General features: G+C 47.9%; 3 protein-coding genes across 3 annotated transcripts; 2 read left to right on the top strand and 1 right to left on the bottom strand.

Annotated features, from left to right (window-relative positions):
* The first annotated feature begins 35,077 nt into the window (after positions 1-35,077).
* LOC127012709 (gastrula zinc finger protein XlCGF49.1-like) lies at positions 35,078-36,089 on the top strand. Its single transcript, XM_050890943.1, has 2 exons — positions 35,078-35,772; positions 36,008-36,089. The coding sequence occupies exons 1-2, from the start codon at positions 35,078-35,080 to the stop codon at positions 36,087-36,089; spliced, it is 777 nt and encodes a 258-aa protein (XP_050746900.1).
* LOC127012708 (zinc finger protein 585A-like) lies at positions 35,912-55,237 on the top strand. Its single transcript, XM_050890941.1, has 4 exons — positions 35,912-36,961; positions 52,559-52,719; positions 52,864-54,141; positions 54,358-55,237. The coding sequence occupies exons 1-4, from the start codon at positions 36,101-36,103 to the stop codon at positions 55,235-55,237; spliced, it is 3,180 nt and encodes a 1,059-aa protein (XP_050746898.1). The 5' UTR covers positions 35,912-36,100.
* Positions 55,238-67,006: 11,769 nt separating this feature from the next.
* GARS1 (glycyl-tRNA synthetase 1) lies at positions 67,007-103,206 on the bottom strand. Its single transcript, XM_050891234.1, has 17 exons — positions 103,026-103,206; positions 99,158-99,259; positions 96,122-96,224; positions 94,845-94,986; positions 93,728-93,816; positions 92,211-92,287; positions 90,313-90,458; positions 89,100-89,249; positions 87,345-87,507; positions 86,253-86,417; positions 76,333-76,440; positions 75,632-75,777; positions 73,688-73,773; positions 71,336-71,445; positions 69,849-69,942; positions 68,731-68,921; positions 67,007-67,353 (listed from the first exon to the last, which is right to left on the bottom strand). Exons 1-17 carry the CDS (start codon positions 103,203-103,205, stop codon positions 67,228-67,230), a joined length of 2,178 nt encoding a protein of 725 aa, XP_050747191.1. The 5' UTR covers position 103,206; the 3' UTR covers positions 67,007-67,227.
* Positions 103,207-143,354: the final 40,148 nt, after the last annotated feature.

Genomic DNA, 143,354 nt, shown 5'->3' with positions numbered 1-143,354 from the left:
GGCTCACAGCAGACATTGTCCTGCGCACAGCAGAAGGGGTTACCTGGGAGTGCTCTGAACAGAAATAGATGCTTGTAGACACATGTGATCTGCCCTGTTTTAGACATCTGCTCTAGGATGAGTTGCAGCCTACATCCTATCCTATGCGTTGTCTCCATCTCCACTGACGGTAAGTGAGGCATGGAGACATCTATACTGTAGATGACCCTGTCTTATCCTGAGCTTAATTCATGTACCTGGAACTGGGGACTCATTGCCATTTGAGATACCCCAGGGTACTGGAGACCTCCACATGGAGCTAGGAGGTATGACAGATAACAGCCAGCTAGGATAACCAAGGTGGGATACCCTAGGGCTTCTCCAATAGCAGGAGATGCTATGTCTGGGCAACTGAATCGACTCCTGTGTCTATGTAGTATACTGTCTTCTCAGTCTCCTCCACATGTCATTTTTCTTTTTCTGTTAGCCCCATAGAGCCAAGATCTGTTAGGGTTGGCATTGGCAATCTGTTGAATTAGCATTGTCCCCAGGCATATCACCACCTGTAACATGTTTCTCCCAGGAAACAGAAATGTACTATTTTCTAAGCGTTGTAGATGAAGTGGAGACACAGAAGGGCTCAGAGCATGTCAGGTACCTATTTCTGTCTGGATTAGGCACCCCAGTGCCTTTGAATATCACAGGTGCTTACTCCAAATCATGCGGGAAGTCTGTGACAAGGAAACAAACTGAATTCGCATCTCCCAAATCCTAATCAGAGCTAACGTAGGCAATGGCGAACAGCATTATGGCTCCTGGTTTGACTTAGTAGAACAGGAACATCTGCATTAGGATGACTCTCTTCTCACCTGCACAGGTACAGACGAGCAGCACCACAAGACACATATTGCCTCAGAACAGATGGAAGTTTCCCTCTTGTAACCACAGGGAGTCCCTCAGCAGTGCAAATGGCCCAGGCCCACTTCAGATGACCTCCCTGCACCAAGGCAAGGGAAGTCCCCTCCTCACACATGGTTGTGAGACTGCCTTCACCATCACGGCATCATGGCAGAGAGGCTGGTCAATGTGCATGCACTGTGCAGGCACCCTGCATGAGAGGCCAGTCCTTGGAGACATCGTGCTGAGCCGGCCCTGCAGAAATGTGTGCAACGGAGACCCTGCTCAAGACATTATGCACAGCTGCTGCAATACCCCTTTGAAACTCTTTGGCCCTGGGAGATGCTAGCAATCCATCCCGGGGTGCTAGAACTACTCAGGCTATGACTGGATCCACCCCATCCTACCTGAAAGGATCCTTCTCCAGCACCAGAGATGTTGCATACATCACGAAGACCACGACCACCCCAGGTAGAAAAAAGCTGCATTCCCTGAGGATGGAGGGCATCACGGAGCAGTACTAATTGGGAGCAAACCAGAAAAAAAGAAAAAAGAAAAAAAAACCAACCAAAAACCGCTGAGATAAGATGGTCCTGAAGACAAGGCAGACCAAACCATGGTTAGCAGAGGATAGGATCACAGTTTTCTTACATTCTGGTCACTCACAAATCAGCAGAGCTGTCACTGCTGGCCTCACCTCTCTTTCCCACGAAGCGTTAGCCTGGTCAAACACAGGTTTTTATTTGCAGGTCAGGTGAGTTAAGAGTAAGAGCCCAAGGTTACCATCCATCAGTTGAACCTGACTGCTGGATTGCCACGTTCAACCCTGTAATCGCAGCCAACAGACAGCTATGCTCTGCCTGCTCTGCAGCGGCGTGTGTAGCAGCTGTAGCTGACTGAATCGCTAGCAACAAGGCTTTTTTTATCATCAAGTGTTGCTTGAATGGTTTAACTGGAAAATCTGCTTCTGTCAGAAGTCAGTCATTCCTGCCACTCTGGACACAAGTTACCTTTGGCAATGAAATATTGCATGAACATCCACAGCATCCAGCTCATGACACTTATCTTGGGTAGAAAAGTCTCTTTTAATTAATTGCCCTATACTCCTTCTGTGGCCAACAGAGAGCTAGTTAACATCATCAAGAGTCCAGAGCATGACTTATCTCATCTTTAAAAAGGCATCTGAAAGAGATTTTTAGGCCTCTATAAGTGTCTGTTTCTCTCTGTTGGCAATAAAGTGAGCTGAGGGAGACTGGTCCAGCTTTAAACATCTAGCTGAGGTTGTCAGATAAATCATGCCTGATCTGTCTTTTTGATGTGGTTGTGTACAGCCCACATGAGACCTGCTCCACACACAGCTGAGGATCCAAGACACTTATTGAGAGCAAATCTGTGATAACAGCAGCAACCACCACCACAACACAGTCTAATCTAAAACTGCATAGCTGTAACACGTAAGTAGAGCGTGCCAGAAAACTGTAAGTAGCAGCAATTTGCTTGTATTGAAATGTTTTGCTGACTTCAGGCTACAGTAAAGGGGGAAAAATAGTCTGGTAGGCTTCTTTTTGTCAGTTCAAGGTCTTGTTAAATATTTTCAGTTCAACAGGGCTTCAATGCAGCCAGGAAACTGGTCCTGAAAATGCATTTTCCCTGGAGCATCAACATACTGTGGTCTAAAGAAAGAGAGCAAGAGTTCTCAGCAAAAATCCCAACCTTTTTAGGTGTGACAGTATGTGCAATTTAAAATCCATTATCCACCAATATATAAGCTGTGCTTCTTCCACCACTTTTTCCAACGAAAAGTTTATATCAAAGGCTGACAGCTGTCATAATGCTTTGATCCACGTTCAAATTGCCATTCTGAATTTAATATGAAATTGTCAGCTGAGTCAAAGCGAGAGAAATTTCCCTAACTCCAGTGTTTAACGTTTCTGTCTGCTAGCCATCTACCGACAGAGGAACAGGGGAACGGTCATGCTGGAGTCTATTCTTGGATCTGTGTTCCTGTGCTCTGCAGTAGACACTGGCTTAATCTTTGTGTTTCAGAGAGAAAAGTAAACCCACAATATAAGCCCCCTCCCCCCATCCTCTGAGACTGTTCCCTGACTCATTTTTTAAAAATAAGAGATAAACAGCTTTGACAATATAATCCTATTCAGCGCAACTGAAGGAGCTGTTTCTCCAGTAGCTGATGAAGCCAGAGCCAACATGTCTGAAACAAGCTATTTGCCACCAACATCCAGTACAGGGAGATCTACCGAGTAGTGGTAGCATCGCACCTTCTGACACCAGCAGCATCGCAACGTTTGATGTTTGCATTTTCCATGACATTTTCCCTGTGGAGGAGGAATCGGGAGCCCAGAATTAGCTTTGTGGAAGTATTGCCTAAATGTAACTCAATGCACCCACATGCACACCAGTCCTGACATCAAATAGCCCTACAGTTTGCAGGGCAAGCCCTTGGCAATCCCAGCAGAAACATTTTGGTTTCAACAAGTGACTCTAACCGGAGCTTGACAAAATCAGCAAACTCACTCCCCACTCACAGCACTGCCCCAGCTGTGAGTGCATTTTTGGAGCAAAGTAACATTTGAGTAGCTTGCAACTAGCTCCAACACAGCGCAGAAAAAACTGCTTGTTCTAACATCTTGTTCTGATGTATAAAAATACATCGTGTAACTATTCGTTGTCTTTCCATGGGAATGGGAACAGTATAGGAAACGGAGACTGTGCAAGGAGATTGTGGAGGAATTGTGCTATCGTTTAGTCCTTCGAACAGCCTCGGTTGGGACAGCAGCTAGCCTGACTGTGAAGCCACAGCAAGAACATGGATGTTTCCTGGAAACTGCAAGGGAAGGATGGGTCAAGATTCCCCTTGCAGGAATATTCACACATATTTACACTCAGCTTCCTCAGAGATGTCCAGGAGCCAATCCCAAGAAAAGCACACAGAAATCAGGGAAATGAGGAAGTCAGCCATTAAGGCTAAGGACTGAGTTTTTCTTGATGCTTAGTTACTCAGAGACAACAGGAGTTCAAGAGAGAAAGGCTTACTGGCTCCTCTCTGGTTTATACAGCCGACAAATTGACACATCACACATTTAGCTGTCTGGAGCAAGTACTAAAACATGAGAATGGAACATAAATTAGTCTGGTGAGTCTCTAAAAGGAATCAAGGTTAAAGGACAAAAATGAATGCATTCAACTGCTAAGCACCAAGTGAAAACTGCAAAATGCTAAACACAAATTACAGCTATGTACAGAAACCAGCCATTCCTCTGCACTCCTCTGTCCCATCACAAATGCCTCAGTGACAGTAGGACATTCTCTATAAACATCCCTTTCCCAAGCTTGACTTGTCACACTCTTGACTCCTTGCCATCCAGGAGCTGTTTATTGCCCCCGTGAAATCCCCAGAGCAAACCAGGACAATCATGGATTCAAGGGTCAGCCTGGTTTCATCCCAAAATGCTACAGCTTTGTCTCCTCCTGATCCTTCTCTCATGTCTTCTGGGACACAGTAGCCTGCTATAAGAAGCTAGGAAATGCGAAGCTGAGAGAAGACCCATCCTGCCTAGGGTAGGTTCACACCATGAAAGCTTTGAGAAGCCACTCCCATTCTACCACTGAGTTTGAAATCCTTGCAGGATTTGCAGAATTTAACGTACTGCAGGATCTGCACTCAAGGGGCCATCAGCTGCATTGGACTGGTGGGGACTGGAGTCTTCTGTTCTCTCCCCGTTTGCTTGCGGACATGGAAGCTGAAGTTCTGCAATCTAGTTTAAGCAGGCATTCATCTTCCTGTTCCTGAGCCATTCCACATCTCCCCTTTTAGCCTGTCCGAAACGACAGCTGCAGGGCCTCTTTAAGGATAATCCTAGTTGGCATCTCCTCAAAACACCTTTAAAAAGCTCTTGAAGGGACCCAAGGGTCCAGATCACTAAGAAAGCACCAAAGAGAAAATTCCACAGCTCCCAGGGCAGTCCTCTTCTCTGCAGACCAAATAGCTTCATGAGCCATCTGCTGCCCTCCTGAGGGAGCATCGTTACATGCACCAGTGTCGGGAAATCTGCTGTGCAGTTTAGAAACTGCTACTGCTGGTTGTGGGGAGGGACAGCCTGTCTCATCTGCTATCCCTGATCTACTTCCAAGCATGTTTGCGATGTCTCTGCTGACTGCTCCTGCTCCAGGACCCCTGAGCCCTGGCAACTCCCACTGCATTTGCAAGCCCTCCTCTTAACCTAAGACCCTCTGCAGGTCAAGCTAGCTCCAGCTTTTCCCCTTTCTAGTGAACTATTGCCTTCTTCACATCCTCTAAGGCCTCCTGAGGAGCTCTCCAAGGAGTTTGCAATGTCAAAACAGACTCATAAATCAGTTATCTGCATCTTTCCCAAGAATGAGCACAGAGGCGCCGCCGTGTCCCTCTGAGTAATTTCCCACCGTTCTGTTTAAGAGACATGAAGCTGCTCAGTGGATTCTCAGCCCCCAAAAATTCCTTCAACTCTTTCTCATTGCATTACAGAGTGCACAAGTAGGTGTTTGCAAACAAGCCCAGCCAAACACTAAGCCCCGTGCTCCCCCCATCCTGACTCAAAGCAGGCATCAAGAGGGAATTTGTCAAGCTGTGCAATGTATTATCTCATCCCTGCAGTAGCTTTCACCCACGTCTTGTCCAATCAGAAGCCAGTTTCCCCGCTAAAAATGTCAAACCGTCTCAGAAAAGGATGCTCAAAAATATCTCATTGCTTTACAGAATCTTATGTTGTTCATAACTCTTTTCAACAAGTTTTTTTAGATTGTTTCAGCATATTGACAGTTCAGCTTGCCCTATAAAACTAAACGATCAGTTGAGTAGTCAGCAGCAATGAAGCAACGTTTCTAAACTTGTCTTCCCGGTCTCCAGGGCCTGATGGCTGTTGGTAGCAAAGTGATACCTCACACCTACACAGCTGAAATCAGCTAATAACCTCCTGCTGGGCTATTGCTTTCTCACCCATTGCAGTGTTCCAGCAGCTGTACTACTGAGTAACTCCACGCCAAAATAAATGCCACCGAGAACTGTATCTGTCCGTCCCTGGGCTTTTCAGCACAGAGTGCCTTGAACAAAAATGTGGCATCAGGAGAGGAAGGGAGGCCGATAAGAAGTCCATCTCTGACCTTGTAATTGCAATGAGTCTTTCGTAATACACAGGGAAGCCAATCGACACTGGAGAAGACAAGGAGGAAAGGGGGACCATATGTCTCACCTCCATGGCTGCCAGCGCATTTCTGACTCGTTAGCAAACCTAGTTCTTATCCAAGATGCTCTCTGTTGTCACATTTCTGAGCAAGACTTAGAGGGCACATCCTTGCACTGGCAGTCCTTTGCTGCATGTGACATCCATGCTGACTCCACAGACAGCAATAAAATGTCCTTGAGAAGTGCAATCAAAAGAGACATGTGGCCTGGAGTTGCTCTGATAACAGAGTAACCTACTGAAAAACCAAAATCCCGCAGCCTGGAGGTAGTACTCTCAAATATAATTCTCAGAAATCTCAGCAGTGTTTTTGTATTCATCCCTCTGTTCTCTAAATAGATCTCAAACTTTAGCACAATGCCAGCACAATAGGATGCCTAATGCGGAACATGTGTCCATCTGTATTTTCATCCTGGAAAAATGTACTCAGGCTTGAGACGGGATGTTAGAAAATGGCTGGTCTGTCACCCAGGTTCCCAGTCTCTTCCAAATGCCAAGTGTCCTGGGGAAAGGCGAAAACCCACCCACCTGTAATGATAAAAGCTGTCCCCAGAATTCCCTGCTTGGTGTCTGGAGGAAAGTCATGTCATTCAGCTGCGCAGGAGAGACTCTTAAAGCTTTCAACGAGATAATCCCACCCCAGAATCCTTATGGTGAGGCAGAAGTTGGTGCATCTGCTGTGGCTTCATTGGAGAATGCCTCCATGGCCAGCTGTGCGGCCCATACCCCAATCACTTAGGGCAGTAGCTTTGCCTGACCTGAGCTCCACAGCTTGATGCCAACATTTGCTCTATTGCCCTTCTGCCTCCATTGTTCAAGCACAGTGTCCATGCGTCTGAGCAGCCTCTTAGCATCCTATCTGTATTGCTGAAAATACTGGAGTCTGTAAGAAACCCCAAGGATTTTCCCTTTACCGGACCACAAATAAATGCCTTTCTCAAGCCATTTCCCTCTTACTCATCATATCAGGTAATAAACCACATAAAAGTCGTCCCTCTTCCACTCCCACCCACCTCTGCTTTTCCTTCCCCTGTATTTATTACGTTACACAAACCTGCTCCAGCAACAGGTTCAGAGCTGGTTCTTGGGATCAATGAACAAAGCCAAAGCAAAATCCATGAGGTGAAGCCAAGCGTTTGTGCACCCCATCCTTTTCTTTATCCCCAGTGCAAAGCCAGGAGCCATAGGTACTCTTTAGCCAGTGAGAATATAAAGCAACAAACCTCCCTGGCCAAAAAAGCTTTTAAACATGTGTTGAGCTCAGAAGTCTGTTTAAGTCACATTGCCTGGACTGTACGCTGTGGCTTTGCACGCCCTGTTAGTACAGGTAATAAGCTTCCCACAAACCCTAGATTGGCCTTAAGATACTGCAAAGGGGTCCCTGAACTAGGCTGAACCTCTGTTAGGACAGCTAGTACTTCATAGAGAAACATTGTCTAATATTAGTACTGGGAACCACAGAAGGACTGTCATGAATAAAGTTCATAGGCCAGAGAAGAGTTGTAAGTAGAAACGGTATCTTTTATTAAACTAGCTAGTGCATCTAGAGAAAGTAGACAAGCTGTTGGGTACACAAGCTGTTTCTTCCTGAAGCAGATGCCGTAAACCTGCTATTCAGCCTTCAAAACTGAACATGATTTTGAGCAATCGCACAGATTGTAACCAATTGCTAAGTCTGGCAGAAAAACAGGGCTTCCTTGTTTTCCCAAGTTCATGTGAAATTCAGGATGCTTGCCAAGGAAGGGAGTATACATGTCTGTGAGTGTGATGTGTTGGAGTGACAGGGAGAAAACAAAATGTTTCATGTTTATTTTTATCTGGGGTCAGTGTTGACTCAAAAGGAAGTCAACAGAAACTTAGGCAAACAAACAAAAAAAAAAATCAGGGTTTCTGGGGCCTGGAATTGCCTGTGTCTGTAGGTGTTGAGGGAAGCTGGCATGCTCGTTGGTCTCGTTAGTCATCTAGAGGTTGTGAGGGCCCGATGCCCTTGGCCCCTTATCTGCAAACCAGCATGGGGCTGGGAAACTCACAGCTTCCAGCAGCTAAGGCTTGAAGTTAAGACCCTAGGGAAAGTTCATTGAAACCTAGATGAAATACTTCAGTCTTAGACTGAAGACATTTTTAGACTGAACTTTGTTTCACTGTAAAGTCTCCCACTAACTCTTAGCTTGAACAGCTGCCTTGAAGCATCTTCCGTCAGCTTGGAAGCCACCAAAGGAGAAAAGACAAAGAAAAAGCTCCCTGTGGGGTCTTTAAAGCAATGTCCATACAGTTCTGCAGAAGGTTGAACTGCTTAGACATCCCCAGACCAATGATGAATAAACAAAAAAGCCCACAACTGGGCAGCTTATCCCAGCCTACATATCATAGAATCATAGAATACCAGGTTGGAAGGGACCTCAAGGATCATCTGGTCCAACCTTTCTTGGCAAAAGCACAGTCTAGACAAGATGGCCCAGCACCCTGTCCAGCTGAATCTTAAAAGTGTCCAGTGTTGGGGAATCCACCACTTCCCTGGGGAGATTATTCCAATGGCTGATTGTTCTCATTGTGAAAAATTTTCCTCTTGCGTCCAATCAGAATCTCCCCAGGAGTAACTTGTATTCATTACTCCTCGTCTTTACTGTGTGACTCCTTGTAAAAAGGGAGTCTCCATCTTCTTTGTAGACACCCTTTAAATACTGGAACATGGTGACAAGGTCTCCCCGAAGCCTTCTTTTCTCAAGGCTGAAGCAACTCAGTTCTCTCAGCCTTTCCTCATATGGCAGGTTTCCCAGTCCTTTGATCACCTTTGTGGCCCTTCTCTGGACCCTCTCCAGCCTGTCCACATCTTTTTTGTATAGCAGGGACCAAAACTGAACACGGTATTCCAGGTGTTGACAAGCGCTGAGTAGAGTGGGATAATGACTTCTTTATCTCTGCTGGCGATGCCCTTGCTGATGCAACCCCCCATCCTGTTGGCTTTCTTTGCCGCAGCAGCACACTGCTCACTCATATTGAGCTTGTTGTCCACCAGGACCCCCAGGTCCTTTTCCACAGAGCTGCTCCCCAGCCGGGTAGATCCCAGCCTGTGCTGCACTCCTGGGTTATGTTTTCCCAGGTGCAAGACCTTACATTTGTCTTTGTTGAACTTCTTAAGGTTCTTGTTAGCCCAGTCATCCAGCCTATCCAGGTCTTCCTGCAGGGTGGCTCTCCCTTCCAAAGTGTCCGCTTCCCCACTCAGTTTGGTATATCAGCAAACTTCATCAGGGTACGCTTGATCCCATCATCCAGATCACTTATGAAGACATTAAAGAGTGTTGGGCCCAATATCAATCCCTGGGGTACTCCACTCAGGGCCCTGAGAAGACCTTGATTCCTTACATTGAGATCCATGCAACCAGACACAATCCTTTGCTCCAAAACATCTGCGTACCCCAGCTCCAGATCCAGAAAGACAGAGCCATGAAGGAAGAGAAATCAGCCTGGGAAGTGCTGAGTCCATGTTGCCCCTGGGACCCGAGCTTGCTTATTCAGACCTAGCTGGTCTCTCTCTTTTCTCCTCTGGAGATACGAAATTTTCAGGGCTGTTCTGCCACCTTCCAGACTGTGATAGATTTCCCCTCCCAGGAGGCCCCAGGGAAAAAGTGTACCATGTTCACCTGCCTGTACAAGGCCTGGAGACATCTCTTTGGCAGGCAAGCAAAAGTCCAAGGGTAAGATTTAATCCCTAATGTAATTCTTCAATTAATCACTTCATCTGCAATTAGGCTAAAGCAGGCTTATCAGCTATCTGGGTCAGACCTCCCAGTTCCACTTTCATCTACCAGGCTTCATCTTCATCAGATACAGAGAGTGATAAGGGTTAGTCTCCAGTGAAGGGAACTCATTTCTATATGCTAATTAGTGATATCTGCATTAAAAATGCAGCTGCACTTCCTCGCACAAGCTTATTGCTTCGAGTGACTCAATTCCAGAGAACCCAATACAACCTAATGTGTTCATTAGTTTACATCATGCTTTTCAGAGCTGTGACTACGCATGAAGCTCTCCTATCTGCCCATTTACATTGTGCTTACCTCTGATGTGAAAGCATGTGAGAACAACGCACACGGCCACAGCATCGCAGAACTAGAGAGGGCTCCAAATGATGCCGCAGATTTGTTGATTTCTATTGCACCTTCAGAGGGTGCTGGGATCAGAGCTGTGCTGTGCTAAGCGTCGTGCAGGAAAGCAGAACAAGGAGAGCCCAGAGGCAGAGAGACCCCAAGGCAGGATCTGATAAGGTGCAACGGGTGGATAAATGAGGTGGGATGGGAAAACTATAAAGACACAGCACTTGAGTATATAAAACTTCTCCAGGGGAAAAAAATAATGTTGCAGGAAGTCAGCAATGTAACCGCTGCCTCTCAGGTCATCACACCATCAGGGCTTTGGATCTGGGATCAGTATCTTTTAGGAAAGTTTCCGGTAGACTCCCTGCAGAACTGTTCTTTCCACGTTTCCAGAACTGATTTAGAGAACTGGAGAGAATTTCACCCTGTTACACAGGGAAACTTCTAGGCTCCTGTGGAAGGGAGTTTGCCCGGTATCCACCTCTCTGTATTGGGAGGACATGCTCAAAAGGAGAACTGAGCAGGTGAGGGATGCACCTTGTACAAACTCTCCCCTCTCGGGAGCACAGAGATCAGGGGGCTGGAGCTGCTGGGAAGCCACCTGGTCCAAACTCTGATACCAAAGGGCAGGTGATTCAGAGGAGAAGACAGCAGCTCCTGTGCACACCTGTAGCATATCTCATCCAAGAGCAGGGATAGGATGAAATGTTCATCATTACTGGTGGTTTTATGGATTGGTCAGTGACAATTTGGCTCTCTAGTTCTTATATACCACATATGCGTATATATAGTCCATTACATATGTTCAGAACATACAACATTATATATTCTATGGGGTTTTTATATTATATACACTCAGAACACCTAAATGTCAGCACAGCCTGAATAAACTCTAATCCAAGGACCCACGGTTACCACTACTGGCACTGGCAGAGGTGGCAGGCACCTCGCTTGGCAATAGCAGTTTCCAGCTCTGTGCTAAGTCATATACTTCTCTGAGTCATCTTATAGAATACTAATGGCATGCATCGTACTCTTTGAAATGCTTTTCATAGGCTGTCCATGCCAAAAGCAGGGATGAATCTAACAATGTCACTATTTAGGATAAAGTTGCCTGGGTTTGATGGGACAAGAAGACATGCCAGCTCTGGGATTCCCCTCCTGCTGTCACAATTAAATCTACGTGGAAAGACAATTTTAAGAAAATAACAGACTGAAGTAAATTGCTGAGAGTGTGATAGTAGAGACAGAAATATTTCAATAGAAATATTCTCTGTAAAAATAGCCAACCACATTTGGGTAAATCTCAGTCAGCCCTACCAAACCACACACAGCTCATATGAGTCTTTGCTGAGAAGCAGCACCAGCTGGAAACATATCAGGGGAATGAAGTCTGGGTAAAACACCCTGGAAAACTTCAAGTTCCACCTCCCCAAACTTTGCAGCAAGCATGGGTCAGGTCAGCTTGCTCTTTCCCACACAACTCCCAGACACCATTTGGAGGTTAGCACAAGGTGGGACACATGCCCAGTAGGTAGCTTGGACACAGTCATCCTCTTCAGGAGAGGAAAAGAGTTTAGCAATACAGACATGTCAGAACATGCCAGAGGGTGTCAGAGCTGGCGAGCAGCCTCTAGCCCATTTTATTTGCTAGCCCAGCCTTGGAGACACTAACCCTGCAGTGTTATTGTCCAGCTCCATGAGAAGGGGGTAGTTCACCTCTCCCAAGGGCACAATGTACTTTGCATTTGCCAGATTAGACTAGATCAGTGTCTTCCCACAAAGGGTAATGTGAAGAAGCTAGTGAGAAGGTTTGGGGAGTGGATGTAAGGAAACAGTACACCCTGAATTGCTGGTTAGTTAAGGAACTAGAAAGTTAAATAGCTAATGGGACAACTTTCTCAGCACTTAGAGAAGTGGACTTTATTCTTTGATAATCCAGCTCCTGGGAACGTTGTCTTCAACAGGGACCCTAACCAAGAGTAATGGTTTACCATTAAGTATATGTAGTGCCACAGAGGACAACAGCAGATGCAAAGCAATCCCTGTGTAGTTCCAGTAATGCTGAACCATGAGAAGTAATTCAAACATTATATTTTCTTGCAAATTCCCTGCTATTGCAGCAGTCCAAATTAGCACTTGAGAAAGCAAACTTCTGGCTGGGCAGAGCCGGGCCTGGCTGGGCACCAACAGAAACAACAAAAAAAATCCACCCACACCATGCATGTGAACAGGCTGCATCAAGAAGATGGTGTTCATCCCTTTTATCAGAGACGTGGAAGATCTTTGTCTCAGCAAAGAGTTAAGTTAGGAGCTTGACGCTTTTTTCAATTACGCTGTGTCTTTTAAACAGGAAGACTTTTAATCATAAAATAATACATGCAATGGCATACAACAATAGATGTTTTCTACTAGTCAGGATTTTGCACAATGAAACTTTTTGTTTGGGAAGGAAAATAATGATTCTCTGCTATGCCACCTGTGGAAAAAAAAAAAGAAAGGAAAAAAAAGAGATATCTAGGCTTCCATTGAGAGACATTATTAAAAAAAATCTCTTTAAAAATGTAATCATATTACTCAGTTCATTTTAATTATCATGAATTGACATTAACAACTGAAGAGCATGGCTCCTTTTTCCCTCCTTTCTTCCTGTGCATTTATACTTTTGTCAGGGTCAAAGCAATTAAGCTTTACTCTTCCAACATGACCGGCTGCTTGGAAGCCCAGGAGAGGAGCAGGCTGACAAGACAGAGTGTGATTTCAAAGGCGGGTTGCTGAGGAGCGAGCAAAAAAGAAACACTCAGGTGCCATTTCTTCAGATGAAATGGTATGCTGGGGGATGTTCAGCCCTTGCTCACTGCGGAAGTGTGTATGAAACCTGGTGAATTTCGCCTTTATTGCTTACTTTTAGTGACCACTATTTCGAGCAGCACAGCAATGACTGAACTGAAGACCTCCACCACACTGGAGCATTTATGGTACCTTCTCTGGAAGACTTAAGTTCAAGACTGTGACTGACTACAGAGTAAGGTAAGAGTGGCTCATAACCAACATATTGTCTTAGAAGTGGATTCATCTCATCTGAGTGCAGTGGACTAAGTGTCCATAGTTCACCTTCCTAGCCCATGGAGGCCTAGGGACCATCTCCCTAAACATAAGTTTCAGGTGTTATTTGACATGACTTAGAGCATCCTGCCTGGCTGCTGATCCAGAAGGTCATAGGTCTCCCAGGGGCAGGTGTCTTCTCTGCCAGCCTCATATAAATGTTTCAGACACGCTTAGTAATCTCCAGCAGCACCAGATTCCATCATTAAGGTGACTTAATCAAGCCTTTGGACTCCAGGGACTATCACAGGCACTTGGACACCTAACTCATGAATAAACTACATTTGTCCTTTGAAATGTCTTCATCTCTTCCACAAGCTGTCATGTGTGCACTACGGACAGCTTCAGCTGAGTCAGACACCTCCGGGCCCCATTTGTAGTCCTCAGAGAGAAACAGACCCTTCTAGAGCATGAATTATCTAGCCTGGTTTTGGATGAGAGACATCTTCTTCCAAATGTCTGATCCAGAAAATGTAAGTTTATGAGTGATTTTCTCTAGCTACGTGAAAACTGCATATACTCTTCCCCTTCTCAGCTATCATGAATGATTTAGGCAAACCCTTCTGAGATTTCTCTTTCCAATGGAAGGGTTCATATGACTCAGGGGAGTCATATCCAGGACTCTAAGGCACATGGAAAATAAGGAGGTGATTGGTGACAGCCAGCATGGCTTCACTAAGGGCGAATCATGCCTGACAAATTTGGTGGCCTTCTACAACGGGGTTACAGCGTTGCTGGATAAGGGAAGAGCAATGGACATCATCTACCTGGACTTCTGCAAAGCATTTGACACTGTCCCACACGACGTCCTTGTCTCTAAATTGGAGAGACATGGATTTGACAGATGGACCACTTGGTGGATAAGGAATTGGCTGGATGGTCGCACTGAAAGAGTTGCGGTCAACGGCTCGATGTACATGTGGAGACCAGCGATGAGTGGCGTTCCTCAGGGGTCGGTATTGGGACCAGCGCTGTTTAACATCTTTGTCAGCAACATGGACAGTGGGATTGAGTGCACCCTCAGCAAGTTTGCTGATGACACCAAGCTGTGTGGTGCAGTCGGCACGCTGGAGGGAAGGGGTGCCATCCAGAGGGACCTTGACAGGCTTGAGAGGTGGGCCTGTGTGAACCTCATGAAGTTCAACAAGGCCAAGTGCAAGGTCCTGCACATGGGTCAGGGCAAGCCCAAGCACAAATACAGGCTGGGTGATGAGTGGATTGAGAGCAGCCCTGAGGAGAAGGACTTGGGCGTGTTGGTTGACGAGAAGCTCAACATGACCTGGCAATGTGCGCTTGCAGCCCAGAAAGCCAACCGTATCCTGGACCTCATCAAAAGAAGCATGGCCAACAGGTCGAGGGAGGTCATTCTCCCCCTCTACTCTGCTCTCGTGAGATCCCACCTGGAGTACTGCATTCAGCTCTGGGGCCCCCAGCATAACAAGGACATGGAGCTGTTGGAGCGAGTCCAGAGGAGGGCCACGAAGATCATCAGAGGGCTGGAGCACCTCTCCTATGAAGACAGGCTGAGGGAGTTGAGGTTGTTTAGCCTGGAGAAGAGAACGGTCCAGGGAGACCTTATGGCAGCCTTCCAGTACCTAAAGGGGGCCTACAAGAAAGCCAGAGAGGGACTCTTTATCAGGAAGTGTAGTGATAGGACGAGGGGTAATGGTTTTAAACTGAAAGAGGGTAGATTTAGATTAGATGCAAGGAAGAAGTCCTTTACTGTGAGGGTGGTGAGGCACTGGCACAGGTTGCCCAGAGAAGTTGTGGATGCCCCATCCCTGGAAGTGTTCAAGGCCAGGCTGGATGGGGCTTTGAGCAACCTGGTCTAGTAGAAGGTGTCCCTGCCCATGGCAGGGGGGATGAACTAGATGACCTTTAAGGTCCCTTTCAACCTAAACCATTCAATGATTCTATGATTCTATGACTCAGTATTTCTTGGCTCAGAAGACCCGTAAGTCACAAGCCAGGGTTTCTTCCAACCCATACTGCTTCTGCATGGAGTAGGTGCCTCAGAGGTAAGGTGAATGCCAGCACCAGGTCAAGGTAATAGAAAAGGGGATTCAATAGGATGTTTTAGAAGGCACTCTGAGCTCCGTACCATAAAGTGGAGGTATAAGGGAAGGAGAACACATCAGCCAGGGACTGGAGCTCCCCTCCTGGCTCTTGCTGGCCTTCAGCATTATATTGGTGGGTCCTTCTCTTCTCTGTTAATTTGCTTCCCTCCCTTCCCAGGTGAGCTGTGCTTCCTGGGAGGAGATCAATTGTTTCTCACTGAGGTCCGCATCCCTTACTGTGGTACTCCCAGCTTTCAGCTGGAACCTTTAAATGTTATAACACTACAAATAATAAAAACATGCTAGAAAGGCACAGAATTCTAACACATCCTGAGCACAAGGATAATGCAGAAACCTTCCCCAAGTAATTACACCCTCTGTCCTCATCTCTTTCACTTCTTAATATCACCATTTTTCATCATGAAAAAACATCTTTTCATCAACCTTCCATTTGCCTAAAACCATGGATCTCACATCTGGGTTAATTCTATAGCAGTGGATCTCATTTGTATGTAAAAATATATCAAATGATGTACCACTGGTTTTAAAGAAGCTCACTCTGTTTTCATCCTAACAATTTTTTCCTCCTTCTGTCAGGCAACTATTATTGTCACAGTTGTTTAATATAAGAATAAGAAGTACTGATAAATGGAAGAAAGCCTGTGAAACGGCACCCTGCCAAAACCAAAAAGTTTTCCCTACTCCAAAACCGTTGTGAACCCAATGGTTTCTCACATAGTGCCAAGCCACTACTCTAAAAGGTTTGATGGAACACCATAGCTGGTTTCCCCTGGTGTAGGAGAGCAGCTGGCCAGCACAGGAACAGGCTTTTCAGAGTCAGACACCAAAAGAAAGTCATCTCATCTAACTTTGGACATCTGTGGTATGTGTCTGAGCATCGAGTGACTTGTCTAGTCTCACCTTTGCAGTACCATGGAGATAAGCGGGCATTTGTACAGCATGTGTTCTTTTTTTGAGGTCTGCCTTCAGGTGAGATGAATTGTGCCCCAGAAATGTTTGAGGGGAGTCACTATAAGGGGATTCACACATGTGCTCTGTAAATGTTTCAGTCCCATCCTGACATTTCATTTAGGCACCTACGGTAAGCATCTCCATCCTCACATAACACGTTGGCCTAGCCAGGTGAGCTGGACACACACTGCGAAGCATTCAGGGTCCTTCTCCATTCAGAGAGTGTTTCAGAGACATAAATAGGGTCACTGCTGTCTGTGCAGAAAGCCTGAGCATTTCAGTGCTCAGTAATGCCAAGGGAGGAAAGGAATAGAGGCCATGGATAAGGAAACACCAGGGACAAATGTGAGATGGAAAAGGGTCCCTCAAGACCCCGTGTGCGGGTCTGGGAGTCACTGCTCACCAGGAATCACAGGCAAAGCGTGTCTGAAACACTGCCCCTTTCCTCTAAATTAAGCACCTAAGTCATGCCAAAATTTATTCAGTGATCAATCCCTTGAAATGTGAATGATCTTTTAAGGCAGAATATGAGAATTATCACTGAAAGCAGCTGGTTAATGTTTTGCCGTCCTCCTATGTGAGTGTTATCTTAACTTTCCCTTTAAGCAGCTAGTTCTAAAATTATACTCACTACATCTTCTTTTCTGAATAGAGGAAATTGTTTCCCAGGTGAAATAGATCCCTAACAAATCACCACACTAAATATTGTCTCCTAATATTAATTATAAATTGGGCTGTTTGCTGAGGAGAACAGCACATACGCTTTTAACTGGAGACTCTTACAACATGCATACAGCAGTAAATATCCCCATAATTCAGATGCATTCACTCTTTCAACTCTTTCTGTATGTTTGTGAGCTGGAATGATTGACCCTTTCTGCAAATATCACTGCCAGGATAGACACAACCTGGCAACCTACTGAAGTTGTCAATTGGCTCCTGTTGTGTTCACTGTCTGGGGATCTTGCAGACAAAACATGCCAAAAAGTGAACAGTTTTCTGTCTTGTCATAATGCCAAGATCCCACAAGGTTTTTGTGAGAGCAAAGGTTTGCCTTCCATGCTTTCCCCCTCTTGTATTATTGTGGTGTAACTACTTCATGTTTGGGGAACTCAGCTCCTCCTTTGGCGATTTTTGAACTTTGGTAGTGGTAAAAATCTAGTAAATGGTGTACCCGCTGTCACGGGCCGCACATTTTGGCTGATGTCAAGGCCATGATGCCTCAACTGCTTTCGCCAGAGGACAGTTGGGATGTGGAAGTTTTCAGGTATTTATATGGAAATCATACTGTGATTTTCTGATGCTAATTATAAATGCATCTGTTAAATTTGCAGATTCGATATTGTTAAATTTGAGCATCACGCTTAGGCATTCAAAGGAGACAACTCTGAAGCTGGATCTTGTCAAGTCCTTACATGAAATCTCGAGACTAAGCCTGTGCAGTCCAATGAATGGCTAGGAAAAAAGGTTAGCTAATAATGTGGGTTTGGTTGTTTGGGGAGAGGGGTTGAAGGTTATGTCTTTCTCTGGTTTATGCAACTGCCATGGGTGATGGCAAGGCAGACGAGATGACTGCAATTTCTAGAATGGATGGGTATAAAACTTGATAAAAACCTGACTGATTAGAGGCACTTCTCAGCTAATGACCGCCAATTAATGCTAATCTCCAATGAGCGGCAAGGAAAATAATGGATTCCTGCTGGCTGCACTGTGCTGGCTACACAGATCAAATGACTTTCTTCTCTGCATTGCTGAATAAAGCAAAGAGTGAAGAGTATCAGAGCATAATTCAGAGACAAGGCTGCTGAATCTGGAGCATCCTGTTTGTGTTTACCATGAGACGCTGTGCGTACCTGGTCCCACTGCTTGCTCACCCTCTGGCAATTAGGAGCCAACGCTTCAGTCTTCCCACACCACTAGTCACCATGGAAAAAATATCTTGGCCATACCTTCTTCCCTGCAGCATGTAACATAGAGCTGGCTATGACATTGTCGTCTCCTGGGTTGGTGGACTTCAGATTTTCCCTTGAACAAAGCTACTACTTTTCTTAGTAAGTCTCAGACTCCTGTCAGACACTCACAGGACAACCACATCCAAACACCTTCCAGGAGGATGGCTCTGGCACAGCAGAACAGCTCTCTGCTGGACCAAGGAACAGGTATTCAGCTGTTTCATGGCTCCTCTGCATCCCCTCTGAAAGACAGGCAAAGCTTCAAGTAAGCAATACTATCTGCCCTTGGGGCAGGCAATGGCAGGACCCTTCTGAGAAGGGGACCACGGCACTGTTACCTACTTGGCATCAGTCATGCAGGGTTGACACTGCTGGGATGCCTCAGAGGTGGCTCCAGAGGCTCCCAGCAGACCCTGAAGCTGGAAACTGGCAGGAGACTCCAATATCCAATCTCCAATACCCAGTGCAAGGGCACAGACTGAGTCATCCAGGAGTTACTATAGGCAAAGCTTTCCACGAACGGACCTTTGCTCTCACACTGTCTGGGCTTTAGGAAGGGAGGAGACAAAATTTTGACATGTTTTCCCTAAAAAGCTCCACTCTGCAAAAACGATGTCACTAGCGCTGAGAAATTTCCTTGGAGGTTTCTGGAGGAACCTCTGAAGATTTGTTGGCTGTGAGCTCAGGGAACCTATAAACAATCATGTCTGCGCTGTCAGCTCAGACTGCCCAGGCTTGACTCACCAGGGCAGAGCACCACGCAGCATCACCTTGCTCTGGCTGGTGGCTCTGGGTGGGCCAGCTGTGCCACCTGCCCAGCTGTGCCACCTTTTCTGGAGCCAGCTTGCTCCAGGATAGATTATCAGCTGTCTTATCAGCTTCTGGGGAAAAAACAATGTGCTATTCCCAACTGGGATCACAGGAAATATCAGTGTATGTGCTGTCTGGCACTAATTAGGAAGTAATCGTTCCTAATGGGTTATGTCATGTTGAGCATGTCAGCTATGATCACCTTTTGGAGCGTGGATCATGAACCGACAACGTTTAACAAACAGCCTTTTATCATACAAACTGGCTGGCACGTGCCATTTGAAATGAGAAGGACAGAGCTGAATAGGGATCTCTTTCTGAGAGCACCAAACAAACGCAGAGAACCAGAATAGCTCCTCTGAAAAGATTAGCATTGCACACCCCTCCCTGTATTTTCAGCCTACTAATTATCAGCATTTTTCTCCCTGTCAGCTTACAAAAAAATTCATTACCATGGGACATGGCTTTTGTTGCACAGTGTTAGTACATGAATGCAGTCCAAGACAATGCAGGAAAAGTAGACTTGGCAAGATCATGCTCTCCTCCCACACTCCTGCAATTACTGTGGGTCAAATAAAGAAATAGGAGGCAGTTGTTGCAAACATTACAACGTGATTACACGTGGTTAAACGTGACTTGCAAATGCAGAAACAGAGACGTGTGAGGCTTCTGTGCAACATGTCCAGTGCACAAATGCTGGGACAGCTGGAGGGAGGAATATTCAGTTGAAAGTAAATATCTGGCAAGTAGCTGTCTCCATCTGAGTTAGCCACCTTCAGACCTTCTGAAGTCAGCAGAGATCTAGTCAATTTGGTCAGGGGTCCTGAGGCACAGTTCAGATGTGAGCCAAAATAGGCCAGATGAATCATGATGTGAAAGTGACTATTTTCTCTTTTGACGACAAAGGAGTCTACGGTGATTAACTCAGCTATACGCTCTGTCAGGATGGACAGTTGCTTCCTATATATTGTCTTTATTTTACTAGAGTCTTGTTTTTTCTCACTACCTTGACCACTTGATTCCTCTATGCAGTGTGATGCATAACACTTCTGATGTTCCTGAGAACCTGTTATTCTGTTTCACTCACTGCTACACCGCTTGAAATCATCTTATTATGGGGAATCTCAAGTTTCTTCGAAAGAAAAAAATAAATCATGGAAAATCTTTTTTTAAAATCTTTTTTAACAGATTTCATGATTTTAGGAAGAGGTTTAACTTAAGCTTTCAAGCTTTGGCATGTTCAACCAGCATCTTTAAGGAGCAGCTGACATGAGCTCTAGTCTGAGTGATTTCACAGATCCTGTTATCTTTGCTTTGGGGAAAAAAAAAGTTCTCCATCTACTGATAAAAATATACTGAGAAATTCTAAATCTTGACAAGTATCTTCATTCCTGACTGATGTTTTTCTCAAAAAGAGGTCAAAATGGACAAGTTACCGAAAGAACCAGCTTGTCAGACTCTTGCCAGAACCAATGTCCTCACTTGGATCATCCAGTGATTCCCCAGGAAAATGCTCTCTTCTGCACCTCCACCAGTGAGCAGAGAGGCCTCCTGAGTGCCCCTGTGAAAACGACCATCTGTGAGGACATTTGGATCACACAGAAGTAATTGGCCTATGTTTTATATATGCACACCAGATCAACACGTACACTTATATCAAAGAAGATTCAAATCGGGTGTCTAAATGTAGGTGTTTATTGCCTTTTGTGCAGCCTTGAGGTATTCAAGATACCCACACAGGGAAGAGAGATAAGAGACAGAGCCTTTAGAGACTTGTGCTTCACTGGAGCAAAAGTTGGAAGCTGCTGGGGCAGAGGATCTCAAAAGACATTAGATATTTATGTTTAAACCACTGAGCCAAGGCCACACTATCTTTCCACACCAGCCTCACAGACATCAATGAGACCTTTTGCAGACCAAGGCTAGGACTTCATCTCACCTCCCTTTGGTGGTCTAGGTGTCTAATCTAAGTTAGATGGCCAGGGTCCCTGTGTAGTCAACAGAGAGAAGAAGGATGCTCTAGAGGACATCTCAGCCCACTTATCTTCTGCACATTATCTTGGGGTGGGCTAAGTCATTATATTTTTAGTGACAACAGAGGGACCCTAAAGACTACTTAGAGCAAGACTGCCTCAAAAGTCTGAGGTTAGCTCAGGTGATCTGTATCCCAGTGTGCTGCTCCGCATGAGCAAAGGTATCAGGATCTGCTCTGTAGCAAGATGCAGCAGACCTGGAAGGAGGAACCAAGGCAGCAAGAAGGAGAAATATGGAGGTGAAACTTGGAAATAGTCTACAAGCACATGGCTAGGATTGTGCCACCTCTCTGGGTTGTTGTTGGATAAACAGCCCCATTTGTTTCAGAAACACCATGTTTCCACTTTGCAAAAGCAGCCTGAAATATGTTCTGCTAAATAGACACAACCCAGCATCCCTCACAAAGAGAAGCTTTAGGAGCTCATTACCAAGCAGAGTCTCTGGCACCTGATTGCCAGACTGTTTGCTTTGTAATTAACTTTCATTGCCTAGTCCGTGATACACCAGCGACCAATTGCTTCATATGAAGAGCACTGCTCAGTGCGATTACACCACCCACTCTCACAAATAAAATCACACGCTATGAGATGCCGTAGAGGCTGGTGAGGTTGTATGCATCAGGAGCAACAACAGAAAAAGGGCTACACTGCATGGCTAACCGCACCATAGGATCAGAAGGACAGGATTCATGATGAAAGAAGCCTCTTTCAGTGTACAGGCTGAGGTGGCATTAGAAAGACTGTGACATAAATTCTGCTTCCTCCTGAAAGAAACACTGGGATTTATTGACTGGGAAGGCTGGAGCTTCTCTGTCACTGAAGGTTTTTAAGCAGGTGTTAGACAACCCAAAATAATGTGAGCAATTCATTTCGTGCAAGAAAGATTTAAAGATAGGCTCATTTTTGTAAAGCTATCTTCATGCAAAAACCTGGAGGCAAAAAAAATGTAGTGGCACTGCTTCCTGTGCGGGATTATGCCAAGGTAATACAAAAAAGAGGAATGGTCCTAGCCAGGATGAGTCACTGGTTTCTATTTAGCCTTTCATAAAGAACTGGCCACTAGCAACAATATAAAACTCTTTTAAAATCATTCTTAGAGTGAATTAAAGCACTATAGCCTAGGTGTCCTGTTCTCCCCCCTACACATACCTAGGAAAGTGGATGGAGACTTGGGTTTAATTTCCAACAGTGTATTACTGCTTTATAACATGGAGAAAAATTGCTCTGGGCCTTGGTTTCCCCACTGGTGAAACTAGAGATACTGGCACTGACCTTCACTTCCCAGTCCTCTGCCAGGGAGCAGCAAGAGTGGGGCATCCCTGCAAGGGCTTCAACGAGGATTCAAAGCTGACTGAGGACTGCAGTGGTTTGTAGTACCACCACTTTACTACTGCCTATAAAGCTACCTAAGAAAGACTGAGAAGAGGGGAAGCACACAGGGATGTTTTCCCAGGCTCCAGTGATCTGCAGTGCTGGGATGCTGGAGGGCCTCTCCTTATGCAGCAGCTCTGGTTCGTACGACGGCAGGATCTCGCCCTCCCAGGCAACTGTCCTGTACAAGCAGATCAGACACGGGTACTGAACCAACTCCTGTTGCAAGGGTGGCACAACCACAAGCAGGTTCAGCTCATGCTGTGCTGACTCCAGGGGTTGGTCCCTGGGTCAGGTAGGAAGAGAAACATCCCTATTTCTGGGTCTGGAGGCTGAGCAGACTCTTACCGAAGGAGGATACCCCATAACCCTCTTCAGCTTCTGGCACCATGCTGGGTGCAGGACTCAGCATGGGGTTGGCACTTTGCAGGGCAGACACTTGTGCAAATGGAGGCTACCTGAAGCACAGCACAGACACCCACACAAATTACCATGACAGAAGAGCTCTGACCTAAGCAAATTGGGAGGATTGGAAGATCAGAGTCCATCTTCTGCCTAAGCATATGCTTCAAGATCAATGGAGAGAGCCCAGTTCCGCTCCAGTGGAAGCCAGTATTGACTTCAATAGCAGAACAACAAAACTCTGGCACTTCAAAGGTTTATTTTATGGCGCTTATCCTGTTAATAAGCACCATCCGTTCCTTTCAACAGGGGAGCCATCCACTGATTTGCTAACAGCCCATGTTTATATAATCATGGCAGTTCGCCTACGCAGGCGGAGAGGGGACTGACAGCTTCCCACTGCACAGAAGGAGCCCTGGAGAAACAACAGGGGATTTAGCTTCCAACAAAGGCCTTGTGCTTGTGTTGAAAGTCCTTGTGTTTCCAGTTCTGCAGCACAAAACGCTAACTCAACCCAGTCCACAGACCAGGAGATGAGTGCTTGGGTTCACATTAAATGAGACTTACTATCACACAATTAGCATTTGTATCAGTTAGGGAGTTCAAGTCCTCTGTGGAGCCCAGAATAGAGTGGCTGAAGAGCATCCATTCTTACAATGTTTAAAGCTGAGACAACTCTTAGAGTGCAATAGCAATTTTTTTTGACGTAAAACAGTAGAAATTGGAGGTATTCAAAAGTCATCTGGACATGGTCCTGGGCAACCACTTCTAGGTGGCCCTGCTTGACAGCGGAGTTGGACCAGATGACTTCTAGAGGCCCCTTCCAACCTCAACCAGTCTGTGATTCTGTGAAATCCCTTTAAGTACAGGAATAAACTATCTGTTGAACTTCAATCGGTTTTACTGGAGAACAACTTTGATATCATGTCCTGGTTTCGGCTGGGATAGAGTTAATTTTCTTCCTAGTAGCTGGCACAGTGCTGTGTTTTGGATTTAGTGTGAGAATAATGTTGATAACACTCTGATGTTTTAGTTGTTGCTAAGGAGCGCTTATCCTAAGTTAAGGACTTTTCAGTTTCCCATGCTCTGCCAGCAAGCAGGTGTGCAAGGAGCTGGGAGGGAGCAGAGCCAGGGCAGCTGACCTGAACTAGCCAAAGGGATATTCCATACCATGGAATGTCATGCCCAGTGTGTAAACTGGGGGGAGTTGGCCAGGAGGGGCGGATCACTGCTGGGGCATCGGTCAACTGGTGGTGAGCAATTGCATTGTGCATTGCTTGTCTTTTCTTGGGTTTTATTTTTTTGTTATATTCCCTTTCGTTACTATTATTATTATATTTTCATTATTATATTTTTATTATTATTTTTTAGTATTATTTTTTATTTTACTTTAGTTATTAAACTGCTCTTATCTCAACCCACAAGTTTTACTTTTTTTTCCTGGTCCTCCTCCCCATCCCACTGGGAAGGGGGAGGAGTGAGTGGCTGCGTGGTGCTTAGTTGCTGGCTGGGGTTAAACCACAACATATCACCATGAACACCCCAGGGTTTTATATATATACACACACAAAGTACATCTACATATGACCCATGAAAGAAATGAGAGAACAGGTAGAAAAACAAGTCTTGCTCTGAATTCCCATCTCAGCCCAGAGCAATACCAGATTCCCAGGGAAGCGAGAGAGACCCAGGTACCAACAATGTGCTCAGATGCACCGCTGCTTTACAGGGCTTCTCTTCAATGAGGGGGAAGAAATATCCTTGGCACTTGCTGTCATGGAGAGATGACCACTCACCACTGCAGAATCGCACTGCTGTGCTCTGGCATATCCAAAGGAGCAGATCCAAGCATGGGGAAACAGGTGTTGTGCATCACCTCTCTAAGGGAAAGGTTTTTCCTAATGCCTCACCTACATTTCACAAGCTGCAATTCGTGGTCATCGCCGCTGGTTGTATCACCTGCCATTACTGAGAAGAGTGTGGCTCCAACGTCTTTGTGACTCCCGTGCAAGTAGTTGCAGATAGCTGTTCGATCACTCTTCAGCCTCACCACCTGGCTAGATAAGCATAGATCCGTCAACTTCTCTGCAGGTTTCCCAAGGTCCCTCTGAATTGCAGTTCTATCAGGCCCTTAATTTTGTGTCACCTGCTGATTTTCTGAGAGTAACTCTGATATTATGTAGGTCATAGGATCTTAGGATCACAAGATAGTCCAGGCTGGAAGGGATCTCAGGAGGTCTATAGCCCAACCTCCTGCTCACAGCAGGCTCAGCTATGAGGGCAGAGCAGGTTGCTCAGGGCTTTATCCAGCTGGGTCTTGAAAATCTGCAGGGGTGGACACTGCACTACCTCACTGGGCAGCCTGTTCCTCCTCTTAACTGAAGATCATGAACATGCTGGACAATATGGGAGTTAGTGGTGACCCTTGGTGCACTCTGCTTATCACTAGCTGCTGGTTGGACACTAAGCCATTGATCCATACCCTTTGCTTATGATGTATGGCCTCACACTGCAGATTAGTACTAAAAAACCATTTCTTTCTCTTGCTAGTTGATAACAAGTGTCTTGCCCTGCTCTGATGCTTGCAAACAAGCTGATTCCAAGAGCTTCAAATTAATTGCATAGAGAATGAAATCACACATTCAAAGAGCAATGCTACTCAAGTTGTTTTCACATCCACTCTGCTCCTGCAAAGAACTGGTGTTGGATGTCAGCGTTTTGTTAATTTTGAAAGCCAGTGCTTGCTCAAGGTTTTGCTTCAAATAAAGGATTTGGCTTGCTCCACAGAAAACAAGGAGAGCGTGAGAGATGAGTGAAGGTGTTTCTAATGCTATGCAGAGCTACGGCTGCCTGACAGCACGTCATAGCCCGCACTGGCTGAGCGGCTAACAAGGAAACAGGGCTTTTTTCATTCCCAGCCCTGTTTTCTGACCTTTAAAGCATCCTCTCCTTTGAAGCAGCATATAAAATACAAGAACCAGGGTGTCACTCATTTTCTCCACCTCTAAAAGAAGTGTAAGAAAACAAGACAACAAATCCTAAATGTCAAAAATCTCTTCTCCCCTGAGCAGGCACCTAACAAATCCTCGTGACTACTGTAAGCTCATGCTGCAAACTCCTGCGCTCTGGAAACATGGGCACTTTACCATGACTCCTCACCTGGGCAAGATGCTAAATATTTATGAACAGCTGTCAAGAGCCTTCCTTGCTGGGTGTCTCACAATGGCTGACCAGCAGCAATGTGAAGCCTTGGGGACACAGAAGTGCAAATAATGCTCTGGGTGTCTCCTTTCAGGGTGGTGGCTGAATCACTAGGAGCATGAGTGTTACTGGTCCTAAACGTCCTCGAGCAGGAGGGCTCCCAGACATTTTTCTTAAAATATTGGCTTCCATGTCCTGCTGTAACTCCACAAGACCCCATTTATTCATCTGTGAGTTTGGTTTTTAAGGCTGCTTGGCTTGAATCCGAAGGGTTTTCTGGCTGTGTTGGCTAAAAGCACACCCTAAACATGAGAGCAGCTAGGCTTTGAAGGACGAAGATGAAGACTTTAATTCCACTGGCCTTTCACATCATTTAAAAGAGATGATAAATTTGTGAACTACTCTCTAGGCCTTTGAGGAAGTCACAAAAGCTGATGAAAGGTCTTGCTTGGATTGTTCTCTTCACCAGCTAGTTGGTCCTCTGTAGATAAAAACACTTGTGAGTATTTCTACCCTATAAAAATGACTTTATCATCCTTATGAAGTCTTGTAGACTTGATATATAGAAATCCTGACTATCCTTTCTCAAGTGAAGGAGAGTGAATGAGTCTGAGGAGGGTGACAGAGGGGATCAGAGAGATGAAATCAAACTGCAGTTGAAAGAAGAAGAAATAACTGCCCCATGCCAAAGGAAGCCCATCCTCTATGCATAGACTGAGCATTTCAGTATGGGGTTAGTAATTTACTCGGTTCAGGGGGGACTGGGTGATGCTCCTCTCTTGGGATGTATTCTTACTGTGTGGAGGATGTATGGAGGAAGCAATGCAAGGAGGAAGGAAATATCCTCTACACTAGAAGGCAAAGAAAGAGAAAGATCAGTGCAGCAGGGCAGCCTAGGGGATTTAGTTACACATTTATTAGCAGCTCTCCCACGGCTGTTCACAGCTCTCAGGGCTGTATGCAGCAGGGTACACTGGGGTTCCCCTGAGCCCTGCATCTTCTGATGTGGGCAGCACCAGAGGAGGCGTAACACCTCCATGGCCTCGTGGTGGGTAAAGTCACACCTGCCTCTTTCCTTTAGTCTCCATTGGCAAATCCCAGGGATTTGTCTCTGGGTGGGCAAGAGTCAGGAGAAGAGGGGAGCCAGCGCATCGGGGTTTGGTCCTTCGGGCAGGCGGCTGACAGCAGGATTTACACGGCAATATGTGCACATCTGTGCCTGAGCCAGGCTTCCTAGGTAGCATGCAGAAGCCAAGTCGGGGCGGGGGTGTGATTCATCTCAGCCTAAGGCAGATGTCTAAATTAGAGCAAATGAATCATGCCCTTGAAATTCCTCCACTGAATATAAGCTCCTCTCACTAGCAGGGAGCCTAGCTCTGCTGCAGGTATTTGAAAGCAAAGGCTTCGCCTTTTCAGTAATGCCTAAAGCTGGGTTTGCCCACATTGCCCTCCAGGCAGGGAAACTGAGGCATCAGCACAGGCCAGCCTCATGCCCAGGCTCCACTTTTATAATCTGGACTTGGAAGACACCTACCAGTCCTAGGAATAGGTTCCCTCTCAGTGGGATGTGGGGAAAGAAAGACATTACAGGGCAAGGACCACTCACTACTCAAGTAGCTACCACTTTATTGCATGTGATTATGGGCAGGGAGGACCTACGGGGTTTGTCTGTGGAGGAAGGACGAGGCCAGGAGAGTAGGAGCATTGGACAGCAGCTGTTGTGTTAGAAAGGCACTGGGAAGGCTGCTCTGTTAAGCAGCAGAGCTATGCTGCCTTACACCGGCTTCTGAGATGCTTCTCTGCTCTGCTACTGATGTGCTGTTCAACCTTGGCCATGTCATTTAGACCTTACTAGTTTTTAAAAGTTATCTTATGATGGGGTTGTCGTTTGGGGAAAGAAAGTTGCAACCAGGGTGAAGAGAGTGGGACGCAGGGGATGAAAGGGTGACTGGTGTGGGGCTAGGTCCCAAGGTCCTTGTAGCATCCCAGTTCCCTGCTCACCATGTAGAAGACCTGGAGATGTTTGATCCCTCCCGCAATGCTGATAGCACTTGGGGCAGAGTGAGCAGGGCAAAGAGAGGTTTCTGATTTGGGGGCATTGCAGCCATAATCCTTCCTTCTCCCTCCTGACAGAAGCCCTGCAGTCACCAGCACTGACTGCAGCTCTCCCCAGGAAAACAAAACCAAATAACAACTGAGTCTTCACGTATGAGAAGCCCATTGCTTGTAGGACAGGCAGGTGGAAGGGTTGCTGTGATCTGGCCAGGCTTGAAATCAGTGCCAGGCCCACTTGTGCGTAAACCAGTTTTTCATTTCAAGCTCTTATCAGATGAGTATGGTGGATATGGAAGCGGCCACAAACACCGCAATTATTTTCATGGCAGCAGGACCGGAAACTGTGGGCTTGGGCTGCACAATGAAGCTGTAGGAGATGTGGGCTGAAAAAAGAAAAGCTTTCCTTCCTAATCAGATGCTCAAAAGCAATTAAAGAAAAGCAGGGGGGTTGGAATAGCATGGAAAATTACTTGTCATTTAAACACTTTATTCTCCTTTATCACATTTGCCTTACTGTGAGGGTTGTTTCCTAAATTAATAAAAACAATCTATAGCATAGCAAGGCAGCTAGGGGCCCTCTCAGCCTCAGCTGGCAGCTCTCGTGTTTGCAAATCTCGGGAACAATCACAGACTCACCTGAACAAATAACTGGGCTTCCTGCTCCCTTATCTCTCCATGTCGCGTTGTCCAGCTCTCCTGCATTGTGTGTACCCAGCACAATAAGCCACCTCGCGCCCTCAAGCTTCTTGATGTGATTAACTGTGGCATCTTTAATAAAACCTGCGGCAATATTTCCTTCTAAAGCAGAGTGAGGATTTCATTTACCCCTCCTCCTTTATTTTGCCAAATTCCATTTTTATTTCATTGTATAATTAATCAGGCACTGGAGCATATGACAGCTCGGCTTAAATTTAGTTCTCACTTCTCCTATGCAGCCTTGTCGGATACGGTTGGCCGGTCAAACACAGATTTGTCTGAAAAAGCAACACAGAAATCACCAGATTTCTGTAAAGGATCAGACCTTTACTCCATCAAGTCTAACATCTTGTCTCCAATGGCAACAAGCATCAGGCACTTCAGAGAGCAAGAGGTGCACCAGGCACTGGAGGAGAACATTACACCAAAACGCAACTTGCCCAAAGGGGAAAAGGTTCCTAACCCTGGTGGTCCTCTGACATGAGAGGGTGCCTGTGCCCAGCACATGAAGGACACACACACAGACACACACACATACACACACCCCCATCCCTCCTGCAGCCTGGATAGCTGCTGAGCTTTGTGTTCACTCTGAGCGCCCGTGGGACAGTCCAATCTACTTGGACCTTGACCAACCAGGTGAAAAAAATGTTGTGTGCAAAGCCTGGAGGCTCCTCAAAGGCTTAGACCTTGTGAAAACGTCAATGGGTAACATGGGACAGATTATGTTCTGCAAAGTGCAGAACTCCAGGCACTAAAAGATAAAATGTGAGACCATTTCAGCCCTATACTGATCTCTACAGCAGGAAAGTGCAGCATAGAGCTTGCTGGTGTACGAGACTGTGAGCTTTATTTATTTTTTACCCTTTCCCCATGTAGGGTTTCTTTTCTAGTACTGCAGTGTCTACAAGTTTCATTCATTTCACCTTCCCACTAAACACCAAACATATGCAAGCTGGTTATCAGCACTACTGCGCTAACTTGCTTCTACTCCGTGATCCCTTCCCCAGCTCCGTGCAGGTCTGTTCCTCCAGGCTATTATTCCCATAGCTGGATAAGCTGGACCTATGTCTTGCCTCTTGGTCACCTGATATGAGGAATCATCACCTAGAGCAGGACAGGGCTTGGACATACCATGCCAGCACCTGTATGTTTCTTGGACCGACTGTCCATGTCAGGACATCAGCTCGTGATGCGGTGGCTAGAGGATTTGGCAGGTGAAGGGTTTGGGGAGTTGGAGTGTTTGATAGGAAGGGGGATTAGGAAAGGAGCTTGGGGGTGAGATCCTGGTCAAGGGAGACACTGGGAAGAAGTTCTCATCTAAATAATAGCAAACAAAGGCAAATATATCTATATATATATTTGAGAAACAGAGAGGGAAACAGAGAGAGAAACAGAGACAGAGAGGAGATACACAAAACACATTCACACGTATATTTATACATACTACCCAAATGCAAGGAGGCCTTATTAGATCAAAAGTGAAGGATTACCTTTTAAAAAATACAATAAAACAAATCAAATTGCCAAAAGTGTGAGATTTTCTAAGCGGGAGCCGGCCGGGAAGAGCTTTCACTGGCATCTAGTGGTACGTTGCAGAGGCAGAGTCACTGCAGCTGATGGCACAGCTCCGCTTCCAAAGTGGGTTTCCCTGGGATAGCAGCGACTCTGTTCAGACTAGGAGGTCACCACTTCCAAAATGGGCTTAAGAAGAGGCATTTTTGGACATAGCCTACCCCTGCCCTGACAACTTTGTCTATGAAGCCCTTTTGGGGGTGAGTATGAGGCGCTCTGAGTCTATTTTTGACCGCATGAGCAAAACCTTGGGGTCATACCAAGGCATATTTGATCTCTTCTTTTCTTGGACTTCGGGGCTTTGTATGAGCCTGAGGGGACAGCAGGCAGATCTGGTCTGTTTGAAGGAGAGGGTGAGCTGTGGAGGGACTCACCTGGGAAAATGCAGATGTCAATGGAGAGAAACAGGAGCTCTGAGGGCACAAGCCATCTGCCCTACTAGAGGCATCCACTTTAGAATAAGGTAAATTGTGCCCCGGTGGATGAATGGACACCGACATAACTGAAACGGCACGATCCTGGCCCCTTCTTCCAGATCCCTCTGGCAGCAAAGGAGTCACACAAATGGTCCCCCCAGCTGCTCCAGGTGAGCCCCTCATCCATGTCCTGTCTCAACCTCTCTCCCTCCGTGGTGCCACACACCAAGATGGGGCCGGTGGATGGAGCTGCTGACTGGCACCATCCAAAGTGCTGGTAGGCAGGATTTGTAGGAGTGCATTATGGAAATAGGAAGGATGGAAAAGGGGGAGCTTGTTGCCTAAGGAGTCCTGCACATCAGGAATCTCACCTCAGCATACCTGGGGTCTACTGTGGCCTGACACCATGGTCTCTCCTGTCTGTCCGGGACCTGCTGTGGCACTTTCAAACATCAAAGCAGAAGACCTTCAGTAAGGCAGACTGAATGAGGCTTGTGTATCTTCTGCTGTGCATGTACTGGTATAAAAATGGTCAGCTTTGTATGACTTCTTCCTTCACTGGACTGGGATACAAGCTGGAATGTAGGTGCGCCTTCATACTGGTGCTGCTGCCTCATACTGCTGGTTTGTATTGGGGTAGGAAAACATCAGCAGACTTTATCCAAGGCACATACAGTGTGTAGACTAGATCTGAACTCCAGGGACCCTGTAACCTTGAACTTCCTTGTGCAATCTGAGCCAGGCACCTCACCACCTCCTGCCTCAGTTTCCCTGAATCAAAGAGGAGGAGAATAGCATGTTTGCAGCCTTGCGTCATATTTAGGACAGGACTGGAGGTGCTGGTTTATGCAGGAATTAGTGTTATTGTCCAACCTCAGAGACACGGGACAGCCCCTAATCCCTGCCCTAGCGAAGAGCCATGCTGAAGCAGCTTTTCATCACGCACATGCTCCTAAAACCCTCGCAGAGAAGCATCCTGGGCTAGAGATTTCTGCTGAGTCTCTAAGACTCATTGTGCAGGGCAGATCCAGGAAGGTCTGGGTGCTCTCTGTGAGGTCCTGCTGAGGCTCAGCCTCTCCCAGTTGGTGCTCATCGCTCTGCTAAATCAAGTCCATATGCTTCAGTGTCCACCCTTGTCGAATCTGCACACTCCTTTTGTGCTTTCACTGAGCATTAAAAGGGGTCCTTTGCTGGTGACTAGGCACCAGCCTCGGTTGCTACTTCCCCCCAGGGGGATTGCAAGCTGCTACGGACACAGAAATACGCCCTGAAATGCTTCTTTCCTCTCCTGATGCTTCCTGGAGCAAGTCCCAGACAATCAGCCTGGGAGGGAAGAAGGATGCTTGCAACACTGCGGGATGTTTTCCTTCCCACAACAGAAAAAGTAAACACTCTCAGCTGAGCCAAGAGAGGAATGGCCTGATCCTGACCCACTGGCTGCCAGGGCAGAGAGGGCAGGATGGGGGACCAGAGCTGCTGGGAAGAACTACAATTCCCAGAAGGCAGTGCGAGCCGGGGACCCTTCCAGCTTCCCACCAATATAGCGGTGCAGAAGAAAGGCACATCAGGGAGAAATTCTCCTCCTCTCCCTCCCTGTGCTCCTGCTAACACCTTGGCGGTGGCGTGAAAATCCCTCCTGGCTGCGCGAGTCGAGAGCATCTCCCCTGTCCTCCTCCTCCTCCTTCAACCTTTGCTCTTTGTCTTTGTTTCGCTTCACCCTTCCTCCGGTAGCTCTCACTGCACTGGCCACAGACTTCCTTTAGGTCAGCCCAGCTGCGGCTGCAACACAACTTGCAGCCAAGTCGCAAACACTGTTGTGCCACTGAGACTGCCCTGGAGGAGAGAAATGCCAGCCAGAGATTGATGGCCCACTCAGGTAAGATGCTTTCGGCCAACCGCCCTTCATTTGTCCGGGTAGCTCAAATAAAAGACGAAGCAACTCCCTGGGATCTGGTTCTGCCCTTGATTCCAACCCTGAGCCCAGGGGATTGCAGAGCTGGAAGTAAAGGCAGGATTTGGATCTGTAGGATCTGAATACTGTGGGGGGGGGGAAACCGAAGAAAGTAGGCAGGAATTTCTTCTTTTACCCTCATCTGAATTCAGGGATTTGTTGCTTTTTGCCAAAACCCAGAGGCAATTGAAATGCTGCTGCCGGCAATTTGTGTCCTCTAACAGACCGGCTGGAGCATCCATGGCGAGGAGAGAGGCCGTGGAGACCGCAGTGAGCCCAGCGCCCGCTCCACCTGCGCCTGCGGCTGAGCACGTCCCCTCAGCATCAGCCAGACCCGACAGGAGGGTCCTTGGTGGCGGGAGGCTAAATCCACTACCCGCTCAGGGGGTTGATGACCTTCCTCGGTAAAAATATACTGTTGAACTTTTCTGAGTGCTCTTTGCAGCCTGGCCAACGCTGAGGCTTTGTCTGCTGAATTAAAACCAGTTGTAGGTGTCACATAGCTGCCCCCCCACTTAGGGAGGCGGTCTGGACCCCCAGAGTCTCCCCTCCACTAGCAAACACTAGACCCAGATCCTGCTCCAAGTGGGTGTGTTTTGTCTCTCCTGGCTCAGTATAATTTTGCAGGTAGTTATTTTTTGGTTTTTATTTTTGTTCTTGTTTTCCTGTGGTTCCTCTGTACCAGCATAGAGAATTCAGCTTGGGCAGGAGCACCGTTGCACTTCAGTGGTGGCTCTTACCAGCATCAGTGGGGATCCAGATGGGTTAGCTGAAAGGAAAACAGAAGCGGCACGACTAAATCTGAAGTAACTTTCCCTGTTATAACTGTCCTCTGAAATCTGACATAGCTTCCCACTTCATTTACAACTCTGACCTCTCTCCTCTGAGGAGCGTGTAGCTGCAAACTGTGCATCGCCGTTGTGCTTGGATGTTTATACTCTACATCTCCCATCGCTCGTGCCCTGATCCCTGGCATCCCCCCTCCCCAGCCCCCTACACCTTGGTGACAGGCTCCCCAGGGACTCATCTTCTCAGCCACAGCCTTCCCAGCGACCCAGACCTCCAGGGACAGATTTCACTGACAACCCGTGTCTTTCTTTGCTGGCAGCCTGCCCCATAACTGGTGATTTTGGCAGCAGCACCTTCAGCCGTCAGTGCCATCAGTACCGTCAGTAAAATCCTGCCCAGCCACGTGTACTCCTGTTGACAGTCATCTCCAACGCCACTGTCTTCCTCCCCTCAGTCTTTCTGGCTCTGTTCCCTGCTGCAATTCAGAGTCTTGATAGGAGATGTTGCTCACATCTCTGTTGGCCCTGATTTTTTTTTTTTTTTCCCTAATGGAAATACGTAGGACCCAGACCCTGCTGTCAGTTGAACCCTCTTGAAAAGGACAAAGTCACTTAAGGTTTCCATGCCTCGCTTCTCCAGCTGCCCACTGAGGACACCACTGACCTGTCTTCTCCTGTGCACGGAGGTCTGCCAGTACAAAGCAGCACATCCCAGTTTGCAAATGGTGCCCAGTTTGGTTTTCTTCTAGGTTTTGGGGATTTTGGTTGCTGCACAGTCACTCCTCAAAAATGGGACTAATTACAACAATTACTGCAAAGTGCATTAATTAATTAACTTATTTACTTATAAATCTTCTTGGTAAGAGGACAGAGGACTATGCTGGGGCTAAATCACTAGCGCAGCAATAGCAGAGCTGAAACCTCAGTGTCATTGCAGCAGCAAGCGCGTCACAGATCCCCCATCGCCAGGGGAAATTAGCCTGTCCCTGCTCTCTCTGCTGGAGTCCAGCTGAGCCTGTGACTTCAAAGGTCTCAGGTTCAGTCTCCCATGGAGCAGCCAAGGTGCTACCCGTTGTGTTTACATAGCGAACACAGGAGGTGGGGAAGAAATAATGACTGAGTAATTTTCCCTTTATTTTTTCAGTCCGGCAATCCGTGTCTCCAGGAATGCCAGGGAAGCCTCTCCAGGAGATCAGAGGAGGCAGGAGATGGAGTTACAAACATTGTGTCTGCAAGCTGAGGTGGAAGGAGGCTGAGAAATGAGGAAGACCACACATTCCTTGTTGGCCCAGAGCTGGCATACAACCGCAGCACCCTTTCCCCTATGGGGAATAAAGTGCATCCATTAAAGTACACTTTGATGTATGTGTCCTGACGGTTTTTGTATCCTCCCAGGCAGTCCATCCCCATAACGCTGTGGCTTTTTTGTACCTACCAGCTGCTTGGCAGCCCCACCACACACCACCGGGTGCAGGGCGCTGCTGCCATGAAGGACTTGGTTAAGCGCGTGGTGCTAAAGACCCACCCGTGTCAGGAGTGCGGCAAATCCTTCAGCAAGAAGGGAAACCTGAAGAGACACCAGCGGATCCACACGGCAGAGGAGCTCTTCACTTGCAGGGAGTGTGGGAGGCGCTTCACCACCCGGGGCCACCTCACGACCCACCAGAGCATCCACACAGGAGAGAGACCCTTCTGCTGCGGGGAGTGTGGGCGCTGCTTCCGCCTGGAGATATGCCTGGCCGCCCACCAGAAGACACACGCCAAGGGTGGTCCCTACCTCTGCGCCCGCTGCGGCAAGAGCCTGAGCACAAAGATCTACTTCAACATCCACATGCGGACCCACACGGAGAAGAGGCCATTCGCCTGCACCGAGTGCGGGAAGAGCTTTGTGAAGAAGGGGACCCTCACTGCCCACAAGGAGATCCACAAGCGAGAGAAGCCCTTCAAATGCCCTGACTGCAGTAGGTGCTTTGGGCAAAGTGCCACACTGCTGGCCCACCAGAAGATACACCTCCGCGGGGGGCCTTTCATTTGTACGGAGTGTGGGAAGAGCTTGAGCACCAAGCGGTACTTCAACGTCCACCAGAGGAACCACGCTAAGCAAAAGCCGCTCGAGGGACACATCAATGGTGTGTCTCTCCGGGTCATCCAGATTAAAGAGGAGCCTGATTTTGCCTTCAGGTCAGAGGATAATATGTTGGAGAATATGTCCCGTGAAGGGGATGTAGCCCAGGGGTGTAGCATACCTAGAAACCAATCTAATCCAAAAAGCCCTCCTTGGAAAATCCAGATGAAGGAGGAACCAGACCCACCCACTGATGCCACAGCAAGCATTACTGCAGTAGCCTGCCAGAAACTTTACATCAAGGAAGAGCCACCAGAAAATCCGGACTATGGAAAGCTCTTTGATCCAAAGATCCCACTGGTGGCTTTACAGGGGAGACAGCTTAAAAAGGAAGAAGATGCTGATGGGCAGCATGAACGGGAAGTCCCCATAGCCAGTAACCGGATGCTCCATGTGAAGGAAGAGCCACAGGAAAGCACTGAGTTTGGGATGTATTATGGGCAGAAGCCAAACTTCAGTGCTATCGAGAGGATCCAAATTAAAGAGGAACCTGGTGTGGAGGCCAGCCACCAGGAGAGCCAGAGCCCGAAGAGGAAGCAGAAGAAATGCTATCAGCCCACCAAAGAGGGGATGTTGGACAACCAGGAGAAATCCAGGTCCAAGAAAGATCCCTCAGCAAAAGGAGCTCCCAAGGGTGAACGGATATTCCCCTGTCCCGAATGTGGGAAGAGTTTCAATCAGAAATCAAACCTGACCAGACACAGGAAGATTCACACGAGCGAGGGGCCATACAAGTGCAGCGAGTGCGGGGAGAGCTTCCGCATGAACCGCAAGCTGATCCGCCACCAGCGAGTCCACATGAGCGAGCCCTTCAAGTGCACCGAGTGTGGGAAGAGCTTCACCCAGCGGTCCAATCTGGTTCGGCATCAGAGGATTCACACCAAGGAGGAGCCCTACCAGTGCCCTGAGTGCGAGAAGACCTTCAACCAGAAGGCCAACCTCTTCCGGCACCAAACAATCCACGTCCGCATGGGGCCTTGCAAGTGCACCAAGTGTGGGAAGTGCTTCCCTCAGAAGCGTCATCTCATTAAACACCAGCTGCTCCATTCCCGAGGTGGGGCCTACAAGTGCGGGGTCTGTGAGAAGCGCTACCGGCTGAAGAAGTACCTGAGGAGGCACCAGAAAATCCACGCACGGGAAGGAACTGCTCCCTGTGCAAAACGGGGGGAGGCCACAAGGACCAGCAGTGGACTCCACCACACTGAGCAGACAGCTCTGGCCCCCATGAAGAGCGAAGAGGAGAGCTGAGCGGGTCTGGTGCCTACTCCTGGGGGAAAGTCCTTTGGGAAAGGGGAGGGATGGAGACAAACTCTGCCAGACTTATGTGTGCAGTATCTGGGGGTGGGGAGGTCAACCTGAGGGGACAGTGAGGTCGAGGGGGCAGAGTGCTGCAGGAGACTGGTCCTCTGCTGCTGTTTTCAGAGTACAACACTCAGGGTATGCCCTGCTCACAGCTGTGAGATGGGGCTGGAGAGCCAAGCCTCCTCAGAGCACTTGGAGATGGAGGGATTAGAGCTTGGCATCCTTCGTAACGGTATGCTTGCGCCTCTAAAGCCTGCCAAAGTTGTGGATGCCAAAATTGTCTTGTGTGGGCAATATATAGCCAGGAGGACCAGGCAGGATTTATTTTTATTACATTACTGTGTTTCTGAGAAAGCTGAAGGGAACCTCTCCCATCTAGGCAAGGGTTTAAAGCAAGGGCCAACTCTCTTCTTCTCCCTCATGTAGCTCTGATCCACACCCTGATCCTACTGGGCTGATGGACCCGAGTCAACTGGATGGTGCAGATTTGGAAGAAACTACTGCCAGCCAGACCAGGGTTTTAAGCCTTGAATCCCCCAAACCACACTCCCAGATTGGCTTAAGCCAGGTCCCTAAAAGTAAGTTATGCAAAATCAATGACTTTTTCCAAAGCTAGCCCAGAGGCCAGCAGATTGTATTCTGGTTTGTGCCCCCACAACCCCACTGAAAGGATGTAAATGAGAATGGCTTTTCTTAGCATCGAGTTGTACATCTCTGATGAGCTGGTGGCTTTGCCACCACACGTCCCAGAGGCATCAGTGACTTCACCAGCTTGAGCGACACCGGTGCTGGTTCTCAGCCACCTGCTTCCCTACCTGTTACTGTGAAGCTCTTGGTAGGATATTTACTTTATTGGGCATGATTTAGGGAATTCAAACCAAGCAGCAGGAATAGTTGAAACAGTCTTCAGACCTTATGGACTAGAGAACTGGAAACTCTTCCCCTGTTGGGATGTTTTCCCTTCCTCTCCCTGGTGTAAAGGAGATTGTGCAGCTACTCAAAAGCATGGACAGTTCAGCAGTCTTTATTGCTCACTGCTAATGATTTTGTTTGAGTGTTCCCTAGTCAGATAGATCTTTGTGTCTTGAAAGCTGCTGGTGAAGCAGAGATGTGGAGGGAATCCACAATCCCCTGAGCCACTCCCCAAGATTTCTCTGCAGCACTGCTACGTGGCCACCTGGGCACTGCAGAGCAAAGACGCATATTAGGGTTCATTGTGTTGCTGTATTACGTAGCATCCAAGACGCAAGTGGAAAAATATTCCATGGTGAAATAGTAGCTCTACCTCTCTAGTTTTGTGCAGGAAAAGAAGCCCCCTCCCCATCCCCAAGGCACACACCACTTCCTTCTCTGAGGACATGTTGCAGATGGCATCCTCCTGGAGGCATCTGAAAGTCACGCAGCATGACTTTGGGCAACTACCTGCTGTCACGCTTTAGACCCAAGCTGCTGGTTGTCTACACTGCCTACTCTGGAGCAGCTGCCTCTCTAAGCAGGGAAACCGAGGCATGGAGAGAAGGAAAGGAACAGGACAAACTGTTCTTGAGCTCTGTCTTTACCAGCTACTTGGACACCATTGTGTTGAGGTGCTTTGTTGTGGTGACTCAAGCACAACACTGAGTACAACTGCCAAACCTCAAAAGCACAGAGTAATTTTGGTGTTTAGACTCCCTCAGCCTTTGATATAGTCAGGCCCAGGACACGATTTCAAACAGCAAAGCAAGCTCTGACAGCCTCTGAAGGAGCCTACCTCTGTCCCCTCACCTATAAACCGTAGCCAAACTGGTTGATACGAAACTTCCCCTCAAATCCCCCTGACCTGGTGGAGGTTCATTTCTGGGACAGAAAAGGCAGACATATGGGGGAAAACAACAAGTTTAGGATGTTCTAGGGGCATCTAAGGGACACTCTTGTTAGAAAAATGGTTCTGGGCCATATGGTGGGTAGATGCTTCACCGTAGGACTGGAAAACTATGTTCCTTGGGAAGAATATGGCTGAGCCAAGCTAGCGAAGCAAAACAGCCTCTGTTAGGCTTGCTGAGGGGCAGAGGTCCAGCAGAGCCCTCTCCAGTGAGGAGAAAGTAATCACCAGATGACTGGCATTTATTTCTTTTTCATTAGCCTAGCATAGGGCCATAGAGATTTTTACCAGCAAGAGGAACTGATACGGGAGGTTTGCCAGTTGTATTATTGTGTCCCTGCACATAGACAGGGCAGTGAGTCAATGTCAGTAGCTTTCCTGGATATCACTGGATCTTCCACCATTGACCATGGCCAGTGTGGGTGTCCCAGCTTCTGGGGAGAATCAGGGCTGATAGTTTGTAATATCTCCTCAATAAAGTAAGTATTTAAAGAAAAAAGGAAACACAGTTGAGCCTCTTTTCTGGGGTTTTTTTCGTAAGCTATCACTGAGAGAACTACAGTACATTCTACCCACAACGCAACAGGTGAACAATGCCAGAGCAAGATGCATACCAGTGCTAACCAAATGGATGTAGTTGGTGAAGAGCCCTCCGGGCTCTGCTAACTGCATTGACCAGCTCTCCACTGACTATGCTGAGAGCCCAGACCACCCCAGGGCTCCAGTCAGTGACCCACACATAGGCACCGTGTGAAGTGCCCTGAGGTGTCTGCATAGGGCTAGAAGGACATAGGCCTTATGGGAGGCCTTGACCTTTCTGGATGAGCAACTGGAGGCCAGGAAGGGCATCTTAGGGCATCTCAAATGACACCAGGCACCGTGGCGTGAGAAACAGAAACAACGTCCTAATGGGTGTTTTCGTCCATGAGGTAAACTCCACCCTCAGTGTCCCACCTGTGGGAGCACAATGCTCGAAGTGCAAAGGGAGTCTTCCTTGGGTACCACCAGGATCTGCCTGGGACATTACCCTGTGACTTCCTCAAGGACACCTGCAAAGAGATGCCTTGCAGATAGTTTGGGCTGCCAGCTCTGGTGTCCGCTGCTGATGGTTGTGCTGGGTTTGGATCAGGACCATGGAATAATCCCAGCTCCATGAGAAAAAATGGATTTATCTGGGGATTGAACAAAGCTGAATCCTCACAGTAGCAAAATAGCCTTCATCATTTTCTCCCTAAACCCATTAAAAGGGATCCCAGATAATAATAAAATGCTTAAAATCCAAATCATTGCCCCATTCTCCACTGCACAGATTTTATGCAGAAAACCACATCTGTAAGCATTCACTGAGCAGTCTCAGTCGCCAAGTGAAAAGGATGCCCACAAGGTCTGATTTTGCCTTCAGATCTATACAGTAAATTCAGCATGGTCAAGCTGAAACCAATGGAGTTAAATCAAAGTAAAAGTCATGTTAACGAAGAGAGATCCAAGCTCTGATGACTTTTAAAAAGAAATCTTCGCGTCTTACACAATGGGTCAGGTAAGGCTTGTCTTGAGACAATTGCTGTCCTATTTCTAGCCATGCACATTGTTTCTGTAGATTTCAGGAGGAATTTGGCTGTGGGACTTTTTTTCATCACCTCGTTGACTCATTGACTATCTGCGTGTATCATCTCAGCATCAGTTCTGTCTCCAACATTCAGCATGACCTGTCTGGAGGAGAGATGGAGACAGCCTGTGTTGGGGAGCACTTGCGCAAGAGTGCGTATTTCGTGCTTCGATGGGATGCGTGGAGCTGATTGGCGCTCAGCATGTTCTGGAACGGTGGGAATAAGAAGGTCTTCGGGGCCAGAGCAAACATCTGCTCCAACATAAGTGCCCTGGGATGTTTACTTGCCCTTTGAGAACGTGATAGTTCCCATGAGAACTTCTTCGAGAATCCCAGGCTTCAAGGAGCCTGGTGTCCCCACAGATGGGGTGTGAGGAGAGGAAAAAGACCAGGATGAAAACTGGGTGAGCAACAGGACACTCAGTATCACATACTTTATCTGTTCACACATGCTTTATCTGTTCACTTTCAACTAGCAGCATGGGGAATGAGTATTTACTTACCACCACCACCTTAGCTACCTCTCATCACATCCGGACCCAAAGTGATGCAACCAGGTAACACCACATGGGACCAGGTTATTGAGCTGAACTGCCTGTCGCCAAGGCACACTTGGAGCCTCTGACTCCATCTCCTGGCCCAAAGCACAGTCCCTCCCTTGAAAGTTATTATTTCTTGTGCTGGAATAAAGCAAAGGTGAAAGAAGTCCATCAAAGGACTGAAGCTTCTGACTAGTCCCCATCTGCAGATTTTCTGAACAAGGTCATAGAAAAATCTGTGATCTCCTTTTCTAGGGTCAGTGTTAGCCTGAAAATAAGAGCAGCCCCCGTGATGGGGTAGGTGAGGTGGGCAGTGCTGGCCTGTGGCTCTCTGCTAATTGCACAGGAGGTAACTACAGCCCATTGCTATCTTTTATAAAAGGACTGCTGTCCCACGGGGGACATTGCAGAGCCCCACTGCTCACTCTTTTTTTCCACCCCAAGCTGATTTCTGTCTCTTCTGCTTCTGTCTGGCCTCTTCCCTGGGGAGCTGCTGTTTCAAGGACACCAACCTCCTCCAAGTCGCTGCAAACTGAAGGCAGAAGTAGGAAGCAGAGATCTGGAGAACCCTCCCTACCAAGTCACAAGATTTTCTCCTTTTTCATCATCTGAAAAATAGGATAAGATGCTTTGCAAGTGGAATAAGATACAGACTGTTCTCATTTCTACGTGTGTGTTGGCCTCTGAGGAATAAAACAGACTGAACAGTGAGGATCTGAACGTAGAGGACAACTTCTGCTAGGAGAGTAACAGGTTTTGAAGTCATGCAAGAATAAGCCATCATTATACCTGTGCTGAAGTTCGCTCGCCCTTAGACATGTCTGCAGAGCAGAAAACCAATCCGTGCAGGAGAGCTGGGAACAGCACTGATGTGAGCTCACTTTGGGGAGGAAAGACTTAGGAAACTAAATGCTGATCTTGTGAACTACAAGCTAAGCAGCCCTGGAAACTAGTTATTCCTAGTCCCTGCTCAAAGTGTTGGCCTAGGGCTGCAGGCAGAGATTACTAAGAGCCTTTTGCTGCACAGCTGAGCTGCAGTGCATTGTGCACAGTCAAGGGCACACGCTTATTCAGTCAGTATTGCGGGGCCCAAAACTTCCCCGTCAGAGTGGACAGGCAAAGAAGCAGAAAAAACCTTGTAACAAAGAATTGTTACTTCGATCAAGTTAATTTATAATAACTTTAACTAGCTTGGGGTAGGTTGAAGAGCAGAGAGAGGAGCGGGGGATGTGAAGTATGGAAGAGGTGACTGTAAAGCCTCTGGCCGGATGGCAAAAATGAGTTGTGCATCAGATCTAGCAACATGAAGGAGAGAGACAGAGCCTGGGAAACACCAGGAAAACCTGGGCTTCCCTGTGGGAAGGTGTTAGAGCCAGATCAAATCTTACTTCCAGCTTTGCCTGTTTGTATTAAATTAATTTATTATCAATGACTTCAGGCTACATTAAAGCCCTGTGTTGGGTGATGCAGCTGATGACTCCATTTGCTGCTCATGGCGGGATGAAGGAGGAATGAGCTTGTGGGTGTTCCTGCACCTTCCTGGGTTCTTGCTCCTCTCTTCAAAGCATTACCTGCTGTTGTTTTCCTAGGCTGAGCATCATCCTGAGGGTATGAGTACGCCTTAATGGCCCTGACCAACCCCAAATGGAGCTTCTGCCTGCAATGTCCAGCCCCTGAGAGACTGCACCCCACGGGCACTGCCTGCACGAGTTTCCCCATGGCTCCCCCCTCCTCGGGGAGCAGCCAGCCCTCCCTGCTCCCAGACACAGAGACAGGGTGTGGGGGGCTGTCAGAGGGAGGCAGCAGGGGAGAGAGGGGCTGCGTGGGCACACAGATAGCACGGTGTTCCCAAAAGCAGCTGTAAGCCTCTCTGCTTGCATCTGTGTGCAAGAGCTGAAGTGCAGGAAGGGAAGATAAATCAGGAGAGCTCTTTTCCTGAGCGTGAGCCCACGTGCAGTCATTGTTACAAGCTGATCTTTAATTGCAAAGCCCTCTAACCAGCCCCTTGCATGCCTGCCTCTGTCCCCAGCTAAGGGTTTGGGTGTGACCAGAAGCTGAGGAGCTTGTGATGAGTTTCCTTGGACAGACCACCCAAAATCAGGTAGCTCACACACACACACACACCCCCCAGCCCTATGGATGTAAAGGGAAAAATGGGAAAACAAGTCACAGATCGGCATCCCTTTGCTCACTCTGCAGGCAGCAGCATCTTAAAGGCACAAGTGGGGCACAGCTGATCTCTCCGAGACTTTCCTCCTGTCCATGAAGCAATGTATGGTAGAAATCACCCCAGACCCTATAGATGTTGCTTGTCGCTTGTCTCTATTAAAGCCCAGGGGGACAGAGCATGGGGAGCTCCTGTTCCAGGCAGGGCCTGTAGAGGTTCATCCTTTGCTTTTCCAGCCCTCTGGCATGTCCCCATCTTATGGTCCCGGGGAAGAGGGATGCTCTCAGGGACCACAGACGCACCTAGCCCAGGTGGTCTGGGAGCCCTATTCCTGCAGCACTGTCTGCCTCCCTTTGAGCCCCTTTCTCTCCTTTTTTTCCTGGATAGTTTTTGCAAACCTTTGACATGGGTTTCCTGTGGCTCAGCACTTCAGCCCCTGTGATTAGTTGTCTGTCAGAATGGGACTTCTTTTAAATCCGAAAGACTTTCTTGTTAAATATAGAACAAAGTCTGTAGCAAAGAAAATACCAGTCTACTTTTCATTTTAATATCTCCATGCAAGTAATAAGCCTGATCCATCTGTAGCTCAACATAAGGGGGCCCCTTTCTGCTCACCAAATTCCTTGCAGATGCTGGGGGCTCAGAGCAGCTCAGCTGCTAATGCACAGCCTAACATTGCTTAACTCCACTCTGCTTGCTTTTCACAAATTAATTGCCAAGCACCCAGCACGGAAAGTGGCACAGGGCTGTGAAGGTCTGTGCTATTGCATGCCAGTATGGTCAGCCAGATGCCGAGTATGAGGAGAAAAGGCATTCTGCTGCCCTCAGCAAGACATTTCCCAGGGTTTAGCCCCATTCTGCAGGGGAATTTTGGACAGGAGGCAAGTAATAGCAGCATTATACATCTGTGCAGTCTGAATATGCCCTCTAATCCCACACGCTTGGGTGTGTAGCTCTGCCAATGTGAATCCCTCATCCAGCAGTATAAAAGTATTTAATTCTGGTAAACAAGCACCACCACAAAGAGCGGGTCAGGCTCCACCAGAGACACCGTGCAAGGCCGTACAGCAAAGGACTGCCGTCGAGCTCCGGCTGCGTAGGAGCATCACTGACAGCCCAGCTCTGCCTGCCTTCCTGGAAATGGCTCCAGCTCCTCGGCAGTGTTAAGGCTTAGGACACGGTGGGTTAAACTGGGGTTAAAGCACTTTTCCCCCTGTTATGGTCTCCTCTTTCTATTGGTATAATTTAGAGACACTTGAATTTAGGTGCCTAATTTAAGCATCCTAACTCTGGGCTGAATGCCAGCCAAGGAGTCAAAGGCCTGAATTCACCCTGGCAGTCTCTTTGACCATAAGCTGGAAAGGGGCCAAGAAGCATTTTACTGTAAAGGAGGAAAGGAAGTTTCTGGTCCTCTGGCAGTTTTTTCACTTTACTATGAATTTGTGACTTCTTCGAGCTGACACAAAAGGGGAAAATTAGGACAACTAATTGTAAAGCCAGCAAAAACTTTTGAAAATTTTTCAATATCTTCTTACTTCAAAAATAAACACAAGCTTTACGTTTTGGTAGGCTGGAGGTATTTTTCTTTCCCTTAGAAGGAGTCAACCCTATCCTAAAACAAAATGTTTTATTATGAGATGAAAGTAAAAGATATTCAAAGGATTGTTTACATTTGTGTTTGTTTTCCAGGAAAAAAGGTTGAAAAAATTTCTTTAAGTTTACCTGGAACAAACTCTTGGCTTCACAGCAGATCAGATACTGCCACATATTCATCCAGGTGTACTTTAAAGAAAGGGCTCTTGAGATTTCCTAAGTGCTTAAATTAAAATGGGTGAATGAATAAGGGGTATAAGTGCTTTTGATGGAAATAACAGCATGCATGTTTCTAAGAGTGCAACAGCGAGAAAGGGCAGCGGATGTGACCAAGCCTGTTGTATTCCCATGGTTGGCTACAACCAGAGTAGTGGTCAGGAATGAAAGAGGGAGTAAAACACACACTCTCCCTTCCAAATAAAGTAAATATATAGGCAAAACTTGGAAATGAACTGAAGCAGAGGCAGAGGCAGAGGGGATAACTCAATGCCAGGGCTCAGAGCTGAACACCGGCGTCCCAATATCAACCTCTGTTTGGTGCTTTCTACATCAAGTTCCTGCTCTTTACTGTAGCTAGGGCAATTCAAGCACTTACTTCATAAATGACAACTCTAGATGTGCTTTTTCACCAGCTTTGGCACTGAGATGCAGTTTTATTTCATGTCTTGCCCAGCAGGTTTACAGTGTGGTGGTTTGCAGAAAGTAGAAGCATCATGAAAGGGATGCTAAAAATAGGAACCAGACCAGGAATTGAAATGAGGAAGGAGAAGTGAGAGCTTCCCCCCCAAAAAAATCTCAACAAAGCTGAATAAAGACAAGAAGAAACATATGCTGGCTGGAAACACCGTAGCTGTAAGCACTCATTCCTTGGCAGCAAAGCACCTGGCTCTGCACATCAGCCCGCTCTTCTGGGGAAAGCTGGGAACCAAGAACATGGCCATGTGGCCTCCAGACCCTCCAGACACCCAGCCAGGTCTGTACACCCCACGTGGGAAAAACAAAGGCAAGGGTGCATGAAGGGCACTTCACCAGCAAAGCCAGTGGGGGGAAAACAAGAAGAAAAAAACCCGAGCGTTGTGAGGAGGGACCCTGTACCAAGCCCTGAAGACACACAAGTGTAGCAGTGTGGTACATGTGGGAATCGCTTCTTGAAGAAGAGAAATCCCATAGCCCACCAGAGGAAGGTCCAAAGTTGTCTACAGGGTTGGAAGGAAATGCACCAGGACCAAGCAGCATCCTTCCAAGGAGCAAGACAAGCAAGGCCAAGGAGGCACCATCCCCAGGGCAGGGAGATCCATGCCAAGGATAAGCCTTATGAGACCTTCACTGTGGTGTACCAGGTGGTGCACATCCCCAGATAAGAGTGGGGATATAGTAGGCTAAAATACCCCCCGTGAAAGGTGTCCCAGGCTGCTCATGTCTGCAAGAGGCTGTGCTTTCTCCTCTCTGTGGTCACGGTGCCTGGATGACCAGAGGGGGCTGGGGATGGCCAGGGTGAACGCAAATGTAAAGGTCACCCAGGATCCCTGCTGGCAGTCACTGTCCTGGGGTGGTGAAAATCATTGACGCTGGTGGGACTTTGCTCCCCTTCAGACCTTGAACCATTGTGCCGGTTTTGGCTGGGGTAGAGTTACTTTTCTTCACAGCAGCTAGTATGGGGCTATGTTTTGGATTTATGCTGGAAACTGTGTTGACAATTCAGAGATGTGTTAGTCATTGCTGAGCAGTGCTTACACAGAGTCAAGGTCTCTTCTGCTCCTCACCCCACCCCACCAGCAAGGAGGCTGGGGGTGCACAAGAAGCTGGGAGGGGACACAGCCGGGACAGCTGACCCCAACTGCCCAAAGGGATATTCCATATCATATGACGTCATGGTCAGCATATAAAGCTGGGGGAAGAAGAAGGAAGGGGGGGACTTTTGGAGTGATGGCATTTGTCTTCCCAAGTAACCGTTACGCGTGATGGAGCCCTGCTTTCCTGGAGATGGCAGAACATCTGCCTGCCCATGGGAAGTAGTGAATGAATTCCTTGTTTTGCTTTGCTTGTGTGTGTGTGGCTTTTGCTTTACCTACTGAAATGTCTTTATCTCAACCCACAAGTTTTCTCACTTTTACTCTTCCGATTCTCTCCTCCATCCCACCGGGGGGGGGGAGTGAGCAAGCAGCTGTGTGGTGCTTAGTTGCCAGCTGGGGTTAAATCACAACATCCATGCAGATTTCTTCATGTCTCCCACCTCCACCACATGTCAAAACAGAGAGAAAAGCTCTTTGAGAGGTGATTCAGGACATCTGAATAATGTTTTTGCCCCTGAATCACCTTCTGAAGAAACTTGTCCCTCTCCATGGACCAGAAGGGACCCAAGCTCTCAGCCTGTGCTCTGCAGCTTGGGCTGTCATCACCTCTGGACCTCTCCTACTCCATGGATGAGAGTAACAAAAAAATCCCGCCCTTGTCCAGGACCCAGCAGAATCAGAGTCAGGCCCATCTGTGTTCTTACATTATATTTTGTTTTTCTTGTGTTTGTAATATAAACTAAGAGGAGCTTGATCCATACCTTACTTTCAGTGTTCATGGTTACAAATGCTGGAATGAATCTGTTCCCAGATCAATGGCAGCTGCAGTGTCCCCAGCCCTTGCCCCTTGTGTCTGTCTCCCCAGCTCGTTAGCCATGTCCTTGCTGCCCCGTTTTGTGGCAGGTAGACTTTAAATCACCCTTTGCTGTTCCACCCCATTCCATGAGGTCTTCACCTGGCCTAGATCCATAATATCTGCAAAAGAAATTAGAGCAGACCTTAAGAATTTGAGGTGGGAGAGATGGAAAAGAAGACTCAGCTGCCTGCAGCAATGGAAAGTTCTTAAAGGTTTTTTCTTTTTTTGTTTTTTTCAGGGTGCTTTCCCAAGTCATCTAACTAAATTGACTCATCATGCACTCACAGTCCCAGGAGGGCACAGGCACAGATGGTGGCAAGGAGCAGGACCCCCACTTTCAAAGGCTCCTCGCTGCTAATTGAGCGTAACAGCAGCATTAAGTTGCTACTCCCCATCCATCTGCATTAGGGCAGATGATGTCTCCATACCTGATCTTCACCAGGACAATTTGTCAACCGAGTCACCACGTATCACCCCCACTGAGGACAAGAAAGGTATCTGGTGCAACAGCACAAGGTCACAGATATCAGAGGACTTCACTTCTCCTTTGCCTGGGGCTTCCCCTTCAACTAGCCAAGTGTTTTAATCTGCCTGCGTCACCTCACTTTCTTAACTATAAAAAAAAAAACAAACCCAAACAAAACAAAAAGAGAACATTAAAACATCCACTTTCTCCTGGTTTTTGTCCTTCTTCTTTATTTTGTAACTGAGAAAAGAGAACCAAAGAGGATGTCAATGTCACTCCTTTTTGTGGTCACTTGGCAAGCCACTTCTGAGCCAGGAGTGTGACAGGGGCGATCCAGAGGGTACAACTTCCTACCCAAGAGGTCAAGGAAAACTGGAGCTGTTTTTTCCAAGGTTTCAAAACTGGGATATAATAACTTTTTTTTTCCCCCTGAGGAGACTAAATTCCTGTAAAAGACAGAAATAATAGTTACAGTATTTCAGCCCAATTTTAGAGATGGGGAAACTGAGGCAAAACTTTGGATCTACACAAAATCCCACAAGCAACCTACGTCAGATGCCCACCCTCATCCTTCTCTTCTGTTTCCCCATGTCATGCTTTGAAACAGTTGTGGACTCATTTCATCTGAATAACAATGTCGGGAGACATTGGTTTGGCTTCTAAGTGACACCAGGGAGCACATATTTGAAATCAGAAAACACAAGGAGCACAAAATATGCAATGACCAACACAGGCTGAACTCCTTTTTTACAGTACAATTATTTTCATTTTTTTTTAAATTACTATTTTTTTAAAACGTCCTAATTCTGAGAGTGTGTCCCCCCCAACACTTTAACCTGTACTACCCGAGCTGCTGTCTGCAAGGTGCTAGTGATAAACAGGTAGGCAAAGTGGCTATGTCTGTACGAGTAATTCACCTGAGCCGAGGACACTTCTCCAGCCCTGAGGGCACCAAGCTGGCTTGCATCCATACAGCTAAACTCTGTTCAGGATAGCATCATCCAGCTCTGCGTTGGGACTCATCCCTGGCTCCAGCTCTGACTCAGGCTAAAAGTTTCAGGTAAAGACATGAGAGTTGAGAAAATTGTGCTCTGGTGCCCAGGAACACGACCATTTGTTTCAGACACATGGCTTGGGTTTTCCATCACCCCAAATTAGCACATGTCCAGCAGCCACCAAATGCTCCAGCACCTGCTGTGTGACCCAGACTGGCAGGACCATGGATTTACTGTGGATTTCTGTAGGCATCAGGGCTGCTGGTTATAACCACAGCCCAAGCCAGGCAGTCTGCTAACTGCTACAGAGCACCCAGGAATAGGCAGTCCAGCCTCCCCTGGGAGCTGGAGACTCACAAGGAGACTCACAGCCACATGGAAACAATTTTCTTGGACTCATTGGGTGGAGACCCTCTCCACTGTGTCTAGCATAGGATGCAGACCTGGGCTCTGCCACTGTCTCACCAAAAGTCCCCTTTCAAGTCACCTCACTGCAAAGTGTTTTGACATCCACAGACAAAAAGGTCATGGAAGAGGAGAAGAGGATGGCTTTTCTTGCTCGCATAACTCTAAGGGGATCAGCCACATGAACAGAGAGTGAAAGCATCCACAGTGAGGTCTCGGAGGTACGTAATGGGGACTTCTAATGCAAAGCAGTGCAGTTTAGCTACCTAAAAATAGCAATTAAAAAAGAGAACTGATGTAAATCAAAAGCTATTTCCACCCTGCTGCAGCGTGGGCACTGCGTTTCCCTATAACAACCCCCAGCCACCAAACGTAGGCATCCTCCAAAGCGGGCGAGCAGCATCCCCTCTGAGGACTACAGCTCCCAGGAGCCTGCAGCCCAGGCAGCGCCTGTGCGGGGACCAGGCGTTGGGCAGCCAGGCAGGGGTACGGGCAGGGAGGCAGCGCTGGCTGGGGATCCCCCCACTCATGCCCGAGAGGTTTTAAGGCTGCTGTTTCCTACCCCCAAGGACCTTCTCTCCCTGACCCAGCTCCTCTTTCTCTGTCTCTCCTCCCCCGGTAGTTTTTACATCACTGACACAGACTTCCTGTGAGTCAGCACCAGCAGACATGAACGAAGTAGCTGGAAGACGAAGAAGAGCTCAAAGTGGGTAGAAATAAGAAAATGTGGCCAATGACACTTGGATACTTCCAGACCTGCGTGCTGCTGAGGGAGATGAGAGACAGGTCAGTAAATGGCTGAGCTGGGATGTCAGGGGCCAGGACGGGATGCTCAGGGCTGAACCCCTCCGTGATGCTCAGGGCTGAACCCCTCCGTGGTGTCTGCATGTTTCCCGCAGCATCCCAGGGCAGCAGCAGGACATCTCTGGAAGTTGGGGTTACCGCTACAAAGCTGGAGTGTTTGCCAAGGTTGGCTGTGGTGGAGCAAACTGCACTGGCTGGGATAAATCGCCTTGCTTGTCCTTCTCAGGCTGAATCCTGCCTGAGAGATCTTGGCTTGCTCCCCTGGCTGGAGGCAACCGGTGGAGTCAGAGGTCCTGCTGGTCCTGCTGGGCGTGGGAGCAGGCAGCTTGGCTAAATGCAGGGAGCAGGAACAGCAGCACAACACGAGAAGGGGCTTCGGTCCTTTCAAATCTGCCTAAAGACAATGCTTCTGGGGCATCTGTGCGACAAGTGCTTTCAGGAGTGATGGAGGCATGGGTGGGAAGGAGTTAATAGGTCCAGCCTCTGCCTTGCAAGGAGGAGCTGTGCCTGCCTATGCCTGTGCCTGTGTGTGTCTCGGTGTGTGTGTGCTGGTGCAGGGGGTTATTCCCAGTGAAAGGAGCAGAGCAACAGCTGAGGAGCTGCTCCTGTTCATGTGTTTCACAAGCAAAATTCAGGCAGCTGTGCTGACATGCAGCCGCCTCCGGGAAAAACAGTCTAGCGCATGGAAAAGCCAGAGGGAAAAGTTTGCCCGGAGTCATCTCTGGGCTTGGAAAAATTGGTCGCCACAGAGAGTAAGAGCAACCTCCGTTTCTCAGCCTAACTGAAAGGTCCCCAGAGAACATCTCACCCAACACCCATCCTTTCTCTTGGTGAGAAAGGAGCAGAGGTGCTGCAAATGCGCTGGATGCCTGCTGGGATGGCTGGATCAGGGTTCCCTTTGCCCAGCTGAAGGGTTGGGCAGGGGCTTCTCAGGATGCCTTATCACTTTGGGGCACTTGGGAGTCAAGGAGCAGGGGAGGAGAGGGTTTTGGCTAGCTGGACCACCATCAGGGAGCCCTCCCCAGGAGCTGCCTCAGATAAGTTCCCGGGGCAGTTTGGTGCTGGTTCTCCCATGAAGAAAGTCTATGGCAAATGGGGTTCTTCTTCAGCCTGGACTTTTCATGCAGTTGGGTCAATAATGCTGGTGGTGGTGTGGCTGCACCCTTCATGGGTCAGGCGTGACAACCTGCAAATTGAAGCTGGCACCAAGGCAAAGCTGGACCTTCAGCAGTCCCACCGCAGGGCAAGGGGACAGGGGAAGGAGTTCAGTCCTTGCTGTCCTCCTGGACACCAGGAGGACTTCTCTGTCCATTCAGGTATCTTCCTGACCACCAGCCCCAGCAGCCTTGCACGGGCTCTGGTGTCTGCCCTGGTGCTGCACAGAGAACTGAGGACGTCAGTGGGAGTTTCACTTCTGCCTCCAGCCTGTCTGGCTGCAGCTGTGACCCAGATGTCCCTGTCCCCTCACCGAGTTGGACATGACACAAAATCTCTACAGAAGTAAATGGGCACCTGCCAAGGGACGGGAGCCCCACGGGGTTTGCACAGCCAGACGAGCCTCAGACAATGCATTGGCAGTTCTGTTTCACAGATGTGAGATTCCGGTGCTGTCTGGAGGCTGGGGAGAGCAACGTGGTATGTCCCAGAGACGAGCAGCTCTTTGCTCATCCTCAACATTTCCCCTTGTGGTCCCGGAAGGTCCCTCTCTGCCAGTGCACTGAAGGAGGCACAGATGATCTCAGCGACCACTCTTCACATGAGATGTGTCTGGCCCTGGCCCCTGGTCTGGTCATGCTGGCTTAGAGCAGGGATTGCACCACCCCAGGGATCCTCCAGAAATGGGTCTGGGCATGCCCCTTACCGGGAGCAATTTACTTCTAGAGGTGCTGATGACCATGAGTTGGTCCCTGATGGTTATGACCACCAGCCTTTACCACCCCTCTGAAGGAAAAGTGGTGTTGGTTCCTGCTCAGAGATCAGCACAGTAGGAGGAGCCCCCCAAACCACCAGTTTCTTGTCATGAGTACCTGGAGATGTGGAGAAACTCCAGCCTGTGCCAGGCAGTTCCAGCAACCCCCTTCAATCCCTTCCTAGATTTTACAGTCTCTGGGCCTTTGGTTTTACTAGAATTAACTAAGCTTGGCTGGGCTTTTATTTATAATTTTCTTTTCTACATGACAGCTTACCACACTAAAAGTGGTTTGTTTGTTGTTGGTTTTTTTTTCCTGTTGGCCTTGACAATAACACCTGCCTTGGTTCCTTCTCAGGTTCAGCCCTCATGAAGAAAAACATAGGCTTTCATCTAAAGAAGAGTAACTCAAGCCAGCGCTGGCACTTTCCCACGGTCACTACCTCCCAGCAGCCCTGGCAGGCAGGGAAAGCTGGTGGCAATGGCCAGGAGGACTCCCAGCAATGCCTCTCCCAGTGAACACCTCCCAGGCCCCCACCTCTGAAGAACCAGGTGGTGGAACAGCCAGCCATGATGACGCTGGAGCTCTTGGAGGTAGAGAATTTTCTCAGCCACGCTTGGGAGAAGTCGTACACTTGCACGATTTGTGGGGACAGTTTTAAGCACAAGGACATCCTGGCAACCCACCAGAAATCCCATAAGGAGGAGATAGAGGCTGAATGCTGTGAGAAGGAGGGTGATGCTGACCAGGCTGGAGAGCTGCATGACCAAGAAGCCATCAGAGCTGGAGGGGAGGCCAGTGGGGAAGGTCACAGCAAGCACAGCACACAGAGTGATCCTGAGAGAAGGGTGAAGCCCCATGCCTGCACCGAGTGCGGGAAGAGCTTCAAGATGAAGGTGGACCTTACCAAGCACCTCCGGACTCACACAGGCGAGAGACCGTTCCCCTGCACCGACTGCAGCAAAAGGTTCATCACCAAATCACAACTCAAGGAGCACCAGAGGATCCACACGGGCGAGCGGCCGTACAGGTGCCTGGACTGTGGGAAGAACTTCACCCAGAAGTCGCAGCTCATCGTGCATCGCCGGATCCACACAGGTGAGAAGCCCTACCAGTGCAGCAGCTGCCAGAAGAGCTTCGTGGACAAGTCACAGCTGGTGGCCCACCACCGGATCCACACGGGCGACCGTCCCTTCAAGTGCAGGGTGTGCGGCCATGGCTTCCACCAGAAGATCACCCTCGTCAAGCACCAGCGGGTCCACAGCGCCAAGGGGGCCCAGCGGGATGCTGCCAGGGCCATCGTGGCTGAATCCACTCTGGCGGGGGAGAAGATCTTCCGCTGCGGCACCTGCGGGAAGGAGTTTAAGAAGAAGTCAGTGCTGGTGACCCACCAGAGGATTCACACTGGGGAGGAGCCCTACTCCTGCCCCGTGTGCGGGCGGTGCTTCCAGCAGAAGATCCACCTCGCCCGGCATCAGCGAACCCATGAGCGGCCCAATGCCCACGTCTGTGGAGCCTGTGGGGACCACTTTGGCAGCAAGAGGGAGATGCTACGGCACCACCAGGGCCACCATCCCCATCAGGCCCCCCACACCTGCACCACCTGTGGAAAGCGCTTCAGCCAGAAGGTCGGCCTCATGGCCCACTGCCGTGTCCATGCACGGGAGAAGGAGATCTCCAGTGCCGCAGGGGGTGGGCAGCCCCCCACCACCCTCAGTGGTACCCACGCCTGTGGGCAGTGTGGGAAGACATTCACCAAGAAGGGCAACCTGACCAACCACCAGCGGGCTCATGCCGAGGGCCAGGGTCACCGCTGCGGGGCTTGCGGCAAAGGCTTCACCAAACGGGGGGAGCTGACCAAGCATGAGCGGACCCACACCGGGGAGAAGCCCTACGGGTGTGGGCAATGCGGCAAGCGCTTCGCCCAGCGCACCCAGCTGGTGACCCACCAGCGCGTCCACACCGGCGAGCGGCCCTACCCCTGTGGTGACTGTGGCAAGCGCTTCGGCGATAAGTCACGCCTCACCGTCCACCGGCGCATCCACACCGGTGACCGGCCCTTCCCCTGCCCCACCTGCGGCAAGGGCTTCCGCCAGAAGATCGCCTTGGTCAAGCACCGCCGCGTCCATGAGCGTGGCAGGGACAAGGGAGGCAGCGAAGACATCAGTGCCAACACCAGTGCCAATGCTGACACCAATGCCAATGGCAATGGCAACACCAGTTCCAACACCAACACGAATGCCAGTGTCAAGACCAACACCAATGCCAATACCAATGTCAATGCCAATGCCAAGGTGGCTGGCAAAGATGAGGAGAGCCCGGCTGTCCCCTGTTGGCGGCTCCCCGTTGGTGAGCGGCCCTTCTCCTGCAGCGAGTGTGGGAAGAGCTTTGCCCAGAAGGCTCAGCTGGCAGTCCACCACCGCATCCACACCGGGGAGCGCCCCTTCCCCTGCGCCGACTGCCCCAAAGCCTTCATCGACAAGTCCCGCCTCGTCGTCCACCGCCGCACCCACACTGGTGAGCGCCCCTTCCCCTGTGCTGCCTGCGGCCGAGCCTTCACCCAGAAGGTTGCCCTCACCACCCACCAGCGAGTCCACACGCGGGAGCACCAGCCACCGCTGGCCCCAGTTCCCCTCGGACCCCGGGGTGAGGAGTGGCCCTTCACTTGTGCCATCTGTGGGAGAGGTTTCCGCAAGGAGATCGCCCTCATCACCCACCGGCGGGTCCACACCAAGTATGAGCCCAACCGCTGCAGCAAGTGTGGGCAGGTCTTCCCCGACAGGGCCCAGCTCCGGCTCCACCAGCCTTCCCATGCTGAGGACCGGCCATTCAAGTGTGCCACGTGCGGGAAGGACTTCAAGAGGAAGGAGATCTTGATTACCCACCAGCGGGTCCACACGGGAGAGGCGCCCTTCCAGTGCTCCCTGTGCAGCAAAAGCTTCTCACAGAAGGCCAACCTCATGAAGCACCAGCTCACTCACACCCGCCGGGGCCCGTTTATCTGCTCTGACTGTGGGCAAAGCTACACCACCATTGGACATTTCAAGAGGCACCAGAGGAACCACCTCAAGAAGCAAAGCCCTCCTGGTGAGAGAGAAGAACCCCCTGAGGTCCTGGTGACTGTCCATGTGCCACCAGAGCCAGCGGGTGACCACAGCAGCCCCATCATTGTGGTGAAGACAGAGGCTGATGCTGGTGACTACGAGGTCCTACAGGTCCCATGATGGCAAGAATCAAGCACTCGGGGAGGGCAGGGCTGATGCGCTTGGGGATGGGGATGCTGCGTCCACCACCAAGGTCCATGGTGCCGTGGGAGATGCTCCCCTGGGAACATCTCACAGTATTTGGTGGGAGCCAGGAGTGGAAAACCTGGGAGGAGCTGGACTTCAGCACACAGCAATCCCTGAATAAAACCTCAGTCAAAACTGGCTGACACAATATGAAATTCGGGGGCGAGGGAGGGATATAAAAACATATTTTGGCTTCTTTTTTATATCTTATATAAGAGTCCTCATTTCAAGACTTTTTTTTTTTTTTTTTTTTTGCTAACAGGAGGGCTGAGAAGCTCCGTTTTTTAAAGGAAGTAAATGAAATCTGTGATTTCAGATATATTCACATGACTCCAAGAGCTGGAGCTTTAAAAAAAAAAAGATGAAAAATCTCACCAAACGTTACGAGGCTTGCCATCACCGACTTCCTGGCAGGAGTCGGAGCAGACCATCGTTGGTCCCTAGCCTTCCAGCAGCTGACACCAGCTCCGGCCATCCCGCAGACACATGGAGCAGCGTGGGGTCTGCTACCATGGAAAAATTGCAGCCAGAAATAAGGGAGGATGAAACGGCCAAAGGACTCAGGGATGGGGACCCTGCTGGCACCTGGGGAAGGGCCACTGAGGTCAGTAACGCTCCTCATGGAGGGCAGCCACCCACCCACATGGCCTAGTTTGCAGAGCCAGAGTAAGAGCCCTGGCTGGGAACGAACGCAGGGTTTACAAGAAGACATCGTTTTTCTTAGTTTAAAATAACCTCATGCATGGGTTGTTTGTGCAGAATAATCCCTGGGCATATTTATTGTGGAGTTGAGGGCATTCGTGGCACAGCCACATTTTCAGAGCAGCATTTGGGAGGTTGCCAGACCTGTTTCTTGCACCACATGCTCAGTTGCAATGCCAAGGTGTGGCTCCTAAACCTGAAGACCGCTGGTCTGTGCCGTGTACAGCCGCACTGAGGCAGGGAGAAACCCTCTACAACTGTCCTCTGTGTCACACAGCTGCCGTCGTGACCACAGTACGGCACCAGCAAAAGGTGTGTTTAATGGCTCTGCCAAGAAAAGGAGGCGTTAGGTTGCTCCCAGCGCCCCACCAGCCCCGGCTGGATTTGGGAGTTAGCAGAGGCTGTTCCCGCCATAGGTGCAGATAAGCCTCCCCACATCTGGCGTGAACACTCTGGCCCTGTGGGCTGTGGTGTCCCATAGGACCCCTCTGACCCAGCTTAGTGACGTGGAGGCCGTCTCCAAGGTGCACCTCCAAGGCCACCTGGCCAAGCCAACTTGCTGTTCAGAGCGATTTTGGGGGAGAAGAAGGCAGGGCTTTGCTGGGCAATCACTTAAAATGCCACTTCAGGCTTGCCAGGGGGGTTCAGTTGCTTTTGCATCCTGGACATTACTGCCAGAGCTCGCTTTAGGGACAGCAAGAAGGGGGTTCACCACCCCCTCCCCAGAGCTGGGTGCTCCCTGTGCCCAGAGCAGCACCTTCCACCCTCCTGCTCCCTCCTTAGCCACGAGGTATTGCCTTCGAGGTTGCACAAAGGTGGCAAGGCACAACTCCACATCCATACAATGCTAATTTTCAGTACCTGCACATGCTTTTGGAGCTCAAGCAGCACCCCCCCATTAAAATTAGCTGCTGTGAAATGACCCCCTTCCCTCCGTGCTTTTAGCAGCGCTCACCATTGTTGGATCCGGCACGCGCCCTGCGCTCCATCCCCCAGTGCAGCCCCTGCTGCTCTGCATCCTGTCCACTAAATTAATATCCCGCCATTAACTACGGCAAAGAGTTCCGATGCCACGAAGCGATGGCAGGAGCCGAAGGAAGGATTGATACACCACTATTAGCTTGCAAAAATTGGGCCAGCTTGTCTTCAAACCCCGCGTGGTCACCAGATGAGCCAAATGGATAGATACACAAAATTAAGGACAGTTTTCATTTTATTCTTTTTTTCCCCCAGTAGATCTGTTTGATTTTGAAGGTTTCCTTCAGCATTTCTGTTGTTTTAATTGGCTTTTTTTTTCCTGCATTTGTTTCGCTGGCGGTAAATTCATCAGCCCTAAATAGGTAGACTGGTAACAGACTGTGATAATAGTACACTAAACTATTACATGAAAAGAAGGGAATTAAATCATTCACTGGAAAACAGGCCATGGTGGAAGACTGCTGCTTCCTGAAAGCTTTGTATCCTTTTAACCTTGCTTTTTTGTGCAAGATGTTCTTGCTCCAGTAATCTTTGCACAGCTCTGCCCTATTTCTGCAAGCTAAAGAGACAGCGAGCTGGCGTGTAGGCTCAGCCCTCGCTGACCAGTTGGCCCCACCTTGTCCCTTGTTTGGGAATTTTCTCTCAGGAATTAAATGACAGTGAGGAATAAATTATCCAGCTCCCCTTTTCTAACTGATCCTGATTTCTCTAACTCACATTGTGTCTTGCTAATAATCCCACTGCACATAAACAAACTCGAGCTGGGGATGATCGGAAAGCGGCTATGCACATCGCATGGCAAAACTTCTCTCCTGATCAGGTGACCGCTTTTCCAACCAGGGGGATTATGAGTGATGAGTAACGGGCCATGTTACTGGAGCATGGATACAAGAAGAAAAGGCTTTGCCTAAGCATCTTTCAAATGAGACCCAGGAGGACAAGTAGTAGAGCATGAGCATGGCCCCGTTGGACCCTCCTTTGGGGAAGAGGAGCAGCTCTGTGTTTATGGGCTGTGGTTGGGCAGTTTTCCATTGGCTTTCTAGAAAAGTTTGACCACTGTGGGGTGAATGAAGATGAATTCTTAGTCTAACAAAGTCTCTCACCTGCAAATCTTCCCAATGTCAAGTAAGAAGATAAAACAAATTGGGAATATATCTATTCTTCCCTATCTCAGTGGTTGCGGGTCTGCCGTGCTCTGGGGCTGGCTTTATCTCACCTGAATTCATGTCTCTACAGCACAGATGTAAACATCTGAGCTGGTCATCCCCTATTTAAAATCAAAGGAGAGAAAGAAGGAGATGGAGAAAGTGTTTTTTCTGCCCTATTTAGATGTCCACTCTGAGATGAGACTCCAGGACTCCATTGACTCTACTGGCTACATCTCCACGGGCTGCAAAAGGGTGCTGGGCTTGGAGGGAGACATCCTCATCGGTTCATGGTGGTTTTAGCCCACAGCAGCCAATCTGTTCACGAAAAGAGCAGAGACTGTAGGGACACAGGCTGCAACGGCCAGCAGTTATTAGACATGATTGGCGCACGGAGTCAGCACCGCAGATGCCTCTGATGCAAAAACATCCCAGCCCTTAACAATTTCTTTGCTGCGCTGCGCCGTGCCGATGAAGCTCTGCCTGCAAATGGTCCCGGCTGCGTGTGGCTTCCCGAGGGAGCAAGCTGGTGCAGACAGGAGTGTGGAAAGGCCGGCGTCATCCACACAGAGGGAGGTGATTATTTCCCAGGTATATTTTTTATGACTTTATTTATTGGTAGGCAGAAGGGAGCCGTGCAGGAGATGGAGGAACTGGCAGGAGTTGTGGACACCCACTGAAATATTAACATATGATCCAATGTTATTTGCTGTTCTTCCCTACGTTTCTTTTTACAAAGCAAAATAAATGACATTTTGCAATCGTCTTTCTTTTTAATGTCACGTACCAGCATACTTTTGCTGCATAGGATCCTCTAGCTATGGGATTCACTTCTTTCCCCTAGATTTTTTCTGTATTTCCTCTGATTTGCGGATGGTTTGCCTCTATTTTTATAATAAAAAGCTGAACAAAGCTGTGCTTCAGTGCTGTTGGATTCAAGTCATCCCAAATGGGACGGAGGTGGGGAGGTGAGAGCTTGGAACAGAAACATCCACCTGGGACCAGGACACCAGCATCTTCATCTCGGTTCAATCCTTCATCCCATGGCAGGTCTGAACAGGGGATTGTGTGAGACTGAGGTTTCGCTATAGGAATCACTGAGAAAGGATTTAACGTTCCAAGTCTCTCTATGAACATTTGGAAAAGCACATGCAAGGTCCTCACTCATCTTGATGTAAATCAGTCTGTAAAATTCAGTCATTAACAGAGGCAAAATACAGGTGAAAACTGTGACTGATGAGAAATCTTGTCTCCAAGCGTCTGGTGCACCCGGGTTGTCTCTTCCCGAGATCGCTGCTGTTTGCTGGTGATCGTAGCTTTACAAACGGGAGCTCACCAACGGGGCATGAGCAGCAGGGCAGGAAACGAGAACGAGACCTCTCTTGTTCACGTTCACACCCTGCATCATGAGCAGCCTAAAGCCACACTTCTCCGTGCCAGCCCAGTGCCGTGCTTCCTGGGACAGGAGAAGACCCTTTTTTAAGAAGCGGGAAGTAGACATGGTGGAAAAGATACAAAACATTTTTATTTAACAAATCCTCTGCTGGTGCACTCAGCTAAGATGCTGGTCCCCAGGCACTCCTGTTCCCTTCCCGTGGTTTTCTGCAGACCTTAATTTTGCTTTGTGGTTTGTGACGGCACCTGGGCTACACATTTGGTGACCTCTCTGAGCCAGACATGTGTCACAGGCCATTCGGTGACACAACGGGATATTTCTTTCCAGTGTCTCTTAGCTATTTTCCGAGCAATTCTCACCGACCAGATGAATTGCTGGATCCTGCAACCTCCATCAATCCCCATTTCTGTTTACACCAAACAGCCGGTCGAGAGAGCATACTTGCTCCTGCCCTCCTACAGAGGGACATTTGTTATTCAGAACAAAATATTATGTTGTCATGTTATTTAATCAAGTCAGAATTCATAGGCAGCATCTGTGCAGAAGATGAAATGTTTGGGGACAGTTTAGTCCTTTTCTTATCTGAGTGATTACGGTTATGTAAAGACTTTTCTTTCAAACACGGAGATGGAGTTTCATAAGCGAGGGACCAAAATAGTGCCAAGTAGCCAACCATCTCCCCTTGATCACATTGGATTAGTACAATTAATCTGTAGGTATTAGTGACCAGCAGGGTTTTGCCTGGAGAATATAATATATATTTATTATTTCATATCTGATTTCCCCCAAGAGGCAGAAAATTCAATCGTGGGCGTTTCTTTTCATCGTTGTATTTTTGCAAATGGGGTTGCGGGATTTGGAAAATTACCGAGGGGCCCCTGATCCGAGGGGGGACAGTTAGCAACGGGGGGACAAGACCTCTGCTCATTGTTTATGTCTTCTGAGAACGATGCAATTGGGAATTGCCTGCTGGATGAGTGCGAACTGGTGTGGGACCTCAGCCAGGACCTGCTGGGGCTAGTGGGAGGGTAGAAAATATCCACCAGTATAACCAGCCCTAGAGGCACTTTCCAGACACTCCTGCTATTGCTGCCTAACACTGGAGGAAACCAAAGCTCAGAAATATGGAATTATTTACCTGAGGGAGGATCAGGAATCTTTATTCTTGGGCTCCTGTTTAGTTGCTGTAACAACACGTCTCGTGTAAATACCCCTTTCACTAACGTGAAGCCCTTGAAGAGCCGAGCTTTGCTCTGTTCCTGAATTGCAAACCAAAAAGGAAAGTCCCTGACAAGCTTTCTTTGCTTTGGGTTTTGGGGAATAGGTGCTGAGGGTTTCTCGCTTTTCTTGCCGCAAAGCAGCTGCATTTCTCATCAACTGGTAAATGAAGACGTAGTGGTCTGGTCTGAAGCAGCGCCTGTTCAACCCGATTACAGATTAATTGGCTTAAACGCTGCTCTTAGCACTGTATCAGTTACAGGTTGGCATAGATGGATTTAGCTTGTGGGGGTTGATTTGTGTGCTGACAGCTGGGAACACAACTGATTACGACTCTGGTTCTTCCCATACCTCCAAGTCTTCACAGACCAGACAGCGGCCACCAGAAGGTGCAAAGGAAAGAGAGGAAAAAACGCACAAACACACAGTGATCTTTCCTCCAAGTACCTATTCCGAAGCTGTCACCTGCCAATTTTATTGATTATTCACCACTTCTTGTACTAGAAGAGAAAATGAACCTTTCTTTTCTACTGCCCTTCTTCACACGCTTCCTAAATGTCGGGATGACCCTAAATACTGTCTAAATCCAGAGCTAGAGTCCTGGCGATGCCAGCCGAGATACTACTTAGAAAGGACCAAAGGGCTTTGCCAGTGCTGTTCATTTCTTGCAGTTTTATGAAATGAATGAGCAATGTTCTCCCATCCCCTTGCAGGGGAGATAGCTGCAGATTACAGCAGAAAGCAGAGGGTTACATGATCAGCTCGGATAGGAACATGGAAATGAGTGTGGCAGAGCGATGCGGAGTTAGATGGAGGTTCAGCAGCCCCCGCTTATAAATACTTAACTCTGCCTATCTGGTGCAGAAGGTGAATTGCAGGTCACAGCAAAGATAGGAATCAAAAAGGTTTAAGCTGAATTTCCAAAGTACATCTGTTGGAGCCGTCTGTGTTAGGACAAGCCCGTCGCCTTCAGCTTTTTTTTTATCAATCGGGGGGATTTTTGCAATGCACAGGCTAGGCAAGGTTCATGCCGCTACCTTCAGGCGTTGGCTGTGCTCCCCTCCCCGGCGTCCCCCTCCGTCAGCGGAGCAAAACCAGCCGTTTCGTGGCGCCTGTTCGCAATGCCCACTTAAGACCGAGACAAATCGTGCCCCAGACTTCACTGATCACGGAGGCTGCCCCAGAGGCTACAACCATCCGTGCTGTAAATAATTTAATCAGATGGATACCCCCAGCTCCATAAGCTTATGGCAGGGGGGTCCAGACTTCGCTCTTACACCCCAGCTATGCACTCCCTTGAAGATGAACTACTATGAACTACATTTCTAAGACTTTCTTGGGATTATCATCCCACTTGCATTAAAATGCAGGCTGCAACAACATTTTCAGCCATTGAATTAACAAAGAGCATTAGAGCAACGCAGTGCTGGAGGTCCAGGGCTGCAGTACAACTGAAACAGCCAGAAGAGTTAAAAATAAAACATACAGTTTCAGTGTCTAAATATCTTCCTTGCTATTTTCTGCCTGACAGCACCCTCTTCTGGGAAGCGGGTGCTGCTCGCTGAAGGGTGCACCCTGCTCAGCTCGCATGGGCTCCTCAGTGCCTGAGCACGAGCAAGCAAAGGGCAGAGCCCTCTGGGGTGAATTTAAGCAGAGTGGCATCAGACAGTCTCTTCTGAGCTAATTTTTGCAGTTCCCTTTGAAGGAGTTTGAAGATCACTGCATGATCGAGTGCTGGTCAAAGTCACAGCACCCGGTTATTCAGTACCCACTAGCTGATGGGTGCAGTTCCCAGCAGTCAGCAATCAGCACAGACATCGCTAAAGCCCGGCAAATTGCTGCTTTGCGTTGCTGGAGCAGCAGGTAAAATCTGCACTGTCCTGGTGAGGACTGCCCTAAAATGTCTAATTATGTCCTCAGACATGTCCTAGCTTTTTTATTTGTTTGCTTGAACCACAGGTGAGCAAGCACCTTTTTGCAAACCGTGTGCATATTAGTCAGGACAAGAACACGCGTGTTCAGCTGGTGACATTTCATAGCGGCACGGGCTGTGAGCTAAGAAGGGGATGAGCAGCTCAGCTGCCCAGGGATGCTGGGCAGGGCTGGAGCAGCCACCATCAGCATCCATCTGGCAGGGCCCCAGGTTCCACCTCCTCCAACACCATCCTCATCCCTTGCCCTCTGCAACGGCAGGAGCGCCTCGCTTGTGGCTAGCGTTGGTCAGGTCTCCACTTGAACGGATTTAACATAGTGCAGCTGGTTGCGGGGCTTGTTTGTATTTTAAATAACAAGGTTTTTAACTACAAACCACATGCGGGGCTTACCTGCATCCTGGGCTAACACTCCCCTTCGGAGGCCAAGCAGTGAAGTCGAGACACAATGTGCCGTCTAATTAGTTCCCTGGTGATGGCTTCCCGCTCATGGCTGCGAACTTTTATCTGTTCTTACATTAAGGATATAGTACTGCTGCATTTGTTGGCAGTGTGGGGATGTTTAATTACCTTTTTCAAGCATGGACAGCAGCAGGGGCTGGGGAGATGGAGGAAGAGGAGTTGCTCAAAGGGCAACGGAGGGCAGCGGGAGCGGCTGGGAGTAACTGGGTCTGACACCTGCTGGGAGACAGGCAGGTCCCTCGATGCAGCCCACAACCCAAGTCATTTCAGGGCTCCACTCAGATCCTCCGAAACAGGGACACCCCAAAACACTGATCGCTTTGGAAGGCCCTGCCTGCCCTCTGTACTCCTCTCCCTGCCCATGGGCTGCTGGCTGGGTTTGTACAGTGCCTGGCACACAGGCACCTTGGATTGTCTAGCCCGTGTTTCACTCAAATTAATAACCAGGCTTCATTTATTACATTAGCTCTGTGCATGTTGGAGCATTTACCAAAGATTATGACCCTCACTCACCCCAGCACAGGGGAAATATTTGACACTGTCCCACACGACATCCTTGTCTCTAAATTGGAGAGACATGGATTTGACGGATGGACCACTCGGTGGATAAGGAATTGGCTGGATGGTCGCACTCAAAAAGTTGCGGTCAACGGCTCGATGTCCAAGTGGAGACCAGTGACAAGTGGCGTTCCTCAGGGGTCGGTATTGGGACCGGCGCTGTTTAACATCTTTGTCAGCGACATGGACAGTGGGATTGAGTGCACCCTCAGCAAGTTTGCTGATGACACCAAGCTGTGTTGTACAGTCGGCACGCTGGAGGGAAGGGATGCCATCCAGAGGGACCTTGACAGGCTTGAGAGGTGGGCCCGTGCGAACCTCATGAAGTTCAACAAGGCCAAGTGCAAGGTCCTGCACATTGGTTGGGGCAAGCCCAAGCACAAATACAGGCTGGGCGATGAGCACATTGAGAGCAGCCCTGAGGAGAAGGACTTGGGGGTGTTGGTTGACGAGAAGCTCAACATGACCCAGCAATGTGTGCTCACAGCCCAGAAAGCCAACCGTATCCTGGGCCGCATCAAAAGAAGCATGACCAGCAGGTCAAGGGAGGTGATTCTCCCCCTCTACTCTGCTCTCGTGAGACCCCACTTGGAGTACTGCATCCAGCTCTGGGGCCTCCAACATAAGAAGGACAGGGACCTGTTGGAGCGAGTCCAGAGGAGGGCCACGAAGATGATCAGAGGGCTGGAGCACCTCTCCTATGAACACAGGCTGAGAGAGTTGGGCTTGTTCAGCCTGGAGAAGAGAAGGCTCCGGGGAGACCTTATAGCAGCCTTCTAGTACCTAAAGGGGGCCTACAAGAAAGCCAGAGAGGGACTCTTTATGAGGGCATGTAGTGATAGAACAAGGGGTAATGGTTTTAAACTGAAAGAGGCTAGATTTAGATTAGATGTAAGGAAGAAGTCCTTTACTGTGAGGGTGGTGAGGCACTGGCACAGGTTGCCCAGAGAAGTTGTGGATGCCCCATCCCTGGAAGTGTTCAAGGCCAGGCTGGATGGGGCTTTGAGCAACCTGGTCTAGTGGAAGGTGTCCCTGCCCATGGCAGGGGGGTTGGAACTAGATGACCTTTAAGGTCCCTTCCAACCCAAACCATTCTATGATTCTATGAAACTGTGACTAAGAAAGCCTCCTAGCAGGGATCCACAGGCACACATCTCCGTGGCTTACACGTTGCAGGTACTTGGAGCAGCCCCAGGTCGAAGACAGACCCTGGTGTGTTAGCCCTGCTCCAGGTCAGGCACCTCTTTCCATTAGCCCCTTTCAGGCACAAGGCACACCCATACAACTGCCAGTTTAACTCAAGGATGCAGTTTGGGGAGGGAAGGAGGAAAAGGACAATTGAAAGCGGTGACCGCATGCCTGCTGTCACCACCAGCAGGAATTCATGCAACCAAGCCCAGCAAAACAAAACGAAATCAGCAGCACAGTGATTTATGGGCATGGTGAAACCCCCACTCTCCGCGCCTGTGTCTGCCCCTCCCTCTCCAATGCCCCCGATCCATCTGCTTCTGCAAAAGTTGAGCGAAAACTAAAGGAAATCACTCAGAAACGTTCACTAATTACTGTTTGCCTGCCAATCTGGAGAAGGTATCAGCCGCTAGCACAGAGAAAGCAGCTTCCAGTCACACCGATCAATCAGTGTTCTCAAGCATCCTCTTCCGCATTCCTTTTTTCAAAGCCTTTCCTTGCTGACTGTCCATCAGACCTGCTTATGCAAGGCTCTAACAAAGCTAAGGCTTCCTAGAGGAGGTTTATTCACCTGCGGCTGACAGAGCCAGCAGTGACAGATGCCTTATTTACACCAGGACTGAAGAAAGGTGAGGATCAGGCCTCAGATTTAGTTATCAGGGACAGACGGACAAGGGCAGGCAGGTAAATTGCAACTTGCAGCTATACTGCTCAGGTTCTTCCCCTTGAAACACCAACTTTGCTTCTCCCCACTGGGAATTTTTTAGGGCATCAGATCAGAGCCTCTCAAGAGCATCCCATTTATTTCATATCTAAGGCTCTGTGATTCAGAGGAATTTATTATTAGTTATTATTTTGGCTAAAGCTCTCAGGTCATCATTTGATTTCACTGTGCAGCATCGTCTGCGGTCATGTTTCAAAGAGAGACTCTTGCAAACGTGCAAAAGACTCAGCCAGTGCAAGGATTTCCAGCTCGGCTTGCCCTGCAGCCGCGTGGCGGTGGCAGGAACAGAAACCGAGCCCTGTAGGAGTCACGCCTGGGAGCCGGCCGCAGGCACGTGGCAGGGAGAGGTCACGGCTGAAAGCCATTGCCTGCTGCCAGGGCTCCTCGAAGCTGCACGGTGCCTGCTCTCCCAGCCCAGCACATCACCTATCGTTGCAGATCTCCAGTCAGCCACATCCAGCACAGCGCGAGAGTTCGCGTTTTCTAACCTGTCTTTAAATGAGTGTTTTAAACCCAAGCAAAGGCTTGGAGGAGAATGCTTCCCTACCGTCTGAAGGAGAGGTTTCTAGCCCAGGGATAGAAATCCCTGTGACAGCAGTACCAGAGCCCTCTCCAAGGGCTGGAGGACATCTGAGCAGGCTGAGAAGAAATGATACGGAAGGAGACAAGAGCTTCCCTCTCTGCTTCTCAGCGGGATGAGAGCCAGAAACACAAGTAGGTGTGAGGCCTCTCCTAACTGGTCCGGGTCAGGCAGGGCCTCGTGCTCCCCAAACACCGAGGTGCCATTCCCACCTCCGGCTGCAGCAAGGCACCCTTGAATTTCTCCAGTGCCCGGGGAAGCCAAAGGGTACCCGGCCCTTCTCCCACCTGCTTAGGGCAGTCTCCGGTTTCAGTCCTCGCTGCCAGAAGACATTTAATGAAGAAGCGACCCTGCCAGCGCTCCTACTCTTCACACTCCTAGCTGCTCGTTCCCTCAGCCAAGCAAACCAACCATGCCAAGCAAGACCAAGAACTAGAACAGCATTTTCCGCTCCCTCTCTGTTCTCCTGCACGCAAATGCTCCCAATTCTGCAGAAACAGGTATTAAACACCTGCAGCCAAAAGAAAGCACTGAACCCATCTCTTAAGGTAGCTGCTTGAAGCACAGTGCAATGGTGAAAGGAGGACCGACACTTCGATCACCCCTTCATAAACACGAGGCCAAGCAACTAGTACCGTCTTGCACAAGAGTCCGACGTGATCTGAATCCAGATGAAAGGGTGTACGGTCCCTGCCTTCTTGAGGGGCTGTAATAAACCTGTAACACCCACAGCTGTAAGCAGGAGGGGAAAAAAGGAAAAAAGGCAAAAAAAAAAAAAAAGACATTTCTGAAGAAAGTACAAGGCTGCATGAAGACAGAGAAGCAGGCATATATAATGGCGTTTTTATTAACACCTTTAACTTGGACTGCAATTATTTCAGTTTTTAAAGTTAAATTCGGGCAGCAATTGAGAAAAAAAAACAAATAGTCCCTGTGTGCACAAACAATGCAGCTTTGAATAATACACGATAAGTTTATTTCGTATTAACATGAACAGTAAAAAGTGGACATTTGACGGGATTTTAACTTCAGGTTCTTTTCTTTATTCTTCTATTGTGTCCTTTTTGCCAGTCTCTTGTCCCTCAAATTGTGGATACTTTGCCTCAACGTCAGCCCAAGTTAGATAACCGTTCGCCAGGTCACGAATGATGGCAGGAAGTTCAGAGATCTGCAGGCAAAGTCACAAAGACACATGAAACACGAAGCCATCAGAATCAAGCTGCTCTGTTGGATACTTGGGGAACATGGGTAATTTTTACATCAGCAACAGAACAGGGGCACGGTATCTTCTGCAAGATCATTTTTGGGGTGAAAAACCATTAACTAGGAGGACATCTTAAATCACAGTCTGTCATCTCAGCAAAGACTGCTCAGTTATTCAGGGTGACCCATGAGGGAAATGCAACTGTCACTGTGGTGGACCACAGCAAGGTTCATCCCTGGTAGTGTTACGTTACAGTTTTGGAAGGGAAAGAAAACAATGGACACATCCCAAAGATGCTGTAAGCCAGGATTTAGCCAGGCCCTATTTACTGTACGACCAGCACAAAAGAAGCTGCCGGTTGCCTTTTCTTTGCTCCTCATAGCACACCGTCATGGTGCGAAGGATCAGCTAGAGAAACTAGAAAGTGTGCAGAAATTGAAGGATAACAAAGACTCGTCTCTGCTGCTCGGCAGTGAGAGGTCATCCAGGTGATACAGAGACAGATGGGTGCCCTGAGGAACTGGCACTGCCTGTTACACTGCACCAAACCCACAGCCAGCTCAGTAGCCCCGAGCAGTACAGGTGCTTTTGTACAGAGCGGAGCTAGAACAACTCAGCCTCACAGATGAGCGCTAACTCCTCCTCCTACAGGAGCCAAACTGTGTTCCTGGCAGGGGCCAGGGAGAGAAGGGCACGACAGAGGTGCCGAGACTGCACGTCCACAGCTCTGAGCAGGTTTTGCTCACAGGCAATGAGACCACCGTAGGGAGGTTTGCTATTCCAGTCTCTGTATGATGGCTGTAGTAGCAGAGCATGCTTAGGGCAGGCGCGGCTTTTGGGCAATGGTTCAGCTTCTCTGTTGCTGCACCGGCAGGAAGCGAGCTTTAAGGAGTTGTGTCTGAGCTGTGCTCTGCCAGCCTGCCTGCAGCAGGCAAAGATCTTCTGCTTTTTGGTGCCTGTGGATTCAGAGGCACCCTGCCTTTGAAAGCCAGACACAACCCAGCAAATGCATTTACTCAGCAGCCTTCACTTGGAAAGAGGCGCTCTAAAGAGCAGTGCAATCAGCACAAGGCATGGCTTTCAAGTAAGATCAACACCTCTGCATCCAAGAAAAACAAAAGCCTCTCCTCCCTTTAGCAGCAGGGCCAGCATCTTCTGTTTGACCAGTATCTCTTCCCTGGGGATTTCTCAGAATAGCTGAATTGCCTACGAGAGCTGGAGGCAGCTCCCGCATAGACCAGAGTCATTGCTGGATCAAAAATAGCAGCTAATGCTCTCCCCTAGCCCACAAGAAACAGACTTGGCTCGGTCAGCAGCCAAACCCGTCTGCCTGCCCTTTACCTCGGCTCGGATCTGGCGCATTGAGTCGCGGTCTCTCAGGGTGGCGGTGTGAGGCGTCCGGTTAACGGTGTCAAAGTCGATCGTGATCCCAAAGGCCACGCCAATCTCGTCAGTCCTGGCATAGCGCCGGCCGATGGATCCAGAGGAATCATCCACCTTGTGAGAGATGCCGTTCCTGGTGAGTGCTTCAGCTGCAAGAAGCAGAGAAGGGGGGATCACCAGGACTCGTTACATACTCAGCAGGCAATGTGATCCTAGCAGAGACCTCCCATATCCTCATGGCACTACCTGAAGTGAGGCACCATGCGTCCTGGTTTCAAGCAGCATCGCAGACCCTCATTTTTATTTTGTCAGAAGATCCAATGTTCCAGTCCCTGCCAAGACTACAAGCTCAAACCCACCCCACAGGTACACCGCTACTTTCACAGCTCTCCACATTGCATCACTCAACTCTCACCCAAAGAGCAAAGTCACTGACTTCTTCAACCTGTCATTACAGTCCCACAACTCTGCTTTAACTCAAAACCATGCCAGCCTTACATGTGTGCAGGGGTATGTCCAGCACGGGGAGGCGAGGTCCCGAACAGAACTGACGCCGACAGCAAAAGGTACTGTCTGACATGCAGCCTGTGTTCCTATCCTTCACGTATTCACTTTTAGATGGTACCAGTGGGCATTTTGACAGAATGCTTGGAGGCTCAGCAGCTCTGGGACCGATTCAATAAATTAGCTGGCCAACAAGAGCAAAGAAAAGAACTTTATTCAAAAGAAAAAAAAAAAAACAACAAAACCAAAAACCCACTGCTCCTGACATCTTCTCCTAAGCAGTGGGAAGGATTTCTTTTTGACACAGAAGGAAAAAAAGAAATGTCTTTTACACTGCAAACCAACACGGGGAAGGGCAGGGAATTGGGTTTTTTGAGGCTAGACTGAAGAGTATAATAGATACCCAAAGCTGACTGATACCAGCCAACTCAGCTGTTTTAGTTTGATGGCTCTCCCTTTGCACATGTGAGAGCCACGTGATCCCAATGCTATTTTCTCCCTATAGCACTGAGGAAGAAACCTCTCTTCCCAGTGCATATCCCCATCGGACCCACAGTGCTTAATACACTTACATAATTCCTTGACAAAAGGCATGAATTCCTGATTCTGGCTTAGAGGAAGAACGGAGCACTTGAACGGTGCTACAACAGCTGGGAAGCTGAAGAACTAAGGAAAAAAGAAAAAGCACAAATAAATACAAGTTTAATGGTTAGGCCAGATTCTTAGGAGGTGAGAATAAGCTCTGGCTGAGGTTGGAGGTAGGGTGACTGTTCCAGGGGAGTCACTGGCCTTCTGTAAGACATTAGCATTCAAGGCTCCAGCAGTAACACCTCACACCACTGAAGCAAGACTGATTTTCTCCAGCTGTCCTCCACTCCCCCTTCCCTCCTGACAGCCAAGCATTACCTCCCACCAAAACAGGTCTACCAGAGCCCTTCCTGAAGAAAGTGAACCTCATCCGAATTACAGAAAAATGAAGGGTAGAGGGGTCTTTCCAGGAGAGTTAGTCTTATACACAGTCTAAAGGGAAGAGTTCTCACCATCATCTCACTCCCTGTTTGATTCCCACAGAGACTCTGCGCACACATGGAGTACATGCAGCAAAAAGGTTTTCAGAACCCTCCACAGACACCCTCAGAAAAGAAAAACGTGCCAAAAGGCAGGGGGGTTGAATCTTCCCTGGCAATCCGCAAGGCCTGTAAGGGTACCGAAGTAATGCAATTGAGATGTACCGCAATACAGAGCAGCCCAGACTACACAAAAAGTAAGTGGATACTAGAAGAAAGATACGTCCAATATTTTAGACTTCATGAGCAGTTTGTGATTGAAAGTCAATTGTGTCCTAATTCTAGGCTCCTGAATCCTGTTGCCCCCACTGATAACTGCATCACATCGTATGGCAACCAGAGAGACGAAGGAGTGCTGTTATTTTTCTTTTCTATAAACACAGTCTAGCAGCCAGAAACGACGAACGGGAACCAGCATCAAGTTTACAGCCAGCTTCCCATCGGCCACCAGCAATGGTGTAGAGAATCACAGTTTGGGCGCTAGCTGGAACAGGCTGCTGCTCTGTATGTAACACACACTTCCCTCTGGCCCCTGCCACAGCAAAGTTTCAGGCCAAGATTTTAGGGATGCCTAGAATCAGAGGAGGTTGAATTTCATGGGCGACTGAGGAAACAGTTAGTCTATTGTCCATCTTGCTGCACAGAACTATGATTCCAGGAAAAGCAGCAGAGAGAGAGGAAATAAAACACTGAAGAGATGCCTTTCTCTGAGCGATGGGTCATTGCCAAGTGTAAATCCAGAAGGAGGAATTCCTCACCCCCTTGCCAGCAATACAGTAAGAGCCTCATGCACACACAGCCCCAGAATGCTCTCAGTGCACATGTTTAAGTGACACGTATGCTGGCAAAAACAGCAATTCAACAGCCCACCTGGGTTTTCCCATCTCTACTGTGTATTGTGCAGTCTTATTTTAGTCCTTCCCCTGGATGTTAGGGAAAGACAAATGCTTGCAGCTGGTTTTAAGCTGAGGCCCAGCCACAGGAAAGCTCACCGTTCTCTGCTCGTCTCCTTCCCGGATGTGGAACGTGTGTTCAAACACCGTGTACATGATCCTCCCAATACCAAATGAGGGTTCAATTACATTTGGGATGATTTCTTCCACTGGAAGACAAAAGAACCGATGTCATCATTAAAAAAGAATTTACACACAAAAAAAAAAGTGTTTACTGAAGCTGCCTTTCTGCTCAGAAGTTCTGATTACATGTAGCTGAGCACATGAAAATAAAAGATTAAACATTTCTGCTCTACTTACAAATACCTGAGGTAGAGATTTGGACTTATTCCACGTACAGAATGTATTTAGGCTGTAAATAACAAGTCAGGGCCCCTTCTCTGGCCCTGAGAGCAAATAGCACAGCACAACTTGCATCCACACAGATAAACCCTCTTCCTCTTCACAACAGCGAAGCCTCATCCAAACTGTTCACTGGGAACAGTCCCTGCTCCACACCAAGCCACAAACTATGTCCAGGCATTGTCTTGGAGAGTGCTATCTGGCATAGACCAAAACTGTGCCAGGGAATATGCTAGCAATTAAATAGCCTGGATGATGGCAGGGTAATGCTCAATCCCTGGCCCACTTCGGTTTAATGTACAGACACAGCCTCAGTATCCAGCAGTTTGAGCAGAGAAGCACGGAGCTTCAGATCCAACCCAAATTCCAGCAAAGACTCCCTCCGTATTCTTGAGTTGTTCAGCTGCCTGCTTCAATGCTGCTCCCCTCCCTATTCTCCATCCCCCTGCAATGTACCACAAGAGTGGGAAAGAACGAGGATCAACTAGTCAGTGTTCACAAAAATTCTCGGAAGACGTGATGTGCTATGTTATTATATACCCGTCATTCTCCCCAGTCCTTGCCACATGTCTGTCAAAGAGGCTTTTTCCTCCTTCTACCCTCTGTGTATAAAAGGAGCTCAGTGGACAGCTGCCCTGCTCAGGCAGTGCTGCTTTTTAGAAAAGCTATCTCCAGATAGCTACTGGAGAAGAAACAAGTTATAGGCATCAGCTGCTTTTGAAAATCAAGGGTAGCATCCAGCTCTCCAGCACTGCACCCTGACCTGCCTCCCACTCTATGTGCCTAGAGAGCCAATCCTCCTCAATTAAGCACCTAACCTGGGGTAGGACTTTACCTTCCAAAAGGATGGTCTTGTTTTATTTGTGTGTTGACCAACCAGTTTTCAAGACAAGAGAGAGGGAAACCATAAGCTTTGCCTTCTGCTTGCAGACAGCAGCCAAACTGCCAAATGTACAAATTTAAAACCAGCAACTGGTGTTCTACTTGCTGGCCGCCAGCAATATTACAATCCCTAACAGTTACAACTCTGATTCCGTCTTTGAAGTTGTGACAAAGCAAAGCCTGGTACAGCAGCAGCACGTGCTGACTGAAAGACACATGGACATCTCAAAGGCTCAGCAGCTGCAAGAACAAATATATTCTGCACTTGCTACAAGTTGCTCTACTCCTTCCTAGCAGCATTCATCATGTTCCCAACCTACGGCAGGATGATCCACTAGTTACAGTATGAACTGGGGAAAAATCTGCCTCAGTCTCCAGCTCTGTCAAAGACTTCCCAAATGACCTCGGGTGAGGCGCTTACAGAGCTGGCTGGAAAGACAAGACTTCTTTGAGGAACTAAATCCATGCATTTTGGAAAGTTACCTTCTAGCCCCATTTCCCGTATCAGGACAAAAGCTCTATGGAGATACAGTCACTGATCAAAGCTGATGTGATTATCAACTACCAGAGGAACTGACTGGACTTGTCAGCTTAAAGAATCTGGTCAGGATGGCAGCCTGACGAGCTGGCACATGCCGGAAGACTTGGCTCCAGCAGCAGAGTAACAACAGGAGCTCGGAGCACAGAGTTCTGCCCATAGCCCTACCAACAGACTGCCACAACCCATCTGCTGCACTGCAATGGACTTGAAGATCAAAGCTCCCAAAGCTGGTGCACCTTCCCCAGCTCCTCCATCCCTACAGCAGCTGGTTCTTAGCACCACGTGGGACCTTACAAATCCCAGAATATGCAACTGAAGCAGCATGAATATAATACACCACTCAAAGTCTATTAAACGGGTCTCAAAGCCTATTAAATGGGTTACTGAACAGACCAGGCCAGAAAGCAGGCAGACAGGCCTGCATCAATGGTCACTGAAATCCCACTGCTGTGTGAAAGCTTTCCAACTCTCTTAAATTGTCCAATTTCAAGGAAATAACATTTGGCATTTTTCCTGTGCCATGGTACAATACTAACAGGACAATGCAACTAGTAAAATTCACATTCAAAGTGTATCCTGATCTGCCCCTTATTTTTGATGATCAAACAACAAAGATACAAATTTACCATGTAATGTTTTCTGAAATCTCTTCACAGTAACCATGTCCTTTGTTAATGTAAAAGTTTTCCCTTCAGTTTCAACAGTAAATTCCCTGCAAAGGAAAAAGAAGTCACTTAAAAGCTACAGCAATAAACAAACAAGTTATATTTCCTTAATTGCATCGGTTGGTTGACTTTAAGAGCGGGGTGATAGAAGCCAGGGCAAACCCCAGAGATCAAAGAAACATGGCATACCCATTAAAAGAAATTTATGTTAATAATAAAATTACTACATCTACATTAAAAGCAACCATTTTCATAATCACAGTGAACTTAGTTGTGGTTAACAGCCTGAAGCAAACTCAATTAGGAAATGGAAGAATCTCAGGATGAAGCATACACACCAAAAGCAAAAAAGGGAGGCACATGAAACAGGCACTTGCTGCAGACTGTACATCTTGTCGAGTGCATGGACTTCTCATGAAAACTGACTTGTGTCAGAAGGTACCCTGCATTTTCACACATACCAAACAAAGGGGAGGATACAGCACAGTTATTTTATTGATAATTTCTAAAGCTTTTGATATCATGGTCCTTTAACTACTTTCTCTTGCTCCTTGCTAACTTGCAACTAGCACACACGCCTTGCCGAGGAGAATTTAGGCTGTATTGACCTATCCCACTTACAGGAAACAAATGTCTTTATTATTATGCATCGTAACAGAAAATTTCTGCTGTAAAGCTAAGTGCTTCACATCACGGATTTATACAAACATGGTCATATGAAAGGCAGGTCTAACACACTGACGCTGTCAACGTGTACTCAGCAATGGTACCCTCCTTGCCAAGCATTCAGATCAGCGTAATACAAAACCCAACACGTTTAAGAAAAGTCTGCGCTAATCACCTGCATTTGGACCCGATACCAAATGGGCTGAAGTTTATAAAGGCTTTGCTCTGAATACAGCTACAACTGGATGCTGAATTTAAACAACAGTCATGATTTGCAGTCCACTATCAATTCAAACCTGGGATACTGCTTATAACTCATTATTGAATCATTTCAGTGGGATTCTGGATGCACTAAGTTCACTTTCTTCTGGTTTTAACGTGTGTACACACATCCTGCAATAGTTTCTCTCCCCATCTTGAGCGCTACTGTTTTTTCTGTGCTTTCACATTCACAGAAATGTAAAAGAAATAAATCTTAGCTCAGCCAAAAAAAAAAACCAAAACCAAACAAACAAAAAGGTAAATGTTACCCTAGAATGTATTCATTGATCCTCCAACCTGAATCATTTCGAGCATGAAAAGAAGTTTATTTTTTATTATTGCACAATTAGCCTTCTCATAACATATACAGCTGTTGGCCTGCTTCAGCCAAATTTGACAACTGTAGAGATCTCTTACATTTTCAATTCCTGCATGTGTTAGGAATACAGGCAGACAGGTCGAGGAAAAACATACAAATTGCTGCCCCAATAAGTCAAAGGCTGTAACAGATCCTAAAACATATCACTAAACATTGGAGGATGCTCACACAAGTTTTGGTTCTCATTTAACTATTTTGTTCCATCACTCACAGAATTATTTGCTTAATTTTAAAATTAAGTTCAAAACCATCTGGTCAACTCTCAAACCAGAGTAGGGAAGCTGGTAAACACTTCCCATTTCACTGAGGTGTCTCTCTTATGGGATGATCCTACTAAAGCCAGAAGCTCATTCCCACACAAATAAACAAATATTTGAATACCATGGTCACACATTTATGTGCATATAATCAAGACATATATTGATGGACAACCAGCAACGACTTGGCAGACAGGACAGCACTAAAACATTTCAGATGATCCACGCAGCCTACTCTCACGAGGAAGCTGGTTTCAGGTGGCTCAAGTTAATCCAGCAGTACTTCAGGAACCCTCATCAGAGGTGGCAGAGAAGGGTACCACGCACACACAGCCAGCTCACCCTTTCTCGTTGAGCAGCTGCTCCATCTCAGTGATGTAACACTCATCACATATGGAAAGGTATTCCATCACCACCTTTGCATCCTTCTTATAAGCTTTGCCAATGGCTCCCTTATTTGCCTCAAACTGAACAATGTTGACTGTTCTGTACAAGGCAGTTAAGGAGTTTGAGATGACAGAACGCAGGGCCTGGTTCTTTTGCTATGTCAAAGCTAATTGCTACACAACACAAAGAAATCTCCTCCACTACTGGATTAAGGAACTTCCCTCCAAGAGAGGAAAGGAACAATAAAAAAAAATACTGAAGGGCAGAAGGTCACAAATTTTGAAAGAATACAACTTTTTTTTTTTTTTTTTTTTTTACAAGTACGGGTGGCAGCAGAACCATGGAATGACATGGAGTAACCTGGGATAGCAACCCCACGTTCATATTTAAACCATGCTTCACAGTCAAAACAGAGCCTAGCATTAAGCTAGAAAAAACCAAGCACAATAGTAAATCCCCTTTGCCCACCTGAGTAAAGTCACCCACATGCTCAATTCTTTGCAGGTTACTTCCCAAAGTCATGCTGGTCTGTAGCTCTAGGTTTCTCTGTTAAATTTACAGATGTAACTTAAGATAGAGCTGCACAGCTCTGCAAGACATCTCACTGTCAAATCACTTTTTGCTTCAAGAGAATCTGGTTTATTCTGAAAGGATATAGGTTCTTTGAGAGGCTTCTCAGCTATAAGAGGAACTTTGGTGGCGCGGGCATGGCAGGAGAGGTCATAGCAGGAGCGATCAGCACAGCCAACGATCTCAATCCAACCCTGAAAAAACAAAAGTGGAAGCTTTCACCAACTCACTTTTTTGTCCACTTAACCATCAAATATGTTTATTCGCCCTTAAGCCCTCCCTGCTCCCATGACTGTTTTTTCTACATAATTAGCTCTGTTAAAATAAGCAGCCCTCACTCACTAGTTGCTCCTTCATTTGAATGATTCCATTTGTTTCCAGAGGAAACGATCAGTTATCTAACCAGCGCCTGTGTTCAGGGCCAGGTTTTCCACATGGCTTGGCAGAACACAGCACTGTGCCAATAGCTTGGGGCTGGGGCCAGAGCACACAGTCCTATCACTCACATGCTATAGGCACACGAAGACATCATGCCTTTGGGGATTTACTGCTCCACAAGTATGGAATAGACAGCAGACAACCAGCCACATTCAAATGGCCAAAAGCCTGGCTTATGAGCTAGCAAGACATAGATCACATGCAAGGGAAGTACTTCTTTCAACATTTCAGCACGTATGGCAAGGAGGAATCTCAAAACCACCATTCACGCACACGGAACTGATGAAGCCTTCCAACACTTGCAGCAAATATAACCACCCCCTGGATTTTCTAAAAGACAATCCCATATAAGAAAAGGCACATCAGCTGCTTTCCATTCACTCTGTCACATCAGCATGGACATAAAGGCAGCCAGACGCTGCGTGGTTTTTCCAGTCTGCAGTGATACAGCAGGGTGTCAGGAAAGGTATGTGAACAGAAGAAATCCCTGTGCTGGAAAAACCATGGTGTCTCAGAACATCCTGGGGAATTCTTACACAAATTAAACCATTAGGGTACTACAGCTGCTTCTCAGAAGGTTTATGTAATAACTTTATAGAATGGATTTTAAACCATTCAGAGCCGATAGCTTCTTACTACCGAGTGCTGCAAGTTGGTATAAACATTTTTGGTCAGAGTTAAGTGACAAACCAAAGCATGAGTCTAGCTCACGAGGTGGTTTTGTCATGCCCCTGGGATTGCTGTCTTCACCTCTGGGTTAGGCTGTTGGACATACTGCTCTGTGAGTGTTGTCCTGATCCACAACCAGGCTTGCAAAGTTTATTAATCTTATTTACATGGTGTGGCCCACCCATGTCCAGCCTGTTTTGGGCTGGCTGGAAAGAGAAGCTATGAACATATGGAAGTCAGTTATCTACATTCAGAGGAAGCCATTCCTTCAATTGTTTCTACAGGGCTTTTCTATATGAAGACAAATCACTCATCCAAGCTGCAGGAATTTTTTTTCTCATCTTAAGTTTCGTGGAATTTTACTGGCTGCTATTCCTCTAACTAGCTGTAATGAAATATCACTAGTGATAAGCCTGTTTCAGCTCCTTAAGAGAAAAAAAAAAAAACACAAAAAACACAGAGACAAACAGCACTCCACACACAACCTCCTCACCCCTAGGTTGCAGGAGGTTGTCCTGGTTTCGGCTAGGACAGAGTTAATTTTCTTCCTAGTAGCTGGTATAGTGCTGTGTTTTGGATTTAGTAGGAAAAGAATGTTGATAACACACCGATGTTTTTAGTTGTTGCTAAGTAGTGTTTATACTAAGTCAAGGATTTTTCAGCTTCTCGTGCCCAGGCAGCAAGAAGGCTGGAGGGGCACAAGAAGCTGGGAGGGGACACCATCAGGACAGCTGACCCAAATTGGCCAAAGAGCTATTCCATACCATATGACATCATGCCCAGTATATAAACTGGGGGGAGTTAACTGGGAGGGGGGATCGCGGCTCGGGAACTAACTGGGCATCGGTCAACGAGTGGTGAGCAATTGCATTGTGCACCACTTACTTTGTATAGTTTAATTCTTTTAGTATTGCTATTGTCATATTATTATTATTATCATTATCATTGTTTTTCATTCCTTTCTGTCCTATTAAACTGTCTTTATCTCAACTCACGAGTTTTTTTCCTGATTCTCTCCCCCATCCCAGGGGTGGGGGGGCAGTGAGCAAGCGGCTGCGTGGTGCTTAGCTGCCGGCTGGGGTTAAACCACGACAGTCCTTTTTGGCGCCCAACGTGGGGCACAACGGGTTGAGATAACGACAAATCTGACTGAAATGTGTTAGAACAAATTTGTTATAAACATACATTATATTAGTTCAATAGTTGCTGGTCACAATGTTGATGTATTTGCTCTCAAAGTTGGTGCACTTGTTCTTAAAGGTGCGTTATGTAATACCTTACTTGCAGTATATGCTCCCTGTTGTGCTGTTTATCACCCGTGGGAACTGGGCCAGAGTTATCACGTTGTTGTACTTTGTAACACTGGCTTATGATATGATAGAATTGCTGGTTGTGGAATTAATCTGGTATTTGTACTCAGCATTGCCATCACCTCCGTACTTCGGGAGCCGTCTATCAGAAACTATTAATAATTACACCTTGTACCTTTTCTCATCGGAGAGCCAAGCCACAGGGGAGACACATTTCTTCACCTTCCCCTTCTCCTCCAGGCAAATTACAGTGGCTCTTGAGAATTTTGAATATCCTTGGGATGTTCAAACTAGCATGTTCCTATTGTTATGTCTCCTGAATGTGTTCCAGGCCTTGTTTAAGGTTAAACAACTGTTTAAGAATACCTTTCGGAAATCTGCCCCGAGGCTTAATAACCATGGGTGGCATGGCATGTGGGAGAAAATGGGCAGGTATCTAGAGAACTTCTCACCTCCAATGGTTTGGAACTTCACTCCTGAACAACTACAGGACCCTGATAAAATGATAGATTATCTGAAAGGAAAATGCTGTGGCTATTCCAAAGAGGCACAACCTATCGCACTGTGCTGGGCCCTGGCTAGTATCTACCAAACACTGCTCAATACTATGCAGCACCCTCAGGGGGAAGGGAGGGAAAACAGACCGACAGATACTGCGGCTACTCCAACCCCTGCAACAGACACAGCAGCTACTGCAACCCTGGCAACAGGCAAGGCGGCTACTCCAGCCCCCACAACAGACACTGCAGCTACTGCAACCCTAGCGACAGGCAAGGCGGCTACTCCAGCCCCGACAACAGACACTGCGGCTACTCCGACCCCTGCGACAGGCACTGCGGCTACTCCGACCCCTGCGACAGGCGCTGCGGCTACTCCGACCCCTGCGACAGGCGCTGCGGCTACTCCGACCCCTGCGACAGGCGCTGCGGCTACTCCGACCCCTGCGACAGGCGCTGCGGCTACTCCGACCCCTGCGACAGGCGCTGCGGCTGAACCAGAGAACCAATCTGTGCCAGTATCAGTCGCCCCTATACAGAAGAAGAAATATACAAAAAAATCAGCTCGTTTAGCGAAGGATGAAGACGAACCAGGGCCATCACGAGAACAGGAGGAAGAGGCAGAACCAGAAGTAATCACCCGATCTCTATCCCTGAGTGAGCTGCGGGATATGCGAAAAGATTTCAGCCGTCGTCCAGGTGAGCACATTATCACCTGGCTGCTCCGATGCTGGGACAATGGGGCTAGTAGCCTGGAATTAGAGGGTAAGGAAGCCAAGCAGCTAGGATCACTTGCTAGGGAAGGTGGCATTGATAAGGCGATTGGAAAAGGGACACAAGCCCTCAGCCTCTGGAGGCGACTCCTGTCAAGTGTGAAGGAAAGGTATCCCTTCAAGGAAGATGTTATATGTCAACCAGGCAAGTGGAGTACCATGGAAAGAGGTATTCAGTACCTGAGGGAATTAGCCGTGCTAGAGATGATTTATTATGACCCGGACAGTTTACAATTACCCAAAGATCCAGATGAAGTTCAATGCACACGACCCATGTGGCGGAAGTTTGTACGGAGCGCACCATCATCATATGCCAACCCATTGGCAGTACTAACTTGGAAAGACGAAGAGGCACCAACAGTGGATGAAATGGCTCGCCAACTCCGGCAATATGAAGAAAATCTCTCTTCATCCCTACGAGCCTGTGTCTCAGCTGTGGAAAAATTGTCCGAGAAGTCCGAAAAACTGATTGAACTGATCGAAAAGTCCTACTCCCCACCTGTACAGACCAATATCTCAGCTATTAGGAGTGAGCATTCCTCTGATCAAGAGAGAGAATATAGGAGGTATACACCACGGGGTACCCTGTGGTTTTACTTGCGTGACCACGGAGAGGACATGAGGAAGTGGGATAGAAAACCTACCTCAGTCCTAGATGCACGGGTACGTGAATTGAAAGGAAAAACAACCAGAAAAGGGGATTCTTCCAGGAAAGATGCCGCTCCGGTTGCCAGACAAAGTAGAAGGGCTTCTGACCCTCTTGAAGGGACCTCTAAGTCATTTTTACAAGAAGTGAGTAACAAATACTCTGACCAGGATTAGAGGGGCCCTGCCTCCAGCCAGGTGGAGGAAAGGGACAACCGGGTTTATTGGACTGTGTGGATTCGATGGCCTGGCACATCACACCCACAGGAGTATAAGGCTCTAGTGGATACTGGTGCACAGTGTACTCTAATGCCATCAAGTTATGAAGGGGCAGAACCCATCTGTATCTCTGGTGTGACAGGGGGATCTCAACAGCTAACTCTATTGGAGGCTGAAATAAGCCTAACTGGGAATGAGTGGCAAAAACACCCCATTGTGACTGGCCCAGAGGCCCCATGCATCCTTGGCATAGACTATCTCAGGAGAGGGTATTTTAAAGATCCAAAGGGGTATCGGTGGGCTTTTGGTATAGCTGCCTTGGAGACAGAGGGAATTGAACAGTTGTCCACCTTACCTGGTCTCTCTGAGGACCCTTCGGTTGTGGGGTTGCTGAGGGTTGAAGAACAACAGGTGCCGATCGCTACCACAACGGTGCACCGGCGGCAATATCGCACCAACCGAGACTCCCTGATTCCCATCCATAACCTGATTCATCGACTGGAGAGCCAAGGAGTAATCAGCAGGACTCGCTCACCCTTTAACAGCCCCATATGGCCAGTGCAAAAGTCTAATGGAGAATGGAGACTAACAGTAGACTATCGTGGCCTGAATGAAGTCACGCCACCGCTGAGTGCTGCTGTACCAGACATGCTAGAACTTCAATATGAACTGGAGTCAAAGGCAGCCAAGTGGTACGCCACAATTGATATTGCCAATGCATTTTTCTCAATCCCTTTGGCAGCAGAATGCCGGCCACAGTTTGCTTTCACTTGGAGGGGCGTCCAGTACACCTGGAATCGACTGCCCCAGGGGTGGAAACACAGCCCCACCATTTGCCATGGACTGATCCAAAATGCACTAGAAAAAGGTGGAGCTCCAGAACACCTGCAGTACATTGATGATATCATCGTATGGGGCAACACAGCAGAAGAAGTTTTTGAGAAAGGGGAGAAAATAATCCAAATTCTTCTGAAAGCCGGTTTTGCCATAAAACAAAGTAAGGTGAAGGGACCCGCACAGGAGATTCAGTTTTTAGGAATAAAATGGCAAGACGGACGTCGTCATATCCCAATGGATGTGATCAACAAAATAGCAGCTATGTCCCCACCGACTAGTAAACAGGAAACACAAGCTTTCTTAGGTGTTGTAGGTTTTTGGAGAATGCACATTCCAAATTATAGTCTGATTGTAAGCCCTCTCTATCAAGTGACCCGGAAGAAGAACGATTTTAAATGGGGCCCTGAACAACAACAAGCCTTTGAACAGATTAAACGGGAGATAGTTCATGCAGTAGCCCTTGGGCCAGTCCGGGCAGGACCAGATATTAAAAATGTGCTCTACACCGCAGCCGGGGAGAATGGCCCTACCTGGAGCCTCTGGCAGAAAGCACCTGGGGAGACCCGAGGTCGACCTCTAGGGTTTTGGAGTCGGGGATATCGAGGATCTGAGGCCCGCTATACTCCAACTGAAAAGGAGATATTAGCAGCATATGAAGGAGTTCGAGCTGCTTCAGAAGTGGTTGGTACTGAAACACAGCTCCTGTTGGCACCCCGACTGCCAGTGTTAGGCTGGATGTTCAAAGGGAAGGTCCCTTCTACACATCATGCAACTGATGCTACGTGGAGTAAGTGGGTTGCACTGATCACACAACAAAGTCGAATAGGAAACCTTAGTCGCCCAGGAATTCTGGAAGTGATCACAGACTGGCCAGAAGGCAAAGATTTTGGAATATCACCAGAGGAGGAGGTAACGCGTGCTGAAGAGGCCCCACTGTATAATAAACTGCCAGAAAATGAGAGGCAATATGCCCTGTTCACTGATGGGTCCTGTCGCATTGTAGGAAAGCATCGGAGGTGGAAGGCGGCTGTATGGAGTCCTATACGACAAGTTGCAGAAACTGCAGAAGGAGAAGGTGAATCGAGTCAGTTTGCAGAGGTGAAAGCCATCCAGCTGGCTTTAGACATGGCTGAACGAGAAAAATGGCCAATACTTTATCTCTATACCGATTCATGGATGGTGGCAAATGCTCTGTGGGGGTGGTTGCAGCAATGGAAGCGGAGTAACTGGCAACGCAGAGGTAAACCCATCTGGGCTGCCCCATTGTGGCAAGATATTGCTGCCCGGCTAGAGAACTTGGTTGTGAAAGTACGTCATGTAGATGCCCACGTACCCAAGAGCCGGGCCACTGAAGAACATCAAAACAATCAACAGGTAGACAAGGCTGCTAGGATTGAAGTAGCTCAGGTGGATTTGGATTGGCAACATAAGGGTGAATTATTTTTAGCTCGGTGGGCCCATGACACTTCAGGTCATCAGGGAAGAGATGCAACATATAGATGGGCTCGTGATCGAGGGGTGGATTTGACCATGGACACTATCGCACAGGTCATCCATGAATGTGAAACATGCGCTGCAATTAAGCAAGCCAAGCGGTTAAAGCCTCTTTGGTATGGGGGACGATGGCTGAAATATAAATATGGAGAGGCCTGGCAGATTGACTACATCACACTCCCACAAACCCGCCAAGGCAAGCGCTATGTGCTTACAATGGTAGAAGCAACCACCGGCTGGCTGGAAACATATCCCGTGCCCCATGCCACCGCCCGGAACACTATCCTGGGCCTTGAGAAGCAAATCTTATGGCGACATGGTACCCCAGAAAGAATTGAGTCAGACAACGGGACACATTTCAGAAACAATCTCATAGACACCTGGGCCAAAGAGCACAGCATTGAGTGGGTGTATCACATCCCCTATCATGCACCAGCCTCCGGGAAAATCGAGCAATACAATGGATTGTTAAAGACTACATTGAAAGCAATGGGTGGTGGGACCTTTAAACATTGGGATACACATTTAGCAAAGGCCACCTGGTTAGTCAACACTAGAGGATCTGCCAATCGGGCTGGCCCTGCCCAATCAGAACTTTTACGTACTGTAGAAGGGGATAAGGTCCCTGTAGTGCACATAAAAAATATGCTAGGGAAGACAGTCTGGGTTACTCCTGCCTCAGGCAAAGGAAAACCCATTCGTGGGATTGCTTTTGCTCAAGGACCTGGGTGCACTTGGTGGGTGATGCGGAAGGACGGGGAAGTCCGATGTGTGCCTCAAGGGGATTTGATTTTAGGTGAGAATAGCCAGTGAATTAAATTGTATTATGTTAATTGCTATATAACCCTGCCATTGTATGTCATCATTACTATAGTTGTTATATGCTATATCAACAGTATTACAGTATGAATTATCTAGATTAATAAAGAATGAACTTTGATAAAACCGAGCGAAGTGCAGTAGTGATGGAACCAGGACTGACTGCAGCATGCAACAATCCAACACTACACACCATCCTCCTGCTGCGCCCAATGTCATCTGCCCGCTGCACTGCACCAAAGCCGGATCCTGCTCTGCCGACTGAGCGGACTTCACACCATCCCTCCTGCCCAGACAGACTGTTATGATAGATGGAGTCCAAAGTCATGGACTGAATTAACTCAACGAACATTTTAAATGGACATTGTAAAGGCTTATACATTAAGGGAATGATATCTGTGTGTATATGTATTAAAAGGCAGCAAAAGTGGTGGTGATTAATTGAAAATGCATTGGGAAGTGTGGGACCTGGACATGATGTAGATGGTATAGAATAAGGGGTGGATACTGTCCTGGTTTCGGCTAGGACAGAGTTAATTTTCTTCCTAGTAGCTGGTATAGTGCTGTGTTTTGGATTTAGTAGGAAAAGAATGTTGATAACACACCGATGTTTTTAGTTGTTGCTAAGTAGTGTTTATACTAAGTCAAGGATTTTTCAGCTTCTCGTGCCCAGGCAGCAAGAAGGCTGGAGGGGCACAAGAAGCTGGGAGGGGACACCATCAGGACAGCTGACCCAAATTGGCCAAAGAGCTATTCCATACCATATGACATCATGCCCAGTATATAAACTGGGGGGAGTTAACTGGGAGGGGGGATCGCGGCTCGGGAACTAACTGGGCATCGGTCAACGAGTGGTGAGCAATTGCATTGTGCACCACTTACTTTGTATAGTTTAATTCTTTTAGTATTGCTATTGTCATATTATTATTATTATCATTATCATTGTTTTTCATTCCTTTCTGTCCTATTAAACTGTCTTTATCTCAACTCATGAGTTTTTTTCCTGATTCTCTCCCCCATCCCAGGGGTGGGGGGGCAGTGAGCAAGCGGCTGCGTGGTGCTTAGCTGCCGGCTGGGGTTAAACCACGACAGAGGTTCTCGCTGCCCATAAATAAGGCTGTGTGAACCATCTGAAGCCTTGATCTGCTCCCTGTGTGGACACCTTTTGGCTGAGCATGTTACCAGTTTGGCTATCAAACTGGTCAGGACCATGGATGAGGTCTACCCATGTAAGAGTCACTGCAATGTCACAGGCTAGCCCCAAAATCCCTTCAATCTTTCGATCCGTTATTGGAACTAGACCACACCGAGTTCTCTAGATACTTTCAGGAATCTGTACATACCCTAGACTTCCTGGAAAGGCTAAGCAGGCAGAAGAACATGTGCCTCACTACACATGGGGGAAAAATAATGAAATAACTTCTTTTTTTTTTTTTTTTTAAACTCAGATTCAACCTAAAAAGTAGATTCTGTACCCTTGAAAAGGGGAATGACTTCATAATCAATACAGTCTAGTTACTATGCCTTCTAATACATTTCTTTTGAAACTATCACTCCAATTGATATACTTGGCTGAGACTTACTGAAGAGGCTGAAAGCTCTCCAAGAGAATCTAAAATGAGTCTAAGAGCCTTGCCCCTAACTACTTACTGCTGGTTTACCTGAAAGAACAAAGACACATTCTTCAAAATCCAGCCAACAATATAAAAGAAAAACAAAGCACCCAACAAGGCCTGAACTGAAAAGCTCTTAGTGACTCAGCAGGAAGATAAAAAACCCTTGGGAAATTTTTCTCCCAGCACCAGCTGTCTGAACTGGCAGGACTGACCTCTCATTTCTCACAGCTTGGAAGTGGGAAAGGAAGAGCAAGCATTCTAGCAGGAAGGAATCTGCCCTGGAATAACGCCTCCAGCAAAACAAATCCTTTCCCACTGCTGTTACAGGGGTTATAGTCTTTGGAAAGCACCAGGACTTGGTTTCCTTTTATTCCAGATGAAATTGGACCTGCAAAAAGTCCCCAGGCAACTTCAGGCTCCAGCAAAGGAGTCTGATGCATGACGTACAAACAAGCACGAACAGTTCATGAACTTTGTGCAAGCCCACTGCAGAGAGCTGACCTGTCCCCTTAGTCAGGGATTCAGAATATTTCCACTGCAGTAAGTGTGTTCGTACCAACGTGGGGCTGGACAGAAACATCAGACTCATAGTCCTAGTCTCAAAAAACAAGAAATAAAACTAAGTCCCTTCCTGCAGTATCAACAGATCTGACAGGGAGTGCCACTTGCTGTTTTGCTTTCCAACTTACATACGATGTTTTGGACTCTGCATCCCAGCAGTCACAGGCATAATGAGCCATCTCATTCTCCATATGCTGTCGGAAGCGCAGCTTCTCTGGGGATACACCGACCTTTGTAAGGAAGAGGTAGATTCTGCCAATGAAGTAACCGAGAACGGAGTTATTGATCACACCCTGGAAAGGGAAAAAAGCAGGAAGAAAAAAAAAAAAAACCACATAGACATTAATTCCTAAGGAAGCAAAGTCATGATTTGTTGTACTTCTGCAGACAACCTGACACGTCACAGACAGAACTTCTTGCAGCTGCCTGTGATAAAGTTCTATGTCTCCCCTGAAACTATTACATCTTTTCAAACTCACCTAGTGCCACTGGCAGTATCTCCATCTGAACAAAACCGTAAGTTATTATTACCCTAGGACTCATCACTAACTGTCTCTGAAGATGACCTACTTGGAAATACCCTGCCATATGCAACAGTGCAGTCACTGGTATTACAACAGTGCATGGGAACTGCAGTTATGGCTCAGGACCCCACAACAGCTGTACCCTACAGTTCACAGTTGCAATACAACAAGGGGGTGGTGTTCTTTTCTGTTGTTGTTGTTTTGGGTTTTGTGGTTTTTTGTTTAGGTTGGGGGGGGGGGTGGTGTTGTGCAGTGTTTTGGTGGTTTTTTTATTTGGGGTTTTGGGGGGGTGGGGTGGATGGGGTTGGTAAACCCACTCATTCATAATTTGCATGCATGGAGAATCAGGTAGTGAAACCCCAACGTGCAAGCCATGTACTGACGGGGGTCAGCAGCTGAGTATGAGATTCCCAGTCACTGCTGAGCTTTTGGCAGATATTAGTATTCCTTACTGTTCCTCTCCCATTAGCTAAGTGTGAAGCTTAACCTCTAACCACTATCCCAGCACCACCTGCAGCCTTTCATTACTGATAACAAGGGCCAGGCTTGGATCTCAGTCACACTGATTCACTGAAGAGAACTGACTCTTAAATCTGGGAGCAAACCCCAGCTGGCACCAACACAACAGTTTGTAATTTAGCCTTGAGAGCAATATTCAAAAGAGCAAGCTCCATCTGCTTGCAAGAGGAACGTTACCTGTTGGACAGCATCTCCCAGCCGCATTACATGGGCGGACTGCCCGCTGACCTGGGCCTTGGAAGAGTACAGGAGGATGTTGAGATCTGCCACATTCTGAAACTTGGGGTGATTTTTCTCACTGGGATCCACAAAGTGCTCGATTTCTGCCATGGTGAATTCCCTAACGGAAACACAACCAACCATGTGTATTAAATATTTTATGTGTTAGCCACAGCCCCTCTAATAAATGATTATGCTTTAGCCTCTCACAAGCAAGTAAGTAGTTTAAAAACATACGCAAACTCAGAGCCAAGACAATGTATAAACTGGAACATGAACCAGTCTTAACACTGGATTTAGTTTCATCTTCAAATTCCTAATAAAACTTTCTACAAATTCGTCTAGAGATCTCCAGGCCATGGTTGCCACCACTGTGATTCACAGCAGAGAATACCACCTTTGGAAATACTTCCAGAAGTTCTCCGGAGTTTTTCCAGACTGCTGTGATGCCCATATTAGAAGTACACATTTCCTACAGGGTCAATGAAGACTAATCCACTGATTAATTCAGTAGCCTTAACTCATATCAGAGGTGCCCAAAATAGCCAGGTGAGGTGATAATTTCTTGAAGATAATGATACTGCTACATTCAGCAATGGTGTACATTCTGTTTTAAGAACTTGTCTTTAATAGAGCTATACTCATACATTGATTCTTAGCCTTCTTGCTTGAAATCACTTTACATTGAATTAGCTTGTTTTCAAGGACCTTTAAAAAAGCTCTAGGTAATCATTAACTTTAAATCACAGGCATCAGGATGTAATTTGCTATGATAGCATAATAACGCAGTCTCCAATAAATGTGCCACAAGTGTATAATTTATATTTGACTGAAAATGCATTTCAATGAGAAAAGTTCTCCTTTCCAGATGTGCAAGAGAGAACAGGAGGACTGAGAAAATTCCAAAGAGTACCCTTAGTGCTAACGATGCCACTGCCTCTCAGTGACATTTATGGCACCATATTAATCAATTACCAAGTTTACAACACATACTGCCTGTGTGTACGGCAGAACCACACTGACTGTGCATGGAAGCTCTCATTCCAAATTAGACAGAAGAGACTTCTGTTCAGAGAATGGTTCAGTTAAAATACAGAGATGATCCTTAATGAAATGCAATAATCACTTTTATCCTGAGATAGAAAGCTTTGAAAGTTATTCTCAATAACCCTGAGCGTTCCTGCTTGACTGATCTTGGGACACAACCACATGTCCCGCATCAGGTTCTCTCACAACTTCCTCCCTGTAGTAAGCTGCAGAACTGCAGAATCTGCTGAACTGAGACAACGAAATACTGCTGCAAGGTCAATCACATTTTGACTCCAGATTTCAGTTTTAAAGTAAATCGCATGAACATAATTAAACAAGGAAAGCTGCACGACCTGTAGAGAACACAGCTACCTTCAATATGATTCGTTTAGATTATGATGGAAGCCAAATTTTGTTAGTAAAACTGAGTTTAATCTAGGTGTTTCTAATACAACGGCTATTTCAGAGATCCTACTTCTCACCAGCCAGGCTTAGACACAATTCTGTAGTTAAAAACTTAACTATACGAGCTCGCCTGTGAACCCCGAGACACACTAGGCACATTATCAGGAGTCCTCTGGGAGAAAGCACTAAAGTGAAACAATCACGTACAAACACTGGAACAAAAGGGAGGTGCTACCTGCTCGCAGGTACCCTTCTGTTCAAAGTGGAAATTTGCAGTACCTCACTCTGATAAGACCGGAGCGGGGTGAGATTTCATTTCTGAAGGAATTTCCAATCTGGGCAGCAGCAAAAGGCAGTTTGCCTTGGTTAAACTCCAGAAGACGTTTGAAGTTGAGGAATATTCCCTGTGCAGTTTCTGGCCTCAGATAGCTGAAAGGAGATGGGGGAGAGGAAAAATCAGAAAGATAACAGGGTGGGGAAAGCAGTGAGAAAAGAAAAACACAGTTACTACAAAACTTAAAGGTGGTACTTTTTCTCTTGAGTCTTTTAACTCCAGACACAAAACAATGAAGCAATAGACTGAGGGAAAAAAAAAACAAAACCAAACATCAGCTGCAGCCCAAACACAGCACTCCATAGTTACTCCCAAAAGTAAAGTGGATGACTTGGCTGCTTTTGACGCAAGCACAGAATGGAAGAAGGTGTTTGAGTGAAATACTGTGGCCAGTGATATCAAGAAGGTCACAGGGAATGCACCCTCCTTGCCTTTCCTATGTAGGCCTGAGCTGTACCAGGCCGCTTGCAAATGCAGATTTTGCAGGCAAACCATGACTGCACCTCTGCTGTTACACAAACTGTGAAGTGTCTTTAGTGTAAGGCCCCTACAACCCCTACAGTGATCTGAGACTTCCACAGAGAATACCACCTACACAGACTATTTCATGTACTACACTGGAGAACACATACAACATGTATCTCTGATCCCATCCCAGAGCACAGGCAAGAATCGTATTCTCCACTCTTCAATGGAGGTTTCAGTTTTAGTTTTAGAAACCCCAAGTCAAGACAACAGCCTCTACGTTCCCACACACTAACTACAAACACCTAGTAAATGACGCTACCACTGGATCACCCTGGATCATCCTGAAACAGGTACACCGAAGCAGGTTCTCTATAGCCATGAAGTCGCTGACAATTGCGGATCAAATGTTAACTGGTTTTATGGGAACTACTCCAACCAGCAAGGGTGTAGCTGTGATCCACATAGTCTGGCTGCTTCAAGTATTTTCGTGATTCTGCAACAGCTCCTTGTTTCTCCCACCTTTCACCAAGAGTACGAGGAATGCTAATCTGCCAAAGAAGACTGGGACTGAAAGGCAGGGGAAGGCTACTCAAGAAGACATTGCATATTTCAATCCTGTTGAGACTTCATTTTTATTCCAAGTGATCTACGAAGAAGGGAGAGTGTGAGCAGAATGAGATTAGTACCTACCCAGGCATGTTTCCTCCAGGCCCAATGGAGGTCTTGAACATCAGATTGAAAGAAACAGGAGGGGAAAGGTCATTCCCAGTGATAGGTGATTTCACGTTGTAGTTCACAAAGAGATCTGCAAGTTCTTGCTGGCCATAATTGTCCAACTAACATCAAAACACAGGAGAATTACTTTAATTACTAGACAAGATAACAGGAATGAATTACATCCTCTTCATCTTTTACTGAGCATGATCCACAGCTCTGAATCACCTGCCCAAAATACTCCCTTTTAACCTAAATTTTCAAGCAAGCTGAAGTTTGAACCAATGATAGAAGAATACACGGCACATCTGCAAACCCATTTTAGTAATACAGGTCCACAACTCAGTCATACCACAGAAAGTCTGAAGTCTAGATAGAAATGCAAGCACTGAGCATAAGAGTGGGTGTAAAGCAGGAAAGTCATTGGGACTGCATCGCCACCCACCAGCAGCTTCTTTTGAACAGTTTCAGCTAAAACATGGGGAGCAGTGTGCTGGGAACGAAAAAAATACAGCAATGAGAGAGAAAAAAGCTAAAATTTCTGCAGGGCTTTGTCTGCATTCATTTCTCTTTCTTCTGCTGCATGAAACACAATATTCAAGCTATGCATTAGATGCTCTCTTTTAGAGCTGCTCTGCATTTTAGTTAAATAGAGCAAATCTGCAGCACAGGGCTTCTTGGTGAAAGATTTTCCATTTGCTCTGAAAACAATTTGGTAATGACTGGACATTTTCACAAGTGGGATAACATCAGCCCCTACCTTCCCCTTTCTCTGGAAGATGGGAATCAAGCAGTAGTAGAAGCACAGATCTAACTGCAACCTAACCACACAAGAGCCGCAATTTCTGGCATTGTTTTGTGCATTTATGTACTAGCCTTTTGCATATGTACATTATTTAAATGTAGCTTCTAGACTTAAGTATCATAAAAGATCTATACTGAACAGTACAGCAATGATTTAACACTCAAGTTTAAAATCAAATGAGCTGCTTCTAGCATTAATTGTCATGATCCTTCATATATCAGAGAAAACTCAAGACAGGAGATAAAAAGAGTTTATTAATAGAGAGATTCCCCTAAAGGATGGTCAAAGTTCAGTGTTGTAGTGTGGAAAAACCTGATGACAGCTGCTCAGTGATGCAATACACTGAAAAAAAAAAAAAGTTTCTTTTTCTGGAAGGAAACATTCATTCTATGCATGGCTCTGGAAGCATTTATCCTAGAAGTCATGAGAACAAACACTAAAAACAAAGTAAGAAAAACAAATGAAAAAATAAAGGCAAATGTCTGTACAGCTGTGCAGGAACGTCAGCCTAGAGCACCAACTATTCTCACAGTAAACACAGGGTGTGCAGGGTGCTAGAGACAGAGGAACAAATCTCAAGTCTCAAGCCAAGACAACTTTAAAACATACCAGCTCAGTGCTAAGGTGATTCAGAAAAACCCTGACAAAACTTCTCATCTGTCTCTGTTCCTTTGTATCATATTCCCACAGTGAGCGATTTACAAAGGTAAAGGGGGGACTCAGAAGAAATAGGCTTTTTGCCAGCGTGCGAAGTGGAACAGAGCAGACCAGCTCCAAGGACAGAGCTTCAGCCCTACCAATCCAACACTCAAGAGACTAGTATAATAGCAGTAACTCTCCAAAATAGCAGAAGGAGGGAGATGTGATTAACCAGCAAGTTTACAGTATTTGTTAACCAGTAAGTTTTCAGTATTTAGGAGCATGCACAGCCCAACATGTATCTCTGAGGCAAAGACTTCTGAGGATCTTCAGAGACACAGAAGGGATATTGCCTCTGGACTCGGTGCATCGAACCTCCCCTGTTACACACACAGCCCTGAAGCATTCACCTCCCCATGCAGGCACCTACCTGTGTTAGAACATTTTCCATTTCTGCCTTTTTCTCTGCTGTGCACTTCTTGTCAGACATAAGCTTTTGCAGGTGAGCTGTAAGCAAGAAAAGTACATAGTGAGTTTATACTGCAACCCCATCACTGACCCCAATCTAAAGCCTGACAAACCAGGAGGATCCTCCAGCGTGAGCGTAAGTGGATATTCACCAGCTGTCTTGCTAGTGTCTATCAGGGTAATTCCACTCATGTCATCAGGGCAATGCTGATCTACAGCTGAGGAGCTACATCAGTTCGCTGTACTGGTGTGCCGCAGGGAAAACAACAGGTCCTTATCTAGTTTCTTTCCAATACTTACTCCTCTAAACCCAAGCAATGGCTTTGTAGTCCCTTCCTCCTTATTTTCTTTCTATACAGACTGGAAATTAAAAGCAACGTCTGATCCTGAGCCAGCAAGGCTAATTTTATCCAAATGCACTCAGAGACATGTACTGACTTGGTACAACAGGGTTAGACTGCATACCACTTTAAAGCACAACATCCTCCCTGAGATACAAAGGCAGAGAGTGACGCCAAGACTTCCCACTCTCATTTGAAAAAAGCAATCTGACTTTTTAGTGGCGGTAACAGCAGGTGGCTGTTCACCAGTGATGGGCTCCAGAAGCAACAGAGACACTCTTGTTCATGATGCTGTTCAGTGTGCAAAGCGGGCAGAGGTTAGATGGGCTTCTTTTCGTTTTTTTTAATAGAACGAAAATTCTAACCTAATATTACGAAAACAGCTTTAATGCCAATATAGATTGTTCTACATATTTAAATTCCAAGTAAAAGGCTAGAAAACTAGAGAGCACAACCCACTTAAACCTAGAGCGGAACAATCCTTCCTTTCACAATGGAGCTGTACATGAAAAAGTTTTCAAATAAGTTTCTTATTTCTAAGATTCCTTCACATGATTTTTTTTGTTGTTTTTTAAACAAATTTTAATCAATAACCAGAGAGAAGTGTGAGGACTTCGCAAATCCAAGAAATGGCTGAAGTCTATTTAGCATTCCCAAAAGTCAGCTGAGTTCTAAGGTATACAGAAGTCAGCAGCTGCCGTGTAATTGACCTTTGCATAGGGAAACCATGCTCTGTCCCCTTAGATTGTCATTAAATCATTTCTCAGTTCTGAACAAAAAGCAACTGAAACTCAAGAAAACTAAGACCAGAACATGGTAGAGAACAGGAACCTTGTTACATAGGGAGTCCTCAGCTTAGACAACAGAGTAATCTTTTATGGCCTGATGACACAGGATTTTATAAAAAGGGACCCAACTACATTTTTACTAGAGATCCTGTACGACGTTTAAGACACTAACTCAACATTTGGGTGGAACTGAGAACTTAGGGGATCTTTGGTATGATTAATGAACTACAAACACAAGTATGAAAGACTGGCTACACCAACTGGCCTTCCTTGAGAAAGACACTCTTTTCCCGTGTTTGCACCACTGCAAGAAATCCCCAAGCCCACCTAGCCTTGGAACAAAACCAAACCTTTTAAGAGATGATCAGCACGAAAACATTCCCCATTTTTCACATCTTTCACCATGAAGTCAGCAAACTTGTCTACATGGCCAGAAGTCCTAGAAAAGATGATACAAAAAAGGAACATGAAAGCTGCCACCGGACAGCCCCAAGTACTTGTGATGCCAGTGGACAGACCATTATCAAAGAGAAGTCCTTCAAACTATGCGCCCCAACTGCAGGCTCACTCTTGCTTCAGATTATAGGTTCACATTAAGCAGTACCATCCCACAGAAAATCTGATATGTGAGAAAGTATCAATACATCTAAATCTTAAAATGTGTCACTAAGATGACACTTAGTGCCTTTAGGAACTGCATCGTGATCGAAGCAAGACATAGATGCAGCTGTGAGGAGTAACCAGTAGTTCAGGTGGACAGATTCCCACTATTTTATACCAGTGATCCATGAAAGCTTCTGCCTGTTATGCCGTGACCCATACAAAGTAACACAGTTGACTCAGCTCAGGCTCTCAGTCCAAAAGCTCCTGACATACTTAGCAAACCTGTGGGCAGTCTTAGTGGAGATACGTGGAGGTGAAAGGGTCCAGAGTCTGAACTATGCTCTCACTCTGGAAGATGGTCCCTCTACCTGGTCTGTGGACAGAGAGAGGGCTTTAATCCCCAGGGCTACGGAAGCATCATTTGCATTCAGAGCTCAATTAACACATTGCATATTGCCATTCCTTCAGAGAAAGGAAGGATGGTCAAGCAACCTGGCCACTGTCCTAAACTATGACCCAGGTGTCCCAGATTTAGGCAAGTCACCTAATCCTTTTTCTTGTCTTTTTGATCTTTTAGAAAAAGGGATAATGGCAATTTCTTACCTAATGGGACTGCTAGGAGACATTAAGACATTCGACTCTCAGACATGAGTCCCACTGCTCTCTCTGATTTATGGAGCAACAGCTTCTCACACTGACCTATGCACTGACATCTAATTATTTTGCACTGCAATGGGGTATGAAATTGGGTGACCCAGTCTCAAGATCCCTGTGGGTAATTTTACAGAAGACTGTAAAAAAAGCAACTATGATCAGAAATTACATGCTGCAGGAAAAAAAAAAAAAAAAAAGACCCATATTTACTTCAGAACTGGCTCTGGTGTGAGCATGGTACAGTCAATCTCTAGGATTTGCTCTTCCTGAATAAAGTGCTGTCTCCATGCTTGGATGATGTTGTTCTTCAAAGCACACCCAACAGGCCCAAAGTCATACAGACCACTGACACCTGCAAAGAGAAAAAGGTAAAAAAATGTGGTAGGTACAAGACTATATGAAGCTGCATTGTTTGGAGGAAATCTCCTCCCTTCTCAGTGTTTCCATCAGTTTGTTTAAGTCTGAGGTCATTTTCTGAGCATGAAGCATCAGCTTCTCCGTGCTAAACAGAATATGGAATGTGGCTCACTGTAGAGAGCTTTTTACATAAAGACCCGTGACATAGAGGCTGAAAGTAAACCCCATGAAGCACCTAGACAGGCACTGCCCTACACTAACCAGTACAGTTCAGTTGCAGAGTGCACTGGGGCATCAGGTAGTGGTAGAAACTGAAAACGATCAATACCCACAATCAACAACTGTAAAAGCTACACTCCCTCCACTAATGGATTATATTTTGTGGAGAGTTTTGGGGGAGCAATCTATCTGAAGGAGAAATCTGAATACAAACAAGTGATAATGCATGCGCCAAAGCAATATGTTATTGTCAGCCATAAAGCACATCTGCCAATCACTAGTTTAGGCACAAAGATGAAAAAAGAAAGAAAAAGCCAACAAAACAACCCAGAGTATTTATTTTAGTATCTTAGGTGAAAGAGCAGTAACCATACAGGCACTGTGCAGCCCCCGCCCGCCCCAAGCTGCCTCAAATCAGCTATCTGACAAGGTTTAACAGCCACATTTGTTCACCTGTTCAATAAAGTTCATTGACAAAGTTCATTAAGGTAACAGGTTCTAAAGTTCACAGAAGTTTTGAGCATTATCTTGCCAAGGAAAGCTCAGACAGAGATGAATGGTTACGAGGAAATAAGCTGATAACCCCCTTACACACCAAAACACCCTACCCCTCTGCAAAGAAACCATCTTCTACAATGTAATGCTCAGAACATGCATCCTAAAGTCTGCTCATTTACATTCAGAAAGCAAAAGACAAAATTTGAGCCCCCTCCCCACCCAAAGACTTTAGGAAGGGGGAACTTTTAAAAGGCTTACAGACTCAAGCAGGAAAGTTTAAAGCCAACTTTAAAAAAAAAAAATCTTTTATGTTGCATTAATATAACATTGCAAGAGTACAGCATTTCACACAGCTAGAAAGACCAGAACATTAGCCTAAAGGGATTAAAATGTAAATTTCTTCGAATCCGTACCTCCATAAATAGAAAAGGCTTGATCATAGAAAAACCTCCTTTTCAGGGTGTCTTCCATTTTAACTCTGTCCACAACGTCATCTTTGGGCTGTAAGGCCAGCTCCTGTAATTCAAGCAAACCAAAAACATTTAGTATCTCCCATTTCTGGCAGGAAGAGAAATCCTCTCCATTCACCGCTATGAGTCAAAAGTCTGTAAAGACCATTTTGAAGTAAAGGTATCCTGCCAACATGCTCATTTTCCGAAGAGGTAATGGTCACACGGAGATTCAAGCGCTCAATTACGAACATGATTGTCTGAATGCAGCATTTTACACAGTCGAGGTGGATTCATCTGCCCTAACTTTCAGACAACTAAGTCTGAGCTGGTTATCCTCAGCTTCCTTTACAATCACTGGACAGAAATGCCAATTTCCAAAGCAATTCTTTCAACCTATTTCCCTCTCCTGACTATAAAAAGAGCTTGAAGTGACTAGCTCAGACTACAAACATCTAACTCTTGGCATATATGAAGCTTTCAATGAAATGTTCCTCACATGAAAGAGTTTTGACTACGAAGATGATGAACATCATCATCCTTGTGCTCTACCAAAGGTCTGTATTTAGCTCCTTGTACAAAGAATATCTATTTGCAAAACGTAGGCTTTCCCAAATATGGCCCCCTGCACTCAGAACATTTAGTTACAGAGTGCCTAAATGCCCTGACTAGATTCTGTGAAAATGTTTTACAGCAGACTCACTATTTTATCTGAAAATCTCTGATTTTTGCAACCAACTCCATTAGTGACGTCAACAGACTTGAAAGATTTTCTTCAAGAAAGATGTTTTGATAATTAAAGCAGAGTTAAGCCAAGAAGTTCAATGTATTAATTCAGATCCTCCTAAGTGGCTAACACTATCATTTTGAATAGCCTTTTGGTAACAAAAAGTATTGTATGACCAATTATTTCAAACTCTTCTTTTTTTAGCATCTACAAAGACAAATACACGTGGTCTAATTTTAAAAGCACTGTACCTCTGCTGCTCCCATGAATTAGCATAAGCCAAGGAACAACTTTGCACAAGAGACAGAAAGAGTCAAAGACAGACAGAGAGCACACATGACAGCAAGCACCAGAACAGTACTTTCAAAGCGTGGAAAGGGAATCCATTTGGCACTCTGCCTAAAAACACAGAATCACATTTCACAATGACCAGGGTTTCTTAACAGAAGGGATGGCTTTTGTCCAGAGATGGACAGAAGGAGAGCAACAATGACACAGCCCAATTCTGAACTGGCAGGGAGAAATGGCCAGCAGCACAGGAGTAAATGGAGTAGGTACAGAATTCTGTAGAGCCCCTCTTCTACTACCTGAGAATAGTTAATGACCTGGTGCAGAAGTCAAAGAAACAGTCTCTTCTATCTGGCATGCTTTCATAAAAATATTCATAAACAGAAGGCAGAAAAGTGCCTGTGTTAGCCTTCAAGGGAAGAAAGACCCTGTATAGGAGCATCTACTGACTTATGATATGGTTTAAGGACATAAAGCCAAGGAATTTTAAACACTCAACTGCTCTGCCCTGTTCAAAGCTTCACATTCAGAGCCACCTTGCTATCTTTAAGTAGGAATCACAGGGCTTGAAAACTGTACCAGCAGCTGCTAAAGCTAACAAGCATTCACACTGCTGCCTTCTGCAAAAGGTGCAAGCGACTGTGATGCATTGCTGGAAACACCATCAAGCGAGCAAGACTATATTGGAGTGCTGCACTCACAAGGGCAGATGCTGCATTTGCAAGGTCGCTCTTGCACTGACAGGGATACAGCCCACACAAATTGTGTAACTGGCAAGCACGCCTCTACGCTGCATCCTACAGGCACTCTTCCAACAGAAAGGTGGGGCTCACAGGGATACCAAGACTCCTAACCTGCCTTGCTACATCTCTCTACGTCAAGCTTCCGAGGGCTGGGAAACTGAATTGGGAAAATATTTAGGAACTATTTACTCCAGGATGACCTAGCTATCAATACAGGTTTCATGCAATGGTTTCAAAGCACAGTTCTATGCTGAACACTAAGTAAAAATGACATCTTTTTATTTGGGTTAATTGTATGCAAACAGGTAACCATAACGCCAGACCTGACAGGGCACGCTAACTGGTTGCCTCACATGACTCTGTAGGACAAACAGGGTCAATTGGTTACAATTCAGGTATACTCACATTCTCACAGTAAGTTAGTTGCAAGCAGTGGTGTATTTATTTATTTATTCATTTATTTTTAAGAGTACCACCAAAGCACAACTACAATCATTTTTATATGAAATACAAATTAGAAAGAACCTCACAGTTTCCTGGGTGAATCTGCACACCTGACTGGTTTATGCTTCAGGAGTTTCTTTTTGTTGTTTCAGTCTGAGAAGGGGGGGGAAGCTTGCAGGATAAGAAAGTGTATTTTCACTTGTTTATTGATCTAGAGACAAAACAAACTTGAAGTTCCATCATTTCATTTGCAGACAGACTTTTCAGAGCACAACTGCATTTAAAAAAGGGGTACAACTTCAATACATCCCTCTCTTCAAGGCTGAGGAAAACCATAGGCTATTTGAAATATCTCCAAAAACTTTGTTTAAACTGTAGCAAAGAAAATGGTTCCTAAAGAAACATGTTCTATGCCAGTCTGGGAATTTAAATGCTGCACAAAGAATCTGAAGATGAAACTCACTACAGTGAACAGCAGGTCCTCTCCCTGTGCACAAAAAAGATCTATACAGTAAACAAAGATTAGCAACATATACACTGAATTTCAGCTTTGACTATGAACAACCTGATCTCATATTTATTTGTTCGCACACTGTGATTTAATACTAACAGATATTAGTGTAACAGATAAAGAATGAAATTGCCACTAGTTGGAAACTTGCAAACAATTTCAGAAGTAATTCAGTCTACCCTGCTATGACTGTTTAGCCCAAATTAATACTGTAAAAAAGCATTAAGTAGAGATTTCAAGGCTTTTCAGACAAAACTGTGGAGCTCAAATTTAATTTCCAGACTCACCTTTGCTTCTAGGATCCTCTTCCGAGCTTTGAGCTCTGCTACAGCTTTGTCTATATCCACCTGGGGAGCCTTCTCTTCCTTCAGCTTCCTTACCAGTTCTCCCTAGAAGAAGGAGACAAAACACAAGATACAGATTCTTTCTTTGAATACCATAGACAAGAACTCTCCTTCTTTCAGCTCCCCTGGCAATCTAAAAGGAGGGTTTTGTCCTGCCTCCCTGCTCTCCACACAGGTCTCAAGAGGCTGCCTCAATTGGTAGAAGTGAGAAACACTTACGCATTTGAGAGTTAGCAGAATTAGATATCATTAGAGAAATTCAACCCCCACACACTACTGTTAAATCCCAGACCTGTTATTAAATCTCAGTGTGCAAATATACTCCTGTATGTACCACTTCACAGTGGATTTCCACAAATCCTAGTTTTCTGTCTTTGAGGATACACTAAGTGGATTCTCAGATGGTTAATACAGGCTTTGTGCTCTCTTTCTTGGTAATAAGGCTTCTCTTCCTTCTATCCCTTCCCTTTTCTTAAAAAAAAGGGACCATTTTAGACTTCTTTTCCTCTGTCATATCTGTTCAAAACTGGCCAGTAAGTACACAAATTTTTAGAAGAAGGTCTCACAGAAGACAGACATTTTTAGCTTAATGTCTAAGCCAAGAAGGCATTGCATTATCTGTAAAAACTGTTACTGTTTTTAAAACTTCTCCAGTAACTTTGGGAAAGAATGGAGTAAATAAATAAAATTTAAAAAAAAAAAAAAAAATAATCAAAAAAAAACCACAAAAAAACACCCCAAAGCCTAAATATGTCAGAGCAGCAAAACTCTGCAGTGGGCTTACATCAAGGTCGTGACCCGAGTCAAACCACCATCACCTTGTTACGGTTCCACAAAGGTCTCTTTGCCCTGTGGGGACAATTCTCCCCTTTCATCGCAGGGAACTGCTCAACCCCTAAATACCCAACAGCATACTTTTCTGAACATGATCCTCAGCAGTCATGCCCAGCTTGCTCTTGGAGATAAATTAATTAAAAGTCTTCCTTTCAGTCCACTCTTCTTCAGCCAAAACCAAGGTCTATCTTGAATTACTGAGAAGGACAAAGGAGCTGACCCAGGAGGAAAAAGCACAGAGATGTCAATGCCTTCTCAAGTGGGATGTTCTAAGAATGAGATGCTCCAAGTTCAGCATTTTTCTTGCACTTTGCACTTCTCCATTAAACAAAAAGAAAAAAAAAAGAAAAAAAAAAAACAATCCAAAGAGATTACAACATTTCCACAATACCATCTTTTTCACAAATTCTGAGCTTTTCTGACATAAGTATCACAGCCAACTGAGAAACCAAAGAGAAGAGAATACACAGGTTGCCATTCAGTAATCAGATTAGAAAAGCTAAAAGTGCTTCAGGGACTAAGGGGTTCAAAGGCTAATTTTATTAATAAAAGGAGGAAGACTCAAAAGACTGCATTAAAACAAACACACACAAAGAAAAGGAAGAAAAATAAGAATCCTGTCAGGCTCCCTAACCCCGTCGGCTACTAGAACAGAACAAATCTGCTGTTCTCTTCCTGTTAACTAGTTATACCAAAACGTGAAAGTTTCATTCTAGGGCTGAGGACTTAAACTGCCATTCCTGGGAAACGTGGCAGAGGGAGGGATCTGATTTTTTTTTTTTTTTTCTTTTAAAGTAGTAAGTCCAAATTGCCTTTGTTGAGCTAGGGGGTCGGCAGTAGAAAAACATCAAGGCAGCAGCAAAGCGGCTACTGCTGACTCAAGAGAGCTATCACCCTGCTCATTGCTGAGCATCTAAAAGCAGCATAGAGCAACTCTTTGTCCTGATCTATAAGTAAAAGAGTACTCAGACATACACAAGGAGAAAAAAAAAACAAAACACAACTGAAGCAAATAGTTACGTTTGCTGACAGGACTCAATCTAATTAAAGCTACAATCTTGAGCCCAACCCAGAGGAGGAGTGCACAGCGGCACTTGATGTGGCAAATTTTGCTGCAGCTTTGTCCCATAGACCAGTAAAGCAGAGAGGGATCCACCCCTGGATCACGGCAGCTTATTGCATCAGGCACTGCTGCAGGAAGATACGCTGCTCACTTTCCCTCCATAGGTTAAGACTCCCTTCGGTGTAATTAAACCGCTTCTCCACGAGCCGATAGACAGGGTCCCCTGCTTCGTACGGTATCAACTACCCCAATCTTCATTACTCTCTCCCCTTCCTCTTGTGCAAACATCTGTGAATTACTACTGTCAGCTCTACGATACAATATCCGTGGTCCAGCTACATAAATTTACCCACAAACCTTTCCTTGGCACCCCACACTCCTGTTTCAACACCGCAGGCAACCAGAAAGAAGGGGTGCATTGATACTTCAAAGGCAAATGACAGCACCCAAGATACAGGATTTTAAAATAAATAAATTGGCTGGTTCTAGAGATCATCATTTTATTTACAAGAAGCTCTCTTGCCAAGGCATTATGCTGTACAATGATTCATAATAAAAACTCATTGAAGTGCTGGTATAATTAGAGGGCCATAAATCCACTCATTTAATGGGAAAACACATGCACAAATCTATGAATACATGGGACACACACGTAGCTCTGTGTACAGCTAAGCAGAAGACTATGGATTCAGCCACTTAAAGGAGGCATGTGGGGAACCCTCACACATAGGTCTTGCTGCTAAAGCAGGGAGGAAGGGGAACTTCCATGTGCTGTGAACAGGCTCCACTACCATTAACATACACAGCAAGGGTACCAAGATCAAGATTCCCTTAGGAAATAAAAACACAACCAAATCCTTCTCAGGTAAGAAGGAAGCTAAAGATAATAGCTTCATCTGTGAGGGAGATGGAAAGAGAATGCAATGCAGTCCCAGCTAATAGGAGACAGCTACATATCTAGACAAATAAGAATGATGAAATGGAAACATGCAAATAAATTAATATCCCTTACTGCATCAGGCAAATATGCAACTCTAAAGAATATTGTTTACCTCCAAAACCCAACACAAACTCAGCTCTTAAGGGAAGTCATCGTGTGACCCTACGGGATGAGGAAACCTATGCAGGCTGTTTTATAAAGAAAACGTGAAGAGCCAGCTACGGGGCCCTAAAAGCATGACAAAGTCAGCCCTAGCTTGGGTACAGAAGACACATCAAGCCCAGGAGAGGAAAGCCAGGTAGACTGACGCACAGATCCAGTTCTGCAAGACAGCTCTGACACACACCATCACTACGGGGAGGGGAAAGGGCAGCCTGCGGGAAACCTACACACGCTGCCACCCACGCACTCCCTGCCAGCCCGCTTCTCTGGGGCAGAGCAAGACCCACCCGAGGGGAGACACCTGCAGACCCCGCACCCAAGGGAACCGACGCCGGCCAGAAGGCCCGGGCAAACCCACAGGGACCCTCTACTGTGGGTTCACCGCTGATGCCCGCAGAGTACCGCAGTGCCCCATACCACGGAACTAGAGGGTCGCAAGCAGGGCCCTGTGGGGCTGAGGGGAAACACTGCATTCACTCCGCAGAGAGGGCAAACCCACCCGGAGCACACCCCACGCAAGCCGGCAGGGCTCGAGGCGGGGACGGGGGACACCTCCCCACGGACCCGAGCCGAGGCACCGGCCGGCCGGCCGCCCCGGGCCCGGAGCTCCGGGCGGGTCTGTCACACACCCGACCCCCTCAGCGACATCCCCGTCCTCCAGCCGGGACCCCTCCTCAGCCGGGTCCTCCCCGGCGGGTGCCCCCCCTCAGGCGGGTCCTCCCCGGCGGGTGCCCCCCCTCAGGCGCCAGCCGCCTCAGCGGGACTCCCCTCAGCCGGGGGGTCCCCCCCTCAGCCGGGCCGAGGCGGGTTACCTGGTGCCGCACCGCCTGCCGGAGGGGCGCGAGCAGCGCCTCGGCTTGCGGACCGTCCATGGGGGTCGCGGCCGGGGCGGTCCGGGAGCGGAGCGGGGCGGCGGCGGCGGCGGGCGGGCAGGCGAGGCGGCGCAGGCGGCGCAGCAGGGCGTGCAGGGCGCTACGGGGCGGCAGCGGCATGGAGAGGCGCGGCGCGCCGCCCTACCCCCCCCCGCATGATGAAATCCCGCCCGGCGTAAAGCCGGCCCGCTCCCCGCCGCCGCACTTTCCGCACGGGCAGCGGCCGCCGCGACGCCGGCGGCGCCCGCCCCGCCGCAGATTCGGCACGGCGGCGGCGGTGGTGGCGGCGGGCCGGTAGGGGGCGCGCGGGAACGCCCGCGTTACACACACACACCATCGCCGCCACCCCGCGCTCTTGCGCCGGGCTGCGCCTGCGCGGGCTGCGCGAGACAACCGCCCCCCCCGGCCCGCAGTGCGCGTGCTCCCGGGAGGTGCTGCTGGTGTACCCCCCACCCCCGCGGGTCTGCGTGGGGCGGGCGGTACCGGGCACCCACCCGCGGGCCTGCGTGGGCAATACCTGCTGCCCTCCCGGGCGACACTTGTCACCCCCAGAAGTGTCGATGCCCCCGGGGAAGGGGGGGGGAGGGCCCACACCCATTGCCCCTGAGCACCCCGATCGCAGCACCGCACACCCACCCCTGCTCCAGCCCCACGCTGGGGCTCTGCACCGCTAGTACCCACCCGGGCCACCTCGGCGCGGTGTCCCCTTGTGCCAGAGCCACGTTCCCAGCACGTGCCCCCCCGCCGTGGGGCAGGGAAGCGCGGGGGTGTGTGTGTGTGTGTGTGTGTGTGTGTGTGTTATTTTTTCAATCAGCTGCAGCATTTGAGCTCCAAAAGCTTTGTAGCTTTTGGGCTTGGCGGTGTTTTGCTTTTCACTGATCCGCGGTCTTTCCTCTGCTGCCTGGGGACGGCGCCGGGACGGGCAGCACCCCGCTGCCGGACCCCTCGGGCTGGGTTTAGGGCAGCAGGGGCAGGAGGCCAAATCCTGCTTTGCCCCGCAGACACGAGTGTGGTGGGTCTTCCCGGGGAGGAAGGACAACGCCATGTCAGAAAGAGGAGCCGTGTGACGAGCACCAGTGCCCCAGGAGAACTTCCCATTCCTGAGAAAGCCCTCCGTGAAGGAGAATCCAAACACCAGTTACACAAAACAAAATTTAAGACAGAATAAAAAAAAAAAAACGCTTCCCACACACGCTTTCCCCACTGTCCCCATCCTCCTCCCCATCTCCCCTTCGCCCCCTCCCGCCGCCTGGGACCGGGAGCATCGGTGCTGATGTGACGTTGGCGTAATTGGAGTATTCAGGCTGCTATTTTGTACCTGTCTGTTTATTTGAGAGACAGCCTCAGCCTCGTAATGAACGCATCTGAATATTTATCTGCTTGTTCTGAATGGTATATTTGTATTTCAAATGCTTAATTGTTATTTTTATTTAGCTGCAAATTGCTGTTTTTATTTCGCTGGCGTACCTACTTGGAAACTGCTCTAGTGTGAGGTTAACACTGAGCTTTTCTCTATTCCTGATTAGTTTTTTTAATTAATCCAATGCTGATAAGAGCATAAGGACTCTTCAGCCTATTCTAGCTTCTCACAGCGATCGAAGATATGAAGATAGTGGAATCAGCCCCAGAAGAAACTGGCTTGTGTGGAGGAATTGGGAGACGGCAAACCGGCCGGGACCGGGGAGGAAACGTGGGCAGGACCGGGAGAGACGGGAAAGCCCAGTGACCAGGAGCAGCTCGGTTCTCCTGTGCTGAACCTGGAGGACCAGGTAGCAGCGCTTCTCCAAAATGCCTTTTTTTCCCCCCTCCTAGAAGATTTCCTCCTTTTCTCCGCAGCAGAGCAGGCTTGGTCCCCAGGGCAGCACCATGGAGCTGCAGCTGAAGATGGAGATGGGCCAGGCTGGTGCCTTGAGCCTTCTTCCCTCTATAAAATCCTTCCTCGCACATGCTGCTCACCCCAGCAACGTCTCTCCTTGCAGATGAAACATGCCTGGGACCGGTTCCCACCGCTGTGGCCAGCTGGTATGGGACAACCTCAACACAAGGGCCAAAAAGACCTTCTCGCTGCCCATTCCCACCTAGCTGGGGTGCAGCTCTTCCCCCAAAGGACGTTAAAAAGCATCTGGCTGAGAGCACCTACGGAGCAAGACTGAGCTGTAAGACCTGGCCTTGTGAATAAATCCTTCATGGCACATTGATTGCCCATGCTCTGGGCTCGCACAAGGTTTGGACTGTACAGTCAGCTTGAACTTTTAAAGTCGTGTTGGTTTTTTTAGATAAAGGAACAAAGCAATAAAAGAAGAAAAAAAGGGAAGAAAAAGGAGGGTGGACGCGTTTCCTGAGCAAGGGTAGAGGAGGGTGTGGGTAGGGAGCGCACAAGGAAATCCCAGCTGCCCCTTTTGCAATGGTACTGCTGCAGACTGACAGCAGGATTTAGGGTCCTCGGACCCAAGGCACACTGCTGGATCCTTGCTAGATTGTGCAGGAAGGGAGGAAAAGTAGGCAGTGTTTTGCACCAAACCATAGCTGCAAACGAGAGACTCTGAGCAAACCGGACCCCCAGAACTGGGTCACACCCGGGGCTGGCTGGACCCCATCTCCAAGCCGATTTCAGTGGGAAGGGCTAAATACTTCTGGGAATCATCAAGAAGCTAATATCGGAGCTAAAAATAAAGCTTTATATCAGTGTGGAGCTGCGTGGAAGGGCTTTGTCCATCCACTGCCGACGGAGGGTCTGTGGACCGGGGCGCAGACCCAGTGTGTGCTCGTACCATCTCCCCCATCCCCTTGGGTCTCGGGGTGCTGCCAAACTGCTCAGACCACTCCAGCGCAGAAGATCTCCGTTGATCTGCCACTGCAGAGAGCCCCATGCCTCGTGCCGGTTCGCAAGGAGGACCTAGCGCTGGCTTCATTTTCGGCACCCCCGTGGGCGGGTGAACCACCAGCGCTCCCGGGCTCACCATCGCCACTGGTTAACATCTCATGACTGTCCACAGCCCAGTTTTTCTCCTCCTTTTAAATCTGATTCCAGCTCAGTGCCTCTTTGCATTCGATAAGCACCTTGGGGGGGCAGTTTAAGGATGCCCATATTGGGCCTCTGCTCTGCAGCCCCCCAAAAGGACCCCACGGAGCTGCAGGGCAGGACAAGATTGTAGGGAGTGCATTATTCCATCCTCTTCTGGAGTGGCCTTTGAAAAACCACCTCCATTTCCTTCCCTGGGTATGAGGCTATGCTGTGGGGATGAAATGGGACGTCACCCCCGTGGCACAGGGGAGCCCCCAGCACAGCACGGGGGGGATTTATTGCATGATGGAATTTGCAGGAAGAGGCAAAGGAAGAGGGGGTTGAGGCATCCCCCCCCCTCCTTCGGCTTGCAACCTTTTGGGTGCAGAAACAGAGAGGTATTGGCACCCCCTGAAAGGTCTGGGGGGTGTTAAGGAGATACGGGGTCACTGAAGGGAGAACAGAAACGTGGCTGTGTCCCCCCTGCTCCTCCCATCTGGGTCCCCATCGGGGCCAGCAGCAGGGTGGGAGCAGCGAGGCCACAAAATGGGAGGCAGAAGGGAGGCTGCAGGAGACGGGAAGGGATGGAGAGATGGGGAGAGCCCTGCTCCGGCCCCGGGGGATTTCTTTTGCGGGAGGGAAAAGAGGAAAAAATCCTCCGCAGAGGCGTGAGGAGGGGGAAAGGAGCCGTGCGGAGGCGGGAGGGGAATACACACACACACAGGAGTACACGGCTCTTTGGTTCAGCCTGGCTCGGCAGTTTGCAAATACATTTATGCTCCACCGCACTTACGTCTCGGTGCATTTTCCTGGCAGATGCACAAGACCCCGCTGGCAGAAACCCCCCCCCCGAATCCCCCCGAAACAGAAACCGATCCCCCTGCGTGCAGAGGGATGGGGGGGTGGAGGGAAGGGTGTCGGAGGGGTTTGAGCTTTGCTTTGGGGTGTTTTTCTCTGCCTGGGCTGCGAGGGTGGGCACCCCGGGCCCGATGCCGCTAGATGGCAGGCGGCCCCTCGCCGGCCGCCCGCTCCGCTCCCCGCAGCCCTGCCGTTCTTCCCGGCCCCGGCACGGGGCCTCCCAGTTTTCCAGCATTCCCGCTGGGTTTTTGGGAGGTGCAGCATGGGCCAGAGTTTCCGTGCCGGGATGCCTTGCAAAACCGAGGGGCACCCGAGCCCAAGCAAAAGGGTCTTTCGCAATGCGGGGCGACGGCGAGGACGGTCCTCTGAGGCTCTGACGCCTCCGGGCTGCCTCTCCCCGAGACAAAATCCTCCCTTTTCCTTCCCTCCCGCCCCCGCTTTTGGTTTCTTTCTGTTTTTCTTTTCTTTTTTTTTTTCCCCTCTCCCTCTCTGAAAGGCTGCCTGCTTTTCCCTAGCTCATTTCAAGCATCAAGGTAGCAAAATCAGACAGATGCATCCCTCCAAACACAAGCTGAGCCGCAGCAATGTGCATACAAGGTTCAAGATGATTTCCCAGCACCAGGGGATTTTTAGGCTGGCAGTAAACTAAACAGGGCCTGAGGCATGCACATAAATGGCTTAACCTGACCTTCATCTATAGGGCTGCATTTTTTTAGCCTCCAAAACAGGGTGGCTGCATCCAGCCTGCTTCTACGGTACGATCCCCAGCTCCTGGTTTCCCCCAAGCCGTGTCTGAGAGCTGTCTGGGGAGAGAAATAGCTGGCTTCATCCAAACCCATGGCACAGAGCGTGCAAATAACCATGGGATAGATCTGTGCCCAGGCCCTGCTTTTATCTCTGGGTGTAAAGTCAGCTGCGGCAACCATCTCTGCTCCTTTTGGTGCATCCCTCCTCCTATGAACTGTTCAAAGTGTGATGCTGCTCTGCCCTTGGGCCCCAGGATGCTGACTGCAGGGAAGGAGCCTCTGAGGGTGCATCTGCATTGTGGGGCTTCTACGTGCTGTACTTTCATAGCCCCATTCTGGATACAAAGAATTGGACTATCTGGGGGGGGGGGCAGGGGCAGACACACTGGATGTTACTGAAACTCACCCCTCCTGGGACAAGGCTTTTTTTAGACTGAAATAGGAAGTGCAAACCTCACCCTGAGCTTCCTCTAGGGTTTGGTTCTTCCTAGAGGTTTCTCCTTGCTGGAAATTTTTTTTTCTGCACCTCTGGCCCCGATCCAGCCAAATGCTTAAGCACACACTTAGCTTCAAACTGCCTAGCCCCCTGCACTCCCACAAGTGCCTTCTTGGACAGGTCGCCTTGTCCCTTCTCGCCTTGGGAAAGCTCGTGCCTCTCCATGCTCCTGCTGTGAGATGATGGGTCTCCTTCTCTCCCTGCCGGCAGTGGGAGGCAGGAGTATCAGCTTGCTTTGCTGTGCACCGGCCACAAAACTAGACCCATACCTATGCAGGGAGAGAGTTATCAAATCTATGGCTTATGCCGTGAGGGCATGTGAATGCTGCACGTGAAGATCTAGGGTCCCCAAGCATGAGCACCTGCAGCCCTGAGAGCTAACATCTACAGCTCAGCCCATCCTCATCCTCTCCATTCTTCTCACCAGGGGATGGTCAGGTAATGCTTAAATTGCCAATAGTGCCCGAGAATATTTGATACTGGCTGAGATAGCCAAGCAAAATCCTGGCTGCTGTCACTGACAGGGACTCAGAAACTTGCCCCCATCTCAATGATGTGCCCCAACACCCGTTCTCCAGGGACTGGAACCACCAGTTCATTTTGGCACAGGCCACCAAAAAAGTCTGATCCATTTGGTCACACCCGCCCGACAGCTTGGACCCAGGCGGTCTCCCAGGTTTGGCTGTGCAAGAGCTCTCATAGGAATTCCGGTTGGTTTCCCGACCCTTCCACTGCTGTGAATTTAAATTCTGCAAACCCTAATGCAAGGAATTGAAACGCATATTGATTAAGGGCCTTTTATGGATGCCTTGCAGAGCATATTAAAAATTATTTAAAACTCGCATTCCAGTATTAATGACTCTTGTCTTCGGCACTTTGCAGTGATTCAGTCTTGACTTTTAATTGAAACACTTTCGTTAAGACAAATTCCTTCAGCCGGAGAAGATGAAGTGCCCCTTCAGGTGTGCGCCATGGAGGGACTTTCGACCTCAAGGTTCCCAAATTGCAAAGCGGCTGTGACACTCCCAGAGACGAGTCTCTGTCCTTCAAGTGGGTGCGTGTGGGTTGTCCTCTGAGGAGCCATTTCTTTGGACTTCCCCTCCGGGCGCTGCTGATTTGAGCGCAGGGGGCTGCAGAACAAGCGTTTCGCTGCTCTGGCACTCAAGGCAATCCCATGGGAAAGCTTAATAACCTCCCTCAGCAGCCAGTAACTGCACCCATGTGCAGCACTCAGAAAATGGTGGCACCTCCGCGCTCGTGATGCTCTTATGTCCCACTTCCAACAGCACCGGTGCATATACATGAGCCAAACAAGTCTGAGCCAATTATTGCTGTCACCGGGTTGAACACCTCATGCCTCCTTAGTCATGTTTTCTTCTGCCTCTACATCTGATCCCAGATGGCTTGTTCCTAGTCTTGAAGCTCGGGTCTGAAAGGGCACCTTGGCTTGAAAACATCCCCCAGAGAGGATGTGGCATTTTGTAGCAGGAACAGCAAGAGATGTCACCTTGGGGCTGCCAGGACGAATACAGCCCAGTTTGGTGGAGACAGTAGCTTATTTAATATTTGCTGGCTCCATGGTGGCCGACGTAGGAGACAGGGGTCTGCATTGTGGTTTGGTATAGAAGAACAAGATCTTTCATGTTATGGAGACTTATTTCAGTGTTATCCTCCTGCTCCATGACTGGAGCCTTCAGCACGGCATGGGAGGGGGTTTGTCTTTGTATTCCCTTTGCCTCCAAGGAGAGATGAGCCCGCAGTAAGTGCAAGGCCCTAGGTGGTTGGTGTGATGTCGGATCCGGTGCTCAGCCCACCGGGGTCAACGCCTACGTGGGAAGCTTGAGCCCTGACAGTCCTCGCTCTCACTGTTTTGTGAACAGAGACAACTGCATCTGTGAATCCACCACCTCTCCTGAGCTCTTAAAGGAAATCAATATTTTCCATCCAGTCTCTGGTGGGACAGGCTATTGAACATCAGTCAGTGCCTTCACCCCCATGCATGGGCCCAGAGCCGGGGGTTGCTCCGAGACCACAGGGATTTCCAGGCTGTCACCTGCCGCATGGCATTGGCACAGGATAGGAGAGTCCCCCCGTGCATCGGAGGGGACCTCTGACCATGAGAGCTAGAGATTAGTAACTGGCCATGACCTACTACGGTTCTGGTTTAAAAAAACCTTACTCCATCCGCTGATTGCATGCTAAATGATCGTTTGATTTTTTACGACTACACGTAAAATGTGAACCAGCTGGGATCCAAAGTGCTTCTCTCCACCACAAGTGGCTTTCCTATAGGTCTCATCAAAGCCACCAGCCACTGGACACTTCCCCAGGGACTGAGTTGTCCGTCCAGACCATCACACGTGCAGCACAGCAGCGCTTCGTATGTACATCCTGAGAGGAGTCATGGCCACCAACGTAATTCAGGTGGTGAATAATCATTACCCCATAGATATAAAGAGAAAATATTTTGCCATGTGCGGCAATATTTTTTTTTCAGAGCCATAAATATTTGTTTCGTTCCTTCTCTGTTTTTAGCTTTTTGATGACTTCTTGTCCCACCCATCACAAAGAAAGCCCCTCCTCATATCAACCTCAAAATTAATTTCTTGACAACAGCTGGGATGAGCCCCCACCTTCACGGTCCTGCTCATCACAGGGACTCTCCTGAGGTGATGCAAACCCATTGCTCCCTAAATGGACCCAACCTGATCTGGCAGAGAAGCTCCCTGTGGGGCAGCAGGGAACCTCTAAATTTGAAGATAAGCTCCAAATCTATTTAGGCTGAATGTGCTAGAAATAAGCAGTGGTTTGATTCCACATCCAAAGAGGGTCCCTGCCTCCTTTCCTCCCAGGTGGTAAAAATACTGCTCCATATCTGATTGTGCCATTGTGGCATTTTACAGGGCAATTGAGTCAGGCTGTGTTTCCACAGCTTTTTGTTGTTGTTGTTGATTTTACCTTGTGAGTCACACAGTAATGGGCTTCACACTCTGGGTCAAAAGTTTGGCTTGAAACCATGGGGTTCATCAGACAGCAAAGCAAGTATTTGCCCCTGTGATGTCAAGGAGTTAAAAATCATGAGCTAAAGCTCCAAAACCCAAGCTGAGGCATCCTGCAGACTCAATGTCCACATATTGGCCTAATTCTCTCAGATTTTTAACCAATAGTAAGAGCTATAAACCCCAAGGGTAGGCAAGAGTGCATTCACATATATCTTGACTACCTTAAGGAGCATGTGCGGTGCTGTAGTTTGGGTGTACAAAGAGGACCTTGCCAAAGACTGCCCAGACTTTCCAAAGCACGGTGCTTTGTGCATGTGGGTAGATCTGAATGTAGCCCTCACGAAAGAGCCCATCAAATAACTAAACACATCCTACTCTCTTCTCCTCCCCAGGCTCCAGTGCTTACAGATGACAACAGCATTACTGCGAGGCTTCCAGTGGGCAGTAAGTTCTGATTAAAGATGGTGGTTATTCATAATAAACGGAGCACTCGGATGGAAAAGTTCGAGTTACTCCTCTAATCGTGCCCAAGGGTGGCTGTGTGCTGGGGGACACCCTCCCCTTCGCTGTTGTACCACAGCACTATACGTCATCTTCCAAAGTGATTTCGAAATGCAGTGATTTCAGTTTGCTTTTGCTTGGAGTTAAAGAGTTTTGTTCTTGAAGGAGAAAGCAAGACTGGCCTCTTTTTTCCTTTTTTTTTTTTTTTAAAGGTAACATTTGGAGTTGCTTTTCTGTGCACAAAATGAGGGTGCTGGTGGTAACCTTTGCAGAGATGGTACATGTTACGTCCCAGTGGTCAGTGCCCTCATGCATCTCCTATCTCAGAAACGCACACCCACAGGCCAGGATGCTGCTTTCCTTTTCCCTCAGGTGCTCAGCAGCAGAAGGTGGTAGGTGGGATGGAAATGTCCTGCAGGTGAAGGACCAGTCGGAGGATGCCATGCATAAAGCTGAAGAACAGCCACGCAACAACACGTGATACGTTCATCCTAGTGATTCTGAGATTTTTTTTTTAAAGTCTGCTGAAAGTTGACTGGAGATACAGCTGCATTGCTGTAATACTAGGCTGCTTCAAAACTCAGACCTACACGCAGATCCGTGTTTTGCTGAAGGATCTCACCTTCCTAATGACCCACGTGAAAGTACTCAACCCAGACACTCCTCACCACTTAGGGCATTTCGGAAGCCAGCAGTGAAGTGTTGTAGCTTGACCTCATCTTTAATTATCTCGAGTTTGTTCACACTAAAATCAAACAATCAGAGTGAAATGTCCTACCAGCATAGCCCCATAATTCATGACTGTGTTGATTTCTCTCCTAGGCTACAGTGACATCAGTAAATAACAAAAGACTAGATCCTGTCAAAGAAATCAAGGAGGAGATATCGGAGGTATTGGGCAAATGCTCTCCAAGGGACACGAAAACCATAGCAGCCTGCCATCACCCTGCAAGAAAAATAGAATGAAAGCACATGAGATTTAATTCATCAAAAATGTGAGTTTAATGCAGATCTGTATTTATATATTGTAGCATCTGGAGTTTCCAATGAGTGTGACCACATCCTCCTTGAATTCAGCAAGCCTTTAAAAGTGAACCACAAAGGAAACACAGAACTGATTTATTTAGGGAGAAAGAAAAGCTTTTGTTTTCTGTTATTTTACAGAATGCCATTCTGACAAAACCCTGCTTCTTCTGGGACCTGTGCTACGTAAGCAGATCCTTGTTGTCCCAAAGGACATACCCCAGTCTCCCATCTTTAAGACGCATTCCACTCTCCTGACTTTAAGACAAGGTAATAATATTTTTCTGGCCCACCAGAATGGAGAGGAAAAATTAATAAATGTTTGTGTCATTGTGCTGCTAGAGCATTTGAATAGCCTGGCAGAATAAGGAAACCAGATGTCACCTGCTCTTCTCTCTTCAAGCTAGTGACAGACCACGTCAGGGCATCTTCTTTGATTTTCCATCTCTCAGCCTCCAACAGCACCTGTCAGCATCCCATCTGTTGGAGAGAAAACCCTTTTGGCTCCGCTCTGTAGTTATTTAAGGAAAGGGACCACAGATGCTTACATCGTTCAGGAGTCTGAGTCCTGTGGGAAACCATCAGGTTTTGATTCTTAACTCACACCATAGACAGGTAAGTCACTGAGACCAAACTTGAGCATTACCTGGTGGTACAAAGCTGGTGGAATATGTGTTCCCATGGTCCCGTGGCCATGCTTTTTTGCCAAACCCAGAGCACGTGATGCAGTGTTCATGGTGACTGGCAGCCGGTCCATCCCACCGGCCATCGCAGCCAGCACTGCCACGTTCCCTGGCACACCAGGACACGTGGGTGCTCTTGCATGGTGGAGAGGTTTGCGAAGGCCATTGCTTTGAGGATAAGGTGATGTTTCTGAGCCACTGCCTTAGCAAAAGCCTCGGAAAAAGCAACGAGACAGGATGCCATTGCATTGCCGGGGCATGGCACAGCACCATTTCCACAGCTCCGCTTCCCAGATGCCATCTTCAGCAGTGCCATATAGGAACAGTGACCCTAGAAGTGGCCTTTCCCCAGGAGACAGGGTGGTGGAGATAAACACCGAGTCTTTGTGCTGGGGATGGCTATCATGAACGGCAGATGGTGCAAGAGGAAGCAGAGCCGGCAGGATCAGCCAGCATTTTTCCTAGATGATGATGAATCAAAGCCAGCAAGCTGCTGGCTCCTGCCTTGCATGGTGTCCAGTCCAGGAGACCAGAGAGGACTGGTGGCAGAGGGTTGGGCCGCGAATGTGGGAAGATCTCTGGAGGAGGCAGAGCCTTGAAAGCAGGAAAGTGAAGCTTGGGGAGACGTGCTGAACTCACTCTAGACTGGGTGGGGCAGAAGACCAAAACATGAATCAGCTACTGAGCACTGAAACCAGGCTAGTCTTGGTCATTTGGAGTTGGCTGCCACTGACTCGCCTCATTGCCAGTCAGTTCAACGCAAGCTGGACAGGATATGCCTGGCAAAGAGCCGGCTGAAGTTGATTAAATCACCATGCTGTTGCTGCCTGAAACCCTTCCTATACCCCTTTCTGGAGTGGCTTGTGCAGCGGTACACTAGCACCCTTGAGCATCTCCCAGACGTCTTCTCATTCCTCCTGGGTAGCTGTAGGACAGTAATGGAGTGTGCGCTTGGTTAGCGTAAAGGAAGACGGACCATTATATTGATCGTTGCTTCTGTACTGTGATCTTTTCTGTTTTGCCCTGCAGGATGTAAGAGCAAGAAGGACTGGAGGAATGAACCATAGCTGAGGAGAACCAAAGCCACCAAGGGCTTCTGTGGCTCTCTCACTGCTCCATGGGAACCAGGAAGGATGAATCATGAGGCATGACAATCTGCTTGCTCATGGGACTGTGGGATACCTGATGCCCCTGAATAAAGAAAGCAATGTTCCAGGGAATCCCTGGCCATACTCTGGAACAATACATCTAGTTTGCACAACGTAGTGCTCAAGAGACCTCTCTGTGGTAGGGGCAGGGCACCCCACTTGTGCCAGCATATCTCCCAGTGTCCTTGGCCTTCATACAGGTCAGCCATGACTATATGCTCCTCCAAGTCTCTAGGTCTACCCTGGAGGACATGGGTAGAGGTGAAGCAGCAGCCCCATGTTCCTAGCCTGCACCAGTGACCAGTGGAGAGGTGGCCAGGAGGGACAGCTAGCTGAATCCACGCAAGTCAGGTAGCTCTGCCTGGCTCCTAATGGGAACCTGGAGAACATCAAGGAAGAAGATCTCCCTGCAAGTCCTGTCCTATTGCTCCACCGGGGCTGGCCTGGGCCTCTCGCTCAGACTCACCAGCTCTACTTCATTTTTCTTTGTGTAGGTGAGTTGAGTTGCTCAAGAGTCCAAGTGTGTGGGATGCTCTTCCAGTGAGTTTCATAGGAAGGAGCACAGGCAAGGGCAGTCCCATCCTGAATATGAGCAGAGAGCTTTATCATGGCTGGTGGTTACAAAAAGTGGGGGAAATATGGCAGTAGGTCAGGAAAGGTTGGGTGAGAATGCAGCAGAAAAGGGCAAACCCAAGCCAGTTTGCAGGGAATGACAGAGTTATCTAGAGATTTGGAGTACAGAGAGCAGAAAGATATGTGGAGGGCTTGGGGAAGATGAGTCTGGGCTAGCTGCAGGGTGTCCCAGCAGGGAGGTTAGCAGAGCAGCAGAGAGATCTTACGGTAGAAAGTCTTTCAAACAATACAAAATCTTTAGAAACAATAAAACAGAGTGACTTTATACCAGGTTAAATATCTGGTTCTTGTGGCCCTAATGTTTAGATCTGGCCCTAAAACTCAAATTACTGCGCTGCTTGATGATGATGGCTTTAGGTGCTTTGAAAATCTCACGTGTATTCTACAGCATAATTGGTCTAAAATATGTTTTCCTTGTTCTGCTGGTGCCAGCATCAGTCAGACCTCCTAGGTTTTGTAACCTGCTTGTTTACACTGCTTCAAGTGAGATCAGACTCAGGCCCCTGGATGTGGTGGTGCCTTTCACCACATTCTTCCTTTAGTCTTTTTTTCTGTCTTTTCCGCCCCATCCCTGACAGGGGAAGCACTGTTCTTTCCGTGCTCCTTGTTTCTGTTTGAAACAGTCATAGAAAAAGTGACAATTAGGAAATAAAGAACCTACAGTATCTGCTTTGGCAGGGACAGCACATCCCACTGCTGAGCAGCACCAAGTCAAACCAGCGACTGCCTGCCTGGGTCAGATGGAGATATTACTGCCTTATATTCTCGGATCTGCCAGAGGTAGCGTGGTGCACTGCCACACTGCAGAACGAGTCATAATCCAACGTTAAAGTCAAGCAATACGCATTTATAGTAGTCCTGTGCGGAGGAGGGAGTTGGACTCGATTGTCCTTATGGGTCCCTTCCAACTTGAGATATTCTATGATTCTATGATTTCAGGACGCTCAATTGCAATTCGGAAAATAATGCTGATTAGAAGCAAACGGCAAGGCCAGATAACTTATTTGGGAGATCAAGTAACCATCTGGGGCAGGGTAACAGATATAAACTTCAGCCTTCCCAGATTATTGTTCTCTGCCAGAATGATTAAAGGTTGCTAAGCAGTGTCAGTGTATTTCCCCCAAATTGAAGGAGCGTAACAAAAGCGAATGAGTTCACTGCAGTTGAACTGAACTTATATCAAGCCTAAATATATACAATCATTGCTAATGATGATTTCTGTTCCTTAAAGCGTGCCGGGCACCTGAAAGATCTAATGAAAGCCAAGATCCTTTCTTCATGTCATTGATAGTGCAGAAGCCTTCTGGATCAGCCAAGGTGGACCTGCAGCCCCTTCTCCAGGTCTCGTCTGGCCCTGGTTCAGTGTCCAGGGCTGTTGCTAAATGCTGCCTCAAGCCCCCTTTTCCTTCCTTTCCAAATCCAGGGAAAATGAAACCCAATCTCAGACCGTCTTCCTCCACCCCAAATGATAAAACAGAAAATGTTATCAAAGCACAACTTTATGAAAGGGAAGGCAGACAAAGAGAGCGGGAGGAAAGAGAAGATAACATCCTAAACCATGAAACAAGCCTCATTTTCCCAGGGATCCCACGCGATAGCCTCTCTCTCCTTATTTTTGCGAGGCAGCAACCAGCCCCTTCCTGTCAACACATCACCTTCACGTTTTGTGGGACCTCCACCCTCTTGCCCAGGGGAGGGTGCTGGGTCTGAAGGTGCCCTTGGAGCTCCTGCTCTCTGCTAGTCCCTTCTGTCCCTGCTGGTCACCTCTCTCATCTCCACAGGACACTCTCTAGTGCCTCCATAGGACCACAAGCCTAGAGAGGACCCCAAAACCAGCATTTGCCACAAAAGGGGGAATTTCCCAAAGAGCCTTTTGGGACTATGGTAAAGTGACCAAAGAAGTCTGGAACTGCACATGGAGGTGACATGACAAACAGGGGTAGTAGATGACAGGGGGTCCAGGATAAGAGATGAAGACCTGAAATTGTCCCGTCACGTCTCGCAGGGACACAAAAAGGAGTCTGCGGTGCACAGCAGAAAGCTACCAGTAGCACAGGGACCATCAACGCTTGCTGGAGGTTCACCTGCCCCCTCCGGGTGAGGACCAGCCAGCAGTGGAGACGTTGAGTAACGTGGGGCTGGTGCACACTCCTGCGCTGCAGCCAGCTCCGCGCAGTTCATCTCTCCAGATTTCCTAGTATTTGTTCTCTTGTTCTGGGAAGAGGAGAGAGCTGCAAGAGGCCCATCTCACAGGGATGTTTAGAGAAAGGAAAGTCCATTGTGTGAAAGAATTTGGTATTTCAGGGTTTGTTTTCCTTCTGACACAGAACAAAACACCACCATGTCAAAACCCTCCGTAAGGCAAAACAGAACAAAAAAAAAAACCCAAAAAACAACAAACAGTGGCATTCGGTTTGGACATGGTCTGTGGAAGCGTTTCTCTTTGCTTCTTGGCTTTTCGATCTCAGGATACCTACTACTGCAGCTATTTCAGGAAAAGAAAAAAAAAGAAAAAAAAGGGAAAACAAAATCCACACCAGAGCAGAGAAGGGGAGCCTTTCCCTGCGCCAGGGTCCGACCCCGCCTTGGTGGGTTTTCTGTGTGGTGGCACCGGGATCAAAGTGACTCCCCTCTTTCTGCCCTAGGTGGGAAGCAGAGCTGCAAAGGAGCCTCCGAGTCTTAAGTAGGAAAACCAGGGAACGGGCAGTGCAGCGACCCTGCAAGACATCAGCAGAGTTGTTTTGCACCAGCTTTCCTCGAGCAGAAGGACTCCTGCAAAGCAGTCAAGAAGCTTTAGAAAGGCTGGACGTAAGGGTTGGCTCCCAGCAACGAAGCTGGGGGAAAGTCACTGATCTGGGCAGTGCTTTGCTCAGACCCTGCAAATGTCTTTCACGTCAAGAGCTCCCAGCCCAGCTTTCCCAGCCTCCCTGATGGCCCTGGATGGGCTCGTGTCTCTCCTCAGGCTTTCAGCCCCTGGGACGGTGATATTTTGTGGATACTAGTGCTCGGATGAGTTTCCCCCATGGGGCAATCCAGGGTGCCAGTGCCTTCAGCGGCGGCAGAGAGCAGCTCGCCACCACCTCTCTCCGCGAGCGTTTTCCGAGCGCTTGGCATGGCGCCCGGCTGCCTTTCACTGCTGCCTTTTCATTCGCATTAATTCACTGCGTTTCCTTTCTTGCTCCTTGTGAGGAACAGAGGGAGAGCTTGTTCCAGCAGACGGGCCCCATCCGCTCCACCCGGCTCTGCTGGAGCGAGGGCTGGAAAAGAGGGATAGAGGCGAAGGGGTATCTCCCACCCCTCCGGGGCCCCGCGTGCCGCCTGCGTGCTGCTTCCCAGCAAATACGGTAAGCGTTCAGCCTAAAAATGTAAGTCTGATCTCATGACACAGGGTGGCCCTGCATTCCTCACCTCTGACATAACCCACTGGGAGTGTGCTCCGCAGAAAAACACAAACAAGATGTACTCGCGGGCTGGCGGCGGGGGCCAGGCGACTGGCAGATGTGCTCCAGAGCCCCCGCGCAGCCCCCCGGGTGCCACAGCCCTGCTCCGGCACAGCTCGTCCCCTCCCGGGGAGGGCGAAACCGCAGCCCTTGCTGCGAGGACAGAGCCGTCCATTGCCTCTTGCGCCAGGCGATGCACGGGTGGGTGCCCCAGCCTCCCCCCCAGCCCTGCGCCCCAGGAAGGGGGGGCGGTGGGAAGGTAACTTGCTGTGGTTCAGTATCAGCCAGGGAGGCAGCTGAGCTCCCCTGGGATTTTGCTTGGCAAATGCCTGAGGGCGTTTTTAAGGACTTGCGGTGCTTTTGCAGTCGGTTGGTGGTTGTTATTTTTTGCCTTGTTTTTGTTTCTTTCTGCATCTGAGTCTCTCTGGGACAGGTTCTGCTCTGGGTCTGCCATGGCCGTGGCTGATGCCACTGCTCCGGCACTGGCCTCCCGTCCCCGTTAGCCTCCCGCTCTTATCAGCAGCTCCGCAGTAATGCCAATGGCCCCGTTTGCTCTGGGTGCATCATGCCCAGGTGCAAGCTGTGCCCCACAGAGCTTGGCACCCAAAGCCTTGGGTGTCACGGGGCAGTGATTCCTCCCTGTACCCAGATGGGGCACTGGGATTAAATTTTTTGCCAGGGATCACGTGGAGAATCAGGGCAGGGTAGCGATCTGAGTCCCGCTGCCATAAACACGAGGCTGACTTTCCTCGCAGCCAAACCCTCCTGCAAGTACAGCCTTGTCTTGAGCAGGGGGCAGATCCTGCTCAGCGCAGAGCTGACCTCCCATCTCACCCAGCCACGCCACACCACTTGTTTACTTTCTTTTGCAAATGCCCTAAACCTTGACAACGACCTATTTTCCTTTCTGTTGCGCAAAGCTTCTTTCCTAGAAAGAGGCTTTGTAACGCTCAGCCCAACCAGCCCAGCTCTCCTCCGTGTATGTAAAAGCAAACTTTAAATGACTGGCAGGTTTAGCTTAGTTCAAACACACCCAAAACCCACACGCAGATGAGTTGGGAGACTCGGTCAGATGCTACCTGAAACCATCCTGTGAGACTGCCAGCCTGGTTTGCAGAGGAATCAGATAAGCATTAAGTCAGCCTTCAAGTCCACTCCTCAAACTTACTTTGTGTTATTAGTGCTTTTCATCCGTCTGCTCCTGCTCCAGCGTTCAACAAAGCTAGGAGAAAGCTTTTCTTTTCTCCAGACATTTCTCCCCTGTTTCTGTCCTTACCTTTCCCTGACAGTCAAAACATCTGATTTTTTTTTTTTTAATTTCACATTTTTAAAAAGAGAATTTAGAAAAAATAATTCTCCTCCTTCCTCCACAATACTTCCAAGTTTTCAGGATTACTACTCCTCTGGCAGAGGATGATTTGCAGGAGAAAACAAGACAAACAATGGTAACAAGAAATAATGGTAACAAGAGAAACGATGGTTCAAATTTGCTTCTTCAGAGCACACAATGTTTGATCCCAGAGCAGAAGGAGGGTGCCTTTGCTCATGGGTCCAAGCCTCTTTTCAGCCACCCCTTCACCTTGGGGCTCTCCATCCTTTCCTTTTTCTCAGGGAGGTGTCCTGGCCATGCTCCAGCTGTTGGTAGCATGGGGTTGTCTCCTTCTCCTCACACTGGTGATTGTGTACAGCTCCTTCTACAATTTCTTCTCCATCTCTAATCTACAGCCCAGCTTTTTAAGTTAACCCAAAGTCAGTGTTGGTTTATTTTAACGTGCCAGGATGTAACCTGAAGCTAGAGACATAAATTCAGCCTAACAAGTTCCCCTTGGCCAGCTGAGAGCACAGGTTAGAGATTAATCCAACAGCAGCAGATGGTCTGGGTTGAACGCTTGCTGCTTGCCCGTGGCTGCTCTTTCCCATCCCCTCGGTACCTGCAGCCTGGCTTGGCATCTAACCGTGCTCTCGCCTGGACAGACGAGCTGCTCTACGCGAAAACAAAACACACAGCTTGAAGCCTGATGTGCTGGGGACAGGGTCTGGTTGTGAAGCCGCTTGTGCGCCCACCAACACCTACACATGTACACACACACATTTTCCAACAGTTGAAGTCATCAGCCTTCAAATCACTGCCAGTGGCTCCTAACGTCTCGGTTATCTTGTCCATGCAGGACAAGGATGCTGGTGAGGACTCGGTTTAAGCCGGAGAGGCTCTTCTCCAGGTCTTATCCCCAGTTCAAACCAGCCTGAGATGATACAGTGAGTGGAGATACTGGGGTAGGTAATAGACCCCCTTATTCCTTGGGAAGTCATATGACTGGTGTTTAGAGGAATGAGTGATCTCATAAGTGACCTGGTCTTCCCTGGATGTAAGACTTCAGGTTGAACCCCTGGATGGGTTCTTGTGCCCCCAAAATAATAAAACTCCTTTTCCCTCTCCCTCCCCTCTCTAGCTGGCTGTCTGTTTGCACAAACCTTGTAGGCTTCAGCTTTCCAGGGCTGCAAAGGTGCCACCAAAAGGGGCTGGAAACGATCACCTGGTCCACAAGCGGTGAAAAGGAAGCAGACAGAGAAATAGCCTGATCACATCTGCCTGATTTCCTGCCAAAAATGCCAGGGACTACTGGGATGGATGTTAAAAAGCCAGCACCTTCCCAAGGTGCTGATGAATACTTTGGGTATGTATGTTACCTGTCACAGTCTATGGCAAACCCCCAATTTTCCATGCTTCTGCACCAACATGGGCACTGTGGAGACAGCTAGGAAGTCAGCATGAGTAAAAGACATTTTCATTTGCCTGGAGAGGTATAAATCAGGTGAGGAGGTGGTGGACATTTCTTCCTGCTGTGGACCTGGTCGGACAGTCTATGGGCCATATGGGAGCTATGAGGAAAGCTTTCCCTGGCGTGAGGGTCATGTAAGCCTGACATAAGCCTTGACATGAGGGCTGGGAATAAAATAGGGACGTAACGAGGGGGATGTTGAGCTACAAGAACAATGCAGATCAGAGAAGGTCCCAGACACTCTTCTAGGTCTTCCTATCCCAGCCTCTGGATCCACGTAAGAGAGATGCAAAGCAGGGCTATGGCACCTTCCCCCAACATCAGCTGGAGACACTCAAGAGGAGCAGCCTGGAGGGTAGCCAGATGCCTGTCACAGAGGAAAAGACCACTAAAAAGGCCACGGGCAAGAGAGCTGCAAGTATTGCACTTAAAGGTATAGTGGATATAAGTGCACTGAGGGGCTGTACAGATCCCCTCTTCCATCTCTGCTGGAATTAAAGGGACCAATAATTTCACTAGTAGTTCTGAAAAGCATCACTTGGGGGGTTTCCATTACTAAGGGCACAACTTGGAGAGGGTCACCGAGGCATGGTGACTTCCCCGATGCCTCCTGCCTGGCCAAGCAGAGCTGCCCTGCTCCTCTCCTCCGATCGGCATCCTCCAGCCCCTGACAAAAGCAAGGGGTCTCACATGTGACTGGAGAAGATTTAATACGCTTGGAGGAGGGAGCAGGCTACAAGATGGGTTTGTAGGAATTTTTTGACCTATTCGAGCTGACTCCTTTGGGGTGAGATGAGCTGTGCCCTAAAAGGGCCATCCCTGGCTGTAAGGGGAGCATAGGGAGACTAACCCAGGGACTGCAACTGTGACCTGGTGGAGCATCAGACAGTCCTTGGCAGCATCAGGCCACTTCTGCAGGCTCCTAAGAGCTGAGAGAGTCAGCTCTTGACTGTCCCTGTGATCAGGAAGATGCAATAGGCTCCTGGTATTTTTGCATAGGGACCCAGGTGTCCTGCCTGGGTCCTAGTGGCAGGACACAAAACTGCTATCAGTATCCACCTGTTTTCCTCCCTGAAACTCTTTCCTGAAAAATAACATGGTCCCTATGTCAACTACATAAGCCCTGCCTGGAAAACCCAAGGAATAAAGGCCCCTCAACTGGAGCTATTCTTTGAGCTTCGGTAGCCCTGCAAATAATTTTCCCAGGTTTGCAGGCAAGTTTTGAATGTGGCATTAGGCCAAAGTGATATGAAATACAAGTGGTCTTGTATTATCCAGTCACAGTACTTTATTTTTTTGCCTGCTTCTAAATGTGCATTGAATGCAAACAAGTAGGGAACTGGCTGGTGGGCTGATGTCTGTGCTTGCTTATACAGGGTTTATTGGACACCTGGGATTTTCAGTGGCATGACACTGTTAGGGATAACAGACACTGAGTGTCTTTGGGGATCTTGGCTGTGAGCAGAATCAAGCCCCTGAGCCCCTGGCAACGGACTGCTTCAGTGTCCCCATCGCATGCTGAAATAAAGCATCTCTACAGCCAGTCAGCTGTACCACCGCGGCATCTATTTTTTGTAGTTGATGTGCTGTATACGGTACTTTTGCCCATAATGATGAACAGTCAGACCCAGCAGCCCATCTGCAGAGACAGAAGCTAAAAGTTGGGTGCTATGAACAGACCGGGGCTGGGATGTTGGCAGGTACCTTTACCACTGAGACAGCACTAATGTATTTCCAGTTTCATTAGTTTTCTCCATTTTAAAGGTGAAACCCTTGGAATCAGCAAGTAGGGGAATGCCAATGTTAGAATTAAAAAAATAAAAAAAAAGAAAAGAAAAAGCCTTCTTTGAGCACCCAAAAGGCACAGCAACCAGAGGGAAATAAGCCATGTCCCAGAGTTACTATCTTGCTGTAATTCCGTGCACAGCTACAGGATAAATAGCCTATTCCTGGAAGTGCTCTTTCCGTGGTTGCGTCTATGGGCTTAGATTTAAGGTCAGATTACCTGATTTAACAAATTGAGGAGTATCAGCTGATCCGCAGTAACTAACCAAGTTCATGCAGGAGTAATGCTGTGCCTCCTAACCTTCTACCTCAGTTTCTGAAATCATCTCCCCTAAACCAGTTGTTCTCAAACCCCAGTGCCTGGCCTAGGATTCAGCAGTATAAGGAGCATCCTAAAAGACAGCCCCTAAAATATTTGGGCATAAGCTAAGACCTATGCTCGGTCTGCATACCAAGCTTGAAATTTCCTTTCACATTCACTTCTGACTAAAGGGTGCGAGAGAGAAAACACAGCCTTGTCTATAGTCACTGCTGGACAGAAAAGTCCCATTAGTGCCTCCTCCATCGGGCAGGAAGGACCTTCAGATTGATGCTGGAAGGTCACATATTTCATTGCTATTTGTTTTCTGTGAAACTGCAGCCTGCTGCTTCCCAAGGCTGAGAACCCAGCCCCTCTGGGCTCACTTAGGAGATGTCACGGACTTGCTGCCATCCGCAGGTTTCTCTGATGAGGAGAAGTCAGCTGGCAAGCTGCTGGTCCTCATATCGCTTGTGTGTTTGGAAATCTGTTCAGCTTTACTAGAGGGCAGGAAACCAGCACAGCATCATGAGCCCAGGATGAAAATAGTGGCACTGCAAAGGTCTGCCATTTTTAATTTTTCACTCCGATTTCCTCTTTCTCAACCCAAATGTGCCGACAATTGGGTTTTTTTCTCCCTGAGTTTTTCAGAGCCATAGGCATGCAGCAGTGCGGATGGGAATCAATGACGTTTGTGCTGTTAGTTGATCCAGGAAAGGACTGATGTGGATAGCAAGGCAATTTTCAAGATCTGCAAGGAGAATTGCATGGCCAGTATCATTGTGTTCGAATAGTAATTTGATTTCTAAGCCTCTTATAGAGTGCTAAAATACTACCCTGGCCATCAGAAGACCTGGGATATGTGACATGGAGGAGGAGACCTGGAGCCAGCAACCCTGACACCCTTAGTTCAGTTGTGCCAGATGTGATGTAGGAGGCTGGAAAACCTCAGGTAACCACTTGGACCACATTCAAGCCACTTCCTATGGAGTCTGATAAAGCCTTAAACATCAACAGGGCTGGGAGGACGGGTGCGAGCGGTATCCAGAACAGCAATGGACCCGGCATGCTCTGCAGCTGGTGGGGAGCTGCAGGACCCCGTTCAAACAACCCTTAAATGGTGCTTTTATTTCTTCCCACTGATGGTGTACAGAACCAGGGGTCTGGCAGCCCTGGAAATGCAAAGTCCTGAAGTAACTGTGGTTTTCATGATAACAGGAGGTACTGAAGTCTGTAACAAGCTCCACAGCCGGCAGTTTGAGGAGAGCCCTTGGTTTTACAGTGCTGTATCTGGTGGGCAAATTTCTCCCAGCCCTACACGGTGACCAGTTCTCCCTGATGTTTGCAGCTGGAAAACCGCAAAGAAAAAAGCCTCATAGTGCAACATCCTAAGCCATTTACTACAAAATAAAGCAATTAAGGACCGGAAACACTTCCAAACAAACTGCTACAGAGCCATGACGATGTTGTTCGTTTTGTCTGGACCTGAGCCCGGGGCCTGTGACTAGACCTGTCATATACTCACACCTTCAAAGCCAGAGCCTGGGCTGTGCTCGTGTTCTCCTATCGCAGGGTGAAAGCTTTCCTGGAGCCGCCAAAAGAGCCCGAACGCTTTCTTCTGTAATCTGTCGTGACTGTCAGGATGCCAAGAGACATGCCAGACCTAGACCCTGGGCCAAAATAGCTATGTAGACATGCCCAGAAAGGAGAGCTGGCACAAGGTATTGTATAAAGTGAGATATGTGAAGCTGCAGGCACATACTTTGGTAATTGCACGGGTAGGTTAGGCTTGGCAGAGGGCAGAGCACGTCTGCTCATCAACAAAGGAAGAGGCAAAACTTTATCGGCTTGGAAAAGGGTTGGAGCCTGTTTTAGTGGGAGCTCAGGAGAGCTTCAAGGGTTTAAACAAAAATAATTGCTCCAGAAAGGCTGAGGTGAAGGACTCAGTGATGTCCCAGTGAGGCCACAAACACCTTTTCAAAAGAGGTTTTCCCAGAAAAAAAGATCATATTCCCAATAATGAATCCCATTTCATGATAAGGTTCAGGAGTGACTGGAGGACGGAGTGTGCACCTTGCTGAATGTTTGTGCAGGGGGTTCCTCCACGTGTCTCTTCACCTCAGTGTTGACCTCGAAAGTTAAACCTCAAAGGATGGGGAGAGGACTATTCAGTCCCCACAGCTGGGGGTAACTATGGCACCGCAAGTCAGCGAAGCAGACCACGGGCACACTGCACAAACCATTGCACCTAATTAGCTTTGGCAAGTTGGGGATATATTCCCGAAGAGGTTGTTACTGGTACCCACGGCCATCCAGTCCCCTGCTGAACATTTTTGATCAAAGTCTTTCCAAGCCAATCTATTTTCAGCCCAACCCACTCAATACCTTGATTGCTACACAGCTCTTTTAGCTGCTCTTAGGTAAACACGCTGTCGCTCCTTGGCATTTTGCCTCGCTAAGCCCAAAAATACGAGTGGCACAGAAAATAAGAGAAGCTGTTCTCCTTCGCCAGGAAAACTGATGCTATTTCTGAAATAAACTGTTTTTAATACACCTCACTGGCCATGCATATATATACGTGTGTATAAATATACTTGAACTGCAGGTCCAGCTGTTGGCATCATGTGTGCCTATATGGAGACAGAAACAGAGAGAGAATTATGTACATATAAACCCAGACACACCTTCAGTCCAGTCCGCGTCTGAATGCAGAGTCTTGGTTATGCTGAGATATCAGGGTCTGACTCCCATTAAAACAGGTTCACATGTACTGGTCCAAGCTCAAACCAGTGGGTTATGGTCTTTTCTGGAGAGCTGCTTTTGCTGTGGCTGTCCTTAGGGAGGGTGACCACCATGATGCCCATGCTGGGAAGCGCTTTGCACCCCATGGTGGAGCGAGGGGTACAGAAGAGATACTCTGGGGACCGCTCTGAGCCAAGAGCCATAACTTCACTGCTGGTGGCTGTGCACACCAGACTGCTGTCGTCCCTTCCTGGCTCACACCCTAGGTTGTCCACGGGCTGAGGTGGCCCCGTGCGAGATGAAGCACTGCACAGGAAGCATTTCACGGGTCCTTCCTCAGTCAGCATCCCTGGGCCTGAACCAGAGCAGGCTTGAGCAGATCAAAATCAGAGCTCAATCAGCAGCAGATCTTATTTTTGAGGAATGACAGTGACACTGGCCAGATCCTGAAGTCACATTTTCAGTTTTCCCCTTAGTAAGTAAACACATAGAAGTCAACAACAGATGGAGCATCACGTGGAGCTATGCAGGTCAGCACAGACTTCAGAGACCTTGCGAGTCTGAAGAAGAAATAATTTGGAGGGGGGAGCAGCTGGGAGATTATTCTGAGAGATTGAGAAAGAAAGCAAAAAATACTGGCGTGAACTGCCTCCTCTGCAATATGCAGCTGAAAGTTTTGGTTTTGTGGAAGAAGAGAAAGATGGGCAGATAACAAAGCAAGCCGATAGCTCCTGGGTAGGAAAGTTTTTTGGTTTTTTCTTCGGCTGGAGACTAGAGAATGCAAGCAAAAAGGTGTTAAACTGATAATGAAATGGTCGGGAGTAAAGCAGGCAAATGCAAAACAAAACCAGATTTTGTGTGACAAGAGCAGATTGAAGTGATGCGACAGAGAAGGAGGAGAGCTTTTTCAGTAGTTTATATAGTACTGCGGGGAGTCTGGGGTGACAAACGAGGGATTCAGGCGAGTGGAGTGCTGCAGTAATGGGCTGTTACGTGTGGAGGAAGACGGAAGGGAGGAAAGGGAGCAGAGGACACCTATTAATAAAAAACCCACATTCCATTTAAGATTTATTGATAGCTCAGAGCCAGAGAGTCTTTCATGCCTTTGCATCTTTGAGCTAACATTACCCAAGAGTGGGTAGTGGCGGGGATCCGTTATGAGCCATTGAATTCAAGTGCAGAAGAGCTCCAGCCTTTAATATGCAAAAATGAAAAGGCTTTGGTTAATAGAGATTTCAGTCTGAGAAACCTGCGCTGTAATTGCAGCATTAGTGTTTCTAAAAACACAGCTAGTCATTTCTGAATACACAATATCATGCATCGAAAATGAAATCACTCAGTTGAGGACCTCAGTATGGTGGCTATGGATGAATTCAACGCTGGACAAAAAATTAATGGTTGCCTTGGGACCGGTGTTTACTAGCTAGTGACATTCAAAGAAAGGACAGTCCCATCTGGTCATGGGGAGAGCAGTGATGGTGCAAAAAGATAAAGTGATCACGATGGACAAGCAGCAGGCCATGAACTCACCCCAAAGGAGGGTCAGAAGGGACTGGTTTCGTCTTGGAGGTGGAGGGCTGAGTCAATACGAGAGGGATGCAGAGGTAAGGTTGCTTCCACGCAGGGCGTTAATGAAACAGGTACTGCAGAGTTCCCAAGTTCCCATTGAAAAAAATGCTGGGAAGTTGGGGATGGTGAGTCACCAAAATAATCTGAGAGCTGAAGGTAATTATCAAAGGGAGAGGGTTAACAAACACAAGCTAAAATGGGGAGTGGACTTGATTACAGCTAAGGATTGCCTCTGACGGGTGAGAAGACAAGATACAGGGCTGCCTAATCTATCGGAGAAAAATGTGACAATAGCAGAGAGTTGGAAAGCTGAGGTCCAGGTGAATTTGCATTAGAAAGGAGGCAGGTTTTTTTAACAGGGATGGTGACAAATGATTAGGGCAGACTTAAAGGGCAGCAGTATATGATCCCCTACATCAAACCTTGTGTGCAGCTAACAGGCACCTTCGCAGGCCATGGAGGGAAAGAGGCACCTTGGAGGCACCGTAACTCATCTGGTCCATTTTGGATTTCTGCTGGAAGATGGAACGAGTGTGTCCTGGCCTCCATCAACTGCTCCATCAGGATTTCAACAGATTTAGGTAGATGATGAGCCAGAAGATGGGCTCGCCAGAGGGGTAACTGGTATCTTTAATAGCCTGTGAACGGTCAGAGGTTGGGATTTTCCTGGCTCCAGCCCGTGCATCCCCACTCACGCTGTGTGAGACGTGCTGGAGGTAATGCCAGGCAATTTACCTATCGACAGCTCTTTGTGCTGAGCAAATATTTATCTTATCATGGTTTTAATGTGCCCATCTCAGTGACAGCTAAATGTCAACCACAAAATAAAGCAGCGCCGCCTGGGAAAGACCCCGCTCTCTGCCGCGTGTTGCTTGTGTAGCTCGAGGTTTTATCAGTATGTTGGGTGCAAAGTCCGACAGTGAAGCAACATGAAGAAACCCTCTATTTCTAAAGGTGGCATTTGAGGGGATTTGGGGGCATTTTGGCCCATTAAGGCTGCTGTTGCAGTCCCTGGAGTATTAATATTGGGTATGCTGATCGATAGTGATCACTGAGACCAAGCCCCCAGTTTTGCACCCCCTCTCCCTCTTGTTCCCCATGGCTCTGTCGTTTCTGACATCGATTTGCTCTTTGGTGTTTGAAGCCAAGTTTCTGATCCGGTGGTGGAGTGTCCCCCCCATCCGGAAGGGGCTGCTGGGGGGAGCTGCAGCTCCGCTGTGACATTTGGAGTGGCCGGGAGGTCGCTCAAACGGAAGAAAACAAAGGCAGCGGCCGTCCTGCAGCGCACGGCAGCCAGAGCTGCCCCCGCAGAGGGGAAAAAACAAGCAGGACATTTCAGACCTGCATTTTGCTTCACTCGACATTCCTTCTACTTTCTATAAAATATTTTTTAAAATCCCTGGCAAATCTCTGATTTTCTCTTTTCTTCTCTCTTTTCTTTTCTCCTTTTCTTTTCTTTTCTTTTCTTTTCTTTTCTTTTCTTTTCTTTTCTTTTCTTTTCTTTTCTTCCTTTCCTTTCCTTTCCTTTCCTTTCCTTTCCTTTCCTTTCCTTTCCTTTCCTTTCCTTTCCTTTCCTTTCCTTTCCTTTCCTTTCCTTTCCTTTCCTTTCCTTTCCTTTCCTTTCCTTTCCTTTCCTTTCCTTTCCTTTCCTTTCCTTTCCTTCCCTCTCTCCTCTCCTCTCCTCTCCTCTCCTCTCCTCTCCTCTCCTCTCCTCTCCTCTCCTCTCCTCTCCTCTCCTCTTTTCCCTCTGTCCCTTCATTCTCTCTTCTTTCTCCTCCCCAGTCCTCTCCTTTCTTCTTTCTCTTTCCCAGGTGAAAAATAAGGACTATGATGAGGACTGCCACTGTGGACAGAGGAGCCAGGGCAGCAGCAGGGAGGGATGACCTTGCAGCACAGGGGGAAGCGGCTGCCAGCTCCGGTTTGATGGCAGTCGGTGTTTGTGTTACAGCAAGGAGGGGGAGAGACAGTTCTGGGAAAGGGCTGGGGAGGGTTGGGCAGTGAAGAAAAACAAAATGGCAAAGAGCTTGGGAGGGATGCAGCAGGGCTGAGATCTCTCGTGCACCTGCCTTTCTCTCGACTGGGTGTAAAGTCCCCGTTTCTCAAGCAATTGTAACTCTCTGGGGTGAGGAGGGAAGGAGAGTCCATGGACATGATCTGGGACATCCCCAAAATGAAGCCAGATTCTGCTGGAAAAGTCTGTAAAAACGCAATGCTGTAAGGGAGACCAAGAACCTGCTGTAGGATCCTTGGGGTTATAGGTATATTGTGCTGGAGTGCGTGCAAAGAAGAGCAATGAAGCCGGGGAAGGGTCTAGAGAACAAGTCCTATGAGGAGTGGCTGAGGGAACTGGGGTTGTTTAGCCTGGAGAAAAGGAGGCTCAGGGGAGACCTTGTTGCTCTCTACAACTGCCTGAAAGGAGGTTGTAGCGAGGTGGGTGTCAGTCTCTTCTCCCAAGTAACAAGTGATAAGACGAGAGGAAACGGCCTCAAGTTGCTCCAGGGGAGGTTTAGATTGGATATTAGGAAAAATTTCTTCACTGAAAGGGTTGTCAAGCACTGGAACAGGCTGCCCAGGGAAGCGGTTGAGTCACCATCTGTGGAGGTATTTAAAAGACCTGTAGATGTGACACTTAGGGGCATGGTTTAGTGGTGGACTTGGCAGTGCTAGGTTTATGGTTGGACTCCATGATCTTAAGGGTCTTTTCCAACCTAAATAATTCTATGATTCTGTGATATTCAAAGTCTGGAGAAAGATATTGACCGTGGACTGAATTCATTCTGATCTTCACTTGCCACATGCTCTTCATCATCCTTAACGGAGTATGTACGAGGACCCTGGTGAGCACATTGACTTGTACTCATAGGATCAGAGAATAACTCAGGTTGGAAGGGACCTCAGGACGTCACGTAGCCAAATCTTCTGCCCAGAGCAGGAAATCACCAGGCACTTGTTGTTAGATAGGTTTCCCCCTCTCAGTTGGCAAGAACTGCTGTAGGAACATTCTTTTTATTAACAATTTGTATCTGCTGTTTCAGGCTGTACCTAGAGCTGTACAGACAGACTCTGGCCCTGACACCTTGCAAGCTCCTGTACACATTCTGCATGCTTGGGTGACTTCAAGACAGGACTATATCATGACCCACTCTTGCATTGGTGACTTGCCATGTCCCACGCCAGCCTGCTCAGTTTGGTGGCTTTCCCAGCCTCACTGCCTCTGGTCCTGCCCCCTTTCATGCTGCCCTGAAGCTCCTGCTCAGGGCTGATGATCGTTCACTCTCCCTGGACTCCTAACTCAAACTCCATGTCTTTCTCCTCCTGCCCTGGGCTACCTTCTCCTCAACTTCTGCTTTGGTTTAAAAATGGTTTAAAAATATTTCCAAGTATGTACAATGTGTTTGCAACATCCTTTGAGTCAGAATATTGTTTGTTGTTGCAGCCTCTGTCCACGTTACCTTCCTTTTTGCCTCCTCTTACGCTTTCTCCCTGTGACATACTTCACCTTGGAAAGGGCTCTTCTTTGCAACTACTCAAAATAAGGAGAGGGAAAAAAGCTTTGGTAGGTTTTACTGTTGTTTTTTTCTCCAAAGTATTTGGAAAGGTTTGTGGTGGTTGTTGTCTTTTAAAACTTTAACGGCAAATTTCAATAGTGAAGCTTTCCATCCTGGTAATGGGGCTTTTGCCAGAAAAAGAAGGGGAAGGGAAGCATGAAGGAGCAGTTAAACTTTGTTTTCCAACTTCATTGCATAAAGAAACCCTGACAGCTTTTGCCAACATTTTCACTTGCAGAAAGACAATTTGTTAGTGATTTGCGGGGTCTGTTTTTACTTTAGATGAAGACAAATAAAAGCAAAGTCTTTGCTACAACGCAGTGTGCTTATCTTTTCCACTACAGGCCAGAGGACACACTCCAGCCCAGAGGACAAGGAGCCACGTGCAGGCCTGCTCCTTACCAGTGGAGCAAGGTATTGCTTTAGTACCAGCAGTACTCTGAATTCAGGTGCATACTCCACATCTTCCCTCGCTAAAAGTCTAACAAAGACTACAGGCTGCCAGGAAGGAAGCAGGCCCATAACAGTAGAGAGAGAACACAGAGTTCAGGGCTTCCAGCTCCAAACTCGTCAACCCAGGACCTCACTCCTGGTTCTTGGGCTCGTGTGAGGATGCTTTTCACAATGTCTGATCCATCCCTGTGCTGTAGATCAAAAGACTTCCACCACTTTCAGCAGTCTGGATTAGCTCCATAGCACGCTACAAGAAGTACCCAGGAGAGAGGTGCTGCAGCTGGCACTGAAACCCTACTAGGGGCAGCCGGATGATTATGGACATTGCCTTGAGGGACGTGAAGTTCACCATGGGTCCAGCTTTTGAAATCCTAACTGTGCTCTTGCTGGGAGGTTACTTAGGCTGTGGTTTCACAGGAATCTCATGGAATCACAGGGAACAGGGTGCCTAAAGTGATACCAGATGTCTATGAGAAGCAGCTGAACCCCGCCTCTGGCTGAGGGTGGTGAAGCACCACAGGGAAGATCATAGATCTCCATCACCAGAGGTTTCTAAGGATAAGGAGAAGAAATGTCCATCAGGAGTGACACAGGCTGAGTCAATCCTGCACGAGGACAGAAACTGAATCCTGCCTAGTCCTGCCCCTGAAGAGTCCAAAGGGCTGTACGTGAGCTCTGCCTTCCCATGATGGTCACTGGTGACCTTGGCAGGATTCAGGGGCCCATGCGTAGGCATTGAGGTCTGTTGGAGGTGACATCAGGCAACCTGCCGTGACTCTAAACTGTACCTCTCTGGCCTCAGGGGACACTTATCTCAGCCAGACAGGGTGACTATGCCAGTCAGCACTTGGCTGTCAGGAGCTGTGGAGGCGTTTCCTGACCTGTGGCTTTTGGAGAGATAATCTAGACAAAATAACGCACACCAACAGCAACCCAACTGCTCCTGTCCAGCGGGAGATGGGAACCAGGAGGTGGCATAGGAGGAGCCCAGGAGGAAAGCCCACCAAGAACCACAGGCAAGGGCACCCATAATAAACAGGGGGGTAGCTGGAGAAGCAGCACCCTTGGATATGTCAGTGCAGCTGTGTATAATCTCCAACAGCATCGTACAAGCCACACGTGGCCTAACCCAAAGCCCTTTGGAGCAAATAAGGAAGAACCTTGCTTCCAGGAATAACACGCATGGGGCGCAATCAGGGAGAAGGGCAAGAAGAGTTGTGCAACCATCTGCCAAGCATTTGTCTGGAAGAAAATAAATGCCAAGTGGTGTTTGTTCCCTCCCCTGTTCCCATCCCCTCCTTCAGGGAGATCTGCCCCAAAGGGAAAATCTGATAGTTTTGTATTGAGCCTTCTGGATGGAGACTGGACGTAGTGGCAAGGCAGCCAGCCGTCTGCGTGATGCCCGTGCTGCAGATGCAGCACGTGGCTAGGTTCAATTAAAATATTTCACAGCAGTGAGACCGACGGAGATCACAGGCACAAGAAGCAGGCTGACCTATTCGCAGACAAATTAGTCTTATAAATAAAATAAATGTGTGCAGGACAAACAGTGAGCCTGTCAACTGAGCAAGCCATGCTGGAGCGCTGGGAAATATTTTATTGGGAAATAAAGTCTTAAATGCCATTCTCCATGCATGGACGGGGGCTGTGTGGCTTTTCATCAGCGAGCCCCGCTGCCTGCTCCTGCATATTGATTCATGGCTGAACGGGAACCTTCAATTCCCTTTGGTGGCTTTGGAGAGCATGATTGACAACCCGCAGGGCAGAGTCTGACTTCAGCTCCTCTGGTGCCTAGAAATACAGAGAGCAGAGCTCAGGGCCATAGGGACATCACCGACAGGAGTCATGTCCTCGCCAGGCCAGGCTGCAAGAGCCCTGGTACTTCCCGTACCTCCATCACACCATCTCCTCTCCACTGATGCCATTAACATGGGGTCAGAGGAGACAAACCCTTCCCAGACACGTTTTTCCCAGCTCCATCCTCATATCCTTCCCTCCTTGGCCAGAATCAGCCAAAAAAAAAAAAAAAAAAAAGCTGAATTCCTATCTTTTTCCCATCGAGTTGATTCATCCTGCAAAGGGCTCAGCCTCTCGCACCCTTTCTGAGGATGCGGGGACTGGGGGTGTTCAGCAGGGTCAGACCCAACCTCCTGAAAGCCCAACGTAGACCAGGTGGGTGTAAAAGAAGCTCTGCTGATGCCTCCAACCCCAGTAGACATTTAATGGCACTTGTACCAGTGCTAATTACATCTTAACATTTTCCCTCTGTATTTTGGTATTTATTTTAGAAAAGCTCCTCCCTGGAGTCATTTTCTTCCTCAGCTTTAAAACAACAACAATAACACCACTGCGCTTGCTTTTCCCTTGGCTGTTTCCCTCGTTATTATAACTCTGCCATTCTGCTCCTGTACAGTCAGCAGAGGAGTTCAATCAGGCTGATGAGTAAAAGTGCCTAATTTTATGGCTGCATATCAACTGCCTGTTATTAAACTAATCAATCAGCTTCAGTGCAGCTACCAGTACAGCACGGGAGAGGACAAGGCAGAGGAAATGCTATGCTGTTATTTTTCCAAAAGGAAAAAAAAAAAAAATCCAATCTGGCCAACCAAATTCTTCAGCTTGCCCTTCTTTGCAGGGAGAAATAACTCCAGTGAGTTATGGAGTAGGTGACCTGCAGCAAGGTAGCGAGGAGTTTGCACTGGCGTTTGCACTGCCCTTCTGCTCACCTACAGTGCTAAGCCATAACGCTCAGCAATTGCCATGCTCCAAAGCCCAGGGAAGTCATCAGGTGCTCTCTTATCACATCTTGCAGTGACCCACTACAGATGCCTCTGACCTCCTCCACCAAAGCATTTAGGCACATGTTAAGTTAATCCCGTTCAAGGCAGTAAGATCATCACCTGTATCCATTTTTGCTGCACAGCACCCAATTTTGGCCTTAGGGTCAGTAGTCATGGAAGAAGTTAGGGAGCTGATTTCCAGTGGCCTTACTGCCAGTAGTCATCTCCCCTGATGGCCCTGGTGAGACTTACGGGGTGGCAGAAGGAAGGAAAAGATGCATGAACCTCCTTTCCAGAAAGAAAGTGGACTCCTTCACCTATTCACTACCTGGAAATGCAGAACTGACTTCCCCATCCCGTTTTGGGGCACAGCACATGGGCCAAGGTCTGCTTCTGAAAGGCTGCTGAGGGCACTAAGAGACAGTCTGTTCTCCGTGTCCCTGAAGGGCAGGACAAGAAAGGGACATTGCTACATTGCACCAAGGGAAATCTAGGCTACACATCAGGCAAAGCTTCCTGCTGGAGAGGGGTGAGCAGTCACCAGGACACATTGCCAGGAGGTTGTGGAGGTCTCTTAGAGCAAGCACTAGATGTTGCTTCTTCTATAGCAACGTCTGTTAGGGCTGGACCTGGTGAGGTTCTGCTTGAAGCCACAGATGGGCATGATGGCCTTGGAGGTGCCTTGCAGCTCTGAGTCCATGGGAAAGAACAACCCATCTTTCCTTGCCTGCCAAGAGAAGGAGAAGGTGTAACAGGGCTTTGAACCTCAGAGCAAGTCAGTGGGATCTTCTGTGCTACTAAACATGAGCAGGGGGAAGGAAGGAAGGAAGGAAGGAAGGAAGGAAGGAAGGAAGGAAGGAAGGAAGGAAGGAAGGTCAAGGTCAAGCAGATCACTTGCCACTTTGTCCCTCTCCCACTGCAGCTGGCACACCTTGTGCTTCCCTCTCTCAGCCATGCTCCCTCCATCTCCTACAGATAAATTGAAAAAGTCAAGCGGAGCAAAACAGAGCAGGCAAGGCTCTCTGTACTGCGTCCTCTAAATGCTGCAAGGCTGTAGTCTGGACGTGCATCCTCAGACCCACAGAGGAAAGGAAGGACGTCCTCAGCCAGCCTGAGCATCCTTCCCCAGTTAACTGTATTCACTTATACAGATTAAATTGCACTGGCTCCTTCTTGGCTTATTATTTATCACTCATTTTACTGTCGCATCCACAGGTGCAGACTGTTCCGTGCCGGGCGCTGTGGAAGCATACAAATAAATACGGTCCCTGCCCTGGAGCTCGCAGCACCGGCTGACCGAGAGTAACTCAGTATGGACCTGACCCAAAGGCTCTTCCCAGGCAGGGAAGGCAGCCCTGCAAGCCCCCACGCCGTCCCGCCGGCCAGGGCTTGGCAGCGGGGGCTGCGGGCTGACAGCTGACGTCCTCCCGAGCCCATTTCCTCCGGCTGCTGCCAAGCCATTCGCAGAGCACTTCTCAAAATGAATTTTCTGGAAAACAAATTAAAGGAGGGGTTACATCACGCAGCAGACAGCCGAACCGGCGCTCAGCTGCACTGACAAATCCTGCCTGTATTTTGGGCTGCGCCACACGCACCACATTGCTCGCAGCTGCTGCTGCTGCGCTGGAATTTGCAGCTTGCCATCTAAATATACTGTAACAATAAACTGATCAAAGCAGCTAAATATTGTTGTCTGCTCCCTGATGGGCAGCGTGGAGTACGGTCTCCCAGAAACCTCCGGTTACTTGTTTTTTTCCCTGTGCAAAACCACAGACAAACAAAATCGGGGGGGCAGGGAGGGGGAAGCAAAGGAGACTTCAGTGGGTGTTAAGGCAGCACAGTCAAGGTCTCGGGAGTCAGGAAATTCCAGTCCCGGCAGCCTGCTGGTCGGAGTACATGGAGGGCAGTGGTGGGCAGGAGGGGACAGGAGAGGCTGCCTGCTGGGAAACAGTCCTGAGTTAGGCTGGGACCTCAGTGATCTGGGCTCCCTCCCCAGCAGTGCCACATCCTCCTCCTGCAGCCTTGGGCATATGTCTTCAGGTTGTTTTGGTAGGAATCATCACCCCCCCATCAGGTGTGCCCATGCATCAAGAGCTTCCTCAGGAAATCCAGTTTGCCCCCAAACCCTTCCCCTGTGTGGACAGTGGTAAATAAAACAAGGAGGGATGAGTTCCCTGTGCCAGCCGGCACAGCACAGCTGTGTCAGGGCATGGCAGGGGCAGGACCAGCACTGGGATGGGGTCTCCGGTCTAGCAGGGTGCACCAAGTGTCCGGTGCAAAGGGACCGTGCCGGCCCACGCCTTTGCTTGTGCAAAATCTTCAGTCATCAATTCTCCCCCATAAATCTTTATTCAGGTGAGCTCATCGGCGCTGCCATGGAAAACAAGCACTGCTGCAAATGAGTAGTCATGAATAATCATGCTGGCTATTTTGAAAAGCTTTTTATCCTTTGCATAAGAGATCCAAAGAAGTACTGGTTTTAAATAGAAGACTGCTCCTTTGAAATGTTTGGTTCAGTCTCCAATCAAGAGACGATCTATAGCATCTCACCCCAGTGACAGCCGAGTCCCCTGCCGTGCACTGCTGGAGGGTCAGTCGGGGAAAGAGGGAGGATGGTGCAGCAGTTACAGCACCAACTTCTGAGGGTGCATCTCCCTGCCGTCGCCCGTCTGTGCGACGCTGGGCTTAACCTGCCCTGCCTCAGCTCTCCAACTGCAAAATGGGGAAAAGAGCAATGTGCACAGATGTTATGATTTTACAACCGTTAAAAGATGATGAACTTCTCTGGTACCATGGGGAAGAAGCTCTATAAATGGCTGAAATTGAGGAATACAAATAACTTTTTTATAAGAAAACCTTAAACCCCAACCTCTGCTTGTGCATTTAACAAGGCTCTGGTGAGAGGCTTCTTGTTGCCTGTTTCTATTCAAGCTGGGTACATACCACCTATTATTTATAGAGAGAATTTCTTATTTTTTTTCCCCTTGTTCCTCCTCTCACTGCCCAATACACCCCAACCAGGAATTAAGGATACAAATGCAAAATCTCCACTTGTTCTTTAACTTCTTTCCTATGAGCACTCCGTCCAGCTCTCCAGCCTGACCTGTCCAACCTGGGGAAACCCCCCAAAAAAGGCCTGCTAGCTGAGAAAAGGCGAAAAATGAAAATGGAGAAAGTGCTCACCTTGCTGTAGGTAAGCCTGTAGCAAAATATTTCCTTTGCTACCTATTTATTAGTATTCTGGTACACCAGGGAAAGGGTTATCAAAACAGTTACCAGACCATGGGAAAACTTTTTTTTTGCTGAGAATAAGGGATTTTTTGAGAGCCGCCTCCGGTAGTTTCATGCACTTCTTCTGTTTTGAGGAATATTTTCATATTCTCATTTTCAATGCAGGACAACCATTGTGTTGGGCCACGCAGTGCGTGTCTGATCTACACAGAGCAGAGACGTGCAGGGCATGTTCTCAGTGTGATCCTCTTTCATTACACCTCCCCTCGAACCCAAACATCTGCTATCGTGTTCAGTGATTTGAGCCAAACGAGCCACCTTTAGAAAATAAAAACAGACCCGACTGATGTTAGCGAAAAGGAGTAAAAACACGGGCGATGAAATGTAAGTTGAGAGAAAGTGGGAGGAAGAAAAATGCGAAGAGCAAATAGCTGGAGAATGATCCAATAACCACAAAGCAGCAGCCCCTTATTTGCGAATGGCAAAAAAAAAAAAAAAAAACAGAGAGCTGGTAAAATTTGCAGACCATATGAAAACGAGATATTGGTGGTAAGTAGCAATGGGCGCAGGCTGGTTGTGCAGGCAGGTGCTGATGGCTGAAGAGGGAACCGCTGAACAACTTATTTCAGTGTGGCCACGGGAAAAGTCAGATGTTTTGGAGCAAGGGATGTGGGTCACACCTAGGAGATGGGGGGATACATCCTGGAAAGTGGTGACTCAGAACCGAATCGAACGGTCCTGGTAGACAATTGCTCGTGTATGAACTCCCAGCAACGCCTTAGCCAAGAAGGTTGGAGTAATCCTTGGCTGCACTGCCAGCAAATATGAAGTGGGAGTGCTGAAGTGATATTATCTCTGTAAACAGCATTAGTGAGACCATTTCTGAAAAGTTATGTCTAGTCCTGATGTTCACATGTCCACAAAAAGATCTTAAGGAAACAGCAGAGATTTGGAGAAATCCTGCCAGAGTGATTTTAGGCATTGAAAACCTGTTTTAGAGTGAAAAAAACATATCCAAGAAAAAATGAAGAAGTGACCTTTCTCCAGGTTACCAACATCTGCACAGGTATAAATGCTGAAAATGGCATCAAGAAAAGTTATAACAAGATGAAGTCTGAGAAACACAGATTAAATCCAAGTAAGAGATCTGAACCAGTTGTGCTGAGGTCAGGTTTCTCCCACCAAGTCCAGATGACCACCCATCATCCAACATGGCTAAAGGTTGGCAGGTTTTTGGTGCCAACTACTCATCAAGGTGGCTAAGACCATGTCTGATTGCCTTTGACTCGGTAGTTTGCTGATCCCGTGTTTAGAGGAGTAAATAGGACTGGCTTTTGGTGCAAAAGCTTGAGGCTACGCTGTTGGTATGATCCAGAGATGTGGATGGACCTACTGCTAATGCTATAGATCATCGTTTTGGGGAGATGTGGTGGGACTGGGTGAATCACGGCACACAAAGTCACTTTGTGTGTTGAACAGAAGGTTGACTGAGGGAGGCTTTTCTTAGATTACTCAGCCAAAAAGGTAGCAACCAAGGTAATTGGGCACGAAAGCTCTTTTTTTGCTAACTGTTAAAAAACATGGGGTAAAACAGATGGATCAAAAGCTTGTTGACATTGACAAGGATCTTTCCAAGTGACTTCAGTGGGGTTTTGGCTTAGGTGCATATGCTCGTGGATATCAGTAGGCTGATCTCAACAGCAAATGAAATGGCCCCTGGATGTCACTGCTGTGCTACAGTAGAGCAGCAGAAGAGTCTGATTCTATGGGATGTAAAGAAGATGGAGTTAAGACCCAGAGAAAAGGCCTGGATAAGTAGAAGCATTGGCTCAGGCCTTTGGTCTGCCTCCAGCACAGATTGCAAATGACTGGAAGTTATCATCTGACAGATGCTCCGTCATGGCTCCAGTCCATTTCCTACTGCACAAGTCTATACATCACAACCCGCGCTGTCGTCAAGCCTGCATGGTCAAACTGGCCTTGGCTGCTGATTTTTTTGCAGTTTCTCCCCTTTCCTTTTTCAAACCCCTCCCTTCTCCAGGAAAAAAAAAAAAAGCAATCCACTATCCACCATAAATTTAATTGATTTCAGTGTAAACTCTGAGCCTTATTGTCGCATAGAAGATGCAGGAAACCAATTCACTGATGTCTCCTTCAGTTTGCAAATTTTAGTGTGAGTGATGCTGCTATTCTTAGCAGGTTGATAACAATGAAACCTAATGATGACATTTAAACATTATTTCTATCAACAGTTTGCCTGGGGTTCAATTTGATGACATTTAAACATATCATTTCATCAACAACTTGCCTGAGGTTCAATTTGATAGAAAACCTTCAGATGAGTTGCTTGCTCCTGGGAAGGCACAGGACTTGATTGTTTGGGGTGGAGGACAGATAAGAACCCAAATTCCTCCCGTTACCCCCACAGTAATTCTCACAAGGGAAATATGTGTAGTCAGCACAAGAACTTGTGGGAAGAGCATACTGTCAGAGTGGAATACAATAGTTTGAATTTAATCTCAGAATAAGCAAGATGAGGAAGAGTGGGCCAATTGCATCACTCACTTTCCTGTTGGCTGCACTAAAAACCTTTAATTTAGGTCCAAAATTTCTGCTGAATTCTTGTCCACTGCACTAAAGTAAAACAGCCTTGCTTCAAAATTGACTTCGACTTTGCAAACAAGTCTGCAGGAATTTCTTCCCAGCTGACTGCTGTCATTTATTTAAGCAGCTCAGTACAGGATTAAGTAGCCCTGGAGCCTGGGACAGCCTTTTATCTTGAAAAGTGACAGTTCCAGGTAAGAAACAGAGACGAAGCAGTGGGAGATGTGGGATTTCTCTCACCTGACTTCATATATCCACAATGCAGACATTTCCAGCAGAGCCGGTCACCCCAGGCTCCCTTTGTAGTCAGCAGAAACAAGCACTTTTAGGGCATGATTCATCTGCCCTATTTTCAACATCTGTGCTGGGTTGTGATAAATTGCAACCAGGACTCCAGAGCCTGCACAATTAAAGGCCTCATCCAACTGTCCCCAAATATACCGTACTTGGAGATGTCCTGGGTCCCCCCGTCCTCCAGCTTCTGCTCCCATGTGGCTCCTTCCCAGACCCACCATCGTCCCTGCTGGGGGGACATCTCTGGTTCCTCGAGTGGTCCAAGAGGGCACAAGATGCCTGTGAGCCTGCATGGCTTCTCATTTTTGCCTTATTAAAGTTCTGACCCCTAAAATCTCTGAGCTTTATCACCTAATACTGGTTATGAATTCTCCAAGGTGGTCAAGATTCAGCTCATGGTTGATGGAGGGGGGTATTCGGCTGCTTGTCCCCACTGTATCTTAACCCTCGTTAGGTCAAGGGGAGGCTGCTGCTTAAGTGCCTTGGTGCTTTATTCTGTATTGAGACCCGAGGAAAAGTTTAGGGATATGCAGGACCCTTTCAGGTTGACACTCAAATCAGATCATTTGGCAGAAGGAGAGGAAGATGCATCACTTTGTGGGAGAATCTGTAACATGATTATTTGACTCTAAATGGACCATGGAGCCAAACTCATCCATGGGAAGTTCTGTGGGAATTGATAATTACAAATCCACCCCAGTCTATTCTATGGGTTTTGCTCAGCCAGCGGGTACCATCTTTTTTCAGGCTCAAGTACCTACTCCCTAATGAATCTGAACCGTGCCCTGGCCTGTCTCTGATGGGTTTTCAGTCACCTCCTTATATATATTCTCTGAGCAACCTGATCTAGTTGAAGATGTCCCTGCTCATTGCAGGAGGGTTGGACTAGATGACCTTTAAAGGTCCCTTCCAACCCAAACCATTCTATGATTCTATGATATTCCTGCCCTGGTTCTTTGGCTTTCCAGCCACACTGAAACTCAAATAAAAGAGAAACCCCACAAAACCACAAACACTGTTTCTGAGCCTTTCTGCCCTAAATGTGGACTGCCTGCCTCACGGCACTCCCCGGACCTTCACCGCTGGCAGGAACAGTTGGCGTGTGGTCTGCCCTACACCGGGGCACCTTCATCTACTACTTTTTCCAACCCTCTCCTGGGGGACCTTCCATGACTCAGGTCTTCTCCTCCAGCAGTGGGTTCATGGGTGCTTCCAGCATCCTGTTGCACTGGTGCAGGCTCCTTGTACAGCTCAGGTGCTTCTGAAAACCCCATCATGCATCCTACACCTGGCGTGGGTTTGTCCATCCGTTTGCTGCTGCCACATTTCACCTTCCCCTGCTCCACCACCTGGGGATGGAGCATGCACGCCAGAGAAGACACAGAGGTAGGACAGGAGCTTTCTAAGTGGCCAGCTTCGTCTGTGACAGAACTGTAATTAGAATGTAGTTATATTGCAGTTGCTATGCAAACAGCCTCTCGTTTTGCTTTTCAGTATGTAATTATCACTAAATCATCAAGGTGGAGGATCGACTACCTAATTCATTTACTTTCTTTGCCCCTTGGCGCTCTCACTACATCAGCAGTTGGGACCCGACCATCCGGAGGAGGCTGTATGCACAGTGCAACTGCGTGAGGAGTGCCCCAGGTCTGCAAATAACCAGGTGTCAAAGGAGATAACCACAGTCCATGCCATTAATTGCGCTAACTTAAAACTACTGTGGCTGAAAATTAAAAATGCTGTTGCTCAAAAACGCAGCCTATTTTTTCCCCTTACAAAAGCAATCTGTAACAGAGCTGGTGCACGCCCCAACCCTCAGTCGTCCTGCTAACAAAGCACGAAGGCAGCATTTCATCTTAAGAAGAGGCTAAGCAGCGGTCAATGATCCACAGCAGTCATCAGACGGACAATGGAAGGTTGGATTCCCCTGGGGCTGCATTAGCTGTAAGAAAATGCTTCTCCAGAGGAGACAGGGTCATCCATCACCTGCATGTAGCTGCGCCCATCTGGGGTCTCCATGGGGTTTGGACCTGCAACCTCCACACGCCTCTGCTATGCACATTAATAGCAATGTCCCCTACCCTGGGGGTAAGACAGAGGAGCTAAATAATTAACTTTTGCAGTGAGCTGGACAGCGGACAATGACAAAGATCCCCTTAACCAAGGCCTTTTAGCCTGCATCTTCTCGCTCCGGGAAGGCTTCAGATTTGTCTGCATATAAACCATTAACAAGGATGTCCAAGCATCCACAGCAGCGTTCCTTAGCTACACGAGGTCGAGAAACTATCACCTCGTGCCCCGTGCATGTCCTCCGGCAGCGCTTTAGGGTGGCATCTACTGCGGCAATTGTTTTTGTGGCACAGACACATGTTGAGCTGGCACCAAACCACCAACTCGGAGCTGAATGAGCTCCAGAGCCATTAACAACCTCTGGAGTCATGCAGCCTCCCTGCTGGCTGCCTTTTACGATCCCTTAAATTGTCAGCTAACAAGATGGCGGGGACAACGTCGGTTTAATGATGCTCTCATCATTAGCAAGACCCAATTAGCAGGGAAGCCTAATGAATCCTCAAATGCAAGCTTGCTAGTTTAAATACAGATAATTCATGGCACCAGTTGAGTGCTTAAATAAAGATTTCAAAGGCCTTTCT

This window comes from Gymnogyps californianus, chromosome 2 (assembly GCF_018139145.2).
Source record: "Gymnogyps californianus isolate 813 chromosome 2, ASM1813914v2, whole genome shotgun sequence".
NCBI lineage: Eukaryota > Metazoa > Chordata > Aves > Accipitriformes > Cathartidae > Gymnogyps > Gymnogyps californianus.
Note: the sequence above shows the minus strand (reverse complement) of the source record. Positions and strands in the feature narration are given on the sequence as shown.

Coding starts and splice junctions, on each gene's coding strand:
- LOC127012708 (XM_050890941.1), top strand. CDS start 36,101: ATGCTCCATGTGAAGGAAGAGCCACAGGAAAGCACTGAGTTTGGGATG. Junction 36,962..52,558: donor TGAAGAGCGAAGAGGAGAGC/TGAGCGGGTCTG, acceptor CCACCTCTGAAG/AACCAGGTGGTGGAACAGCC. Junction 54,142..54,357: donor GTCAAGCACCGCCGCGTCCA/TGAGCGTGGCAG, acceptor TTGGCGGCTCCC/CGTTGGTGAGCGGCCCTTCT.
- LOC127012709 (XM_050890943.1), top strand. CDS start 35,078: ATGAAGGACTTGGTTAAGCGCGTGGTGCTAAAGACCCACCCGTGTCAG. Junction 35,773..36,007: donor GAGCCTGATTTTGCCTTCAG/GTCAGAGGATAA, acceptor TTTGATCCAAAG/ATCCCACTGGTGGCTTTACA.
- GARS1 (XM_050891234.1), bottom strand. CDS start 103,205: ATGCCGCTGCCGCCCCGTAGCGCCCTGCACGCCCTGCTGCGCCGCCTG. Junction 94,987..96,121: donor AGCCTTTTCTATTTATGGAG/GTACGGATTCGA, acceptor TTCTCTTTGCAG/GTGTCAGTGGTCTGTATGAC. Junction 87,508..89,099: donor TCCGGTCTTATCAGAGTGAG/GTACTGCAAATT, acceptor TGTTTCCGTTAG/GGAATTCACCATGGCAGAAA.